The sequence below is a fragment of the Pezoporus wallicus genome, unplaced genomic scaffold (assembly GCF_028554395.1).
Source record: "Pezoporus wallicus isolate ANWC-B61680 ecotype Strahan unplaced genomic scaffold, APGP_CSIRO_Pwel_v1 contig_3952, whole genome shotgun sequence".
Classification (NCBI taxonomy): domain Eukaryota; kingdom Metazoa; phylum Chordata; class Aves; order Psittaciformes; family Psittacidae; genus Pezoporus; species Pezoporus wallicus.
In genome coordinates, this window is record NW_026635034.1 from 8,724,909 (window position 1) to 8,868,343 (window position 143,435).

The 143,435-nt window shown below is 42.0% G+C and overlaps 4 protein-coding genes across 7 annotated transcripts; 2 read left to right on the forward strand and 2 right to left on the reverse strand.

Moving 5' to 3' along the window:
* Nucleotides 1-1,888: 1,888 nt before the first annotated feature.
* LYSMD2 (LysM domain containing 2) lies at nt 1,889-13,201 on the reverse strand. The gene is made up of 3 exons (XM_057397480.1): nt 12,940-13,201; nt 8,198-8,535; nt 1,889-2,662 (listed from the first exon to the last, which is right to left on the reverse strand). The coding sequence occupies exons 1-3, from the start codon at nt 13,135-13,137 to the stop codon at nt 2,611-2,613; spliced, it is 588 nt and encodes a 195-aa protein (XP_057253463.1). The 5' UTR covers nt 13,138-13,201; the 3' UTR covers nt 1,889-2,610.
* A 24,186-nt stretch (nt 13,202-37,387) lies between these two features.
* LOC130592863 (tropomodulin-2) lies at nt 37,388-71,564 on the reverse strand. The gene is made up of 10 exons (XM_057397494.1): nt 71,445-71,564; nt 61,279-61,487; nt 59,391-59,547; nt 48,184-48,306; nt 47,355-47,441; nt 44,603-44,733; nt 43,867-43,974; nt 43,484-43,627; nt 43,011-43,155; nt 37,388-40,902 (listed from the first exon to the last, which is right to left on the reverse strand). Exons 2-10 carry the CDS (start codon nt 61,402-61,404, stop codon nt 40,868-40,870), a joined length of 1,056 nt encoding a protein of 351 aa, XP_057253477.1. The 5' UTR covers nt 61,405-61,487; nt 71,445-71,564; the 3' UTR covers nt 37,388-40,867.
* Nucleotides 71,565-78,770: 7,206 nt separating this feature from the next.
* LOC130592867 (tropomodulin-3-like) lies at nt 78,771-102,503 on the forward strand. 3 transcript variants are annotated; one of them, XR_008970684.1, is made up of 11 exons: nt 78,771-78,893; nt 85,187-85,372; nt 86,802-86,958; nt 94,172-94,294; nt 94,942-95,031; nt 95,563-95,693; nt 96,903-97,010; nt 98,401-98,544; nt 98,897-99,041; nt 100,171-100,311; nt 101,619-102,503. XR_008970684.1 is itself a non-coding variant. In XM_057397518.1 (10 exons), exons 2-10 carry the CDS (start codon nt 85,247-85,249, stop codon nt 101,648-101,650), a joined length of 1,056 nt encoding a protein of 351 aa, XP_057253501.1. In that variant the 5' UTR covers nt 78,771-78,893; nt 85,187-85,246; the 3' UTR covers nt 101,651-102,503. The 3 variants fall into 3 exon arrangements, 1 of the variants encoding a protein (XP_057253501.1); XR_008970685.1 differs by having other exon boundaries at nt 100,171-100,292; XM_057397518.1 differs by lacking the exon at nt 100,171-100,311.
* Nucleotides 102,504-105,617: 3,114 nt separating this feature from the next.
* On the forward strand, nt 105,618-116,297 carry LEO1 (LEO1 homolog, Paf1/RNA polymerase II complex component). 2 transcript variants are annotated; one of them, XM_057397534.1, is made up of 12 exons: nt 105,618-105,678; nt 106,598-107,320; nt 107,593-107,700; nt 108,439-108,533; nt 108,917-109,062; nt 110,475-110,559; nt 110,899-110,993; nt 111,280-111,414; nt 111,982-112,117; nt 112,404-112,590; nt 112,857-112,954; nt 116,026-116,297. In XM_057397534.1, exons 1-12 carry the CDS (start codon nt 105,621-105,623, stop codon nt 116,128-116,130), a joined length of 1,971 nt encoding a protein of 656 aa, XP_057253517.1. In that variant the 5' UTR covers nt 105,618-105,620; the 3' UTR covers nt 116,131-116,297. The 2 variants fall into 2 exon arrangements, with proteins under 2 accessions (XP_057253517.1, XP_057253526.1); XM_057397543.1 differs by having other exon boundaries at nt 107,596-107,700.
* Nucleotides 116,298-143,435: the final 27,138 nt, after the last annotated feature.

Genomic DNA, 143,435 nt, shown 5'->3' on the forward strand with positions numbered 1-143,435 from the left:
GCAGTAACGAAAAATCATCGGTGTTACCAGAGCTGTTCCCAAGCCAGAAGTCAAATACACAGCACTGCACCAGTTACTAAGAAAGAGAAAAATGACTGCTGCTGCTGCTGCTGCTGCTGCTGCTGAACCCAGGACAAGGCTACAACAGGCTCCCAGACCACAGAGAACCCCACCTCAGCAGGTGCCACAACCACTTCCCACTGAGAAGGCCCAGCCAGGCCAGGGGCTTTTGAAGGCCCAGCTGGGCGGAGGGCTCATCAGGCCCCACAGCCTGCTGGGAGGCCCCAGGGCATAACAAGCCACTGTATGAGAGTAAGGGTTTGTATAGATCTTAGTAAGCCTTGAGGAGATAAAGATGGAGCAGAAGCAGAAGCTGAGTTTTTCTCTATTTTCTCTACCTTGATACTGGGTCTGTGGACTACGCAGGGAGCTGCTCTGGAGCTACAGCTGGCAAGGTAGGGCCTCATAAAGACAGCATTGTGGTGGTTTATAGTAGCCTCAAAAATCTTTCTGTGGTAAAATGCTTGTGTGGAACAGATAACAGGCGAGTTAAGCATTTCTGCTGGGTAATGCTTGTGGCTTTGTAGTTGATACCGGTGTGGTGGGCTTTATAGCAACAAAGGGTGTCCTGGGTTGATCAGGATGCTGCTGGGCTGAAACCTGCTGCTATGGGGAGAAAAGCTGTGTGGTCATGGGCCTCTACCTAAATCTCTGGCCTGTTCAGGCTAGTATAGCTGCTTCTTCCCTTGCATTTCTATGTAGTTTAGTCAGATAAAAACAAGTGTAAATGGCATGAGTGACCTGTTGCTTGTCTTGAAGGTCCTCCAGCCCATAAGCACAGCACTGTTCTTGAGAAGGATGGAGTGGAATGTTGCTCTGCCAGAAGGTGTGTTTCCTGCGTAACGAAAGCTGTGCTCAGCAAAGCACCCTGGTCCTGTGTGTGCTGGACAGGTGTGGGTATTGCAATAGCAAGCCTCTGCTAGAAAAATGGCTTTTTTTCTGTAGGGTTATAAAATGTAACAGGGTTAGAAGCTGGGGTTGCCTTTAAAAAAGTGGTTTATTGTCTCTGGCAATGTCCCACTGATATTAATGGGCAACAATAGCAATTACTATCCTGTATGGAATAGATACAGTCCCTAGTTTAAGAAAGGTACAAGACCGAAAACTATTTCTCCAGTCCCTTAAAAAAAAAAAAATCAATCTTTTCTTTTATTCATTCTAAGCTTTCCCTGTTCTTGTTAATTTGTGTGCCACTGCAGACTTCTTCCCTAAGATCAAAAATTATCTGAATGAGCCTGCCAAGTCTGAGCTCCTGAAGGCTCCAGGGAAATACCAATTCCTGTCTAGCTTTGAGTTTTTACTCCTAGCTTTAGTAAATTAATGTAACTTTCTATATTGCTTCCATCTTAACATATTGCAGGAGGCTTTTTGCTTTGGAAGCAACAAACTATGTAAATGAACTGGAACACAAAAACCAGCATCTGTCACAGTGGGGATACAGCAATTCTTTACTGACAAGAGTTTTGTGAAGGTTATTGAATACTTGAGGAAAAACTGTAGGATGCTTACCAAGAAGATGCTAGTACATTAACTTGAGGGCAAAGAGTGAATACAGTCTGCCTTCTGTCTTCCTAAGCTTCAGGTGGGCTCCACCTGCAGATTTGAATACTGTCATCTCAGAACACTGAAGTCTTACCCATGTGGCTCTTCTTAAGCATAATAAAGTTTTCTTGACTGCGCAAGTAGATCAAATAGTTCTTACAGGCCTCATTTAGGAGGGTGAGCTTTACAGTGAAGGGCATTATTTGCCCTGAAGTTAGCATTTAATAGCTCATGTGACAAATCATTCTTCACCAAAACCAGACCGACTTCATTATCAACAGACAAATCAGTATTTCTGTATTTATTAAATTAAAACCACACAAAATATAACTGCACACAAGAACACACATCTTGTATTCCAATGCCATATCTCACAAAGAAAAATCTTTCTGGAGCTCTTCCCTTTTATTAGCAGAAATCCAATTTGCAAACAGTTGTTTAACCATGAAGGCTTTAACTACTCACAACAAGTCAAATTCCCCTTTGTAGGAATACATCATAACCACACACAGAGACACACACAAAATTCGGAGGCAAGTTCTGTAGCCCTGAAGTAAACAAAACTTCCACAACAAACTTGCCTGTATTTGCAGAATAAGTCAATTTCTACTACTTCCATAGTTTGTCACTTACAAGCAAACTTATTCAATATTTTTTAAATACTTAAATTTCACTTTGACAAGTATTTACAAAATCTTTACTGAAGATCAACATCCTGCATAAAGGTGACCTCAAGGATATATTGTTGCTACCATGCTACAGTTTGCACAGAAGGGGTATAAAGGCCATTGCTAGTTTTGGAAGGCTTAAACTCTTTGTTGATATAGCATGAGGACGTTAACCTATGGAAGGCAGAAGAGGTCATAATTTCAGTGCAATTACCCATTCATGATCTGTTTTAAATACATCAAGATGATGAGTCCAAAAGACTTGGGTTTTGAACTATTGACCATTTAGTTCTTTAAGAACTGATTTCATGGAAAGTTTTCAGGCCATCACATCTGTCTTCTACTGATGATATGAAGAAGTTGCATAGGGGCCTTCCTCATTCTCCTCCTCTCTAAAAAGAAAACGATCATAGTCATCAGATCAGGAACATACCATGAACAGTAAAACTGTAATGCAAATACAGATAACCAGCCTCCCTAATGGATCAAAGTAGGTCAGAGTGGCTCTGCTTGCAGAGTAATACACTATTTGCAGTGTATTACTGTTCCTTAGGCACCTCTGGAGTTCTTGTTTCAGGAGCAGAATGCTGAAAATTAAATCTGTGTAAGTTCAACAACATCAGAATGCACTCAGAGTCTAATGAACTGTCACAATGCTAAATCAATAAGAAATCCTGTAAAGGATAATAAAGTGCTGGACTTCAGAGTAATGTTGCTTTCTTAGCTTAGTTGTAGGTGTGTTTTCAGCCTTTTGAATGGCAGGGGGCACAGATGGACCAAATGAAGCAAGAACAGGAGCAGTCCATCTTAGTTGTAGCTGGATCTGTGCCTTGATGCTGCAAGGATATTCCTTGAGGTTGGGCTTTCTTGATGTATATACTACCTGTGCATTAATGTTGAGAATGATCACTTGGATTTTCTTCAGAGAAAAAAAGCTGCCCCCAAGTGCTGCTGTTAATGCAATGACTGCATAAACCAAAGGAGTGTTGCTATTAAAAAAGATCCTCGGGAAAAATCATCTGCCTACTGTTTACTTGACAATATTGCCTCTTAAAGTGGTTATGTAAACCTAGTGCTGTGCAGCATCCAGTACTAATTCAAGCATGCTACGTTCTCCAAAGATCATTTTCTACTACTGTAGCTTCAAAATTATGTTCCTGAGAGCCTATTCTTAAAGGTGCTGCCAATTTTAATGTTTTGGTGAGAACAAAGACTTAAACACTTGCCACACTATGAGTTTCAAAGGATTTCCAGTCACTTTTAATATCTGTGTGCCTCCATACAAAGGTACAGTTATTGACATAGTCTAATAAGGTAAAAACTGCGTATTTCAACAGTATTCCAAACCCCAATAATTCAGACTTTTCCCTATAACTTCTAAACATGATTATTTATCTACAATTTAAATTTTCTATAACCTCCCCTGAATAGAATCTTGGGAAAGAATGCTAGAAACTAAGCAAGCAGCTGTTTAACTTGCGCTCATTTTCCCAGCCCTTCCCTGTTCTTGGCTAGTCCAGCAAAACTGCCTTCTGAAGCCAAAGGCATGCTGCTTTTGCCTTGAAACAATCTTGTAACAAACGAGAGTGGAGGATATTGGATGAAACTGGTTGTTACTGCAGGGTTGTGTGGTTACAGTAGTACTGAGCATGGGTTTTAGCTTTTCTTACAAATACTCATGATTACATTAGTGATGCTACAGACCCAGTACCAAGCATGATTCTTAAGATACAGATCTGTGTATGTTTAAGTATTATCCTTATGTCATCAAGTCTGCATTCAAAACTGCTGTAGAACACTACAGTTTGCAGATGCTGTTCATAATACCTGGCATGACAGTAAAGTAAGGAAACAAACAATTTGTGTCTGGCTGAATAAGCACTAAAGCACTTAGGTATAAATTGTCTCAAGACAACACATTTTAAAACTTATGTTTTCAGAATTAAAGCCTATCAACATACCAAGTTTGTAAGACTCGGCTGCAGGACTGTAAAAGACAACCATAACCACTTGGCTGAAGCTGAGTATTTCAGAAAGTATATTCTGAAGCTAAGAGATAAACCCTCCTGGGGCAATGGGCTTCTAGCCACATGTGTCCAGAACACAGCTGTAAATAGCTAGTTTGTGAGGACGAAGGAGAACTTTTGTATTTTCAGAGGTTATCCTGTCCAGTAGGGGAGAAACTTACCTTTTTATGCTGTACACTGAAAATTATTTTGTAGTTCTTAGTTTGTTATACCTACCCTTTTAAGAGAATGTGTCAGAGTTGCCATAAAAATGCCTCCCTTTTAATCAGTCTGCCAAAACTGGCCTTTCAGGCTTTCTTCTTGAAAGCCTTAATATAGGAATAACATCCATCATGACGTAGCAACAGCCTAACACTGGACTGGAATTAGTGCAATTGATTATGGTGGATAATAGGAATGAATATGGAGAACTGAATTACTGAAGTAGCGGTGTTGTATTAGCAGGTCTACAGACACCTAAGTGACAAAACAGCTAATGTGTGTTTGTTTCCACTTCCCTTAAGAAATGCACTTGGACTATGGGCTCCTGGCAACTGTCAGTAGAGGGCAGACAACTGACACTTGGGTTGCAGCTGCTTTTTGGGATCTCTTTATGTGGCAGGATGTAAAAAACATGTAGTAGGTCCTTATGCTTGAACCTAAGTAAAGCAGTGACTGGCTGTAAGGTGCAAAGTAAGTTTCTGACCAAGGCTCAGGCATGCTGTAGTTGTCAGTAAGGGCTGGAAAGAACAGTTTGTGACTTCTGTCCCAGGCTGTAGTACTAGGCTGTGATGAAGTCTACAACACGCTCCTGGCCATTACCTTGGTTTGGAGTAAATATTGCTACTGTATATCTTCAGAACTGTACAGAGCAAGTACATCTCTGTTCTCATGGCTTAACAAGCAGCCAAGACTTACATGAAATAAAATTACATAGTAGTAGCTGTAGCCCCTGGCCCACAAGCACCAATATGGCAGTGTGTGTATGTTTAATGACCAAATCATTTTATTCACTTCTAAGATGTTTAAAATAGCAAAGTGGTAAGTCACTGCAACATTCTCCTTCAGGCAAAGTGAAAGGAACAGCAGAGCATTACAATCCTTTGTAGTGCTGTCTCCTCCTGTTTGCTGTTGCTGCTTTGCCTGTAGGTTACAGGAGCTGAAAGACATCTACTGCATGCTTTTGTATGTATCAGGCCATAAAAAATGCTAATAACCTCTTTCCTAAGACCACCTGCACCTGAGTGGACAAGCAAACTTGAATTCTTGCTTGAATGCTTCTAGAATCCACAATTAAACTGGGCAGCAATCTGAGTATATGAGTTAAAAGCTTTTGCAAGCCTGAAAGGATTCTCCACAGTCAGCCTCCTTTGATCTATTTGCTTTCTTAGCTGATAGCCAATGATGGTGAAAAAATACTAGGCAAATTAAACTCAATTAGTTATCAGTTTCAAATTCTTTGATACCCTACTCTTTCCCAGAGTCAGGTCAAGGAGAACTGGGAAGACGACAGTACATGGTTCTGTTCTCATGCTGAATGTCAGTTACATGGGCTTGTACAACCAACAGTGGTTAGAGTGGCTCTACTCAATTAAAAGGTTTTCAAAATGAGTCACTGAAAGGCAATTGCAGAAAGATGTGACCTGTCCCAGAAGCACAGTGTATGGCCCCAGTGTTCTAGTCCACCCTACTTAAGGACTTTATACAGAACTTGCATTAGACGGCTCTACAAGGACAAAACATTTACATTCACTTCCTGACAGCCTATAACGGGGGGGATGCAGTTGGAGAAAATAAGGCAAGGATAACTTTTGTGAGCCAAGACTGAAAGCTGGATGACATTTTGAGAACCTTGAGACATAAAGGAGGCTTTTCTCTTTAGAGTCTCTGGGTAACATCCTGCTCAGCAGACAGCCTGCAGCTCTGTACTTTGTGCTTCTTGTAGCATCATGAGCAATAAAAATCTGTGCTCCATGCATAATTAACATAATTCCCTGCTAAATCTGAACAGGAGGTGGAGAAGTAACTTATCCTCCTGTATCCATTACTCCTTTGGAGGAAATTTAATACCAGGCTCTCACTTCCCAAGTTGTAATTTGAGCAATATAGGAAATGGATATTAGCTGTTAGCAGAGTACTAGCTGTGTGATGTCACTCTCTGTATTGGCTCTGCTCATCGTGCAGCAAGGTCTAAGTGAATTTTCTTCTGTAAATTAGTATGTTTGTTTGAAGGGATGTTAAAATAATTGCCTTCCTCCAGCAGGGACTGCTGGGTGAACACCTACTCTAATGTGTTAAATACAGATCTAATGATCTGAGAGTCAGCAGCAGCACATTTTGATAGATAATCTATATTGTTTCAAATACAGCAACTGAATGAGTTTGAATAGAGAAGGATGAGTTCCAAAAACTGTTTTCCCTATTTAATGTAATCAGTTTGAAAGAAAATAATTACATATTAACAAGATGTGAAAGTGTTCCAGCCTGCCCTAATCAGACTGACACTAAACCAGTGTCCTTCTGGCTTTGGAGAGCTGTATGTGGACTGCAATAGGTAATGAATTGCCTTAAGCTGTCTTACAGAATATTTCTCCAAAGAAAGCTTGTCCAATTGCTAAATGCAATATATTGCTCCCCTCAAATTTTTCACTACTAAGTTTTTAAGTTGCTGAAATAATCCCTTCACTTGTTAAAGAAATTATGGGACTCAAGATTAATTCCTGAAAACTTACTTTCAACATTAAAAGTATGTTGGTGCACTCAAAATCAGGATGTGAAGTGAACCAGGATGATGGAAGAAGTTTTGCATTAAACAAATTTGCAAAAGTGAAGTATGTACCCGCATGGACAACATCTCCCCAGCTCTTGAGTGAGAGGAGTGATACCAGTCCCCTGCAGTCATCATAGAATCACTGACTGGTTTGGGTTGGAAGGAACCTTAAAGTTTATCCAGTCCTAAACCCCTGCCAAGGGCAGGGGCACCTTCCACTAGACCAAGTTGCTCAAAGCCCTGTCCAACCTGGCCTTGAACACTGCAAGGAATAGAGCAACCACAACTTCTCTGTGAGCCAGTGTCTTGCCACCCTCATAGTGAAGAATTTCTTCCTAATGTCTAATCTAAATATCCCCTCTTTCAGTTTAAAACAATTTTCCCCTTGAGAGAGGCCACCTTGGCATCACCCACTAAGAGGAAACTTCTGCAGAGAATACACAGGCAGACAACTAGCCCAAGAGACAAGTGAGGATATTTGTCCCAAGGACATGGGAAAACAAACACTACTGAAGTCCATTCTTGCTCTAAGTCTTTCTGTATTCTCCATGGGATGTCTACACATGTGAGGGGATAATCGCTGTGGCAGAAAGGTCAAAAAGTACTGCTTTTAATGAGTCAAGTGTACGGGAGCTCCTTGCTGTAGAAGAAATATTGAAGAAAAGTCTACATAGGTGGATCCACAAAGGGAGGGAATAAATAGGCAAAGGAGATAGCTTAGTTGAGACTGCAACATGAAGAATAGCTACACAATTATAAGATAGTTGGGACAGAAAATATGTCATCATGCCTTGCTGTAGGGCAATCAGTTTCAACACAGGCCTTAGCTTGAGTATCTACCGAAAATTACTGGTTTGCTTAAATATTTGCATTGCAAGACATCTTGGGAGAATACTAATCTTCTAGCTTTCATGGAATATTATTGCTATTCTATAAACAATGTGTTATAAGGAAGCCTTTATAACTGCCAGATCAAGGCATCTGCTAATGGTGTGCTCTGAATTTATCCCATGCATGGTAATAGCATAGACTCGCTGTTGACAAACTAAAACTACAAATGCTGTCTTGAGAGATGCACAAAGAGGGTTCAGCTCAGACTAAAAAACCTTTAGAATGAGATTAAGAAGCTTAATACTACAAGTGCCATTTACCTGACATTGTCATCTTTTAGTTTCCTGGCTGCTTGTTTGGATAACTTAATCTGCAAGTCCAGTCTCTGTAGGAAATCTTTGGCAGATAGTTCTTCTGGTGCAGTGGGCTGATTGTCAGGCTCTTGAGGACTGGGAGAAGAACTACTATCTTCCTGAACTGTTATTAGTCCTTCGTCACAAGAAGGGGAGCTGGCAACAGTTTCATTCTCGGGAGACTCCAGTGAATTAAGTCCATTGAACAGTAATGGTTTCTCTGATACAACAGGAATATTCAGAGTTTTTCGCAGAAATATACAGTCATTAGTGAACAGTTTATTTGCCCTCTTTATTTGTTCCATCTGAAAAAGATAAGAAAAAGAAGTTATTAGGTTTTGACAAAGTGTAAAGTACTAATCTTCCAAAGCAAACAGTAACCTTTAGTTACAATAAATCCGTACTTTCTTTGCAGGAGCAGTGGCTTCAGTTAGTATCTTCTTGCATTCAAAGTGACTTCAAATTGCACATTCTGGTTTATGGTAATTTAACACCCCAGCTTCTTCCTTTTATGCAGACTCCAAAATACTGCACTTTAAAGTCTTGTGCTACCTAAAGATGCTTTTCTTGAACAGTATTCCCATCTCTGTACAGGCTCACATGAACAACTTGCCAAAGAATAAAATTCTACTGCAAAAGTGCTGCCGATTTGGATTTATATTAGAGTAAGGCTCAGAACTGTTAACAGCTGCTCTAGGTGAGCTCTCTGGTAAAAAGCATGCATAATACAAACAAGGGGTGATAAAGTTAACTTGCATGTTTGAGCACATACTAGTTTTGAACACGTCTTGAATACAAGCCTACTATTTCCCCACCCACCCACCCAGTTGATGTAACAAGACTTCGTATCAAGTCCTGATGATAAGTCAGACAGTGAAAAGAATGGCAGTCTCAAACACTCTGTAATGCAGCTGCACAGAGTAGTGACTGCATTTGTTCAGCAAAGTGCAGGTACAGCATGATTAACAGCAGCCTCGTGTGTAATAATGTATGGTAACAGCCACCATATAACTGTTAAATTTTGCAGCTTTTACCTGAAAGTACTACTTATAACCTACTGATCAGTACAAACTATCTCATGACAGAAGCAAGAAGATTTCATCTTTCTCAAAATACTAATGCATAAAGGCCCACTTGTTCTATACTTAACCTGAGAAGCTATTATAAATTCCATTGCTTTACAGGCAAATAAAAGCTCCCAGTAAATGCTTATACTATCTTGCTACTAAGAATGTTTAAGTTCTTGTTCATCAAAATTTCCCTTCCAGAGTTTAACTTCCTATTTCTCAAGTGCAAGCTTTAAAAAAAGCACAGAAATCAGTATCCGTTGTTATGTGACTTTAAGCTTTAGTTCTAACCTGAAATCATTATTTCATTAGGAAAAATCCTAAGTGACATTGTTAGATAACTGGGTTAGCGTGCCTGTGTGCTGGTTAGCACATACTAATGCAGAAAGCTGTCTAAAACCGAGGGGAAGCAGTGGAGATGTTATTTTTTCTCCTCTGCAGATGTGAGACTGTGTGGCCAACTTACAGAACTGCAATAAACTACTTACGCAATGTAGACCTGTACTGTATGACTTGTAAGAGCAGTGCTATTATGGATCTGGTGTCATGTATGGATGCATTTGCTTGGGTCCCGAAAGCCTGATGAAATCTTTCTCCCTAAAAATAAATAGGAGATTCTCTCTAGAAGGGCTAGGTGTATGGGCAAGTAGTGTAAACAGTGCAGTAAATTTTACCAGTTGGGTATTTCTACTCATTACATATCCAATAAATGGTGTTCTCTACTTACAAACAACCCCAACCTGTTGATGCAGATGACTAAATGATGAAATTATTAGATTCCTTTTAAAAAGTGAGTAACATCCAGAGCCAGACAGTAAGTTACTACAAGTAAGAGAAGCTTAATACTACTCTAGCTCCTGAAACTATTTTAGTTAGCCTTACACAGTACAGGGTGCAAGTTCTTTCCCAGGCTCAGGACCATATGAAAGGCACAAAAGAAGCTTCACTTGACTTAGTAATGAGACATATAATGGCCGTCCGATGCTAGTGTAAATGTCAATTGTCAAAACTCAAAGTTGTCTGTCTTGATGGGTATCAAAAATGTTTAAAATGCTAACAGAAGCTTTTCTCTAAAAACACAACATGAAAGCTGAAAACTAAGATCTCTACTACAGGGGACTTGGAAGGTGATGCTTCAGTAGCTAATAAATAATGCACTGTACTGCTATTCTCTATCCTACTTCACTGTAACTCTACCTCCAATTATTTCTTCCTAAAATACCTCTTAAATATTACCTTGTGGCATTTGGAAGACCATGTACCTGTGCACTTTGTAATAATGAAATGGGAAGCACTTGGCTCTAAAAAGAACATCCCTCAGTCTTGACCAGGTTACTTGATATGTGTAGTACATACTCCTACAATTCAGTATGACTCCACATGTTCTTAGATGTATGGAAAGCAAGATTTAACAGTAGTGGTTTTAGTGTTAGGACAACTGAGCTTATTTGACAGCTACAGATCTATAATAGTGAAATAATATGCTAAAGCCTTTGCTCTCAAAATTGAGGCTGCACTAATGCATAAACTAGTGATCCTTCTACTGACAATGAAACATACATCCTCTTTCTTCTCCCTTCAAAAGGGATACCTTTTGTATGACGGAAAACAGCACTCCAACTGAACCATAAATAATATTAATTCCCAGTGTTAACTTACCCAACAGTGTTCAAAGGAAGATCTAATGAACACAAGCCATATAGGAATAATAGACAATATTTAGGGGAGATAGGTGAAGAGCAGAGGATGAGGCAAAAGTACACTGATCTCTCTCCCCAACATGCTCAGCTTTTCCGTTTTAAACTGCCTGTGCTGTGTCATGCCAAGGCAGGCATGGGACAGGATGTTTCTTGCTACAAACTAACTCCCATTGAGGAAAGCCACAGGGGAAAACTTAGAAAAAACACTAATACTGAAGGCAATGGCAGCTAAAGATAATGCTGATGTTTCCATTACAGCAACTCTCACTTCTAGCCAAGTATACTGGATGCAGGAAGCAAATAATGAGTCTTTAGAAGTCAATCCTTAAAAAAAAAAGCTTTTGTACTTTACATGCATCATTAGCACAGCAAAAACTTACTATACTTACACTGTGAACAAAGTTTATAGTACTTTTTCACACTGTACAGGTTTGATCCACAACTTCAGTTTAGCAGAAAAGGAGTTGTAAAGTGTTTAGAAATGTCTTTTTATTTCCTAGAAAACTACTATTTTAGTAATCTGATTACATTTTCACTTATTGCAGTGAGCAAATACACGTCTGACTAGAAAACGATATAGCTAAAATAATTTAGGCCAGGGACTTTGTTTGTTATGGAAAGCACTACCAAAACTTCAAACAAATCCAGGGAGCGTCTCGGGTCACTTTGCTTTGCCACCATAGGGAGCAAAACTTTGTTCTAATGTGGACCAGCACAAATCCAAAATGCCAGTAATCCTGTTGCCAACAAGATTTGATCAAAAGTGGCTTAATCTTTAAGTGAAGAGAAATACATTTAACGCTTTTCTCAACACAGGCTGAATGCTCTTGGAGTTCCTGGAAGGCTTTAGTAGATCTTGCACAACCAGAGAAGGAAAAGAAACCTATTTCAGTTGGAACCCATTAATTCAGGGCTGCGCTTTACCTTTTCCAGAAGGAGCACAACCTGAAGGTTAGCTGTGACCAGCATCATACTGTTAGATACGCTTATCAGCTGCTTGGCCTCAAATGACTTTGCATGTTGGGACTACCAAGGCTGTGTATAGGTATGTCAGGTGGTGTTCACTGGGCCCCAAATAAGCTGGAATGAAGGCAGGGTATGTGAGCTCTGTTCTGTGGGAAAAGGTAGCGTTGGGTTAGGCTGGCTGACCCTGTTGGCCCTGCATGTCTCAGGCTGGCATACGCTTTTCAATGTTTTCCACAGAAGGAAACTTTTCTTCTTTATAGGAAGAGAGCAGAGAAGCAGTGACATTTTCAAATCAGCTGTAAGTCACGTCTAGGCTGGTAGACAGCAGATGACAATGGGAGAATTTTTAGCCCTGAAGCTACTGGAAGAAATTCTTTATTCTTGTCACAGACTGTATGTGTCAATCTCAAAATAATGATTCTTTTGGAGAGAAGTTTACACTGTTTTCTTTCTCATCTGAAGTGAGTGTACTGGTGAATTGTTATGTGAACACAGGTTTACTCAGTGGGAGCAAGTGCATCTCGCTTCACTAGGGAAGACCAGCCAGTCCTGTGGACCCCGTGCTTGTCAGTCACAAGCCCATGCTGGAAAGGGCCCCATGCCCTGCCTCGGGCAGTGTGTGTCGGCCACTGACCATGAGAGCTGGGTGTTGACCCTTCCAGGCAGGTCATAAGATCCAGATGTCAGCATTTTAAATACTGAAACTAAACCTAGCACTGTATCCACAGTAAGAACTGAACTGTCTGCCCGCTGTGGTAGGAAACGCTCTATGGGAAATCTTCATATTGTAATCTCTCGGCTGTTTTCTACTTCCAGTGTCTCTTCCCCTTTAGCTCCGTTACTTTCTGGACCGAACAACTGTGTGCCGCTGTTACGAGAGCCAGCTGCCGCTACCGGCGCTGCAGCCCCCGGGGTTGAGCCCCTCCCGGCTCGCCCCGCCGCCCTCCTGGCTCCGCGGGCTGGCAGCTCGCCTTACCGTGACGCCGTACTTGAGGGCGATGCCCTGCAGCGTGTCGCCGGCGCTGAGCCGGTGCTCCACGTAGCGCTCGGCCAGGGGCGCCGCCACGCTTGCCGTGCTGCCGTAGGAGCGGGCCTTGGTGCGGGCCAGCCGCTGCGACAGCTCGGCCTCCGACTCCGGCCCGCCCGGCGGCTCCTCCCGCAGCGACTCGGCCATGCTCCTGCCGCGCCTCAGCGACCGCGGTTCCGCGACGGCTCCGCCGCCCTGGGCATGGCGCAACCCTCCTGCCTCAGGACCACCGACACGGCAGACGGCTCGTCTCCGCTGGCAGCCGCTGGCAGCCGCCGGCAGCGGGAGAGGCGCATGCGCGGGAGCAGCGCGCATGTCCCCGGGGCCGCGTCTGCGCAGTGACGGTGTGCGAGCATGGGTTGGGGATGGCGGGTTTCGGGGGAGGCGGTAGCGGGGTTCTGCGCGCCGTTAACACGCTCCTCGCCTTGGGCCGAGGCCTCCCTGCAGGCCCTCAGCCCCTGCCCTCATGTGGGGTTTGGAGCACAGCGGGGGAAGGCTGCAAACGTGGGAGTATTGTCTGTGCGCTGGGACTTAACTGGTTGGTTGCCAAGAGAGCGATGCGTGTCGCAGAATCACGGACTGGTTTGGGTTGGAAAGGACCGTAAAGATCGTCCAGTTCCAGCCCCCTGCAGCGGGGACACCTTCCAGTAGAGCACGTTGTTCCAACACCTGTCCAACCTGGCCTTGAATGCTGCCAGGGATGGGGCACCCACAGCTTCTGTGGGCACCCTGTGCCAGCGCCTCAGTACCCTCACAGGGAAGAACTTCCTAATGTCTGGTCTATATATCTCGTTTTTCAGCTCAGAACCGTTCTCCCTTGTCCTATCACTACATGCCTTTTTACAAAGTCCCTTTCTAGTTTTTCTGTAGGTCCTGTTTAGGTACTGGAAGATAAGGTCTCCGCAGAGCCTTCTCGAGCCCAGCTCTCTCAGCCCATCTCTATAGGAGAGGTGCTCCAGCCCTCTAAGCATCTTTGTGGTCCTCCTCTGAACATGCTCAAGCAGATCCACATCTGTTTTGTGCTGGGGGCCCTAGAGCTGTATGCAGTACTGAAGGGGTGTATGTATGTGTGTGTGTGTGATGAGAGCAAGGTAGAGGGGGAGAATCCCCTCCCTCGACTGCTGGCCATGGGTTTTTTGATGCAGCCCAGGGCATGGTTGGTATCTGGGTTGTGAGCACACACTGCTAGTTCACGGTGAGCTTCTCATCAACCAACACCCCCAAGTCCTTCTCCTCAGGGCTGGTGGGTGCCCTTGTGCTCAGTCCCAAAACCTATTATCAGCCTAGTAGAAACTTACAATTCCTTTTTTACTGCTTACAAAGAATACTGTTGGCTATTGGCTATTGAGACTGCAGCCCGTTTGTCAGCTTGAGTCTCAGTAATGCCGTTTGTCATTGAGTATGAGAAGAAAATACTGTGAAGAGGAAAAAAAAAGAAAAAGAAAAAAAAAACAAAACAAACCAAACAAAAAAAAACAACACAAAACCTTGGGCATAAGTGCACAAATTGAAAAAGGTAGTAATTATGCCAGAATTACTATAACAGTAAGAAGAAAAATGTGTTTGGGGAGGGGAAAGTAAATTTCCTGACTAGTAACTTAGGTCTTACAATATCCACGTTATTTTAAAATGGGTGTAACAGCAGTGTTTTAGGTAAGCACTTCTTGCCAAGAAGCCTGTATATAGGCTTTCTTTGAAAGCTGGATCTTTGTTACTGAGCGGGAGCTTTCTAACGCAAACTCTGTGGTACATCATTTACAGGCATAATATGTACCAAACTGCCACAAAGTGGCCAGGGCAGCCTGTTCAAGGTGACTGTGCTTGAGCAGAGGTATTGGTCAAGTTGCCCTCCAGAAGTCACTTCCAACCTCAAACATGCTATGATTCTGGGAAGGGCCTATGAGTAACAAACACCTAATGTGGTTTGTTTTTCTGGGGAGTCCTAAAAGGAGGGACCTCTAGCTTAAACTTGAGCAAAAAAGACATGAATATGATAACCTCAGCATTCCTTACCCCGGTGTGTATTCACATAATTGGAAAAATTAAATGGATCAACTGATATAATATCTAGTTGTGGGTTTTGTGGGGTTTAGATTAATTATGTTCACTGGGTGGGTCATGGGGTCTCTAAGGAATGCAGTACAAAAAAAAAATCAAGGCAGGTCTGACAAATGTTAATTATCTGCCTATGAGTTTCCAGGCATAAGTTAGGAAAACATAAAAGGTGCCTTGCAAGATGCATGCATTACTGCTAAGGAATGACATGTCAGCACTCCACCATCACGTGAGAGCAGCCAGAGTTACAGTTGTGGAGTATCCAAACAGAGGAACTGTAGGGAATGTGTAGATGGATCAGGGCAGTGGAAGAGATTATATAAATTGCTGGCGAGAAAAAGTTCACTTATATTGTAGTCTGTGGAAAAATTAATTTGGAAAGTTGGAGGCTCCTGAGGATGTCCAATTTAGTTTATACCAGCTATACAAAGAGAGCACCAAATTGTGACGTCTCTGTGCTTTCAGTTCCTTGTGAACCAACTTGATCTGCTGAGCTGCATCAGCAATTGAGCTGTGACCCACCTAGCAAAAGAGCTGAGCTGCAAGTCTGCATTTCTTAAAAATGTCTACATTAAAAATGTGTGTGCAGTGTGGAGTCATGGACCAACTTTGGCCTCTTCAGGCTGATCAGTGGAAATCATGAACATTTTTGGATGTCTGTCTAGAGCTGGAATTACTCAAACCTGTTACTTCAGCTAAAGTGGCTTTTAGTAAAGGGGAGCTGCAGTTAAACCAAATGGAAATGTTTTATAATATCACTGATAGTGGGCTGTACGTGCAATATCAATTAGTTCAAAAATGTTTGACAGGGGCACTAATATTAGGCAGCATTATTGTATGCAAAGTGGGTGCAATACACTTTGAATCAGCCATTGCAACTCTGAGAACAGCAGAAACATCTCTTGCATTAGTATAAAGATACCACAGATATTTTAATGTTAAATGATTTATTTTAGCAATAAACCTTTTCAAAGATACGTATGAGTGGGGGTTTTGTTTGTTGGTTGCCTTTTTCTGGAGTTGCTGGATTGTCTTTTCTTTGCATTAGCAATTTAAGGAGAAGCTTTTCTTACCCTAAATCCATATTATAGCCAGAGAACTTTTGGATCTAGGATGTCAAGGTACGTGATCTGATGAGTTTCTGCCTTTTCTCTACATAAAGCTTACCAAAAACTGTGTTTAAAAGTTGAGCTAGAGCTTACATGAGGTATCCCATTTTTACCTCTCTGCCTGTATGTTAACATGCATTCAGAATGAGTTTACAGAAGAAACCAGAAGTGTCTTGCTAATGAGACTTCATTTTCAAGGAAGAAAAAGTGAGAATGTGGTGTTCATGCTAATTAAATATCTGCATAGATGGTCTATGATCTTGTGAAAGCTAAAGGAAATATGAGCTTGCCTAGAGTTTCTTGGCTTGAAGTTTAAGATGAGAGGCTCTGAGGGTTTATTAGTTGTCAGACCCCTGTCTGACCTTGGTAGAAGTTGAAGCTCAGTTGCTTCGCAATATCATACTAACAGGGCTTGAGTAGTAGAAACTGGCATTGTGCCTGCACTGCTGGCTTCTTGGGTTGCCGTGTGTCTTCCTCTAGATAAGGGAGAAGATAACTCTGGGAGGAGGAACTGTCAAACTTGCCACATTAGAATCCCTGCTGTAGCTTTGGGAGTCTGATTTCTTCACACCTATGTTCTCCTTCCTGATCTCTGAATCAGTAAGTTATTGACATACGTGTGTATATGCTGATGGGCAGGGAATATATGGCAACTAGTTTTAATTTATTGGTTTACTGCCTGAGCATGACATTCACTGATCAGCAAGGGAGTCTCTTAGCACTACTGACACCACCACTTCCTTCCTCCTTGTTCTCTCCTGATTTTCCTTATTACTGCTTCTGTGATTTCCTTCCCCACAGTAGCTTCCAGTTCCAAGGAGTTGTACTTGCCCAAACCTGTTTCTTGTGTTAAAATCAGTAATTCTTCAGGTAATGCTTGCAAAGAATTGGACTTCACACTCTCATCAAGACTTACATGGGACAGAAGAATTCATTCCTCTGAGTCATTGTTCCAAAGCTGGCTGCAGACATTGTTACATCTATTACTCATTTCATTATTGCTGCAGCGGTTAGCAGCTAGAAACATACTTTTAAAAATGAAAGCTTTGACTTCAGAGACCTCAGCTAAGCATTGTGGTGTGTCTGCCTGACCTGAGGGTTCCTTAGAGCTGAGTCTGAGGCAAGGGAAACCTCTCTGCATTTTTTTTCTCTCAAGGACATGTTCAGACCTAGATAATAGTAGCTTTGCATTCTTATATAAAAATCCTTGTACAGGAATTAGGTAAGGATGTACAAGGTGTATGGAAGCTAATACTGTAACATCTACTCATGCAGCAGTAGTTAAAGGTAATTCTAATGAATCATTAGGAACTCTTACTGCCTCTTCTGTCTTTCTGAATTTGCTGTGAGGATAAGAGTTTTCATTAGAGCTTCATGATGAATTTTCTAAATAACCAACCATATTTAGGCCTACACAGTCCGTTGACTTCCAGTTAGTATTGGATACCTAGCTGCCATTTTATTACTGAAAATCATCCATACCTAGATCAGTAAGTGCATAGTGGCCTTAATTTATTTTGTATCGGCTGCAGACTAAAGTCAGTGTTCAAATAAAAGTCAGTACCAGCTGAGTCTAGTTAAGGTGGCATATGATTTAATGGCAAAGTAAGTATAGAAGAGAATGCCTTCTAGGAGGGAATCATTATGTTAATTATCAGATATTCATTAGTTACTTTGTCAGTAAAGAAACTCAAATTCATTTAGTAAAGTGCTAAATGAAACAACGAGCATTTCCTAACTTTGTTTATGATGATGTAAGCCAGGAACATTACCATTTATAATGTGCTGATGTAAGACAGGAATGTTTTAATTTCAGGAAGGAAAAACCCTATCCTTGTGGGCTGTATGTGTGGGCAGATTCACAGTAATTAGGACAGAATAGACAAAAAGAAGGCTACCTCCTGGTAATGAGTTGTGTACGTCATTCATCTCTGCTCACATTGCAACCTCTGACAAAAACAAAGATGTAATGTAGGACAAAGATCAGGGACAAATCCTGCCTTTGAGGAAAAATAGCCCTGGGTTCTGCAATTAATTGCAGCAAGGCAAGAGGGTCTTGCATGAATTTCAAAAGGAAAGCAGGTTTGTCTGAACTGTTGCACGTTATTTAAGCTGTGCCCGTATTTCTCATCAAAATAAGCCCATTATGTGCCAGTAGCAGCTGTAAGCCATTATTAATATTTAATGCTCTTAGCAGGGGTTACTGTGGGTTTCTGTAATCAGGTTACAAGACAGCGTTGCAATATCATGTGCTGTGGGTTTGCATTCTCAGATTTCTGGCTTTGTGTAAAGTGGCAGGGAAGTTTCATTTATTCCCCTTCCCTACCATTTCCAGAGGCTGAATATCTTTCAAAGCTGTGTTGTGGTGCATGCTTATCCATTCTTCATTGCCTCTAGCTTTACTTACACATCACCTACTACTTAATAATGTGAGTATTGCAAGTCCTGTGCTGGTAGGAGCAGTCTTGCACAGGAAATGATATAAGTGGTTTGGGTCCCCTGGTGAGAGCTGACTTGTGCTGTCATAGATGCATTCTGTTTCTTCCAGCTGTGTGGTTTTTGGTGTTATCTGCTGGAGAGTGATGATACCAGTCAACCTCTTCTTCCTTACTACGTCTTTTGATGCTTTTTTTTCTATCTGTGCATGCTGAAAGTGCAGATAATTCTTGGGCAATTCATAGTTGTTTCCACTGAAAATAGATGGCCAAACATGCTGGGTGGAATCGCAATGTTCTGCACATCTGCACCTGAGAGGGGACCATCCATGTATTTCAGGTTTGGTCATGGGGTCAGCAGGCAGTACACAGCACAGGGGACTTGGTAGGCTGCTGACACTGCTTTGGAGGACCGTGGAACAAACCGTCCAGTGGCTCTTCAGGGACAGCTTCTGGCCTTGAGGCTCTGGCTTTGTTCAGATTTTTTTTTAGCCTTTTTATTGTTAGTCAACTTCTCCTTTGTGTCATAAAATACCTGAAATCAAACTGTTTACAGCTCTGTCTGGTTAATAAGCTATCAGGCAGTGAGGTCAGCAGTACAGGAAGAGGGAACATTTAGATCAGCAGCATATGTAGTTCATGATGTTAATGGATATATAAAATACTGTTCTTGCTAAGAAGCAATTCTTAGGAAGGTGCTATGGGACAGTATCTGCTGTTCTTCAATGACTTCTGGGTTAATTGTGTTTAGTTCACAACTGAAATGTCAGGCTATAGCTTTCCTTAAATTATGACTTGCTGATGCATGCAACCTCAAATTATGTGTACCAGATGGATACATGTTGACTAACTTTGTAATGTGTCAATAGTGTGGTCCCTTCTACACTGTTTAACAAGCATATTAGTGGCAGGAGATACTGGCAAAATACCTTTGACCTCTCAAGATGGTTTATAGATTTGCAGGTGGTGGTGCCTTATGTTGCTTTTTGTGTCCATGTAAATCCTGTGAATGATCACAGCAGGTCATACTCATTTGGAAAAGGAGATGTATGGAGAAGGACACCAGAAATAATGCTGGCACTCAACTCTGAGTGATTCCTTTGTCATTGAACCTCATGATACCATATTTGATTTCAATTTTCAGAGTGGAATTAATGTAAAATACATTTTGCGTGTTTCATTGGAATATTAGGCATTGCAGAATATTTCTGAGTTTAAGCATGTTTTCAGTTCAGCTTCTGTATATTTCTATTCACACTGCTTCACCTTATTATTCTTATATAATAAGAATAATTTTAAAAAGAATTTAAAAAAAAAACCACAACGCAATGAATATGGTGAATCTGGAATGTAGTATGATAGTTAACGGCACATCCACTGATGTGTAAACCCAACAGTGAGCATAAAACAGACAGCTCTGTCGTGTGGGAGAGCTGTGCAAAACAGCCAGAGGGATGGTAACAAGGAAGTGTCTTGTTTTCACCTTGTTACTCCTCGCTGAGTGGCTTTCACTCCCAATGCTTTTGGTTGAGGGATATCTTATTGAAAACTCTGTAAACAGGTGATTCACTACTAGAAATGGGTTATGCACACAGAAATTTCTTTAAAAAACAATATTAATTTGTCAGTGGGTGTTTTTTTTCTTTAAAACGTCATTATGCACCTCGCTTGAGCTTTCCATCAACATGTGCTACCTACTAAACTATGCTTATTGTCTCTTTTGCCTGTTCAGTGAGTCTATCTCTGTTAATTGTCCATCCTCATCCTACATTTCCATCTTTTTCTTGCCCTTTCTCCTTCAGGTTGTATCTGGCGCCAGCTCCAAGAATCTGAACCAGTAGACTTGGTCTCTGTACTCCAGTTGGCTTCAATATGTGGAGTCACTTAGGTGACTGAGAGTGTAATTTTTAAATAAAAGATGTAAATCTTCAGCTGCTTGCAGATATCCCAGCAGTCCCCTGCCCACTTGCAAGAGCTGGGAGAAGCTTACAGATGCTTGCTCTTGCAGTGTATGATTGCAGGGTATACACGTGTCTGGAGAAAAAGCTTAGAGCAGCAGTTAAAAATAAAAATAAAGGGGAGGGGGTTCGGTTTGGTTTTCCTTGAAGGAAAATGTTCACAAAATTTGACTCCTGTCTTGGAAAGAGCAACTCAAATTAGTATTTTGCTGTGAGTCACTTCCAGAATTACCTGTCTTCATTGAGTGCAGAGGATACCTCAGATACCAGCTTCCCCAGCCAGGCCTGAAGGTGGTGGCCCTTGTGATGCTCTTCTGAAAGCAGCCTGTTGCTGGTAAGAAGAAAAGCTACTCTTTGCATCAGATGACAAAACAGTGACAAGGGTGCCTTTGAAGCTGTGTAGCAAGTTTCTATTCCAAGAGCTCTCTTTGCCTACCAGGGTGTTTACTAGTGTGTATTTTCTTCCTGTGGGAATATTTTAATTTGCCCTACTTTGCCTTGTTGCTCATGCTGTCATTCAGTGTCCAAAACTGGAGTATGTTCTTGGCCTGTGACTGGTTTTAGTTGGTGTAAATAGGGCAGTAAGCTAGCAGTGTTCATGCTCTTTATTACAGGCTTCTCACCTTGGGCACTTGGCCTTAGAAGTATTACAGTGGCATTACTAGAAGTGAGAAGGTGATGATGAACCAAGTGGGTCATTCATTTGTATCCTGACAGTTTCTGGATTGCCGTTCCTTAGCTTTTAAAGTCACAATTGTACAACTTTGTGTGACCTGGTAGAAGACAGTTGGCTCATCTGAGTGAAAACTTTTTCCTTATCTCAGGTAAATTGTTCTCACTGGAGAGTAGGGTGTGTGATGTGGGTGTAGGTGCATCTGTCTTTCCTTCCAGTAGCGTAGCTGAGCCATAGGCAAGTGCTCTGGTCTTATTTATCTGGTATTGATCGCATTTTTCTTCACTGCTTACACTTCGGTACTCCTCTCATATTGCCGCTCTGTTTATGTAGACACAGAAAGCTTTGAGATCAACCTGAAAAAAATCTTGACGATGAACTGAAGCAATCTGGCAGTTTGGTGTCCAATTTTTGCTCCCATGTTGGGTTCTTTTGTACTGAAATGCTGCCCTCGAGTGGCCACCAGCTGACGGATCCAACCGGAGCTGTTACTCCTGCCTTACTCTAGCCCTTCGTGCCCTTTGAGAGTGAACGTGCCCAGGTAACCCCTGAGTGCAGCGAGGCTCCGGAGTCAGCTGAAGCCAGCTTGCTCTGCAGGAAGTGATCCCGAGTTTCCAAGTGATGTTACAGTACAGCAGCTGGAGCTCCCCGGCAGCAGCTGTGTCATCAGCCCTTACAAGGAAATGGACAACTGTAATTCTGGAGGAAATTTAATGATTGAGATGCTACTCTGATCACAAACCCTCTAGATTTAATTAATGTTTCTTTCAATAACTCCATCTGCTGCACTGTTACTGAACTATGTTTCATTGTTTTAAAATAGAAACTATAACTTTGTAGAGGAGTAAGGTAAAGATCTCTGAGCTTGTCTAAGCAGTATCTCTACTCTACTCTGTGGGTCTCCCCACATTAATTTATAACTTCCTTTCTGTTAAACTCCAGACAGGCTTGAGTTAGTCTCTGGCAATGTGACACATGGAGAAATGTCATGTAGCAAAGGTCATGTATGAAGGTAGCCTCTGAAAGAGCTCCGAAGTATTTTGACAGTTTACTAAATCAGAATCTTCTAATCACAGCATGGTTTGGGTTGGAAAGGACCTTGGAGATCATCCAGTTCTAACCCCATGCCATGGACAGGAACACCTTCCACTAGACCAGATTGCTCAAACACCCGTCCAGCCTGGCCTTGAACGCTGCCAGTGATGAGGCAGCCTCAGCTTCTTGAGGCAGCATGTGCCAGTGCCTCGCCACCTGCACAGGGGTGAATTTATTCCTAATGTCTGATCTAACTCTTCCCTCTGTCAGGTTAAAACCATTCCCTCTTGTCCTGTCACTACATGGCCTTGTAAAAAGTCCCTCACCAATTTCTTGTATGCCCTTTTAGGTACTGGAGGGCTGTTATCAGGTCTCCCTGAAACCTTCTCCAAGCTGAACAAGACCAGTTCTCTCAGCTTTTCTCCACAGCAAAGGTGCTCCAGCCTTTGGAACATCTTTGTGGCCTCCTCTGGATTTGTTCCAACAGCTCCATGTTGCTCTTGTGTTGTTGTCTCAGAGATGGTTGCAGAAGTGCAGGTGAGGTCTCACAAGAGCAGAGTAGAGGGGTAGGATCACCTCCCTTGACCTGCTGGTCATGCTCCTGTTGATGCAGCTCAGCATATGGCTGGTTTCTGGGCTCAAGAGCACACTGAAGCCAGGTCATGTTGAACTTCTCATCAGCCAACACCCGCAAGTCCTTCTCCTTGGGGCTGCTCTGAAACCACTCTCCATCCAGCCTGTAGTTGTGCTTGGAAGATACAAGATGAAGAGTTAATAAAAGGATGGATAAAGATGGCTTGTAGAAAAGCAACTTGAGGCATTACTGCTTTCAGTTTTATACCACAGCTCTATGTCAGAGGGTAGTCTTTACAGCAGTGTTGCTAGAAGCATAAGAAGGCTGGCTTCTCAGTCAGTAAGTCATAGCTTAGTGTACTGGTTTAACTTGGAGATGCTTGTTTTTCTGGGCCACTGAAAAGTGTGTCTGTGTGACTTGTTTGGCCTGCAAGTTAAAAAGCAAAAACAAATGAGGAAGGGTTTTTTATGTGAAGGGTGCTGTGTGTTTTGTGAGTACCTTGTTTTTAGCATCCCAGGGTATTTGAAGCATACTCTGTTTCCATGCTTCATTGTAGGCTAATTATCCAAAGGGATATATAATCCTACCTATATGTTATTAAATCTTCTGGTAAGTGCCAAGTGTGTCCTATTGGGAGTATTCTCATGCTCTCATCTTTTCATAAAGACAGAGAGTAATACTTTTCTTAGGTACTGTAAAATTCTGTCATCGTGCATAATGTGAAAATAGCATACATTCTTTCTGCATTAACACATTTAGTGATAGGCTTGTCTGTGCAAGCATCAGCATGCTTGTGGAGTCAGATATAAGTGAGTATATAAGGTCATGCAAAATAGTTTCTTCCTCTTCAGAGAACCTTAGCTCAGCTACAGAGCCCTTTCTATAGGGAGCCCTTCAGGACTGGTTATTTGTGTGGCCTGCTTCCCTATTGGTTTGAAATCTCTTCAGCTGCCAGTTTGGTATTATAAATATATATTTATTTTTTTAATATATATATATATATATATTTTTCCCCAGTTATTTCCCCCCACTGTGCAATCCTCGGCCCGTAAAGTACTTGCTGCAGTGACCAGCTGATTCTTGCTTACCGTCCCTTGAGTGATGAGTCTTTGCAATAGTTGTGTCTATGTGTATATGGCTGCATGGCCTGTCTTAGTATATGAGGACCTCTGAGAGTCTCTGTATGAAATATCTGTCAAATATAGCCAGTAAAATAATCTCCTTGATGACTTGGCTCAGCTGAAGACTGCCTGTACTGAAGAGCTCTCTCAGAAATTATTTACATCTCTATTTCTAGTTGCTGAGAGCTCCTTGATTAAGGCTCTAGTACTGGCCATAAAATGTGATTTTTTCAAATGACTGTATTGGTACTTCATCTGCTTTTACCCAGCTTTTACCTATCTGAAATCCCATCAAAATAAAGTAGGGGAAGACTGTCTGGGGAGTTATTACCACCGGCAAGAATATACAAAGGAAATTACCAGAATATTACAGTAGTAAACCAGGTGCATAACAAGTTTATGCTCTGAATTTGCAAACATGAATGCCAGACTGGCAAACAGATGCTATGGACAGCTAATTCTAGAGCAGAAGTTAGTAAGTTGGAGTACTTGAAGCAGTGGTTATCTCTAATACTAAACATTAATATTAAATACAGTATAACAGCGCTGTACACTATAAGAGTGCTGATTTATGCCAACACTGATAAGTATATCAAATTGTTTTTCTTACACTAAAACAGTGGGCACAAACATAAGCAGTAAAATATACAGTGGCATAGAGTAATAGAAACAATAGATTAATGTGATCGGTTGGAAAGTAATAAACTAGTAGTTAACTATTGTTAAAATTCATATTTATATTGTCTGGTTCTTCTGTAAAAGAAATTATATCAAAGCACATAATGTTTTGCGTGTTGGGGGGATGAATTGGGGATTTTTGTATGAAAGCTTTCTATACTGATTACCCCTTTCTACAGAGTTTAGATGAGGTATGTTGGCAGAAGACTGAGAAACCTGAATTGAATAGGAACCCATTGATTTACTTGCTGCTTACATCAAGTAATTTTTGTTTCCCTTGAATTTCAAATTTGATCATGTATAGCATAATGAATGCTAGTGTCTTGTGTCCTTAAAGAGATAACTTGAAAATAAATGAAGGGAACAAAATGGAGAACGGTAGTAAAATACGAACACTTGCTCCCTGTGATTCAATGCAGAAAAGCATTTTTCTTTCCCTTTCCTGGCTGAAATCCTCCATATGCTTTTGGCTTTAGTTTCCAAGCTCAGCCCAGCATCCATTTGTTACTGTGCAGCAAATCTGTGTATGATACTAACTAGATGTGGCAGCTCTTTTCTAAAATAGACTGTGCCAATCTGTCACTTCATTCTTTGGCACCAGGGGTTTTCCTTTTTCCTGAGATTAACTCTGCTGCTGGCCATCAAGCTGATGGAGTGGAAGAAGTGCAGAACAAACTGCTGCCATCAGCTAGTTCACCTGAACAGAGTGGTGTGGGGGACCTGCCTTGTCCTGTGAGTGTCCTGTCATTAGCAGCAGCTGTGCAAATATTTCCAAGATGTTAAGTGAGTCACTGGGAGGAATTACCTGAAAGAGCACAAACACTTTATGCAGACGTCTGTGCTATTGTCATACGCATTTCGTGGAACTTGCCTCACATCTTCGTTTGTTAACTGATTCATTCAAGATGATTTGAGTCACTTAATTCCATGCTGTGTGAAGAGCCCGAAATCTTCAATTTCTCAGAATCAGTTTTCTTCTGCTTCCTGGTTAGCATCCCTCACAGACTTGTTCCATTAGGAAATAATCATGGAATTAATTAGCATTTAGTATCAAGACTGAGTTTCTTGTAAAAATTACATAAAGCCCTTTGGATTCCTATTTGTTACAGTGGTTATGTTTATGGCTGCCAGGATGTATTTCTCCATCAAAAACATGCAGTTTGATCACTAACATGGCACCCCTAAATAATGCCTTCATTTATGTATTGCTCAGTATTTTGCTTCTAGAAGAGTATGCCACATAAAAAAGGAAAGAGAAAGTGAAGGAGACAAGGGGTAAGGAATCAATCCATCAGAAGAGAGGAGGGGTCAAGAGGTGTGTCTTGACCTCATATGTACAAAACATTTAGCTCACCTCCACAGCTCCATAGCTGGAAACAAAAAGTTCAAAAGCTTTAAGCGCATGTCAGGAAAAGTCAGAACAACCCTCTGGAGCCAGAGTCTCTGTAGAGCTGTGTCTGTGCCTCTCCAATGACTTTGGGGGGGGGGGGGGAACCAAACCCAAAATGATTGTCATGATTTGGTCCTTGTCTTGTATGTATGCTGGGGAATTAGGGTGGCATTGAGATGGGTGTTCAGACCCTTTTATTGTCTTTGTCCTCTTCTGAAGCATAATGAATAATGTGACTCTAGCAAAAAGAGCTAGACTTTTTTCTCCTCACCCCACTTCCATGCATTTAGTCATATAGATTGAACTTCGCAAGCTGACCACCAGTATTTAATGCATGAATTGAGAAACAAGAAGTACTGAATATATTAATCTCTTAAGTGTTATGACCTAGTTGCCATCTGCTTTCATTAGTTACTGTTTTAATTGTCTGACAGGGCAAGAGGTTAACTTTCCTTCATTAAAAGTATCATTTCATATATCGGTATACTTCTGCTCACTTATATGAGTATGAAATATAAATTGAGTACAAAACATGCAAGAAACAACTTTTAAAAGTAAGCTATTACATATTAATTTGTCTTCTGGTTGAGGGTGAGGTCTGCTTGTGTAATCAGGCCAAGTTACTGCTGAGAAATACATGAAATCTAAAAAGTCAAGGTCTGCTAAAGTTTTCTCACAGAAAGGTAGGACTGTGGGTAACAAGCGGCTTTGAGGGCATAAGTTCTGTGAATTTGCAGGGGTTTTCACCTCCTATGAAGTGCACTTATCTCGGTGAATATTTGTACAAATGGCACAAACAGCATGGGAACTCTTATAGTAAACAATTACCTGCCTCCTAGGGCAAAGATGAGTGCCTTAAAATTAGCAGGCAAAAGGAAAATGTTCAGCAGTAGTTCTGAAATGCTGGCTCTGAATTAGATACTAAAATTGGGATCTTATTTCACAGCTTTGAATAGGAAAAAGCTGGGTTTGAACAAGAATTGGGGTGGTTTTTTTTTTGTTTTAACTGGCAATTAATTTCCTTGAAGGAAAATGTATTGGGAAAATGTGTCATGAACTGAGCTTTGGCCAGCTTGGTTCTACAGAGATTCATCAGCCTGTTTTACTGAAGTAAAATTAATAGATGTGTTTAATCGTCCTGTGAATTGTGATCATTATTTTAGTATAGTCATAACTACAAAGGAAAATGTTAATCACTGAGACTGGATTATGCAGTGACCTTTTAAATCCGTGGTGTTTGCAGCTATTAGACTTGCTTCAAAGTAGAAGTCAGAAACCACTTTCAGTAGTGGACCTTTTGGAAATAATTCAAATGTTTCTGTGTAAAAAAAAATACAAATTGCATTAAAGAAATTCTACTTTCCAGTTAAAGATTCTTTGAATTCTATGTATAATTCACACCATGAATACACATTATGTTCTCCAGTGCCTCAGTGTCCTGAAAAAGAACAGCAGGGTTTTTTTGTTTATAAACTTGTACACTTTTCCTTTCTTGATTTAAAAGGACTTGATGCTTTGGTTTGGTATTTACATTAAACCTGAAAGTGGAAACAAAAAAAGTTCTTTCAGGCAGTTCTTTCTCCCCAGTAGGATGGCATCTGCTTGAGTTGTAGCTCAGTGGCTGTGATGGCCCTGGTCATATGTGTGGGGTTTCTGTGGGGAAAGCACCTGCAACCAAAGAAGTGTTTCTGTGGAGTGCAGTGGGTGAGGACCAGGAGGTGAGGAGTCCTTGTTCTGCTGTGGAGGCTGAGTGAGGTCCCTGGGCACCCAGTTGTGCCTGGGCTGGTCCTGCCTGCCTGCAGGTACTTTAAGAGGTACTTGGCCTTGAGCTCACTGGAGAGAGCAGAATACATGAAGGCAAATGCAACTGAGTTTCTATACATCAGGTACAATGGAGGCAGGCAAGAGTTTGTAATTTTGAGCTGTAAATTGGAGGCAATAAAACTGCTGGTTTAGTTTGTAATCTTTTTTGCAATAGTAACTACGCTTTTGGTAGATATTTGGGCTCTGCATGGCACACTGGGGCCTCCCATTCAGGTGAGGCTCCTGGCTCTGTAAAATGTAAAGAGCTGTTACAAATGCACATGCAATCTTTAGAGCTAGTTTTGTAGCTTTTAATTGGCCCAAGTGATTACTTAAGCTACAGTGAGAGCACTACCTGAGCACTACCAGTGCAGGGCTTAGACTCATCTTCTTAAAAGCCTCTTTATGAATCATAAGTATTTCTGTCCTTGGATAACTTAAATCTGACAGCATTGCAAATCTCAAGATTAACAGCCCAAACATCTTAATGGTAGCTGGTTTTGATGCACATCTGAAGTAGGTACCATTACTCATCCTTGCTTGAACTGTATCCCTAGGTCCATTTTGTAACATCCATAGCTCTGTTTCTTCATCACCAACTCCTGCCCTGGTTGTGTAAACAGGCAGACTTCTGTTGTTGAATGTTGAATCTGGCAAACAAGTAAACCAAGTAGAATGTGTATTCAAAGCTGACATTTCAAAGGTGGAGCCTATAAGGATTAGACTGAGTTTATTTTTCCAAAAGTGATCACACTAAAAATTACACTGAAACATGCTCTAGAGTGCACATGCTGGTATTGTACCATTCAGTCATTTTTCTGACTGCACTCACTGATAAGGAATGCTCTTGGCAAGTGTGTGTTCTTGCAAAGTTTTCTGCTTATCATCTCAATTGCCAACATGTCTGTGCACAAAATCTACCTTAACTTCACTGACAGCCTGTAAGGTTTAATGTTAAGGTATTGGCTATTACATTAGTATGTACATGTTGGTTTTCTGTCTGTATTCTCTCAGGTTCTCTAGTCCTGAGATAAAACCAGATCTTGGCAGTGTAGCAGCATTTCCTTGTAGTGACCTCTGTCTCCCTCAGTCTTCCCTGAGTGTGGCTTTGGTTTTGGGTGGTTAAATCTGGCGGGGATGATGCCGCTGTTGTTTCAGCTGTGCCATCACACAGCAGTGTAGCTGCTCCTTGTAGCTGGATGGCAATTACTATTTGCACTGAATTTCAGGAGACTCAGGCCAGTCTCACCATGAATGGCATTGGTTTCTACCTGGTTTTATATTTTGTCTGGGTGCTGTGTGGTGTGACATGTAGCAGACCTTTCAAGTCGGTCTGATCTGGGTTCAAATTAAAATCATGATTCTACTCCCAAATTGCATATGTAATGGGATGAAAGCTCTATGTTCCTTATTACAACTGGACTGGTCGTTTTGAAAATAAGCTTAATCTTCCCTCTGTCATCCTGGCAACAATACTGTAAATAGGTTAGTTCTACCTTGTTAACATCAAATCCCACTATGTCTCAGGCATGAAGTGCAGGGCAAGAAACTGACCTCTCATTGGAGAGAACATTGTGAGTTATATTTCTTTCAGCACCCAGACAGGTTTTTCTCTGTAACTTATTGAAGAGTAAGTGATGTTCTGGAGAAAGAATGTGTCTGCTCCTCCCTGAGCCAAAAGAAGCCCTCAGCTCTCTAGACAATCCTCAGGAATTTCTTCTGGGCAGGTCAGTCGTTTGCCCCTAGTAAGGCAACTTCAGCAGGAGTGTTTTCTGGTGACAGAAAATGGCATCCGAGGAGTGCGGCAGAGTCCAAATGCTGATTTACGTCACTCAGTATTAAAGATCTCCCACTCAGTGTTAAAGTAGGGAGCTCTTTACAAGTCAAAGCTTTTAGCTAGAAGCTTGGCGGTATCTGGAGAAGCCTTTTGTGTAATCTACGTTAAGAGAAAAAGCACTTCAGACTTTTAACCTTGAAGTCAAATTGTAGTCTTGAAAGGACAGAGCTCTGGTTTTATCCCCCACACTGCGGATCCTTTCTTGCTGTGGATATCAGGCAATTAGGGGGACAGTGCTGGTGTTGTTTTCTTGTTTCTCATTGTGTACCTCTTATGTAGTAGCAGTACTATTTATTTTAAACCTATTTTATACGTGTAAAGCAGAAATCAACTTGAATGCTTTCAGTTAAAGGGAAAAGAGATTCTCAATGCAGCGCTAGTAGATCAGTAGCCCTTTCTCCAACAGCATAAAAATGACTGGGAGCAGAGTGTATTAACTAGAAAGGTAGTGCAAAGGGTCAGTGAGATCTGGGCTCTGTAATGTGACTAGACTTTTAGTGATGTATCTGAAGGTGTAATGAGCATCAGTGAGCATATGAATGTAGCTGTGATATATGTGATGACCTTGTCATCAAGAATAGATGAATCTCTTTCAGCTGTTAGAAGTAGTCATCACTGAGTCATCAATCCTGAAAACCTCTAATGGTAACCATGCAAAGGCCACATACTCATGGAATGGTGGTGTTGTTCCACTCCGCTCTACTGGAAGAACAGGATATGGCTGAACAGTTCTGAGTACTTACAGTGGGTATGTGCTATTCTGGCTATGCAATGGTTTAAGGGTGAGTTTAAACGTGTTTAAATCAGGCCAGTGAGAATGCAGGTTTTCACATCTGGAAAAGCAAATTTCTTCATGTTCTATATTTTCAGTATTTTCTGTCTTCCTTGTATACTTAATTTGGTCTATAGAACTCACAAGCTGCCCTGTTACTTCAGGCTGTGGATTTCACTTGCTTGTCATTGAAAGTGGATCTTTACAGTACCTGTTGTGTACCTGTCCCAAGTTGATTTTTCTTTATTAGAAAATGACTTTCACCATCCACTCTGGATTGATGTCTTCCCATAGCACATGCTGTGACTGCAACTTCCTTTATTATAAAGAGTTTCAAAAATGTCATTCCTAAAATCTACAAGTATGTAGTGTTAGTGTTTCTTGTCTTTGATTTTTTGTATCTCTTTCCTGAACAATTACTTGTATGGACTGTCACCTAAAACAGTAAAATAGCCCTGCAATTTCCAACTGCATCTTCAGTTTTTAATTCTATGCTGTAGTAGTTTTTAGCCCATGATTTTTTGATTCCTGACGGTTAGTGGTCCACTGTCCATCTGCCAGAAGATATGAACTTGTGGTGGGTCTCGGTCATCCCACCAGGAGGAGAGTGGACAAACCCTGACCTCTTCCTCCCATGATCAGTGATACAACTGGGGGCAGCTTCTGATTCTGTTTGCATCTTTTGCTTCCTTGCTCTGATGCTGAAGGGACTTTCTGAATGTTAGAGGTTGACAGGTGCCAGCAGTGAATCTCACTTAGGTTTTCCACTGATGAGCACACTGGCTCTGGGCAGATCTACTTGGTGTCCATCACCCTGGCACTGCTCTTTTTTGAGGCCATGGTCAGGGTACCCAGTGCCCTTCATCAGTGCTCCTTGAAGATCTGGGCTTTCTCCCACATGCTGTGTGGACTGGCTGTAGTCTCTGCTCTTTGCTGTCTGCTTGAAGTGCAGTAAATGTTACGACTGTGGGAGAAAGGAAAGAGTGAGAATTAAGCCATTAATTAAAGGCTGCCTGGTCCCAGTAATCCAGTGGTTAAAGTGCAGTTGCCGTGGATGCTCCAACCTGAGTCACGCTCTGCTCCCCTCTGCTGCTGGGTTGCGTGTGTGAAGAGGGTGACGCTGCTCCTACCCAGACAGTGAGCAAAGGCTTCAGTGACTCACTGCAGAGATCAGAGGGGAAGGAGATGTATTACTGCAGCCCCAATGAGCTCCGCTGGAAAACAAGCACATGACTAGTAGATAAATCCTCGTTGACAGGGCAGTGCATCAGGCTGTGTAGAAACTGCTACAGGAAACATCAAGGGACTTCTATTTTTAACATTTTGTTGAGTGAATGGGAAAAAAGTATTGAATGTATTTGTCTTACCTGTGTAGTGTGAAGGATATGTACAGTGCTTGCTGAGTATTTTTACACTTTTGCACCAAAACTGTTTGCAGAATGCAGGCAAACTGTTTATTAATGATTTGAAGATGGTCCGCAAACTGAAATGTCAGCTGTCAAAGCGGGAGTGCAATTCATAGCCAGCCCTTCTAAAGCAGGTATTGAAAAGGACCTATTTTTACATGTCAAGTTGACAATGGATGGGGTGTTCTGGCAATCAGCAACCTGAGAGGTAGCCATTAATGTCCAGTTTAAAGAATTATATAAAAGATGGATCACACAAAAAGTACTAATTTTATGTGCTTGGTGTATTCCTCAGCTTTATGAAAATCTCTGTATATTTACAATGAGGCCCACACATTCAGCCCAAATCTTTTCCCACCTACCCTCCCTCTTCAGTTAACCGTAAGTAACTTGCTTGTCATCCTGTGACTTCTGTGACTGAAGGCAAACCTGCTGTACATGGTGTCCCTGGCAAAGCAGCCACTAGTACTAACCTACCCAAAGCCACAGCAGGGGATTGGGGAGCTGTACAGCACAGGGCACCTCATGGAATGCCAGCACTGGTTTCAGAGCTCATTTTCTCTTTGCTGCTGCTTGTAAAACTTGAAGGTAATGTTGTCATTTGCCTTTGCAATAAGTTGATATTAATAGTAGGTTACTGGTGTTTCCAACACATGTGTGTTCCCTATTAAAACACAGCAAACTCAGCCTGATTTTGTGACAGTGAGCAGTAATTTGCTGCTTGCTTGGGCTTTCCTTCACAGTGTAAGAGTACTATTTGTGTCTTGTGCTGTAAGATAAGAGAGGATTTCCAAATACAGCTCAAGCACAGCAGCAGTATCTGTTCTAAACTCCTACCAGGTAGATGCACCATCAGCACACTGATGATCGCTGCAGGTGCTGGGCATGGTCTGAGTGAAAGCACTTAAGAAGTGCTTGCTGATTTCAGTGGTTATGAGGTTAAACTCTAGTTGTTCAATGTCAGATTGCTCAGAGCTGTACCAATGTTTTACTGTATGAACCCTTTGTGGTATCTAAATTCTTTTGAGGGTAAATTTCTCTTTAAGTTCACAGCAGCTTTATTCAGAGGAGGAGATTCAAAGGGTCATCCAGAGGGCTGATTATCTTGGCACTGGTTTAGACATTTTCAAGTAAATTAGACTGCTGAGGTCTCTTTTGTTAAGTTCTAAGCAGAGCCAATGATTGGACTCAATGTGAACTTCCATAAAAGAATCCAGAAGGTTCATGCCAATGCTTTTTTAGTCTCTCTGGCAGATCTTGTGTGCCAGACTGCTCGTGTGTCCAGAGGTAAAACTTAATTACCAGCTCTGAGCTGATATCCCTCCAGCCCAGCTGAGCTGACAGACCTTAGGCTTTTCACTTCTTCTGTAGCAGGTGGATTTTACTGTCAGCACATAGGAATATCTGCAGTATGTCATACCTAGTGCATTCCTGCTGTTGCATTGCTTATTCTTTGGAACACAGTTCTCGTGTTAACTTCTTTCTTTTATTCTAAATGATGCAAGTATTCAGCCTGAAGAAATTCTAGGCTGGGTACTGGCATGCAATTTAAGGATATCAGATGCACAACAGGCTAGACTAGGTGGCCCCATAGTCCCTTTTATGGAAAAATGAAACCCAGTAGGATCATTATTATAAAGCAACAAGCAGTTTCAAAGCAGCAGGAGCTGGACGTAACTCATGGGCAAAGCTGTGACCTGTACCACCAAGGTAAAATACACACCTTTGTGGCCTTTGCAGTAGCTTATATGATGCTGATAGGAGTGCCATGGCTGGACACTACAATGACTGCATGCATCCCTGGAAAAACAATAAGCAAAACCTTTTGCAAGTCTTCCCATCAGCACCCAGATCTCCTTGGATCCTTTGCAGTGATTCATTCTGACTCCAAGCTCACAAGACAGTCCAGTGAGTCCTTCACAGGACCAGCAGGTACTTCAGCCGATGTCTCTGGGGATTGCTGCTCTTCTGGGCACTGGCTGTGTGCAAGTTCGGGTACCAGCTGACTTCAGAGCATGCAGGATCATGCCTCCTCTCCTTGGAAACAGTGGGTTTTCCATTGTACACATTTTAAAAGCAACTTGTTCAGACTTGTTCATTTAATTAAAGTCGGTTTGAAAGGTTCAGAAGTGAAGGGAAATCATGTTTTTAATTGGATTTTCTTACTGGTACAAAAATAGAACAGGAAATAATGAGAAGATTAAGTACAACTGCCTCATTTTACTGAAAAAATGTGTACCAAGTGGAAGCAAATGTGTTTTTAAATGTCATCACATATCTTTGTTTAAGCCTTCAGTCTTTCTTGTTGTGGAAATGAACTTCCAAACTCTGTGAATCTCTAATGCTGGAATGGACTCAGCTCTTGGCAGGTGGTATAACTGCTTATGTCCCTGCTGGCTGGGTTTGTCACAGCTGCTGAACACTTCTGTCCCCTTATGACAATCAAACTCCCATTTCCCTTCTGTCAGGCACTCTGTTTTTTTCCATAATTGCATACAAGATAAGGTCTCTGCCAAAAGCATGGTAAGGGGAGCAACTTACATGTGAGGTAACCAGGTCCAGCTTCAGCACAAGTGTTCCTGACCTTACTCCAGGCTCAGAAGAAGTGCCATAAACTTCCCTGTGGTGTGTTTAAGATGTCACAGTAGTTAACCTGGATCAACCAGCATGTTTGGAGTGGAAAGGCAGAGAGAGCTTAACTGGAGCTTTAATCAGCAGCCACAGAGCAGTCAGTTCTGAAGACCAAAGTTTAAAGGAAATTATAATGAGGGGCTCTTCTTATTTTCTAGTGGGCTTGAGACATTTAGTGACACTTCTTTTTTTCCCTCCAAGCAGCCTACAAGCATGCAGGAAAAAACACAGGAATAGAATAGAGCGACTGTGCCACCCATTGCTGCCTGGCAGCTGGGGAAGCTGGCCATGGTGAGGCCTCACCACCAGCTCCTGCCCATGTTCTATCTTTTCAGTTCCCGAATGCAGAATTAAGTGAACTGTTACAATGATAACACATTGGGCCTCTAAACAACCTAGTTGATGTGCGGATGAAACCCAGTGTGTACAGTGTGCCAGTGTTGATGGAGTACAAACCAGCCAAGAATGCCAACACCCCTGTTCACCAGCCACTTGTACACAGTGACCTCTTTCTCTGCCATCACCATCTGAAAGATTTTGATGCTCATTTAGACAGATGATGACTGTATAACCTTTTCGTGGACAAGTGGTAGAATTAATGTGAGTTTCTCAGGTTTGGGGAATTCTTTACATGTAGTGTTCATTAATGTAGAATGAGAGCCTAGGCAGCTTTTAGGTGACCTGCACCTGTAGTGACAGCTGGGAAATAAACAACTTGCAAGTATGAAATGTTGCTTCCAGATTCTGTTCAATATGCTACCAGCACAGTCCGTACCAGAAAAGATAAAGTGAAACAGTGCATGTGATGGCTTTATCTGACAGCCTTGTTTTCTCCTCCCTTGCTCATTGAGTGAGTCTACCTAATGTCAGACCCAATAAAGTCAGCAGCTGTCTATAAGAAGCAAACAGACCCTCATTAAGGGAGGTCCCTCATGCTGCTTTTGTTTGTGCTCATCCGCTTTACGGGAATGGACTAGGAAAGCATGAATATTTAAAGCAATTTGTTGTGGCTGGGAACCAGCTGAACACAGTTCTGCTGTGTGTCCCACTTCCTCAAAAAGGAAATCTCAAATGCCATTGACCATTCTGCTCCGTTCAGACAGACATTTGCTGTAGCTGAAACAGATTAGAATGACAGATTCCTTGCTGGTTGTTGATTTTAATGTGCAAATGCTGTCCTCTATTAAAACAGCTGAAAATATGATTTGAGAGCTGTGTGGTTTAGTGGTTTCTGTCCAACGTCCTCACACCCAACAGGGCACTTGCCCTGTGGTTTCTCTCCCTAGCAGACTGCTCTCCACAAGCTGCGTTTGAATGCCAGCCTTCTGCAGGTTTGGCAGCAGCTTGACATTGGGCACAGAGTGCAGAGCTCCTGGCTATGGTCAGAGAAATACACAGGCAGGTCAGAGCTGCTGTGGTATGGCAGAAGATGTAGTCAGCTTGTGGCTCTTTGGTATTAAAACACTCTCGAGTCTCTGTATCAACCAAAATGGAAGATTTTACTTTTGGGTATATATATCAAAAGAATACGTGCAAGGCACCTTCTGTATGGCAGCAGCAGGAGATGGATGGCCAGTAATGAATGCAGCTTGCTGCAGTTCAGGCTGTTGCTCCATATCATGTTCATGGGGAGACCAATGTGGCATTCCTTATAGAAAGTATGATACCTGGGGTTTGCACTGCTGTTGCCCAGGCCTGGGAGTGGAATGGAACAGATTGGAATAGGAAAGATATGAGGATGCATGCTCAAGAGACTGTAAGAATAGTATCAATCCTTTTTCTATATTAGTTATTTTTCAGTCCTTTGTGTACAAAGTTTCCATTCTGAAAAACGGAAGGGAAGAAGCTGATTCCTAAAATAACGGCTCAGATTGAGAAGGTGGGATACAGTATTTGTGTTCCTTGGCATATATTACATTTATAGTCAAAATCCCAAGGGACTTCAACACAACCCTTGTAATAGAAGGGATGCAGGACCAAACCCAGTCTTTTTGCAAAAGCTATGAAGTATGTAGAAAAATAAAACCCCATCTTGAAGATAGGAAATGGGAGTGCATGACCTCCTGAGCTTCTCTGCAGCTGTACTCTCTCCTTCCCTTACGACTGAGGATCTGGGAATTGTGCTGCATAGTTTCCATGAGCATTCCCTCTGATGAAAAGTCTCTGTGAATCCCAGCAGTACCACATATTGAGACATGGATATCTCCTCTTCTTTCACTATGAGATTTCCTCATTTTATTGAGGAGTCCCATTTTTTTTTAACATGTGAGAGAACAAAGGATACTCTGAGATTTTGGAGTTAAAGTAATAACATAACCAAAGGCTGCTTTTAAATGGGTAGGGAAGATGTTCTTACTGTGTGTAAACTGACTTTCTTTGGGATTGCAAAGCACACTGTAGGGAGGTGTTCTGGGGTTTCCTTTTTAACTATCCTTACGTGTGTGTAGTTACGTGTATTTTGCAGTGTCTTTTAAGGTGCAGCGTAAGTTCTAAGGGTCAACTTGCCCATTTCCTTACTCAGTCTATGCTTTTAGGTGTTTTACAATGCCCTGTATTCCTTTGAAGCTTAGAGCCTATGTATATCCTAGAAGACATCAGTGTATGTTCTCAGTATCAAATGAAGTGCCCTATGGAAAATTGCTGAGACACTGTGTGGAGAAGAAAGTGGCTTGGCAATGACATCACCCAGTTCCCCAAGACTTTGGGATACATCTTGTTATGCCCCATAAGTTTATGTAGGTAAATCTGGAAAGTCTGTTAAACCTGGGGAGAGGTTTCTCTATTCCCAGTGCTGGTTCCGAGCACCCAACTATCATTCACAAAGGTCCAGCCCAGTGCATGTACTGTGGAGGGAGGATGTCAGAGCATCAAGGGAGGCTTGATTCAAGGCCCAAAACCATGAGAAATTGCAAAAGCCAAATCCTTTATGAAGATTTATTTAGAAAACCCATGATGCTGGGGAGTCACTGTTACATAGCGTGGTGATTCTCCCTTTTGAGTAATATGCACCACACCGTGCGCATGCAATTACTTCTGTTCCAGAGATTACATCTTCATCTAGAGTTATACATGTACACATATGATCCTTAGTGCACACATCGTTCACATATATGTTAGGACACGTACGAAGTTGAGATTTTTCCATGAAAAAAGTATAAAAAATACAAACCAAACTGAAGCTGTCAACACAAGAAGCAATGTGCAAAACCAGACAAAGTTACTCCTGAATGTTTGCATAAGAAAAAAGGGCTCTTCTGTCCGTGTTCTCCATTCAGTACTGAGAATAGGAAGTAGAATTTAAAATAGTCACATCCCAACCCCCTTCATGTTAGTTGCAGAGATTTTTATCCAGCTAAATGATATTATACCTGTATTAATACAAAAATCTGCCTTCAAGCATCACCATCGTGGGCTGCTGTTGTACTGAACAGATCTTTATATTGTTGCAGTTATTTGACTTGTGATGCTCAAGGCCAGGTGACAGACAAGCTCGTGTGGAGCACACACAAGAGGCAGGACAGAGATGGCCCTGGTCACTGAGATACCCAGCAGGGGCTGGCAGCAGCTGCCTGGAGAGAATGGCCAGGGCTGAGGAATTCTCCTCATGCATGCGGGAAGGAGCCAGACCTCCCAGGTCCCTGGCATGGGGCAGAGCTCCAGTCACTGTCTGCTAGTGCATGGTGGGGCTGGTGTTTGAACAGATACTCCCAAGTGCCTGAGGAATCGTCCCTTCAGAGGAAACGTGCCTGTGCAGACAGCATGGCACAGGAAGGGACGGAGAGCCCCCAGGACCTTCCCTAGCCAGGTACATTGGTCCATGGTGCAAACTGTAGCTAACGTGGATGGAGCCACCAGACTATACAACCACTGTGTGGCTCTGAGCAAAGCTATACAGGATGATACGCTGCAGGCATCACGGAGCACTCAGACCGTTCCATCCTTGTAAAACTGCTGCATGCAAATACCAACACTTTAAATAGCAATTAAGACTAGTATGGATTGCACTTGTTTCCCTTCAACACATACATGTACCGCCCTTAAAAAAAAAGTTACAGTAAAAAAAAATCTTCAAAATACATTTCAAGAAAAATAACAGTTGGGATTCCCTTGGTTGGATCAAATGAGGAAGAAATAGGGGCAGTGTGAGTCTAGTCACTGAAGTTCGTTAGTAACCATAAACTTTAGGTTTTGGGGATGAGGATTTTTCCTGTCCATAAGACTTTGTGCTGCAAAGCCCAGTATTCCCGTGGTAATCCACAGAAGTTTTAAGGACTTTTTTAAGCCCATGCAGAGTTATGACTATGTTACAGAACTTGACTTTTTTTTTTTAATGGGATATCAAAGTTTTTCACAACAAATCTTGCATGGATCCAGGGAAAACCTCAGCAAGACTCCCTGGTGTGTTATGTTTTCTATTTGCAAAGTAAAGGTTTCAGCTTTATTCTGAGGAAGAGAGGGAGAGGTGGAAATTGTAAAGACTGGGAGCTCTCTAGGGAGATAAACTGTGGATAACGCTCTTTACGTCCCAGCTCAGTAGACTTCTTAGAATAGTTTGCTAAAGTGGGATTTAAGTGTATGTTACTCAGTTTGGACCCCAGTGTGAGGACCAGTATTTAACAGTGAGTTAAACAGAGAGCGTTGCCTTGGACCTACTTATTTCCATTATAAAAGGCACGGAGGGAGTGTTCATCCTGTCAGCTTGCACCCCAGCTCTGGTCATGAAGACATCACTCAGGGAAGTATGTCAAATGTGTACCAGCTGCTTCCTGGGATCCCCTGGGTTCTAATCCCTGGATGCCCAGCTGCACAGTGGCTCACAGTTCTCCCTCCAGGTCAGGAGTATGCTGTAGTGGCCATGATCTCCAGCATTCATCCATCATCTGCAGGAAGCAGTGCTTCATCCCTGTTGTTCTGGAGGAGAGGCCAGTGTTTCCCAGGTAGCAGCTCTAGTCCCAGGTCATTTTTGCAGCTTTCTGAAAGCATTACATCTGTGTGACACACCTAACCCGAGTCTCCCGTAGCTCTTGCAGCGTGTGTGTGTGTGTGTAAGCAAAATGAACCTCAGGCTGTTAGTCAGAGACAACTGTTGGCAGTGATAAAGCAGTGGTAGAAGAACAGTTCTAGACTGTAAAATGCACAGAATGAAACATCAGACTGAATTCTTACTAAAACATTGATGCTTTTGAGCACTGGGGTTAGCTGCTGCTTCTTTAGGAGTGCTTTCCACTGGGTTAAGATCATGTCCAAGCATCTGAGTTAAGGCTCTGATTTAGCAAAGCATTTGTGCATGTGCTTAAATCTGCCTTTATTCAGGTAAGCGCTGATGTGAATACCTAAGTGCTTTGTGATACAGGGACAAACCTGAACTGGCGCATATTAATGTAAGTTATGTAGCTGTCACAACTACCCTTTTGATGTTTTTTTTTCTGGGCAGCACAGCTGCTTTCCTGGATTAATTGTTTAATTAATCTTCATCTAAAAGGTCCTGAGAACAGTTTTGTAATACTAACAAATGTACATAAATACTAGAACTAAAAAAAGTCCAACACATGGCTCAAAGCAAAACAAATATTGCTGAGAATACTCGTTTAGATTAATAGCTGTAAACTGTGCATTCTAGTAGCAAATAAAAATCTGTTGGTCTATAAAACCCAAAACATTTAAAATCTATGGGATTGGCAGCACTACTATTACTTTACAATGTAGAGTAAGGATAACAAATAACATTGCAAAATGATGCATCTAACCTAAGCTTATGTAAACAAGTAGGCTTTGACAATGTTTAGATGTCTAGGCATGATCCTACACTTGGACCTGGATGGGTGGAGACCCAAGAAGGTAGAAGGGTGCTGTTCCAGTTGCCCAGATCCTGCCGCAGGAGAGAGGCTCAAGGGTGTGATCCTGCAAACCTGTACTGGCTTTACTAGTTCTACTCCTGGGAGCATCCCATTGCAGGATTTAGTTCAGCAGGACTATATACAAAGGATTATTCACAAACATAAGGCATTGCAGAACTTGGCCCTAAAACTTCTATTTTCAGCAGAGAATCCCTTATCATACACAAGATCATATTTGAACATGTCAAAAGGCGTCTAAAATAAGGGTCAGAATCACTATGTGTTATGCTCAGTAACACAGTTAAGATTCTGCATATTGGCTTCAGATATTGCAACACATTTTGGTGTTTTTTACATTAAAATCAAACCAACTGTGATTCTTTCCCACAAAAAAATAAATTTAACCTTGAAAGTTATAAACGAACAGGCTGTGTTTTCAAGGTTAAAAGGAGACATTAACAGAAATGAGCAATTCCCATTATATACTCCCTTCTGACCAGTGAGCACTCTGAGACTGCGGTTGTTGGTGGCTCCAATCTTGCCTTGCATCCTCTATGGCGTGGCTACTGCCGCTCTGCTTCCACCCGCTTTTTACGAACTAGACCAGTAAGACAAGAGCAGTCATTATTGCTTTTCCGATTGCCTAAGGACTCTTCTCACTAACACACTCCCTTCCCAGTACCATGAATAGGAAGGAAGAGGCTTCTAAGAAATACTCAGTGGGATTATGACCATAAATGCTGTAATTAACAGACCTCAATGCTAAAGAAAACATTTGTATCTAAATTGCACTTTTCTATATCACGGACTATAGAATTTCACCAAGTGTTCATATCAACACATTGTCTATAAAAATTAGAGTCTGAGCTAAAGGTTTTGGATGATGAAGAAATCACCATTTCCAGTGCTTCCTCCCAGTGATTCCATTTAGATTTTTGTTACAGTTTAATTGTTCTTTCAAAAGCCACTCTGTTCCAACTAAATTGATAGTTGTCTGCTCTAATCTGTATGACAGTGCTCTGGAGTATTTAAGCATTAGGCATCAAAAGTAAATAACACTTTTAATTGTGAAGGTGTATACTATAGGTGAGAAATAATCATAATCTTTTAGAAAATAATTTGAAGTACTTTTAAGTACTGATATCAATGAGTATTGGCAACAAGGAAAACAACATATTGGACCTTAAATTATCTGCTTTAACTTCACATGCTCTAACTGCATCAACCATCTGATAGTAAGTTAATTACCAATTAACTCCAGATTCTCACTAGAAACCAAGTAGGTTGAAGTTGCCATTTAGCACAGCAGTGATGAGCTTTGTGTATGTGCAAGATTATTTTGACAAGCACTTAACTATGAATTTTTACAGCACTTAAAATGCATTATAGCAGGTCTAGTTGGGCAGCATTTGCTACTCCTTGCCCTCATAAAAATTTATTGAGTCTTCTCTGACTTGGCCAGAAAAGATTAGTGAGGTTCTCCTGTTTGTGCGATACAAAATTTGGTGTTACATCAAACTGTCATGTCCCATTTCTGATATTGAACTGCTGAAGTACAGAACAAAAGCAGTAAAACTGGATGAATGAACGTTTTTCACTACAGAAAGTCAATAACAACAATATATTACTACAAACATCCCATTACTTTACTATCGGGAGATTTATCTCATAGTGCTTTCTTGACAGACTGTGTTATTCCAAAGCCTACAGTGTAACATCAGTTATTTCTGCCTGCTTTCAGTGTTTTTGTTGCTTCATTTATTTTATTGAATTCTTTTAGGTACTCTGTCCTACTAAATCTTGAACAAAACAATCCAATACAAAAGCAGGAAAATGAAGATCGGGTACAGGACAGATGTCTAATGGCATCTGGTTAAATAGTGAAAAAAAAGGTCTTTTTCTCTTTGTTGTTGGGATGATTCAAATACCATTCCAGAATGTTAATAGTTTCAGGACAAATAGTATATAACTGGAATCTTAGAGATTGCTAAAAAATAAAGCTGAAAAAGCATAAAAGTATGTGTAAAAGAAATGGGTTCTAGCTCAACTCTTATCTTGGTTCTCAGACATGAACCCAAGCTGAAGCCAGCAAAGGCATCATGGTTTGATACCCCACTTTGAAGTGGAATTGATTAAAAAATAGAGTTAATATTCCCCCACCCCCTTTTTATTCTAAACTACCCCTGCCTGGTCATTTCCTCCCTATTCCGTGTATTGAGCACACAGGGCAGAGCATGTCACGCTCAGGTAAAACTTGCAAAGCTTTGTCTTTGCCTGTACTTGGTCACGCAGGCAGGAAAATCCTTTTTGTTCCCTTGGTTGAGCAAGCTTGGTTTGTCATGGGCAGGGCAAAGAAGCAATGACTTCTGCGTTCACTGAACAAACAGGATGGGTTTGGCTGTCTACTTAGTGGCCAGAACAGCTGACAGGGCAGCTGGAAATCCAGGGTGCTCCATGGAAAAGACTGAAGTAACTCTCCTTCCCACGAGGGGTGGGAGAAGAATACAAGTAGCTTTTAATCACAGTGAGATCTTTGCTTTTGTCTATGCTACAGCCTGTGGAGCTATGCATCACCCCTCACGTATAGCAGACTGAATGCTGTAGAGGTGAAATTCAATTTTATGTACAGACAGGAAGAATTGTGTCTAGGAAGGTCAGGACTTGGCTCACATAAACAAATGATGAGTAGATGTAGTAGCATCTTACCCAGATCATTGTTTTTAGTGATAGCTGCTGCTACTCTGGTTCTTGGACCTTGCTTGGTGAACTGGTATCCAAACTTGAGAATCTTGGAGTTCTCCTCCAGCATCTTGGCAATCTCCATCTCTACAGCTGTCCCCAGCTGTTGCCTCTGTTGGTCATGTGGTGAAATGTCCCCAAAAGAAAAGAAAATATTTGTTCTCATATGAGAGAGAAATAAGTAGTTATATTTCAGTACTATGCTGCAAACTACAAAGAGAATCCCATCCCCAGAGATTTTGCTCTGGGTTTTATATTTAGCTTTGACCAGTTTTATTTAGAAGTTCTCCACTGTTTGGCTGCATAAACATGGGACATGAGCTGCAGAATGACTGAGTCACAGCAGCTGCCTTGACTTTGCCAGAGCCCTCTAGGAGAACCCTCTTGGAATCCACATAGAAGGAAAACAAAAGTGGACTCACTCAATGTTCTCTCTTTACCTGGTTGTCAATTTTAATCTCTGTCAGGGATTCATTCTCTTTCAGTGCATCAATCAGTGCCAGAATACCCGTGCCAGTGATGAAGTTGGATTCTACATTCAGACTCTTCAGTGTTTTGTTTACTTTCAACATATCTGCAAATGCCTGAGGGGTCAAAAAGAAGGAATATGAGATACTGTCTTGAGGGTTTCAGGAAATAACAAGGAATTTGCAAAATATAGTACCTACAAAGAAATAGAACATAAATAGGCTTACAAGGACATAGAGGTAGATCAGAAGAGATTACACTTCTACTTTGTATAGTCATAGAGAAATTTTGTGAGGAAAAATGAAGAATGCATCCTAAAGCAGGCTTTTTTTTTTCCAAGCAGTGTTTAACTTACAATAGCCACTGGGTCATTGCTTCGAGTAGCTGCAAGGCTGAATGTCTTCACATGCGTGTTGCTTTCCAAAGCTTTTGCAAATTCTTTCAGTGTTGGAATAGGAATATTCTACATTAAGAAGACAAATCCAGTAATCAGGAAAGCCAGTTATATCACTAGACACTGATTTTAATTACTATCAACCTGATAGCCACAGTCTATGCAGTTTAAACATCCCTGTTTAAACATACTTTTAAGGGTAACTCAGAATGGACAAAGTGTCCTCTGTTCATAGAGGCCTTCAGAGACCCATGGGATGCCTGCGCCAGGATGCAATGTCAGCACTGCCTTTAACTGGGTCAGGCCACCACAAGCATGTGACTGATCTTGAGCTACTTTCCTATTCCTGCTGTTGGTTGTTTAGTTTCTACATGCCAGCTCCTCCTCCATTTGCATGGGTGGGCTAATTGAATTTGGCTGGTGATGATTGCATAGTGCCCATGAGAGATCTTGCTTTACAGTCTGCTAAAGAAAGGCATCCAGAGTCACCCCTTGGGCTTTTAATTGGCATCTAATTCAGTATCAGGCATTGGTGACCTTGAAACCTCTACAACAGTTCCCTCCACACCCCTTTCCTGTGTGTCCTGCTTTTTCTGAAGAGTAGAGAGGGACAAAATTTGAAGATAAAAGGCAAGGGCTTTGTAAATATTTGAACAAACTCTCCTACAAATGACATAAATGACACCACAGCATCTACCTTTATGTTGTTAAGATTAATTTCTATGAGACTAGGATCATTTGCTTTTATCCTTTGTAAACTTGCTTCCACGTTGGTTGGATTAGGTGGCTCCTCAAAGATGGGCTTGACCTTTTCACCTTTCACCACATCTGCAACACAAGATCTCATGAAATGTTGATGTGAGGATCAGGCATCATCAGTAACAATCTGATTTTCCAATTCCCATTTAGGTTTGTATGGCAGCATTCAAGAAAGGGTTTATATGAACCACAAAAGTTGGAAACAGGAGTATTAGCACTGTTATCCCTGCCATGCACTTTGCACCTTCTGTGCACCCAGAAGCATGTCATTGGAGGCTGTAGTTACAGAGGCTGGTCAGTATCATCATGGGCAAATTACTCCTTTATGTACAAAAGTCATGGTGCAATGAAATTGAGGCAAAGCAGATTTAAAATGGGATAATATACACTGTAAAACACTGCAAGGGCTGCTTTGTTCTTTGTCTAATATCTGTAAAGGAAAGGCGTGCTCAGAAATTGCCCATTACATTAGTGAGAAAACATCCCTGTGCCTATGCATAGGCTGTGCTAACAGAAAAGAGCATGAGAAGGAGGCCCCTTACTTTCCTTCTCTCGGCTCATGCTATCAGTCTTGTATTTCAATTCAATTAGCTCTTGTAAAATTGCAACATCTGCACTTTCTAAATAATAAAACTATCAAGGCATGAAAAGTAAGTCTATCTGCCAGCACCAAGATTGATGAAGTCTTTGAGCATTCATGCTCCAAAGAGATAGAGATTTTAATGCTTGAAGCTATGGGCTATAAATATTCTTAGAGATTCATAAAAATCATAGGTTAGAACACAATTACTACTTCTAATTCCCATGCATGTAGTTTCAGAGATTAATTTATAATCCCTGACCACCCAACCCACCAAGGAATATGGTACTGACCACAAGTATGTTTAAACCCTTTTATGTTGCAGGCAGTGAGTGATTTTGAGGACATGCTCAAGTCTCAACGTACTGCACATTGCTGTTCAGTGCAATGGGTAAAGTTCATGCCATATCACAGGCCAAAAGAAAACCAAATATTTTTTTAGAACTCGTACTCTTAGTAGAGATGAAGTCATACACAAACCTTGAGCTGGTTTTCACTCTGCTCCCTTGCACTCTGAACTTTTTATTTCACTAAGTCCCTGAGAGACCTCACATATCCCTAAATTAACACTCCAGCCTTCCTAGGGAGTAGGTACAATGAATACAGTGAATTCATCTTAGATACAAAGACGGAAGGTAAACAAAACCCAACAAAGCATGTTTTGCACTAGTGGTAACACTATGCCAAGCTGGGAGCTGGAGAGACACTAACACCCTGTCCTCAGGTTAGACATCACAGTATGCTCAGTCCGCAGCCTTTTTCATTTTCTATTTCTTGTTGCTTCTCGTGAGTTATATCTCGTTTCTTTAATCATCGTGCTGTTCTGCCACATTCATGGGCAGCTGTTGAGATGTCTCCCTCTTTTACCAAAGCATCTTACTTGTCTAAGAAAAGGTTTTGATTTTGGACCAAAGAATACAGAGATGTGACTTTCTGGTTCTTAAGTGTGTGATCGGAGCACGGTGTAGCTGACTCACATAGCTGACATTTTGACTCAGTGCAACAAAAGTATTCTGAAATCTGTGTAATGCTTGCAGTGCCTCTTACGAGATAGATGGCAGCCCGCACAGTGCCCTGTTAGGCAGGCTTGCAGAGTAGTCTTAATCCTTTCCCACCTCCACTTTAGTAATGAAGCATGGAAATTAAAGTCCTTGTTAAAGATAGCTGCTGTTCTCATGGCCTTAGAAGAAGCTTCTTGAGTAATTTCCCTAGAAAAGGGCATTCCATGATTTTGTCTTAAAAAGCAAAATTTAGTCCACTTGATATTCCAGAGCTTGGAAGTGACAAGCTCCTGATCAAGACCTGGAAGTGCTCAAGAAAAACTTGGAATTCAGACGTACCCACTTCTCCCTCCATCCAGCCTCCTGTTGGGTGCTGAGCTAAGATCTGATTCAGCAAAGGTCTGTTTATCTAGTGCAAACATTTCTGGATTTGTTTTTAGTAACTACAGCTGTTTCTGTTGGGGAATTTCCTGAACGATTATGCTTCCTGTGTACCTAAGGAACCACGTAACAGACAACACTTAAACACACTGCCACGAGGCAAAGGTGGGAGGTGGTAGATCAGAGAGAGTAGCCGGGGCAGGAGCACATCCATGTGGTTGTTGGCTCATTGTGAATGCAACTTGATGTGACTCTAGTTACTGATGTGATTCTCCTAGGGATTCTGCCACATTTGAGCCCCATGGTTACAAGTCATTCTTCAGCTGAGCAAATATACTTGGGGTGAGATGGCCTGGCCTGTGCTGTGGCCACCTCTTAGCTACAGCTCACTGTGTTTTCCATCTGCTACCTAAACTGAAGCAGAACGAAAATATGTATGTCTTAGCTTCTTAAATACTCTCATACTTCCAAGCACCTCTGCAGAGCCAGATATTGCTTTCTAGGAAAGCAAAGCTCCTTAGGAATGATTTATTTGCATAGTACTGTTGTCATTATACATAATTAATTTTAAGATTTTATTTATCTTAAAGAGCTACCCCTCATGAATAATTAGATCAATTAAGGTAAGGCGCAGTTACATTACACTGAATTAGACCAATACACCCAACCTCTAGGTGTAAAGTCTCTGAACATGAAATACAGCCCACAAGAGAAATCAGCTTGCTTACTTCTTACAGTTCCTTTTCCATCTTTACTGCGGGCTCCTCCTTCATCAAATTTTGGGTTGTTGACCATGTTGTGCACTCCAAGAACAGCTAAAATGTGTAAATACCAGCAACAGGATACAGTGTTAATGGCAGGAACAAAGACTGCGGAAAAATATCTCCTACAAATTCTAGTTTAGATCCCCAAACAAAACCCCTTTATAAAATATTCACTCTGAGTCATGCTTGCTTGCAGGGAGGGTCTTTAGAGGTCTAAGTACTGGACATACAGACATTTGTAACATGGATTTTTGAGCAGCTCAATCACTGTAGTATGCATATCACAGAAATGCCAGCTGGAAGGAACCACTGCGGGTCATCTTGTCCAGGCTGCCCCCTCAAGCAGGAATGTTGCCAGGATTAATGAGGTCAGCCACGGCTTTGCCTAGCTGGATCCTAAAAGCATCCAGGGAGGGAAATCCAGAAACTCTTTGGGTTACTCCTAATAATTCCTTTTTTCCTCATATACAAGCTGAACCTCTTACTGCTTTCTGTTTGGCATATCTGAGAAGAATTTAACTGTACATGCTTGAACTTCTGTAGTGTCAGAATAAATTGTGCTGTATTTGCTGATACTTCTCCCAAAAGCTATCTAATTAGATGTTATTCTGTAGGATCATGTATTAATTAAAAGTTATTAACTCTGTGTAGATTTTTACTTTCATCATCAGTTTATTCTTACGGAAAAGTGAAACAGCAGATGCCTGAGAGATGACCATGAGACACTGCTGGTGGCAGGTTAGGCAGAGAAGAACCAGGCATGTAGGGGGATCATACCTATACATTATCTAACCTGCAAGATCATAGAGCTCAGTATCTGAAGCGCTGGCCAGGGCTTCTTCTAGTTCCGGATCCAGGGTCACTTTCTCTTCTGTACGGGTTTCTATGGGCTTTTCTTTAGGGATAAATATTTTTCCTAAGACAAGAAAAAAGCCAAAATGAGTAACGAATTATTGGAACAACTCCTCTGCCTCCTGGCAGTGGTGAGAGTAGGTCTGTGACAGTGGAAATGCCTGGTTTCCTCTTTCTTATGAGATGGTATCTTTCACACCAGAGTCTAAAAATAAAAGGTGCAGACTTCTGCTCTTTATTGGATTATTAATGTGGAAGCGAATTCCCTAAGATAAATCCCTAGGAGCAGTCACAGCTGGGATTTTTCAGTAGTTCCTTTGACCTTAAACAGGGAGAATCAGGTCTACACAAAAAGCTTGCACAAATTTCATCCTTACAGTTAAATGAGGCACTAGAAGCTGTTAAAACCATCCAATTGCAAGAACCTTTCACTTTACCAAATTCCATACAAGAACCTGAAAGCTCAGTAAACCTGTTCTGCTCCAGTAACGGAATTTAATTCCCACCCTCTCCATGAGTATTTCCCCTCTGCGTCTCCTGATAATCATTCACATAAGCAGCCTTAACCTAAAAGTGCAGGCCTGGAAAGTATGAACAGAGTCAAACCATATGTTCCCCAAGAAACACTCCTGACCTCTTTGTCCCTCTGTGTATGCTGCTGTTACATAGGGATCAGCAGGTGTGTGTTTCCATGCTATATCCCCCCAGGACTGAGATCATGGTCCCTTCTGCTGAAATGAGAAAATTGTAGGATAAATCCAGAATAAAACTATATAAAACATCCCACTTCTCCTTTGGCCTGCTATTGCAGTTAACTTTAGGAGTGTGACGATGTAATTGCAAATGCTTGAAGTGAGGCCCTTGACACCAGAGCCAAGGCTGCACTTCAATCACCAGCACTGCTGGGGCATTTCTCCCATTCAACACTTTCCGATACCAAACCCATAGTCAGTAATACAGCAAATGATGCCACATGCAACAGATGGTGTCAGTGTTCTGATAGTTCTGTGAATTTCCATGGTTTACTCTGCTGTGGAGTAGTTCCTCTCACCTTGTCCCTAACAACTTCTCAAGCAGGCTTTAGTTAATCCCATTGTAATGAAGCTGGGATGACCTCTGGATGCAGGTGGCTTTGGCCTGCTGTCAACTTTAAATTGTCTTCTTGCACAGCTTTGTACACTCTAAATGTAATGTCTGAAGCATATCCCATGGCTTTCTGAAATGTCTCTAAAATAGCTTAATTTTGACTGTATTAGCGATATCATTTTGTTACCATTAATAAATGCAGTTCTGATATTTAGTGTTGAACTACAGATGCTTTGCTTCTCTTTTTCCAACACTGTCATCCTTTTGTCACTTAATTTTTCCCCACCATAGCCCAAAGTATCATTTTCATTTAGATAATACCCAATTCATTTATCTCTTTATCTACAGTGATTTCTGTACTGTCAGCTTCCGTAACTGAGGTCACTGAATAAGCTCAGGAAAAAAAAATTAAATTAATGGAAATTTCTGGAACTCCGGCAAGGTTTCAATTATTTACTCTAGAAACATTTGTACCAATACTAAATAATTTCTGATTACAAAACTGGGCAGAAGGTAATGCAGAAAGACAGAAATATCGTTATGATTCATTATTCAGGAGATATTTTAAGTAGGTCATTTTTAAGAGGCTTCTAGAAGATAAAAACCTCTGTGGGCCAAATGTAAGAATCATTTCTCTTTCACCATGCAGTAGGTCATATGAATCAGAGACAGTTATCCCAGTAGCATCAAACAAAAGTCAAGTGGAAATCTGGGGTGAGAAATACTCCGTGAAGATAGATTAGTCATGTCCTCCAGATTTCGTAACAGCTCAGGTGCTAAGATTTCAGACTCTCTCTATACAGCCACCTAATCTGGAGTGTTGGATGGCAGCTCTAGACATCACAGACCAAGACTTGATGCCAGTTTGACTTGTAAGGATAACACATAAGGAAAAGAAGTCATTACTATGCTGGAAACTAGAAGACCAAAATTAATCAGACTGAGTAAGCAATCAATAGTGAGCAGTGCTATCCATAAAATATTTTCCTTTCTCATCACTGCTGGTTCCACATGAGTTTCAAGTAATCAGTAGGTTATCTGAGATCTTGAGGGAATCCTACTTCCTTTATCCTTACTGATAATACTATCCCCTGACAGCTATACTCCACAGCTTGCACAAAACCTCTCTATCAGGCACTAAGTGATTCTTCACAGCCCCAAACCTGAGCCACACTGTGAACAAATGCCAACAGAAGTCTATAATTTCAAGCATAAGGAGACAAAGGACCTCTAGTCTGGTGTAAACTGGACACAATATGTAATATATCTGGTCCTTCTCTATGGATAGTGGACATGGGTAGGGCAAGTATCTTGTGTAGCAAGGAATCCAGGGATAATGGAAACCAGCACAGGCTCATACTTTTTCTGTGCAGTTCACATATATAGGGATACAATTTTTAAGCATTTGTCTCAGGCATATGTAATTGTTGGATGGCAGCCCAAATCTGTTTAAATGTGCATATGACCCCAATGATGGTTTCATTTAAAGCATTCTTGGCAAATGTTATAGAAAAAAGATTCTATTATTGGTTATCTGAAATATTTAAAGGGGAAAGGTCATGTCAAATCTGGCAATATATGTCTTTAATATATGTGGGCCTTGCTTGTGTCCAGTGGTGTTTTTAAAATATTCTTTTCCTGCTATCTCGATAAGAACATTCTTTTGCATTATCCCACTGTGAAGAGATGCTGTAGCATAGCAGATAAAGGTTAGGAGAGTTTATGCATTTAGCATGTTATTAGTCCACCACCAGCAGAAGTGGTGTCCGTGTTTACAGACCTTTCAACCAGTTTTCCTTCATTATTTTAAGGACAGAGTTTAAAGATTCAGGCGGTCCCTTCTAGTCCCACATCCATACATTGTAAATTCATTATAAAGTGCCATCATGGAATTCGCTGCCAAAATAAAATATGGATTATGGCTTGCTTGTTTCAATGGTCCAGCTTAAATTTAAAATGTATTCTTTGAGAAAAGTAATGTTTATTTTTTTAAAGTGAGATTTATGATGAAAGGCTGCTGCTCTCGGTGCTATTTGTATTCATGCTGTATTTCAGAAGGTACTTTATTATAACACTAATTGTGGTATAATTAATTGTGTTACATTTTGCCTCCACAACATGCTAATGTTCTGTTCTAAGTCTTAATACTAATAGTTTATCTTTCTATCAGTGAAAAACACAGTGACAAAAGCTATGTTTATACATATCATACTTGAGCTACGTCAGAGTTAACAGCACAAATATAACCACATTTATGTACAAAAATAATCTGGTGTTTAACTGCAAAACAAAATTCAATTTCAGGAAAAAAAAAGTAAGTGTTAAAATATCATTTTATTTTTACACATGCATTGAAACCCAAACTGTCTGGAATCCAAAGTGCTTTTTTCAACATGAAATTTTAACCATAAATCAATGCCATTCTCCCCTTCCTTCAGTCAAACTGGGGTAAGTCCCTGGGGTGACCTGGAGATGACTGAGGAGGCTTATTATAACCCATGGTCTTTCTGACTGTGAATGCAGTGGGTAGAGATCAGTCCTGCCTCAGCCTGCTGCAGACCTATTACTTTTCACACACTGCAAAACTTCTATTCAACTTGAAATATGATATGGTTCATGTTTTAATCAAAAGAAGCTTGGGGGAAAAAATCCATTGAAAACCAGAGAGAAGGATTCAATACAAAGGACTACAGAGAGACACAGAAATGCAGAGTGAGGTCAAAGGAAAAATTCTATCAAAAAAAGAAATAACTCTTGGTGGTACAGTCATAAAACCCTAGACATAATTTTGCCACTTTGTTTCAGCAAGCTTTGACTTCCTGCATCGTGCCAATGACCCCATTAAAGCAATGTCAAAGTAAAGCAAGGAAATGAGATGCATCCCTTAACTTCATCTCATACAGTAATAGTTAACTGCGCAACCACATATGTACATCTTAGGAAATTGTATTAATTCAGCAGGGAACTACTTCAAGTGCATTTTCTTGAAGTAGGTTTATTTGTTTATTGTTATATAAAGGAAAAAAGAAAAGACATTTGAACAGTTTGAGGATTTCACCTTCATTTATAGTTTTCAGCATTTGGAACATCATTTCTGGTATGTCTTCTCTCTGCCTTCCTGCTTATGTTATTACACTTTTGTGCATAAATATACATTTCCACCTTTTATATTTAGTATAAATACTTAGTGTTTATTCCCACCTTGCACAAGCCAAAACTCGACAAAGCACAGAGCAATGGGAAATAAGCCATTTATACTTGCTACAAAAATGTTCTTTCATTTAACATCAGTTTATTAAGGATAGTTACTTAATTTTATAATATAAATGCACTTCCTGCCACAATTGTAAAACAAAAATGTACTCTCTTTTCCTATAAACTATACCTCAGATTATTGTACTTTCAAGAAAATATCTGGTTACACTTACTACTTCCTACTTTTCAATGAATGTCTGACTACAGTGAGTGCCTGTTTATTCTCAATTAGAGCATGCGACACTGACCTTAGGAGTGAAATTCAATAATCTTGGAAATCTGCCTTGCATAAATCACAGGCAGTTAATTCACTTTTTCCATTTTGCACTATTCTTCCCTTTTGAGCCTTACTTAAATTCCTCCCTACAAATAATCTATGAAAATGGAGCTCAATTAGTTCTTATCAGGAAAAAACATGTATTATGAAAAAGAAAATGAGCCAAGTTCAAATAGGTGTGAAACTGAAAGCTAGTAGTAATTAAAATGCAGTGTCATAATTGTGCTGTACCGTTACTCTTGGATTTGTGTCTGCATATTCCATGTCTTAAAATTCATGATAATGGATAGGAAGGTTGCAAAGTTAAGCTTTCCAAAGTTCTTAAATCTATTGTGCCTATACACAAAGAATGAATTTAAACTGCACCAGCATCTTTGATCAGCGCGTGGTGTCTGCCACCTTAGAAATTCCCTTTAAAGAGTTCTTCTGAAAAGTATACATTCTCAAATAAAAATAAACAAAAGCCAACCTATAATCTTTAAAACAGAAGGAAGCCCAGAATTTAATCAGACCCTCACATGGATTATCACATTACCCAATTGTTTCGGATCCTTGTACTCCTACAGCAGCCCTCTGGATTACCACCTGGATTAACCTGCTTCACCAACAGAGGAGAAAGCTCTTATGTCTGATGTGGAAAGGCAGCAGAGTCAAGCTGTGCTGCTGGGCTTCAGGTTCTCAGTGATATCAAAGAACCCTGAAACTTGGACCAATGCCACACTAGTTCTGTTCCTCTCTGGTATCTCTTCTATTCCTTATATCCTTCTCCACTGCCCCCTGTGCCTTCTGCATCTCCCGTGTCTCCTGGTTTCACACACCTTTGAATCCTGACTCTTCGACCACCTCTGTCCTCTCTTCCTTACCACTGCTCTCTTCTACACCTTCTACAGTAGAGCTGCCACATCTAGTCCCTCATCCTGAACATCTTCATACAGCTCTTTGAAAACCAATCCCTCCCCTCTGCACCAGCCTCTCTGCTGGCTGTTCACTCTTTTTCATTCCTTTACAGCGCCCTTATGAAGTGAGGAAAGCGCTGTGAGAGCAGGAGGGAAACTTCCTGCCCTTGGTTCTGGTGTGGCAGTGGCCTCTCAGATGAGCAATCCCAAAGAGCATCTTGCACACCCCACACACCTTCCATCTGGCCACGCCAGGTCTCTCCAGGCTCTGCTGCGCTATCACATCTGCTCTCTGCACATGCAGGCAGAAGCTCTGAGGACATGACTAATACTCACTGCAGGAGGGATATTTGGAGAACACTATCACAAACTGGAGGTACAAAAAAACATAATATTTTGAGGATGCCCAATTAAAGTGTATTTCCCTGGGGATCCCAAAGGGCATACATTTCAAGTCCTTTCTTCAAAGCATGGAGGCACTGCAGCTCATAAAAAAACAGCTGGAAAGATTTACTTAAGAGGGCTAAAACAATGTGTTTTCTCCTAACCTTGCTCTTGGGAACAGCCAAGTCCTTTTTGCTGACACTTCCCAAAAATTCAGCCTGAGGCAGACTCTCAGCATGGGAAATTTCAGTGTGAACTGCGCAAGTTTGGCAAAGTCATGAGCAACTAAAACAGGGTCTTATAAAAGCAAGCAGTGAAAGGCACTGGCTGAGGCATTACTGTCAGCAACTGCAGCACCTTCAATACTTTAAGAGACAAACATCAATTCTAAATTTAAGCCTTGAAGAACAGGAGGTGATGGCAAAAATTTAAACAAAGCATTTCAGCATTGGGGGTGAAAAGAATGCCCTTGTCAAGACAACAAAGATGCCGGGTCTCTAAACCAAACCCTAACTTTTTTATATAGAGTCTGTTAGAGAAACTGTAATGGGAACTCATTAACATCTGCTCTAACACTTTGATCTTCTGAAAACGACTGTCGTTATTACTAGTGCTGTGTATTGATACTCTGCTTGGCACAGCACAACATGCAAGATAGATGGGCTCTGCCAGAGCAACTGGAAACAGGGCTTTGGCTGAAAGTTCTGTTCAATCATCCTTATTTTCTTCCTTTTCCATTTTATCAGTTGGCTAAAAATGTCAGCATTTAATCACATACAAGTGAGTTCCCCTTCCCTTTCCAACCACAAATAATAATAGCCCAATCCACTGGAGTTTTTCCATGACTTTGATGAGAACTGGATCAGATCCAAAATGAAATGGTTTGGCAAGGAGCGGAAGACCTTGTAGAAAACAGAGGTAGTGGTGAAGAGTTGAAACAACAATCCTTATAGCAATTAAAAATGGCATGGCTTACTTCTCATATCTAATACTTCACAACAATATAACTTTTTCAATTATGTTTCATTAGTATCATGTAGTTACAAGAACCACTGCAACAAAGCAGGAACAGAAATGTTAATAGTTCATGTTTGTATTACAGTAGTACTCGGATCTTAATTGAGATCAGATGTGCATACTGCACTCAGTAAGAGAGAAAACACGCAGCATTAACATTACTCTAATACTTTGTGCCTACACTGCCCCTTTCTTCTCCACCTTTGCTTTTTATTCCTGAAACCTTTCATGAACTTGAAAATGGTACAGAAAAGTCTTCTCAGTGATCGAAGTGCGATAACCAGCTCTTCCAGCTGATGTGTTAAATGCAGTGTGTCAGTATAAGTAACTTCTGTGGTTCATCAGGCTCTATGTAAGGATTTCTAGAATATCTGTCCTAAGTAGGAACTAATCCAAAAATACATAAAATAAATACTTGCAAACTGCCAGTTGCTATGGCTACAGTTATCAGCCCTAGCTCCCTGTACCTCCATTCCTCATTAATAGTGGGGTTTCACTGAAATTTGAGAGCTGTTCTGTACAGGCTTAAAGCCTTCTTTTGTACAGCAATTAATGTAGCATGTTAACAAGCTGAAATATGGCAGAGCCTATACAATCTAATGCATGCCATACGTTTGATTGTTTCTGCCAAACATCTCCAACTTTTCCAAACCATGATTACAATCAAAACCAAGGCAATTCCCTACACGATCAGCCCCCCAACTTGAGCTCATATTTAATACTTCCTGTGTTTCAACCACTCTGAATATCCCTGTCAGCTCTGGAATTTGTTTTGGCTTGTTTTCTAGCACAATCAAAACCTTATGGCTGTGTTCAGTATATAGAGACCAACACAGACAACTGAATTTTATCCCTCAGCAGCTGCCTGGTATTGCTTTTTGGTCAAGAACTTTTTAATAAGCTATTAACAACAAAAAAACAGAGAGGTAGAGACAGTAGATAAAAAATAATGATGGATCACAGACTATTCTGGAAGGACAACATTTTAAATGCCACCTTCTTTTCAGTTAATCATTGAATTTTGAAGTCAGTATCAGCTTTGCATGACAAATGTAGGAACTGGTAGAAATGTCACTTAACATTTGGTAGCAGCATCCCACTTCTTAAATTTGAAAAAATAAATGCTCTCCCAGTAGCAGACAAATACCAAAGTATAAAACACTGACAAAAGCTTAAACCACACTTGACACATTCTAATCCTACTGACATACAAATATTCTTGAGTGGTAAATAGTGCCAAATGGTACATTGGCACCACACCTCTCATTTCTAATTATATACCACTGGATGCATTTTAAAGCTACTGCAGAAGTTATTTTTTAACCAGCAGAATTAGTGTAAAATTAAGTTGGGACTGTTTATCATACAGGTACATTACAGTGCTGCTATAACGCAAAGAAATCATTTAACAGGCATCTATATAATAGAATCATGTATTTACCAGTCTTTAAATACACTTTAGAGACCATCAACATGCAGAAGGTGAGGAATAAGCTTTTCTTCAAGAGATATCCCTCTTTAGCTGCTTTTGAGGACACAGTTTAGAAATGTAAATTATTCCTCCTGAACGAATTACTAAGCTTTGGAAGAATACTAATTATTCTCTAATTAAAGTGACTTTAAATCAAGCACGTAGTATCACATCTGGCAGAACTGCTTTATTTCCTTGCATGGAAAATATCATCTTATAAATGCAAATCAACTAATTAATATTTTAATACAGTTATTCTGTTATTGTTTTTTTGAATTGAGTGTCAAAATAAGTAATGCTGCAGTTACAAGCATGGAATCTATGATCCAGAGCCAGCCACACATGGCCTCTGTGTAGCAGTCCTCATGTTTCACCAGATTCACCATATCAGCAGGATTACGGTATAATTTATGGGAAGATTTCAGTGCATTTGGCACTCAGAGGTTTCAGTCATGTGTTTATAAGGCTCAGATTGTGCGTGAAGTCTTTGCAGTGCAGAGCAAGGGGACAGAGAACAAGAAAAGGAGGCAGCGAAGCCCCGTGCTTTAAGTCTAGTGGTTTTTCTGTAGGACACCTTCTGCTGAGCAAGCCAGGGGCAGCAGAAGAGAAACTCAAGCACCAATAGGGATGCGCCAAGCTTAAAATAAACAGATTTTTCTAGAAGCCAGCTCCCTTACAGCAGCATGGAAATGAGACTGTGCTGCCCATCCAGTTTGCAATTGTCAAGGTACTGGACCTCATCAGACCTCAGATTAATTCAGATATTTCTAATTAACAAAGAAACAGAGGGTATTTTCATGGTATTTGGCTTTTGACTTCAAAGAAAATTCAGCAGAATTCTTTGTATTAAAATGTAATTGTAAAATGACTGTAAAAATAACGGAACATGTGGTTGTTTTCATTTGACTTAATCTGCTAAAGCTGATAATGAGGACTTTGTCAGGAACTGGTGGTGTACAAGGAACAGGGGAAATTAAGGGAATAATTCCTTCAGCCTAAAATGTTTCATAACCTCGTAATTGTGGTAATTGTTAAAATTGTAATTTTGAAGTAAATAATCACAGTGACTCAAAAGCCAAATTAAGAATAGCTTTAAGTGCTGAATTAACTGTGCTGAGGAAAAAGTGAAACGTGTGGTTATTGGTGTTTGTGAAGCACTGGTACTTCCACACCTGGGACACCACAAATTATAATAAGCAGCACTAATAAGCACTCTAAGGGTATCTGGAAGCAAACACAGGAATAAAACTGCCTTAGCCTCATCAAAAGAAAACTGATATAGAATAAACAGGCCAGTATGTACAACAACACTGTCAGGGACAATACAAGGATTAATTTTGTACAGATCAAGTGCCAGTCCTATGGGTATATGCGATTCCACACCCTGCTGGTTTTTTGTGTACTTATGTTTCAGGCATGTTTAGAGATCTCGGACATGACTACAGTGCAAAATGCAAAGTCTTAGCCCAAGTCAGTAAATATCAGTAAGGTGAGACCTGACTGAAGATATTCGTGTAAATATGCAGAGACCTGCAAGCAGTAACTTGTACTACTCTGACACAGCGGTGTGTAGGAGACTGAAAACAACTGGTAATAAATCCATACTACAATAAACCATTTTCCTTTCTGTACAGTATGTGCTTGCTCAGTCCTGCTACCGGCAGGATCACTGCAGTGTCACAGCCCCATTTCAGTGGGCTCAGAATCAACCCTGTGAATAGCACTAAAGCACAAGTTACGATGGAGGCAGAAGGAGGTTAAAGAACATGCTGCATGATAAAACTACATGTAAATCAGATCTAGCTGAAAAATGTCACATTTGTCTAAAACCATTGTTTCCAAGACTGATAACACAATGTAATGATAGTAACAACTCTTGGCCTGCAAATTTTCTATCTTTGGTGATGATACATAAAGTAAAAAATTGTGCCTTTGACTTTCTTGAAATCTGTCCTTTTCCCTAAGAGGATCCCATCAAAATAATGGCAAATTCATCAGATGGCCAGAAATGGACCCAGACATAGTAAGTTCCTTATTGAATAAAGGAGTGGCCTGAAGTAGAGATAATGGTGCTAAAGGAACACTGTTTACTTAAAAATATGATTGTTCCTGTAACCCTAAGGTTATCCTACCAATGTTTGCATGATTAGAGTTAGGTTTTCCTGTTTTTCCTTTTTTTCCTGTAGCTGTAGGACAAAGGGAAGCAGAGAAACTGTCTGCATTAAACAGCATTGCCAGATGTGCTAGTAAACAAGTGGAAAAATACTCATTTTCTGTAAGTGTGTTCCCTGAGGTATTACTTACAGCAACTGTAGGCAATACTTACTCAGAAAGGCATTTATATGTTTCCTCCTAAACACTCCCTCACTACAGTACCCTTGCATGGGCCTAATGCTGGACATGGGAACAGTCCAAGTCAGGTTAGCGAGGCCACCTTTGTCCATGCTTGACTGCAAACAGAGATATTTACTGATCCGGGAGCTGCTCTTGGAGCCCTTTGCTGGATGGACATTTGTGTGTTCCCATTCCCTGGTTAAACTTGCCATTGTAACTCCAGTGTAGCAAGGCAGACCACTACACGGCAGATTAAATCACCACTTCATCTCCCGCCTCAACAGCTCTAGATCCGACTCCTGAGCTTCACCCCACACAGTAACAGCCTCCAACTCTCTTGTCCCAGCATATTCCACATAAAGGCCAGGCACGGCAGATGCCTGTACCAGGCAGTCCATTACTCAGCACCCACAGAAGACAGACTGTACCTTTTTTTTCCCCTGTAAATGGTACAAAGTCTTCTCTGTCTTTGTGCTCCAGCGCTTGCTTCTCCAGGTAGGAGAGCAGGCGCTCTCTGTCGAAAGGGCCCGTGGCAGGTTTTGTGGTCTGGTCCTTTTGCCGAAATCCCGCTGGAAGCAAGGCATTCTGTGAAAGAGAGGGAGGCATGTAAAGGAGAGGAGGCAATCTCATACAGTGTTCCAAATTTCATTTCAGTGGTGCTGGGTTTTAAGTGAAATCATTCTTTGCATGTTACTTCACATAATGCTCTTTGGTGACAGCAGTAACACACATTACCTAAATGTAACCATTAAACCCAGTGTATCTTTCAGGCTTCTTGATTGTACCACCTTTTAGTATTTTTATTAACCCCATTTACAATCACAGCAGCAAAGACCTAAGCAAGATCAGAGCCCTTTGTGTTACACATAACCACAGAGTTTGAAATCCAGGTAAACAGACCAGGATAAATTTTCTGTACATTTCCTTCTCTCCATTCACTCTTTTCCATTTTTTTTCCTCTCTTTTTTCATCTTTTAAAAAATTCCTTTCATGCTAATGCAGATGTCTCTTGGGCTTCAGAAATGAATGGCATACACAGAAAGTAACTGGTGAATGATGTGGACTTTATTTAAAGTATGCAGGAAGTAAAGAGATGAAGCCCTTCTTTAAACATGCAACTGTATGACCCTGTGATTGCATCTGCACCCCTTAATACAGGAAGATGTGTAAGGCTCCCACATTTCAGTCCAGGGAATCCCAGAAAGGAGTACAGGTATGTGGATGTTGCAGTACATGTGCAGTAAAGCCAACATGTTGAAGATGCCCCGGAGTACTGCAGAAACACTTTGCTGTTGGCCAGTAAATCTGATCGATGGCAAATACCTGGTGGATTCTGAGTGCACCCAGTGAACTCAAGTCACTAGACACTTTACCTATGCATGCACAAATGCGCCCAGGGCGCTACACATTTACTGCACATATGTAGCCCAACTATAAATGCACCATGGCCTGTGTTGTTTGGTTGGCTGGTTGGTTTAATGTTCTGTGTCTCCATTTGAGATGCCAGTTACTTGAAAATACCAGAAAATGCACTGTAGAAGTGTTGATAGTGAGGGAAGTGACACCATGGGGGGAGAGAACGGTAAAGCCAACCCTTAATTTCCAGGTAAATTTGTACCATAGAATTAGGAGTTATAATTCGATTGTGTTTCTTCAAACGTATTTTGTTTCCAGAGTGAACTCCTTTTCAAACTCCTACAGTTTGGTTTTGGGGTAGGTAGTCAGAATTCCCATCCAGCACGCTTGTGACTGTAACCTCATTACTGTGGGACCAAGTAGCTCCTAGGCCGGAAATCTTTAAATTCTTTGTGAGAGTGTCTTCAAATATCCATATTATCCTTGCTCTGTAGAAAATGACAGTTGTGTAGCTAAGCCTTACTTTTCTTAATCATGCCTAAATATATTCCCTTCAGCTAGAACTATCTGTGCTAAATGACCCCATCGACAGATCTCAGAAGTTCAAAAGATCTGATCTGCACAAACACACGTTGTGTTAGTTTGTTTATTGCTGTGCTCACAAATAGCAGCCATAAAAAGCTTTTCATCATGCTGCAGTGTACAAACATGATTAAAGATTTAGATTGCAGACAAGCTCATGTCTAAATAGACAAGGGATAGAGAAAGGGCACAGTGACTTGTACAAAAGCAAGTAGCACATCACAGCAGGAATAAACCCGAAATGTCCCTAGCTGAGCTGCTCCTACTTAAGGATCCACTGCCTCTAGTGTAACAGAATACAAATATAAAATGCTGTAGTATGTAGCATTTATAAAAGGCAAATTTTGAACTATGAATCCCCTGGCCACCATCACTAACCTCAGGATCAAGGTCATCGAGAACATGCTCTAGCTGTTTCAGTTCATCCTCTGAGAGTTTGCTGAGTATTTCATCTTCATTGATATTCTTGTATTTCTCCAACTCTTTTCGGAAGGGCAGAGACATGGCTCCTGATGCACTGCTCGACTGATGCTGTTTGCCAAGATTTCAACCATCCAGGAGTACAGAGCTTCTTGCGGCTTCACTCACTGTTAACAATAAAGCATTGAGTATCTCCATTTAGCTGATAGAGTCCTAAAAAGCCCACATGCTGACAGTCACATTTACACTTGATTAATGAAAACAAAGCAACAAGATGTCCTGGCTCAGTGGAGGGAGTGTGGGAAGTGCTGGGGCTGCCTGTGTAGCAATAGCCAAGAAACAGCAGGGAGGGGTACGGTACATTTGGGAACTTTGGGTTCAGCAGCAAAGAGAAGCTTTGAAACAGATAAGAAAAAACATTAGGAACTCATCCTTTTCCATAGAGATAAATCTGTTTTATTTAATTTGCTTAGAAACAGCAGAATCTGCTTGTAGATTGACAGAGAACAGTCCAATGCTGACAAACAAGATACAAAACGATATGCCTTGTGTTATTCTATCTTATCCCAGCTTTGCTGATGGCTAAAAGCAGGCCTACATTGTCTTGGCTGGCTTTTTTTGTACATACTGGTTACCTAAGCAGCTGTAAAGTATGCTGCTTGGTAGTCTTATTTCAAAATTTGTCTACAACATGTGATAGTACTCATCATCAAAATAACTCCTGCAGTAAGGATATACTTAAAAAAATCATCTGTAGATTAGTCTGCTCCATGGGGCACCTGCAGGCATGCAAAACATGGTCATGGAAAAACATGGATTTAGTATTTCACAAAATCTTTAAGTTTGAAAACATGAACGTGGTTCCCTGTTAGATGATCTCAAGTGATCAGTAAGAAGAAAGTGACATTCGCATGGCCACAACAGTCACTATGATATCACTTGTCATTATGAAGAACTCTGTCTTTAGTCCCCCTTTTTTTTCCTGTCCAGAACCAATTCTAGAGCCAGAACCTGCCTGTAAATGGAGGGAGTGAAAGAGAATTAATCTGTGATCAGGAACAGCATTTGGGGGGACTTTTGCTGGGCTCCAGGCCCTCCCAAGTCTGCCCTGTTTCCCACTCCAGGACCAGAGCTCTCTGAATTGCATAGCCAGCTGTGCACTTTTACAGCTGAGTTTCTGCATTCACAAATTTCAAAGCTATGGTTGATATGGGAAACAGCCAACTGGCACCTACAGCTGCCTTATGTCTGAACCCAGACTCTGATTTCCTTTGGCCAGGTCCTTAATGCTCATAAAGTAAAAAAACATCCATGTGGGTCCTGTTGTTCTTTGTATGCGCTGGAAGCCAGATATTTACTTTTCTTCTATTCCAAATCCAAATGAAGATGTTGCATTTACGTAGGGTTTCACTATTAAAATACTAAATATTAAAACACACCTATTTTTGCTACCTATCAAAAAGACTAGAAATCAGCAACCTGTAGAAAAGGAAGAGAATAATCAGTAGAATTACAAACTTGAAAGACCTGGAATTCTACGAGTACTGCAAGGCATGATAAGCCTTGACTTGAAACACTTGAGCATCCTATTCCAAGAAAAAGCATTATTTCCCCTATACACTCTCATTTTCTACCTTTTTGCCCGCCCTATTTGCCTGTTTTCATAGCATGCTATCACTGTCAAGCCATTCCCAATGTCATGGTAGAGTTCAACTGTTCTTTAAATTGTGAGTACATTTTAGGAAGTTAGCCAGCATCTGATGTTTCACAAAGTTACAGCCACTATGAAAATTTCTTATATTATGTTTTATTATATTATAAGGTTCTATCATATGTGATATGTTTGAGAGAGATTTTGGCAACAAAAAAGTCCAGAAGAACTAATGGTTTTCCGTACATAGTGCTTAAAGAGAACACTAGTTCTACATATGTTTAATTGATAGAATTTATCAAAACTACCTGTTAAATAATGAAAGCATTTTATTTAAAAGAGATAAGTATATTTGTTTAAACTGTAAAAACAAATTCAGCTGCAATACATTGCTGTACTAAGGCACCAGGTGCCTTCTCTATGTTTCTTTGCATAAACTCATTAAAAGTGTAACATTTCAGCCAGCAGTCATTAAATGGGCTGGGAACTTTCTTTGAGGGGATTAGAGCTTTTTAAAACTCTTTCATAGTTTAAATGGTTATTTTATTAGAGTTTAATCTCATCCCTGGAAAAGAAGGAAATGTAATCACAAGGTTAGGTTAATTAAATAGTATTGGGAAAGTAACTAGTAAGAGTACACCAAGGTTTCCCTGGCTGAGGTTCAGCACTTCTATTGTGCAGGATGCCTGGTGCCAGTACCTTTCCCTTGGCTGTATGGCACTGACCGATTCACATCCAGGAGCACAGCTAAGAGTTGTTTTACTAGGAATAGCAAAACCATGTGTGTAATGGCTTCTGTGGAAAGGTTTGCAAAGTTGAATCCAGGTGCTAATAGGTAATTACTGCAGAACATGAGCGGTGTGCACCAGACATTTCTGGTTTCTTCATGAACTGCCTCTGTGCTTAGCCACAGAGGGAAATGTGCCAGAGGACACTTTTCAACAGGTGACAGTTTCAGTATCATAACTGTTTCCTTTTAATTATTAGGAAGAGAAGGTATTTGACCATGTGCAGCAGGGACACCCAAGGAGAAATATAAACCCAGGTATTGAGGATGTATCAGTCTAACTTCTCTTATGGCATGAAGCACTATGTTGGATAGCCCTTGTTAGACCAGCAGTGCATGGAAGAGCTTGAAACCATGCTTTTCTTGCACATATGCATTTGCAGCAGAAATTCCCTTGATATTTTCCCTTTCACAACTGAATCCTACTCTCCTGTTACTGAAAAAAGCAGAAGACACTGCTTAGGGAATTTCTTTGTCCACAATCCCTGTAAGTAGTAAGGCTTACGTGGAGCTTGCACTCTGCTGCAGAGGTTACTGAAAGCTCTAGTGAAGTGCCTGTTGTTCATGGCCTAGCTTTATGCTCTCTACTGACCTTTCACCACAGTCACATTATGGGAAGCCAAGGGAATGAGATAAATGTGACAATTCAGCATCATTCAGTCTAGGAAGGAAATGCTTAAGCCTTGAGTTCCCATACTTTGGAAATTGCTGTCTAATGTGATGATTATAATCTCCACCTTCCTAATTGGATTTCATACTGTTAATTTTGTATACATAAACAAGGCCATATGCTGTCTGTGCTGCTTCTGATTGTGGTTTGACTTTTCTGAGTGTGCGCATACTGTTTACTTTTTACAGATTATATCCACTTGGTTTTCTTTGTTATGGTTACTGTCTGAAAACTTTCATCTGTTAAAAAGCAATCCCAACTAACCAACAGCTCATAGCTAGTGTAATTTTGAGCGTACAAAAGCAGATCAGTGTCAAACAGTAGAAACGTATTCAATGTAATCACAGAGACAATATGCTACACTGCATTAGGAACACTGAGGGAAGCAGAATGAGGGACCATGGGTATGACTATGGAGATCCACTTCAAACTCACTGGGAAAAGTGAACAATGAGAGTAAGGAATGAAGAAATACAAACCCCATTTGGCTTTTTCCATTTAGTTTAGGAGCATCACAGTTTACTATGGGCTCCAACACCCACTGCCGAACAGCAAAGCATGCTGTTGGATGCCCAGCAGGTGAGATCTATGCTGCTATATAGTGCAGGTACCGTAACCAGGTGATACTTTTTAATCTTTGTGGAGCACAGATATTTCCCAGTGAGCTTCAAAGAATCCATTGCTATATTTTTACCTTTGATTCCTTCTAAAGAAAGAAATACATACTCCTGTTTTATTCTGGACAGCTTTTTCACCATGCCTGTCAACATCAGGAGTTAAATATGTTTTCAAAGACAAAAAGGGTGTCATTAATTAGCCTGCATAAAATCAGTATTTATGTAGTCAACACCTGCTGTGATGTAACTCTTGTATACTTTTCTGTGTTCCATAAGTACTTTTTGGTTATAATCCTTATACACTACTGATAGGGTTTTCTAGAGTAGCTAGGCTGTAGTTTCTGCTGATACCATAATACTGTTGGAATTTTCTACTGCTGATACAGATACTTCTTCCTGAGAGGAAATCAGTCCTCTGAATTAATGTTATACGTCAAAGAGGTCCCACTTGCATTTGCTTGGATTGCTTCAGAAGTGTTGGAACAACCTGAACTGTAGAACCTTCTACAGACCAGCAGCTACAAAGGTACATCAGGTCACTCACACTGTCTAAAACACAGGCTATATACCTCAGAAAACATAATGTCTCTAGGGTCCTGTAGCAATGAGAATCCTGTGATACAGATGATACGGATTTCTAGCTTTCAACAATGTGTACAAGCTAAGAATGAAGCTGCATGGGAATGTGCGTTTATGATGTAAAATGACATGTGCTGAATGGAAAATAATCCATGAGAGTTCTTTGCATCTTTATAGAAAAAAAAGATCTTTTTTCATGATCAGATTTGAGTTGTCCTCACTTTTCCAAATCACAGCAACTGATGTTCAGAAAGGAAATCCTGATACACAATCTATTTCAAACTATCTCTGTATCCACAATGGTGGATATTTGTGTTTTGAAAAACAGCTGTGAAACTGATCTATATGGAAAAATTCTTCCCTTTCTTTCAATATTCTCGAGTAGATAAACATGAAAACAAGAAACAGGTGGAATAAATCCCAAGTTAACTTGATACTGGACCAAATAAATAGGATTGGGGCCATTATGATTAAGAGCAGTGTTTGTGCAACACAAGCAGATGCTCAGTATGAAGGAGGGTGGTTGTCCCACACTATCCAGGTAATGGAGTGCTCCCACCAATACAGTTAATCCAGTGCCAGCCAGGAGACCTCTCTGCTGTCCAGGAACTGCTATGAAAAATAAGGCTGGGGTGTTGAAAGCTCAAGCTTAATAAAAAGAGGGAAATACCTCATTATGTGATATATAAATAAGGTTTCTTTTTTGTTTTTATACTTAAAAAACAAGACCCATATGTTCTTTCTGACTCTGAACACATGGGAGATGTATACCTAGAGATCATGTTTTGTGGTTCAAAATTTCCCTCCGTTTTAAACTAGGAAGTTCATAAATCTCAGAAAAGCTAGAGAGAATGTACTGGGGCTAGTACAGCACAAAAGTATGATAGGAATGTACAGTGAAGCATTGTGAAACTGATTTTTTTTGTGTATGATGAAAATGGTATTAGCTACAGGTCCTGCTGTGGCTAGAGACAGTAACCACATGAAAGAAACTCATGTAGGTACAAAATGGAAGAGGTGTGTAGAAAAGCATTTTGTCTTCTAGAATCTATCAACTTTTTTGCCTGTTTCCCAAAAAAAAACTCCTGAAGAACTCATTCATAAGGAGCACTGAACTGCTCAGGTTTGGTCACCTCTTCTAGCCCTTTCCATCCAGAACACAGCACAGTCACTTGGTGGATCAAGGCGAATAACCTGTTTAAGGATTTGTAGAACTGGGTCCTTTGAGAGGGTGTCTGGGGAGAGCACACTCAGGTGCACATGGCACTGAGCTTGGGGCTGGCAGTGGGCAAGTAACGATGTGGCCAAACCTCTTCTATTCCCAAGCCCCGTTTGCCATCTTTTGTCATACTGTAGCAAAGAATCCCTCTAAAAAAAATGTATATTTAAAACGCTGTTTTTCTCCAGGGCTAATGTAGGATGATTTCATGTTCTGTTCCTAGCAACAGGCCCATACAGACACTGTTCAATAAACAAATATGTTGTCCTAACACTAGACTAGGCCTGAACTTTTAGGACAATCATCAGTGATCAGAAACTCCACTTCCTAATTTGATGAGCCCTTCTGAACCTTGGTAATGCTCACACCACTCTGCAGTTTACATGACAGTTGGCTACTTTACTGAGGGACTGACGACTCCTATGCAATTAAAATGCAAAACATCAATTCACTTTAATGGGAGTTCAGTGGTGCCCTTTATAAGGAAATAACTGTCATGTGTATTGCACAATTATCCATATGAATGTACTGCTATTATAGCAGATATAAAGGGATGAGTGCCCTTTGATTCAGATAACATGAAAGATTCTTCACTGGTGATTAAAGATGAAACATTAATGCTTCTTCCACTGATGCAGAATGAAGTTATATAATAACTAATTTCTAATTGTTTCTAAGATAACGTTGGGGTATTATGCATATTCATTCAAAACATAAAACTAAGTCCCGGGAAGGAAGTAGATCTCTTCACAATGCCTGATGAATTAGAACCTGCTTCTGGGTATCATCATATGTGTAAATCATAATCACTAGAATTGTTTCCATACAAAAATTATGACTAATTATACAGTGACCATATGATCATTTAAGCCAGTCTTACTTAAAGAAAGCTACCTTTAAATCCCTCAGTTTCTATCTGCATTAAGAGGATAACAGAACAAACCTAAGTGTTACAGATGTTAGTGGTATTCTGTATGGCATTCTGACACTCCAGTGAGGCATCCAAGTATGGGAAATGGAAAAGACTAAAAAGATCTGCCCATCTGTTGTGTTTCCTGCAGGGAGAGACTCCCCCTTGCTTTTAGAGGGGTAAAGTTTAGTTATAAACCAATGAAGCAACCATCTTCTGTTGCTGCTCATTGCAACTGGTAACCTTGTGGAACTGGAAGGGAGGTTTCCTCCATCTTTAGAACTTCAGTGATTCTTTGAAAATCTATGCAAGGTTAATTAGCTTTTCTAAAATAAAAACATAACATAGCTACTGTCTGAAACTGAGGCTGGTGTGAAGTGCTGGGTTGAAAATCCTCGAGAGCAGTCTTTTTATACAGAAAATGGGCTATGAAATGGCAGATCCACCCACAGTTCGTCATCTGTAAGATTCAGCTCTGACATGAACAGAAACACCCAGTGCTGAGCTGTACCAGTGGAAGAAAATAGCCCCATCATTTTCTGTGGGTCACCAGTGATATTTTAACCTCTTTTAATAACCACCAGACTGTGCAGGTTTGGTTCTGCAGTAGGCAGGTGCTGACTGACCTTGCACAAGAAGTTGCACCTCTTCAAGTGAACACCACCCCAGAGCATGCATGCTCCCAGTCTTGTGATACAGCAGGCCATGGGTCTGTGGTCCCCAGATGAACATGGATAAATCAGTTCTGACATCATGCACATTACAGTATTAGCTGTGACATTTACAATACAGTGTCTTCACCATATTGTAAATCTGTTCAGTTTCCCAGATTTTGTGTTGTGTACAGACTGGAACCAATTGTTGTGGTGCCTTACACACTATTAGCCACACTAGAGCCTCCCCACTTCACTGTCCTGTCAGAGGAAATGCTTCGTTTGAGATCAAACAAAAAGTCTGTGGCATGACAAGGAATTGAATCATCTTCCAAGTATCAAGTGTTGGACCACTTTTCCTTTGGCCATGGGTCCCTTTTTCCATGGACAATCTTGTTCATTTAAGCACATCTTTTAAATGAATTATATATGCCAAGTGAAAACATAGCAGAAAGAGCTCCAAAGGCTAAGAGAACATGCTACTGATTGCGGAACTATGATCCTTGATAACGATCACTGTAGGGTAACTTCTAAAAAAACACCCTATTTTTGCACCTTTTGTAAGCTTTTTTTTCTCCTTACGATGTACGGAGACATCATAACTACCTATATTTTTTGCATTTCAGCTGTAAACCAGGGCCAGAAACTATCTGTGATGTGTCCATCCTTATAGCTGAAACAATAAATAGAAGGAAATGTCCCTGGAAACAGACTTTCTATTTTCATAGAGAAATAGATCAGACCAGCCCTGGAAAAGACAACCCTAGATTTGTTTTTCATTGGAAACATCAATAGGAAAAAGGACACTGGGTAACATTAACAAAAGAGTGCTCCACCTTTGCTGCCAAGAGGCAGCACACAGAGTGCTACCTTTTTGTCACGGCTGTTCTCAGATTTCCCTGCTTTAGACCAGCAGCTGGGCCTTCAGCTGCTCCTTGAAGTAGCCCCAGTAAAGAAGGATATAAAAAATAAATTTACAGATTTCTGTGGCACCAAGTAGTGATGACCAAGTTCCACTGTTAAACAGAGCCACTGCTGCTAACTGCTAATTGCTACTTAACTGCAGTTGTTAATTCTGTTAATGGCCAGTTAATGCATTCACCCCAGTGTTAACCTACCATATGCAAATACATGTGGTTACAGGAAGCTGCTCCATGCCCCTCAACGCCAATTCCTGCTCAGCTACCACAGACTGTTAAAGGAATACTCATTCACAAGAAGAACCAAACTATGAGATTCAATAACTTAGGAATGTTACAAAAAAAAACCTACAGCAGACTAAAAACAGCAGAAATGCATAAACATTGCTGGTCAGAAGTTGTAAACTACTGGAAACAATAATAAATTGGGAAAGGAAGAAAAGTTATGCAGCAAGAGAGCAAAGCATGCCATTCTGAACAAAATTACTTAGATTGTCAAGATGACAGAGGCTACTGGCTAAGTTCAGACAAATCCACCCAAGCTAGGTGGATGGGAGAAATGACGGATATGGAACTCGGGTTGGCAAAGTCACTAAATGATTCATGTAACTTTCTTCACTTTTTACACAGTGATAAATATATCTAGTGGAATGTAAGTTATACAGTTAAGAGCTGCACAGCACACAGCACCACAGCAAAGACAGTCTGTTAGATAGCAAATGGGTGCAGAATAACATGGAAAAGATTGTAATATCATTAATATACTTCAGCAAGATACCTCCATACAGCCCCGGGTTCGAGTTTATTTTCCTAATAACTGTATCCCTTGCAAGGCACTTGAGGACACGATACCTGCAGTATTAGGCCAATTGGTCCCGGGAGTTTCTTTCCCATTATGTGCTCCTACATCCAGAATTGGAGGGCAGAACAGAAGAAGTTCAAGGACAATTTATGGGAATAATCAGTTAAGGAAAAGCTTCCATATGATAAGAAATTGAAAGACTGCACCGATTTACTACACATATGTGTACAAATACACAACTCAAGAACTTACTGAAGACTTCCTCTACTAAACGTTTTCAAAAGCATAGATCTACAGAGTGTATTATTCATGGTATAAAAATATTATCACCTCTTCAAATTATCTTAAAATTGCTGTTTGATACTGATACATTTCTGGACTTGTTTCATCAGTAATGATGTTACAATGGGGGGTTTTACGTTATGTTACTCCTAAGTGCAGGAGGGTCACATGAATATAACCAGGTCTTATTTATTTTTCAGTGTTATAGTCCTCAGATTTCCCTATGTGTTTCTCATTGATCAACTGTGGAGTTTTTACTCTGGTAAAAGAAATTCCCCCAAAGCTTCCATCGAAGCAAACCCCCTTCAATTAGCAGAGGGCCACCCTGGCAGTTTTGTAATCAGACAACAAAATAGAGCATGAGTGATATGTGATGCCAATGTGCAGGTTTGGGGGACACATTTTGCTCACCAAGAGACTGGAAATGTTACTAAATGTTACTAAATCCGCATCCTGTGCCTGAACTTGTCACTGATCCATTTATTCTGACCTGCTCCACAGCAGCGGAGCGTATCCGCCCGCCATCCATCCTGCTGTATTCCTGACGTACAAAAGGCGTGAGAGCACCGGCACAGCTCATCTTCATCTACGAAAATACCTTCCTCCTGCATTTTATTAAACTGCTGCATCTGGTTTCTGTCATTTAACGCCTGACATAAGGGATGCGAACGCATCCAAGTAAATACAGCCGCCTTCCCTAGGAAAACGCGCTATTAAAAACAATAGGCAGGAGGGAAGGGCGCTCCGCACACCGTGGGAGCCCCGGACGCGCCGCGGCCGCCCGTGCGAGCCCCGCCGCTTCTCACACACCGAGGATGATGCCCAGCGGCTCTGCCGCCGGGACGCGCTGGGCTGGGACCGAGCCGCCATGCGCAGGGGATGCTCCGCGCAGGGGATGCTCCGCCGCACGCAGCCGCCCCTCCCGCTCCGCTCCGCACCGCAGCGCGCGGAGCCCCGCGGAGCCTCCTGCCGCCCGGGGCCCGCAAGCGATGCCGCGGGGCCCTCCCGGTCCCGTCCCCGTCCCGCCGCCTTACCCCGCCGTGGGGCCGGTCCTCGCCGGCAGCTGCCTGCGCGCCCCACCGCGCCCGAGCGCAGCGCCGCCCGCCGCCTCCGCGCCCCTCCGGCCCCGAGCCCGGCGCCGGCGGCTGCAGGTGGGTGCCTGGCGCGGCGGCTGCGCACCGCGGGCCCTGTCCTGCCGGGCACGCTGGGACTCGTAGTCCGGCAGCCGCCCACAACCGCCGCGGGGTCCGCGGGAAGCGGCAGCACTGCCAGCCGCAGCCAGCCCCCCTCAACAGCTTCCCTCCCCCCCATACCCGAGCAGTCACCCTGGGCCCGCTGCTCTCCCGCACCCCTTTACGTGTCTTTGTCTCAAGCCTGTGGGTGATGCCCCATGTAACCTGCATCCAGACCACGTTTATTCTCCCTCGCCTTTGGCGTGATGCAGCCTCAGCCTCACCCCTCCCTGTGCCCCCACTATATGGAAACCATGAAAACGCACTGCGCTACTCCAAACACAGCCGCCGCCCCGGCCCTGTGCACATCTCAAAGCAGTTGATGTGCACCCACTACAAGTGGATGCACAGACTGACAGCCTGGCAGATGTGCTAGACAGCTTTGGCCACACATGTCGGCAGCCAGCCCTAAAGAGCATGGTTTGCTTCTCCTGCATACCCTCCGCAAACTGAACCAGCCCAATAGGTCCTGCAGCAGAAGCCGGCTGCCCCTCGTCAGGCACCAAGACATGTCACTCCAGGGAGCCAACTCTGGAGTAGAGGGTGCGTGCCTCTGACACTACTTTGATGTTCTTCCACTCTTATTTTAATTAGTTTTGACAATTCAATTTATACTCATGTTTTTATTCTACACTGAAGTTAACCATTGGTTGGAATTGTATAATGTATTAATATATAGTATATAGTATATAATATTATTTGAATATGCCCCCTGTAATCAGGGGTATGTCCATAATCTAATTTATCAGATTGCCTTCACTGGGCACTGTGCTTTAGCTGAACAGAGGCCCTTGGTTCTGAGCACTAAGTGATGAGTCACTATCAGCACAAAAGCTATTTCTGTGATTAAAATGTCTTTAAATTTCATGACGTGTTGGCAGGAAAATAAGCCATCGCTTTGTTCAGAAGCAGATGTGCAACGGAGACTTATTCTCTTATGGAAAAAAAAAGTGCAACTAGGAAATACAGTACTTTCAGCTTCACCCCAAACCCTGTCAAACACCTCAGGCGTCTGTAGGAAGACTTAAGAGCAGAAAACTCAGACTGATACCAGGGACTGAAGGGTTAGCTTGGGCTGCTCAGGAACACACCTGTTTCCACAGTCATGTGCAGAGAGCACAGAGATGTTCCAAAGCTGCAATTATCTGCTTGAAGCCTCCATGCCTCAAACTCCTTATGAAATGGGATATTCAGCTGTAAGTTCCCAAAGCTTTTGCTAAACACTCAGATAGAAATGGGAAAGAAATATCTCCATTTATTCAACAATTTTCCCCTCTCTCTCTCTGCCTCGAAGTGTGCAGAGGCAACAGGGTGTGCATCCCTGGTTTGCTTGTCCAGTACCAGAAGTGTCAGGAAGGAAGCTGGACTGAATTGTTTTGAGACCTGCTTCTTTGTACTGTGCTGGCTCAGGCTGCAGATGAATCTGTTGGTTTGGTGTTGGGGTTGAAGCTGCACTGCAAACAGGGCTGGTTCAGACATCAGATAGAGAAATGTGGATTTAATTCTTAACATAGATTAAACCTTTTTCTGGGGTTTAATCTTGGTCTGTAGGGTCAGGGCTTGAATGAGTTACTCAATTATACAAATACTGGGAAGGGAAATGTATGCTATCAACAAAGAGTGAAAGTTAACTTTAGGGTGTTTGTTTTCTGATAAACTTCTGCAAGTTTTTCACTCAGATTTTCCTGCCACACCTTAAAATGTATTTGTTAAAACCCTCCCATGCTGACTTTTCCATTTGCAGTTCCTTTGCATCTGCTGACAAATTCACTTCATATTAGTTTCTGTTAGAAATGTAACAATCTAAGATCTCTGCCATGAGTGCAGAGTTTGGCTAGAGTCGAGGTCCTTCTCCTTGGCTGTGGTTTTGTGCTCCTTTCTTCCTTTTGCCTCATGCAGAGAATTTGCAATTGAAAAATTAGAAACATGATCAGTCTCCATCTAAGGAAATATAAAGGTCACCTTCATTCATGAGACAGCAAAAATACACCTGGTAAATATATCAAATGCAGATGTATACACAGAATGCTTACATGTATAGGAATAACAGTCTATTTACTATCACAGCAAAGCAAACTGTATCACATTGCAGTCTCATGTACAGTGCGGGTTCTAGATAGTTCTTCATTCTGCCCAAACCACAAAATTGAAAAAGTATTCAATACCCTTCACAAATCTGAGCTATGCCCCATTTTGGGAGGCACCATAACCCATGTATGGAATACACTATAACCCATGTATGGGATGCACCATAACCCGTGTATGAAATACACTATAACACATGTATGGGATGCACCATAACCCATGTATGAAATACACTATAACCCATGTATGGGATGCACCATAACCCGTGTATGAAATACACTATAACACATGTATGGGATGCACCATAACCCATGTATGAAATACACTATAACCCATGTGCGGAATACACCATAACCCATGTATGGGATGCACCACAACCCATGTATGGAATACACTATTAACCCATGTACAGGATGCACCAGAACTCATGTATGGAATACACTATAACCCATGTATGGAATACACCGTATCTATAAAAATTTTGCTCCACTTGAGGGGTGCCTCTAAGAGCCAGTGGTCCTGTGGATCCCAAAACAATGCATTTCCTGGTTCTTCCTTCCCTTTGAACAGTGACAGTCTGGTTCAGTGCTGCTGCACAGTAAATGTGGTGTAGAGGTTTGGTGTTTTTCCAGCACTGCCTAAGCTGAGGTTACCACCAGTAAGGTGCACCAGTAAATCACTGACTGGGGCATGCAACAGCAAGTTTGAGTTCACTGAACTATTTGTAGCCAAAATGTGGTCAGTTGCTTTAAACTGTTTGTTATATTCTTTTAATGAAAAACCAGAGGGGCTGTTGTGATCTTCTCATCTGTTTTCCGTATAACACAGCTTGTAAGACTTCATGTAATTAATTCCTGCTTGAGCTGGAGCTTGTCTTTTAAACATCTGGACTCAATTACTGTGTTGTGTGTGATTTGATCTCTTCCCTTACTGAACAGCTGTTGATCAAATTCAGTGACCTGTACCTAAAACCCCTTTATTCAATATCTAGGGTAGAGATAAAATCTGATTGTTGTTCACATGTAAAATTAGTGAGTTGTAGTGACACTTGTGAAATGGCTTTGAAAGAGGACCAATGTATGTAGTCTGACCCAATTTATTAGAGCCTGATGGCTCAAGCCTTAAAATGCTGGCCAGCAGGTCAAACTCCAACTATATTTAGGCTGGAATTTTTTAATTACATTGGTTTGATAGATAATAGGATTTTCTTGGGCTGTTTCATAAGGCAGAGTACAGTTATACTGTAATACATTAAATAACACTAACTTCAAGTCATCTGTTATTTCACCCAAATTTGATTTCTGAGAGCCCTTCTATATCCACTGCACTCTAAATCCTGAAGAAATGCATTCAGATTTGTACACTGTACTTGCCATGGTAGTAACAGTAATAATAAATACCTCATCTGTACCAGTTAATTCACAGCAGTAGATCTCCAATTGAATCACCTTTTCCACTTTGCAGATGTGGAAAGCGAGACACAAACCAGAAGGTTATTTTAAATCTGGGGCCCACTTGGTGAGCATGCCACTGGGGACAGGAACACTGGACTCTGAAAGGCTGAAAAGTGGAAAGGATTGCCCAAGGATGTAAGAAGAGCACTGCTGACTCCAAGGCCAGACCCCAGTGGCTCACCATTCTCTATGCCCCACTTACAAAGAGAGGCATCACCGCTCTGCTCCATGCAGTGTGTCTACAAGTGTGCCTTGGGTTGGCTGACACTCCCCTGGAGCCACCGCAGTACAGGTAACATGACTTCTGCTCTATCCACTGAGGTACAGTTGCTCCTCCACCCATCCCAGCTCTGCCATTTGTGCTGGCATGAGAAGGAGGAGGCTTTGGAGGTACAGGCTAACTCTCCATGTCCTTTAAACTGCCCTGTTCAAAGTGGTTTGCTCCTCAGAAGGAAGCAGGAGCTAACAGATCCTGTCCTACTCTCTTTATGGGGTCTGCTAATGGTGAAGATCTTTCTGCTCCACTTCTTTCTCCATGAACAGATCTGGAGGACAGCTTGCTCATTGTTGGATTTCTTTCTCTACCTGAAGAGCCTGAGGCCCAAGGTCAGACGAAGGCCCTCTGATCAATACACACTGGGCACACTTCTCTGAGTACATGTTCCTTTTACACAGCCAGCTCACAGAGCACTGGATTAATCTGGATATGTCTAAACTGCCTTAATGCTGCACTCAAGAAAGTGCCCCCATGCAGAGTGGCCCCAGGCGCTGGGCAGAGCATGTTAGACACCATCTAAGCTTCTGCAGGTCTGGCTTAGAACACTGCGAGTGGGACGGTCAGTGCTGGAGCCTGCCTCCAGACACACCTTGGCAGGCAGGCCCAAGCTGGCTGTAAGGCAGCCGTCTGCAAGGGTGGCAAACTCCACAACACGCGCAGGTAGCCACCGCTGTGTCCTCCCGCCAAAGCTGTGTAAGCCCCTGCTCATGGGGATGAGCCTCTCAATCCTTCATGTCAGAACATAAAATCTTCAAAGCGTTAGGGTTGTGTCTCCAGAGAAGCAGGACTGAACCATGTCCTGTTTTGCTGCCACTGCAAGGAATATATTTCCTCACTTGTAATTTGTTTCAGTCTGAGTTTGGCCACTCTCATAAAAAATTATATAGGATAGAGGGTCCAGGCTTCACTTTTTATTATCATCTGCTTTATAGACAATATCCTTCCTGTATGTATCCTGTGTGAATTCCCCAGCCAGGGAAATATTTCTGTCCCAGGCCTTATACATTGAACCCATGTTTTACATTTGTACCGCATCACCATTGTAGAAAGTAAATATATCATGATTTAATCAGTTTAGGATTATGTCTGAGGCTTTGGATGTTCCCTTCCTGCTGTGCACAGCTCAGCTTAGCTCAGTGAACAGCAGTGAGGATGCTTCATGCTGTACCTGCTCTTGCTTTGCATGGCATTGTCTCAGCACTGGTGAAATTCCACTGCAGTCCACGTCTTTTATGTCCTTTGAGATTCTGCATCTGTAACACTTCCCTTGTCCATATATGATTGTCCTAAATTAAATCACAGCCTTTGAAAAAGTAATCTCTCTGCTAATCCTTTTGAGAATGTCATGTTCCCCCTCTGATAGACGCATTGATCTGTCAGCTTGGAAAAGGCCAGCCCTCTAATGACTGGAGGATTATGAATCTATTGCTGAGCATTTGCAGAAGTGCTCTTGTGGTTACAAAAGTGTCTCTTCATTCACCCATGGGCCTGGTGCCAGAAAGGCTCAGTGTGGCTTTGTGGGTCTCTTGCCTCCAGTGCTGAACAACTGAGAATCTCACAGCAGTCTAAAGCCCAGCTCTGTCACCCACTGACCGCTCTGGCCTCCTCCTTTGCATGCACTGGGACTTTCTGTCTTTGAAGTGAAGTGGTTCAGCCAAGCACACTGGACTCTTCCATTTTAACTGTGCACAATTTTGATTTAATATGATTTATCAGATTAATTTCTGTCTCTGTTGAAGTTAATCAGAGCCTCACTAATGACTTCAGCACAGCCAGGACTTCGTAAAATATCTTTCATTAATGTACCAGTCATAAGTTACTCGAATTTAAAGTATTTTAAATAAACTCCGTATTAAATAAGATGGATTATGTATGATGAGTTACACTCTATATATCTCCTGGAAATGAAATCTTGGCACTACTGAAGCAGACAGCAGAACTCATGCTGGCGCCAGTGGGGCCAACATTTCACTCCCAGTTTCTTTTCCCAAACCTGTCAAGGGTTTCCAGTGACTCGGGACAAGTCAGCACCTCACTATTACCTACTGTGCAAGCCTTGGAATCTTTTTTCTCTAAGTCGCAGCAGTGTTGTAGGGCCCTTGATACCTGGAAAATGCAGAACTGCTATAGCTGTACTAGTGATTATTGGTTATTATTTGTATGCTACAAATGTCTTGCCCTGAAGGCAGGAATGGCAGTGTCTACAAGGAAGGTTACTCAACTGTTTCTACTATAAGACCCTGAGTTCCACTGTTTTATGTTTTGCCATTCAAATGGCACAGGCCAGACAAGTGCCTTCATTTAATTTTTATTCTGAGATGTGAAAGTTTAACTCTTTCTGACATTGAGATAAGAAGAAAAGTAAATCCATGGTGAAAAAAAACCAACCTCTGGAAACTGCTGTCTGAGCAGCTCCAGCTTTCACACACACAAAGAATCGAGTCAGATCTTTCACTGTTTTCGGGACAATCTGTCCAGATTGCTTTCATATTATAACTTATAAAACAACGTAGCTGATGTTTACTAGCACTTCACGTCTGGTAGCTGAAATGTCCAACATTCGTGTTCATTAAGCACTGGCCAGCCCTTAACAGGGCACGTTGGCATTTGAACTCCACCAGTGTCCTGCCAATGGGAGCACCAAAGGTGCTCTGTCCCAGAGCTTCCCAGAAGAAACTGCTGCATCCCTGTAATTGCTCCTCTTGTTGCATCAGGGAAGGACTGGACATTGAACGCAGGCACGGGGGACTCATCTCCCCAGTGCCCTGGCCGACAGCCCAGAGGAAGCTGCATGTTTTGAATGGAGAAGAAACTACATGTAGGCAGAGGTGAAGATGAGGAGCCTGGAGAGGCCAAAGGAAAGAGAGACCTGCATGGACGTGGGGAGCTCTGAAAGCACACAGGAGCTCCACGACTGCCCTGGTTTGGCAGGGAGGGCAGGACCTGGCTGCAGACACAGGCCGTGCCTGCGGGAGGGAAGCTGTCACACGCACAGCTCGGCCTCCGTGCAAACCCCACTCCTGCACAGAATCCACGTCCTGGGTCCCGCAGCCTGCCTGCCCTATCCAGCACCCACCGTGACCCCCGAGAAACACCGTTGATGTAAGCGCCCCAAACAGGCGCGATTTCGGGGTACTGGAGCCCGGGAGCCCTTAAGCAGCCGCACCACGAAGGGTACCAATGGTGACGGGGGCCATTCCCACCCTCTCCCCAGGGGCACCCAAACCCCCTGCACCCCAACTCCTCCCTGCCACATGTCATTGCACGACCTGCCTCCCCGCCCCACCTTGCGCAGGCGCGGAGCCATTCCGTGAGCGCAGGCGCAGAGCCCGGCGCCCCGCCCCGCGGCCGGACTACAGCTCCCGGCATGCTCCTGGCGCGCAGGCGCAGGGCTGTGGCTCGCGGTGGACGGAGTTGGTGGCTGCCGCCGCCCGGGTGAGCGGGGAGCGGCCGCGGGCTGGGGCTGGAGGGTGTCCGTGACCGGACGGGCTGTGCCGGGCGGGCCCCGCGGGGGTGCCGGGGAGGGTATGGGCGGGTGGTCGGCGGCGGGGGCAGCCCTGTGCCCGCTGCCACAGAGCGGAGCGAGAGCTGTGGCGGGACGAGGAAGGAGGGGCTGGGCCGCCGCCCGCCCGCCCCGGCAGCTCACCTTGGTGCCCGGACCTCCGCTGGTTTTGTGGAGCGGGAAGGTCGGGGCTTTGTTAGCGCGGAGCTGGGAGGGCAGGGCGGGGGTTTGGCGCTGAGCGGCGGTGGCTTCCTGCGCTGGCCGCGGAAGGGGTGCGGGGGCTTGGGGCAGGGAAGAGGCTGAGCGGTGTCAGCCGGTGAGTGCTCACGTAGGGCTGTCGGCAAGGTTTTAGTCAGCGTCCGGCTTTGCCCTGGGACCTGAGAGCTGTGTTTGCAAACTCTGCCTGTGGATCTGGTTAGCGTAATTCTCTCAACTTGCTCTGTGTGTTCTGTGCAACTTATGAAGCACGCAGTTCACGGCCCTGAACCACGGAGGAATGCTTTTCTGGTGCACCCGTGCCTGGGGGGAGTTACTGCTCTGCAGCACCCCGACGCAGACCAAGGGGCCTGGCCAAGGGGTGCTCCCCACGGGGCTCCCGGTCGCCTCTGCACTCACAGATCCCTGAACTTCCTGGGAGCTTTGCACATAAGCTCTCGGTATAAGCCTCTGAAAGCTACCCACATGCTTCTTCGCAGGTAGGCACAAGCTGTGGTGTTCTGGAGAGGTTGTTGAGTGTGTTAAATCTGTTATATTAAATGCATCCTCAAGACTGGTGTTTGCTCCTGTGTCAGGTGTGCAGAGCTTGAAACACAGCCTGGCTTTCAAGGAGAGAATCTGAAATTGGCTACTGCTCAGACGTTTTCCCTGTCCTGTTCTAGGCTTGTAAGTTTCACCACTTCTCTGTAATGGACAGATACCTGAATGCTTCTGTACGTGTTAAAATAGCTTGCACCTGGTGCTTCTTTTGACTGAAAGGCCTGTAGGTAGTTTCTCTGGGAGGACATACTGTGTGTCAGTGTCTATGGGCAGTACATTTTTACTGAGGAAAATCCAGGTATATTGTTCAGAAAAAAACACCAAAACATCCCTTATCCTGGCCAGTCAGTAACTCCGGATGCAGTGGTGCTGTCCTGCCTGTTGGGAGAGGGAATGGGCCACTGGAATGGGGATTTCTGTTAGGGGAGCTGCTTAGGGCAGGCAGTACCTGTGGTACCTGGGATTTTTAGCTTACCCCAGCCTTGTGTGTATTTGGGATCATAATACCTGCCCTGCAGATAGGTTGATGAGCATGCCTGGAAGTGTTGTGGAGATGGGTATGCTGGAATGCTGCCTCCTGTGCTGCCAAGGCTGCTGCTCCTGTGCCCCATGCAGCTTGCCAAGCGTGCTCTGTCTCCTCTGCTATTGCCTGGGCTGGATGGGAATGTCCATGCAGCCCTGCAGTGTGATAACTGTTTTTCAGGAACAGGCATGCGGAATAAGTTTTTATGGGACAATGCCAACTTGGCAGCTTAGCCATCACACAGAGCACCCTAACTGCAAGATAACTGTGTCCTAGTTCTCTGTAGCTGTATACAGGACGTGTGAAAGAATGGGCTTTGTCTGGTTCCCGGTGCACTCTTACGCAGAGGAGGAGCTGTCAGGAACTGGAGTTGCAGCTGTTTTCCAGTTTCCTTCATCATAGAACAATCTTCATGGTCCTTGTATTTACTTTACAGTAGCTGTCTGTCCCCCTCCACTCCCTAGGTCACCCAATGGACACATGTGAAGCTGGGGAAGCTCAGTTTGTCATGTATAAAACTTAGTGAACTGTTTCTCTGAACAGAAAGAAGCCTCGGGCTTGCTTTTGTAGGAAAATAGCCCAAAATAGCTATTCCTTGCTGCCCAGAAAGCACTATTTATCCTGACAAAAAGGGTAGGCAAAGATGAGCTGCCACCTGCTGGCTCTGGAAGGTTGTGGGCTAGGGAATGCCTGTGGGATCCCTGGGCAGGAGAATCTGATTGCTGTGCCCTGCCCCAGGCTGGAGATTCGGAGGACTCAGCTGGGTTTTTGAGAGCTTTCTGCTAAGAAAAGCAGCATCAGCAGAGTTACCGTAAGGCATTACAGAAACATGCCAAGGAACCTGCTGGGATTGTGGTAATATTTTATTTCCTCATTTTTCTCCTAGCTTTGGTAAATAAAGACAGCTCTTTCAAGTGCAGCACATTCTTCATATACAGCTCTATGTAATCTCACATAATAAATCTCACAAAGTAAAATTGTTGCCATTATAGGGGTTTCCTGAGGAAATGCTGAGATTAGCCTCCTCCAAGCAGTTGGGATGGTCTGGGCCCAGACTGGTGCAGAAAGGCTGCAGCCCTGTGGATCCCCCTTCTCCAGGTCAGGTTCACCCAGAAGTTGGGTGGAAGGAGGCTCTGAAGTAGCAAATTTGATTAAAGTGACCTCTGCAATCGTGCTGACCTGAACCAGCTCGGTTTGTTTTTCATCATGTCGCTGCTATTTTAAAATCCAAGTTATGGAAACCATTTGTGGTGGACTTTAAAAAGACTTTAGTTTCCTGTGGGTAAGATATTTCTAAAGGGTTACTCCTGCTAAAGGGTCCCTAAAACTTGTGTTCTTAAATATAATAGAAATCTGGGGATGGTGATGAAGTTCTGAAAGAAAGTTGGAATCTAGCTATTTTTAGAATCTTGGGTTTTAAAAATGCCTTTTCACACAGGGAAAACAAATAACTTGCAGAGAAGAAGTATGTGAAAACTGCTTGACAGTCTTTCAAGGGGATGATTCAGGTAATTAGGAAATGCCTTAAAGTTACTGCTGTCTTCTGATTTCTTCAGTTGTTCATGAATTCCTCAGGTGAAGGAATAATCACAAGATTTATGTCTCTCTGATGTCCAGCAGAATATCTTCATTTCCGATTTATCCACTTCTGCCTAGCGAATAGAGCATTGAAATTTGATTGATTGGAAGTGATGGCTTTGTTTCCACTTCCCTACATGTTTCTTATGCAACTATGAAGTTGCTAGAGTAGAGAAATTTGGACTTCCAACATACGGAATGTTTTCATGATAAAGCTAAGAAAGATACTTAGAGGAAAACTAGCTCTGCTCATCAAAAAAGTGTATTTGCAAAGCTGAAATTGATGGTTTTGGTTTTGCCTACAATTTTTGATGGGCCACAAACATTCACAGCGTGGAAAACTGCTGCTTCTAAAAACTTGTACTTTATTATGCCTGTATCTCTGCTGCAGTGCTACAGTGAGTGTTAGAAAGCAAACAGTACTGAATGTGTTTAAGAGAGGTGAAGGGGCTTGTTGGATTAGATCAGGGCTTCAGCTGGTCTTTATGCCCTTTTCAGGCAGTGAGAATTCCTGAAATCATGTTTTAAAACCTGATTTTTAGCATGTTTTCTGGAGTGTCATGGGCACTGTTGTTTCTGTTGCAGGGAATGTGTCTGAAAATTGTTACCAGGGAATCTCTCTAGTACAGCCATGCTCTTCAGTGCCACCAGCGTAACGTCTTAAAGTGTCTCACATTCATGTTTTAAGAAATACTTTTGATAGGTATTAGAAAATATGGCCAAAACTCTTTAAATTTGCCAAGCCGCATGTGATTCTCTTACTGAAGACTCAGTTACTACTGAAATAGGTTGTTGTTTTTTTTTCTCTGCTGCTCTATTTTTCACTTTTGTGTGTGTCTGAACACTGTGTCTCAGGATTTGAAATGGCTACTTTGCTTACAGTATAGACACAAGTGAGACTAAGGGCTATGACCTGGACATTAATTGATGTATTATAAAGGATGAGTAGTTTTCCAATGTGAAACATACTGATGCAGTAAATAAAAGGTAATTAATTTTGGGCAACAGCATTTTACAGTAATTCATAGAGAGTAAATACAGCCTACATAAATGTAATGCATGGTAATGCAGTGCTGCTCTCCTTCAGAGTAAGGAGAGCATTATTCTGGAATATGCTAACTCTTCTGTTCCTTATAATTACCTGTTAAAACTGCACCTTTTAATATTTGAATGCAAATGGACATGCAGAAATGTGGTAAATAGCAGTGTCTTGATGTAGGATTCAGATGGTGCAGCCTGGTCACAAACAATGCTGTGTAATTGGCTTCAGGAAATGTTTTTCTCTTATGATAGTGTGTAATGGCTTGAACTGTAAGGAAGGGCAAAACATTAAGGCACTTGGAATGAGAAGTGTGCATGCAGATTGTGTGGCATCTGCTGCAGCCATCAGCTAATTGTCCTTCAGCTGTTATGCACCTGGAGAAACAAATAACCATGAGACTATGAAAGCTGTAGGAGGTGGAATGCCGGCCCATAGAGACACTCATTTAGTTACCTCTGGAACTTGGGTTTGAAAAACATAGGTCTGCTACCCTCTGTGTTTTCTGCAGCCATTAAACTTGGATGTTCTCAGCTCTGTGGCCTCTTGCAAAAGGTCCACGCTCTTTCAGTATTATTGGTCGTGGTTCAGAGGAGGCCAGACACTTCTGTTTGACATAATATACCATGAAATTGAGGATTCCTCATGGTTTTTATTATGTTTGAGGGAACTTTACCAAAGTTGGTAGTTCAGTTTTGGAATTACGTCCTATCAATGTCAGCCATGGTTTACAAGTAAGCTGCAGTGTTAATATCAGTAATACTTTTTAAAAGCAGACATCCTGGAAATAGATGTAAATCTGTTCCTTATTCCGCTGTAGATGTTGGTAGGAACTGAAAATCTACTGGTTTTGCAAAAGAAATTGTTAAAACCATATTTACTTTACAGGTAAACTTGACTGAATGTGTGTGGATGGGCCTTCACGTGCTCATGTCTGTTCAGTGTCTCTGAACTAAAATATCACTGAGTGTAACTATGACTGCCACAGAGACCTTTCTTGATGTAAACAACTGAGGTGAAGGAATTCTGTAAGCAGGATTCCATAGTATAGCATGTATATATGGCCCTTCTTTTAAGTGAGAGGCAGTAACTTTAAATTGATCTGCTTTTGACGTACAGTGTAAGTACAAGTTTGAACTAATGCAGTTAGTACCTGTGGTGCAAGCTTCTAAACTGGAATGTGGGCCATTGGAGAACAAGTTGTTTGCCGCATGTCTGATCTGTGTTGAGTATTTCTATAGGGGGTTTGGGAAGCTAATAAGCCTGAATGTATGAATCTAGCTTTTGCTCCCATTGTACATTGTGGACACTCTTGCTCACTTACAAAGAGACATTCAAGTTACCTTTTTTTGTGCATGTGCTCAACTTGAAGCAAGAATTTGGCAGAACAAAAGGAAAATCCCAGAACTTCTTACAGAAAATTGAGAGAAACCAACTTGTCAGATTCAGCCCTGTTGTGATCAGCTCTTTGTTTTTTGCAAGCCAAATGGTCAAAAATTGTGACTGTTAGAATAAAGGTTCCCTGAGCTCTCCCTGTCTGTAAGAAGTACTATATAGGCTGGACATCTTTTGAAGGACCCCAGTTTCCTCCAAGTATACTATTTAGTGAGCAGTTAAGCAGTCTGTTCTGTATTTTTAATTTTTTTGGGGGGAGATGTGTGTGTTTGTAGGACTGCCTGGAGTGCTGCTACTTTGGAGCTGTATTCCACAAGTCTTTCATCAAGGTGTTTTAATTTTCCTTGGACAAAACAATGTTATTTCAATGGCAGTGCTATAATTAACTTGGAGGCAAACTTCCTTTGTTCCCTCTGTAGGTAATACATGGGGATATGAGTCAGTAATAAACAATTAGCTTGTTTGTAGTGAAGTTCTCCTTTACTGCTCTTAAACAGCAGCAGCAACAAAGCATCTTAGCTCTCGTTTTGACTGCAATATCTGTAAAAGAACAGCAGCATTCATTAAGCTGGGCTCATAAATACTAGGTATAGTTGCCATTTACTCCATCCTGCCCTGCAGCCTGCCCAGCTCTGTGGGAACTGTGGCCTTGGTGTTTTCATTGAGAAAACCGGGTCTGGCATTCATCTGAAAATATATATTAGCTTAGCTACTGATGGAAAAGGGCACAGCAGGACGGGATTCTTGTCAGTGAAGTGGCAAGGTGTAGACAGTGTCCAAGTGCTCTTTGTCTGTTGTAGAGTAACAGGTAGATATGAATACTGAATGAAAAAGCTTTTCTTTCAGAGATGTATTTGGAGTTTGAAGGTGCTTTGTACTTACGATATTTATCTTAATTATTGTTGCTTCTTTTAAAAACTTTTCTTCTTTTATAGATCTGGTGAAGAATAAGACTTGGTTTTAAAGTGTTTGAGCAACCTGCTGCTGCTGGAGTCATGACACTCCCATTTCGAAAGGACTTGGACAAGTACAAAGATCTTGATGAGGATGAAATTCTTGGCAAACTGTCGGAAGAAGAACTGAAACAACTGGAAACTGTTTTGGATGATCTTGACCCTGAGGTAGGTATTAGCCAAGAGAAGTTTTATTTTTTCATTCATTTAGAAAGTAGTCTGAAATAAGTTGAGACTTTTTTTACTTGTACTTTTGGACAGTTATTTCCTAGTCTGCTCATGATCTTATTTACAGATATATTTGTGTATATAATGTTTCAACTGCTTATTTCCTGTTTGCAAAGTGAATGCAACTGCAGTAGAGGAAAACTGAAGAAGGAATTGTAAGGAGGAGCTTTCTGGGATGTGTTTATAATAAAAATTGCTTTGGCTTGTGTTCTTGGAAAGAAAGGTTATTGAGAAAGGCCTGTTTAACTTTCCTGCTTCCAGTGTTGTCTGGTAACCAGCCCTTCTGCATCTTTTATTTTGTTGCTTCCATTGTTGGAGTTTGATGGGAGAGGGAGGGTGCTAACCTCTTCTAGAGATTCCTGGTCCTGTATCTGATAATCTCAATCTATTCCTGTCCTTGTGCTGACTTTGCAAAGAGGAGGCAAGTAATTGCTCAGCTCCTGAATTATTATGTCAGCATGTGGTATTGAATAAGGAACATTTTAGCCCTCTGTTATAAAGGCCTATGTCCTCTGCTGATACTGCAGCTAATGTTGGATTCCAAGACTTGTGTTTTCACTTCCAGATTGTCTGTTCTTGCTTTAATAGTACCAAGATTAAGTTTAATCTGGATGTTTGGGTGTCATTTAAGAGTATTATGATCACCTGTTTTGTTGCACTGCAAAATACTCGTGATACTTTAATTGGCTTTGGATTTCTAGACATTTTAACAGAGGAGAACTGGCAAAAGTGATTAGCTATCCTTTATGACAATCTGAATTTCAAAATATCCCATTCTTTCCATACTAATATCCTCCATTTTTTGTTGTTGGTTATGGGTTTTTGTTACTGTTTTTGTTTTGTTTGTTTGGGGCTTTTTTTAGCTGAAATACTTTGATGATGGCAAAATGAACCACCCCACCTTGAATCATGTCAAAAGTAGGAGTACCGTGTGTTAAATGTCATACAACAGTACAGACAGTTGTTTTGAAGACTCAGAAACACATGGATATAAGAGGTGGAGGGAGCAGTCTCTTGCTGAATGTCTAAGCTGTAAATAGCAGAGTTTTATTTACTACTACTCATTTAAACACTATTTATTCTAGAAAATAAATCAAAATTACCTAGTAAGTCTAGTGCTGGGAGCTATTGTACTTAAAGTATTGCTTCCGAGTGCAGTGTGCTCTATTTTTCAATATATTCTTGGTATCTAAAGAACAGATTATCTTGTGTCCTTCTCCTGCCCCATAAAAAAATGAAGTTGACTAAAAAGGATGATATGTTGAGTCTGAACCTTGGGGAGAGGGAGAAGGAAGAGGGAAATGAAACTAAGCAGGTGTTCACTCAGACTTTCTAAGCTGTACTTTATATGCTCCACTTTGTTTTGCAGAATGCATTGCTGCCTGCAGGCTTCCGACAGAAAGACCAGACTGCTAAAAAGGCTTCAGGTCCCTTCGACAGGGAACGGCTCCTGGCATACTTAGAGAAGCAGGCTCTTGAGCACAAAGACAGGGAAGACTATGTGCCTTTTACAAAAGAAAAGAAAGGTAACGCCACCCTTTCCGGTTGGTGTAGGTGGTTATGAAATCTCTGAAGTGGACTAGCCAGAACTGCTGTGAACCAAAGTTTACTGAAGCACCGGCAGCTCTCATGCTTTTTAACTGGTGGCATTTCCGAGCGAGTGCTACTGTGCAGAGGCGGGATGCTTCCTGTTCAGGCAGTTGTGACGCTGGTGCTGCTGTGCTGTTTGTGTCTAGCACAGGAAGGAGACAAGACTCAAGGATTTTATCAGATGATAAAGTTCTGATGGGGTGGTATCCTCAGAGTAAGAGCTACCCCTGATTTGTGATATTAATAACAAATGCTGCTGTTGTGCCTGTGGTTTATGCCCCGTGGAGCTGAGTACAGACAGTAACATTTGCAACATACTGAATTTAAAAAATAGCAGTATAATGATGATGTTGTAGATGATAATGTTCAAAGACATTGTAGGCTGACAAGGCCATGCAAGTGGTGTATGCAGTCATGTTGTTCTTCTAGTATCTTTACTGAGAGGTCTAATAAGAATTGCATAGTTATTATAACTAATTACATAGTTAACATTGCAAGCAGCTTTGAAATCTGACAGTGGTTTGTGGTCTAAAAACCATGGAAACATTGACCCAATGAGCAGACCCATTATTAAAGCATGGGATTTTAAATCTTTGTTTTGGATCTAGTTGTCTTGCTGACTTGGATGGGAAGTGTTTTCCTTTTCTGGAGAGAATTAAAGAATGTGAATCTTAAATATATAAGAATAATTTATTTCTTCTGCCAAAAGCGAGAGTTCCCAAATTTGTTGTGCCTTACTAAGGTGTAGGGACAGAAACTCCCAGTCTGGAGCACATAGGCATAGGAGGAGGCTTTTAGCTCTCACTTCATAGTTTTTTTTATACTGCTTGTGAATCCTAGCTTGTCTGAACCTTCCCCAGCAGCAGGGCACATCTACAGTAAGACCTCAGTAAGTTGTTTGGTAAGTTGTATTCTAGCTGCCCGAGGTGAGCAGGCTCCTCTCTTCTTAAGGGTTTGAAACCCTTTACTTAATTGTCTGCTGTGAATCAGTGTTTATGTTAGACTTGAGCATTCATTTACTGAGTTTGTATACATGGTTGTGATGGTGGTGAATATCCCATGCAAGTTTTGTTTGGGATGTTTGTATTTTTCTCTTGCCTGTACCAGATAGCTGTTACTTGACAATGTTGGTCTCTCCTTTTCTCTCCCTGGAAGTAATAGAGAGATTGTGACTTGAATGTGCTGCACTGTATGTGATGTACTACTTCCTTAATACACTGTGTTTTGCCTTATTTGTGGAGTTTACACTGCTTTCATTGGAAGGTAACTTTTGACACTCCTTTGCTTATCGAGAATGGAAGTTTGCTGCCTGGATCTGTAAGAGTAACTGAGTTTGGGATAATGCAGTATACTGAATATTGTGAATTAAATGCTCCTTCAGGCTGGCCATGGAGGATTTGCACTAGTTAGTACTTTGCATTCTACTGACTGCTAATGCTTCATTCAGATAGGTGGTTCTTTAAAGTCTGCTTACATACCCATGCACATGGAAAACTATTTGTTTGGGTAAATAAAACCTGCGTGAATCATGTAGAAAAACAGAAGGGTTCAGCTGCAATGCAGGTCTTGATGAAGAAAGATCAAATGTCATTTCCTTTATGTAATATAGTAAATAGCAGTCTGCCTGTATGTTGCAATATGTCATACCAGTTCAGTTAGCAAAACTTCCCGTATCTTTAAAAAAAAACCCTCACTACTTAATAACATTTTCTACTATAACTATACTACTATACTATAGTACCACAGAAGAAGGGAGAAATTATATGAAAAATTAAATTCTTGCTTTCATTGAAACTAAAAATGTGGCAGAAACCTGACCATTGTAACCTTCAGATTTATAAGTTTTGGGGAGAAAGACATGGACTGGAGTTGCAGCTGCTTTTTTAGTGCCATTGTTGTAGGTCAGGCTCTGCTGAAATATTTGTACGTGCCTAGGTGGTCTCATTGCTCTAACCTGGTTTAATTATTTTACAGAGCAAGAAGGGGAAAATCTATTCTTTCCTTTTCTGATTCTAGTAAAATGTTCCATGTGGCAATTTGGCCTACAGGTTTATCAAAGAAGCTTACCCTGGATTAATTTTAAACATCCTGGATTGCTAATGATTCTGGTAATCTTGTTCCCCTACTACAGTGTAAAGGAAAATCTTCTCTTCCAGTTGTCCCAAGTACCTCATTTTGAGATAATGCTTTATTAAAACAGTGTTGCATCATCTTTCACTCGTAGATTCTGTGATTTCTCCAAGTCTTTGGAACTCTTTTTCTGTGTGCTATGAAATGTAGATGTGAAATAATGTAAAGTGTCCTGATACAGTGAGATGAACAGTACTAAAGAAATGTAAAGTTGAACAATCCTTAAATTATGTTCTACTGCATTTTTCCACTGCCTGATTTTGTTCCTAAAAGCATTCTTAAAATCATACTTTGTTTTTAAGCACGATTTAATAACTTAAGTCACATTCTGTTCCAATTAAGTGTTGAAACATACAGTAAAGTATTGTTCCAGAGATTCATGAGAGCAATGTGGTAATAATTTCAACAAAACCAGCTTTGTCTCGATCTGTGTACGTAAGTATGTCATAAAGATTTTACAAGGCATAGTGCAAGGAGAAGGATCTGTCATCTAAACAGTGAAATGAGGCTTCAGTGCTGGAGGCTGTTGCCCTCAGGTGTGTTCCACACTTCTGACTATGTCTGACCAATGCTTCTCACTTCTCTTGGAACAGCAGAAGATGAGGATTATTGCACCCAAGATAAAAACATATCTAACATCAGTAATGTACTTTGTGCTGCATAGTGCAAGAATGCTTTGTGTTTCTAGCCCTTGTACTCTCCTAATTGTTATTTTCTCTTCCAATTCTCCCTCTACATTCCTGCCAGGGTATGTTTGTCTGTGTAGATTTGCATTTCATATAACTTCCTCTTTCATGTTTTCATTTTGGTGTTTTGTCTTGGGTTTTTTCCCTGCTCTGTCACCTGGGCTATTGTTAGGCTGAAACTGTAGTCACCTGGCTAGAGCTCTTTTGTTGCTGCCCTTCTCAGTTGTTGCTCTAGATCACCATTTGCTTCTGTTGCAGTAGGATTTGTGATGCTGTGTTCTGTTTGCCATTCTATCATTGGTCTTTAAAGGAAGTGTGTTACATGTTTAAAAGGAAGCTAATATCATGTAGGAGTTTTGGAGAAGCAGCTTGGCGAATTGACGTTCTCCATACAAGACCACTAGAACAAAATAGCATGTGATATTGTAGCCTTAATGTAAAACAGTTTTCTAACTCACTGCTATGTGCTCTGTAATCAGATAATGAGTAACAGAGCAGTTTTTACAATAAGACACTGAGGAAGTCACTTGTAAGTGGATTAAAAAATAATACTCTTAAATTGTGCTTAGAAGTGAATTGATGAACCTAAGTCTGTCACATGGTAAAAGTTGGTGATTGATGAATTGCAGGTTATATCAATTTCTGGGTTGATGAAACTTTAAGGAACATAAGATGTAAGGAGTATATCAGATGTTGCTCACTCTTCATGAAGTCACTGATGAGACAATCTTGTATTCAGTTGTCCTCAGGTGACACTTGATGCCTTTTCTGCAAACAGACTACTCCAAAGTGGATTTTGGATGTTCTGATCTGCAGGTAGAAGTCACTTGCTGTCTAATAGCTTGGGGGTAGGACTGTGGGGTATGTGAGAATAGCACCGGCATATGCAGTGCATGGCCTCACTGAGCAGACATGACTCCTGCAGGATTTTGAGTCCCACCTTGGGTACTGTGAGTCTGTGTATGAAATGCCTTTGGCACTTCAACAGACATCATCCAACATTTCTGCCTTTTGAGCAATACAATTTTGTGGAACTTGGAAGTTCATTCAGCAGCAGAGAAGGCCTGTGAATTAATCCTGGGATGTGTATCATTTAACTCCTTAGGTAAAGGCGTAGAAGACCCGAATATATAGTTACTACCAAAAAGATGCGAACAACTCTGAAATTTGTCTCTTTATGTTGTATTGCTTAATCTTTGCAGTATCCTTGTTGGCTGAAAAGGAGGATGTCTTGTTCCTTTATGTGATCAAATCCCTGCTATTTGGAAGTGTTCCACTCAAGGGCCAGGAAAGCTATTCAGCTTATGGGTTGTACAGATGTATAGTGTGTGGGTTTTTTAAATCTTACATTAGGGAAGGGAATTGCTAAACTGTCTTGGCAGCAGGCCTGGAGTTAGATCATTGGCCCCAGAGACACAGGGGTCTTATCTTTTTATGAGGTATGTTAGTAGAAGTGGGGAGTGAGGAAGGTCTTGCTTTCGTATGTGCATGGTAAACCTCTGAACTCTGGGCAAGGATGAGATGAAGCCAGTGAATGAGACATTATATACACAAGGGTGTGACCTGTTTTGTAACAAAAACTGCTCCTGACCCAGTTCATGTGACTGCAGTTGGCTGCAATGAAGGTTTCTGGAGGGGAGTGGCTCTTAACATTTTTGCTTTAATGAAAACTGGGTATGCTTGTGCCTCTTTAGGTTATCTTATGAGTCAGACATGTATGGATAAGTTTTTTCTTTTGAAGGAGATGTTCAGAACCAGAAGTTCCTAACCTATGTATTGAAGAATTATGTAAAGTAACACCAGGAAAAGCAGTTCTTTGTTGTGAGTACTGTGATGAACCAGACAAAAGGCTCATACAGGTTGAAATAAATTTTAACAAAGTTGCTTTTAACTGAGCTCAGTTTCCTTCTCCCACTTGCAGCCTGCTGATAAAGGATGACATGAAAGAAGGCTCAGGTGCTCACATCACACTTCTCTCTTTTTTTACTCTGAAATCCTCACTTTTTTACTTGCCTGTATTACTGAGGGGAAACAACACAAGCGTAGCTAATGAGAGGCTTTAGATCATGTATATGCTCTTCAGCGTGTTTAATGGCTTAATGAAAACCTCATCAAGCACTCATCTCTCCTGAAAATTAAAGTTGAAAGCTATTGCTTCCCCAGCAGGTGGCGGTGGTACAGTGGGGGTAGGAATGTACTGTGTCAATTGTATCAGAATAATCATCAGCATTTGTTACTGAAGCCTGCAATTTGTGACTCTTTCCTTCATAAATCATTTCTTCTTCCTGATTCACCACAACCATAGTTACTTTTGCACTGTCCATCAAACCAGAGGTGTGGGTGGTAATGCATGTCAGCTGCTTTCAGCTGCTGTTTGTAGTCAATACAGTTATGTAAGGAGATTTATTTTCTGCTTCTGACTGTGGATAATGACCATTTATACAACCTTACAAAGAGATAGCAACCCAGGAACAGAAATACTGTGTTGCTAGCAACAGATCCTTGTCATCAGACTGTGTTGTCAGGGAAAAACCTGATATGCTTCTTTGTAATCTGTGCTAGTGGTCATGCATTAAGTTCCTATAAAAAGAAAATGAACTACAAACTATTGTAATCTAGGATAGGAATTTGGAGAGAGAGAGGGAAAAGGTGGATGAGTTTTGTTATGCTTTTATGGGTTTTGTGTCTGCTGCTCGACTTAGGACCTGACTTCAGGCTTTGCTTTCCATAAATGGTGAAATCAAAATCCTGCTTTGTTGGAATTTCCCAGAAATGAAACTGCAATATTCCCTATAAAGCTTCTTGTCATGGGGAGGTATTTAAAAATGCTAAACTTAGTCTTAGTCCAAACATGTAACAAGATATGCTTGTATGCAGTTCAAGTGAAAAAAAATCTTGGGCTTCTGGCCAGCTGATTCTGGTGCATGGTGGGTTTTCACCGTATAATTGGGATGAGCTAGAGTGATTTGTGTGTGGAAGTCTTTTTTAGCTCTGATTATGACAGAGGGTGGGTTACTGGTTTAGCACTGAGACTTCATAGGAAGATTATCAACACCATTTCCTACCCCAGGAAATAAATAATGGCACTTGGAGCCCCTTTCCCACAGCTCTGTCTGCTGATAGCTCGGGCAACTTGGAAAGCTTGAAAAACTTTGAGTAATGGTGGAGATGAGTCAGTTTTCTAGTTGTGAAATACTTGTATCAAATGCATCAAATATTTGTGAAATAGTTGTATCAAATGCTTTTGTTCTCTCATACAATACAGTATCATGTTAATTTTTCCTGAACCTAAGCACCCCTTACCTCTCCTGGGTTCTTAACCATTGGCAGACTTAGTTCTGAAAGGCCAATGCTAAATCATTCTCATCTGAACTGATTCAGAATAACTGTTAGAATAGGTTTCTCATATTCTGATATCTTACCCTAACTTTTCAGCTGAACATATATGCATTATGATATATGAAGAATCATGCACTATAAATAAAGGTCTGTGTAGTTAGCATGTCTCCTTGAATAACTTTTCCCATTACCTGTCCTTAGTGACTGCAAAGGCGGCACGGAATGTGGTATTACCACTGCTCCTTTTTCCATTGAATCTTCTATGACCTTTCTAACTATCATTTTAGAAAACAGTGCCATTGGCAGAGTAATCTGTTACCCTGGTGTGTGCTTTTCACTACTGTGGTTTTCTCAAGCAGCTCAGGCATCTCCCTTTTCTACTTAAAAATTAAGTTAACATCTGAAATCAGAAATACCATGTATGCAGTGAATAAAACTGCAGTGAATCACAGAATAGTTAGGTTGGAAAGGACCTTAAGTTCATTCAGTTCCAGCCCCCCTTCCATGGGCAGGGACACCTCCCACTAAACCGTGTCACCCAAGGCTCTGTCCAGCCTGGTCTTGAACACCACCAGGGATGCAGCATTCACAACTTCTCAGGTTCATGGTTTCAGATCATGGCATTTGATATGCTGTCTCTGACATGTTCAGATTACAGTTGTGCCTGGGTCCCTTTTTTTCCTTGAGAGGATGCTGGTCCTCATCCTCTAGTGATACTAAATTTTCCTTATAGGCACTTTTTCTGGGCTATTTGAAATGTATGAAGGAGGCTTGTATATACTTTCTAATCCTTAGGGAAGCAACGAATGACTATGTCCTGTTTATGTTTTTTTTCCCCATATCTGACTTTCAAAGAAGAAACCTCATTCCTTTATGTTTTCCTCGGTGCTCTTAGGATTTATGTAATATATATTCCTTAAGTACAGAAAAAGAATAAAGATAAGTAACTATAGAATATGAAATAACGACAGACTTTTCATTTTCTTAACTCCAGGGAAAATATTTATCCCCAAGCAGAAGCCTGTACAGTCTTATGCAGAAGAAAAATTCACTCTTGATCCAGAACTGGAGGAAGCCTTGACCAGTGCCACAGACACAGAATTAGGTGACCTTGCAGGTCAGTTGTTCTTGAGATATGAATGGGCTGGTGTGTATTTAGACAAGAATGATCTATAATAAATGCATTTGTGTATTTGTTATTTGAAATGTGATTAGAGGAAGTTGTATTTGTGATAGAAACTAGATTATGTTATATGCCAGTTTGCTTGTAGTATATCAACTTTGTGGCTTTGTGATAATTCATAGGAACATAAATTATTCTGGCCTGCAAAAGATGCCTGATTTTCAAACTCAACCCCTTTAAGTTCATTCCTCAGACTGGCTGGGGTTCCTTGTGTATGGTACTACTTTTTTTTTTTTTGCATGTAAGAGCATGCTGCATTAGGAATACATGTACGTGTATTCCTGAAGCTTAAGTCAATAATTTTGTGACTGAGCTGCACTTTTAATTTTGATGCTTGACCCTGGTGAGGTCAAATCTAAGATGTGAAAGACAACTTAAAAGTCTGCAATTAATTATTTTATTTCTACTTTTCTTTAAATGATTAAGAGATTGAACAGCTTATTGTACTGATAACAGGGTGTTTTACAAACACCAGTTGGTATTAAAGGAACCTGAAGGTATTAAAGAAACCTGAACCTGAGCTGAATTAGTCAGAAACAGCAAAATTGTTTTATTTGCTTTTTCTTTTTATCCTTTTACAGCTATACTGGGAATGTCTCACTTGATAACAAACTATGAGCTCTGTGATGTAGTAGGAAGCCGTAATGGGGTTGACAAAGACAGCTTCTCAGGTAAGTGTGTACACAAGTGCTAGATAAATGAGTGCTTTGTACTACAGACAGTTACTATAGCATTAACTATTTTCTGTACGGTAGCATTAACTATTTTCTGTTGCACTAGTATTCTTTAGACTGTGCAGTCTTGAGTTGGAAATGTGCGTGTCTGTAATATTGCTAATTGAGTTCTGGCAAGAGTGAAATTAAAATATACGTACACTACAGTCTAGTCTGATTTTAAGTCACTTTGGGGGGATAAAAGTAGGCATAAACATGCATTTGTGTGTGTTGGGTTTTGCGTTTGTGTTTATAATTCAACTCCTATATGCTTTCTGGTGTGGAAGGAAAGCAGGAGGGCTGTGAGGGCCTTTGGAAAAGAGTTGAAATTTATGAAAATATGGTCAGGAGAGGATGATAGGCGTTTTGGGTGGGGAGAGATATAAAGACTGATGATCTTTAAAGACAGAAAATATTTACTATGAGTATCATTTATTCACAGTGAAGGATGTGACCTGTTTGATTACAATTAAATGCCTTACTTTTCAGATATAGTAAAAGGTGAAAAAATGTTGCCTGTTTTTGATGAGCCACCAAATCCCACAAATGTAGAGGAGACACTGCAAAGGATTAAAGATAATGATTCTCGTCTTGTTGAAGTTAACCTAAATAACATTAAGGTAATTACCTGAAGTCTGAAGTAAATACGCTGCTTTTGCTCAGTAGAAGACACTTTAAACTGCAAAACTCTGCATGAGAGTTCTGCAGCTTACACTCATAAGAGAGAGTATGTCAGGTTTCTTCTAAGTAAAGCAGCCTTTCTGTTGAATGTTGTGGTGTGCGTGTAATCTCAGAAACCCAGAGCTAAACCGATAAGCCATCTTGGTTTCTTTTGCCAAATGTGTATTTAAAGTCTTAGATTTTCTTACTGCGCAGATTTCTGTTGTTGCCAAGTTGGCAATGGTTCCAGCAATTTGCCATCATGGAGTTAACTTCTTTGAATCCTTTATCCTTTGAAGGAGCAATGTGTTCCTGGTTACTAGTGTTGCAGGCAAAGTGATACTTGTACCTGACACCCTTCTGATTCTTGTACAAAAGAGCTGTTGGTAATGAGGGCAGCTTCTGCTTACAAGTGTAACAATTGTGGTTTTAAACATGGCTGAAACTTTTGCATATTTGTGTGAAAGAAAACAGAACCATAGCACTCCTGGCTTACAGTGCAGACAGCAGTGACAGGCTGCTAGCTGCAGCCTCGCTACAGCCTGGCATACTTGTTGCCCTTATTAAAGGAAGAAAATACATGTTTAAGATATTTTACAATAAACATGATAGCCAAAATAAATGCTTAAAAAGGCAACAGAACAAAATCTCTGCTATAATAAACTGAGAAATTTGCTACCCTAATTAGCTAAAATTATTCCTTTTAAGTTTGGTTACTACTACACTGTAAAAGCTATCAAGCTATACATTGGCAAATTCTGGAATTATACTTAAAATAACACAGAGAATGAAATGCTAATGGCTTCACCAGTCTAAAGCTCTAAATGCTTTTGTATTTGTGAGAGATTAATTTGATAGCAGAATGTTCTTTCATGTAAATTTTGCACAGTAACCGTTCCAAGTCAGCTAAATACTTCAACATTTACATTATGGTAATGGCATCGGTGTAGTAAAGATGACTTTGCTTTATAGAATTGGTGACTTTAATAGCTGTTATATCTTAAATATAGGTTTGCTACATGTGTAGCCTTTACCTTGAGACTACTGGAGAACACTGATAAGTTAATATAGTACATTTTGCTGTAAAGAGAATAAGATAATGGAAGAACTTGGAGGGAGGGGATAAACTTGTGTATCTCAAGAGAGTGACATGCTATTTTTAATTCAAGAACATACCAATTCCAACACTGAAAGAATTTGCAAAAGCCTTAGAAACCAACATGCATGTGAAGCATTTCAGCCTTGCAGCCACCCGAAGCAATGATCCTGTTGCTGTTGTAAGTACTCTTGATAATGTGCTTAAGCGGGGTGCAAGGGAAGTCAGGATGGGAAGACAGTGGTGAGGGATTGAGTTGAATCCTGTTTAAATATTTAGACAATATTTTGTCTAAATATTTAAACAAACCTTTGTTGTATCAAAGTTGGTGATTGCTAGTTGACTAACATGAAGCTGTGCATCAGATGTATGAGAGTTCTTTTTCTACAATTCCTCCCTGATCTTTCATTTTGCTAACTTCATATTTTTCTTTTTCTCCTGTTTAGTTTATAATGTTTGTTCCAGGAGTCACTAGTATATTCAAAACTAACTTTAAAAGAAGCACATTTGAAACTGAAAAAGCTCATAATCATTTTTTACTAGCTAGAGTTTTAATTGAAGGAAGTTGTAAAACACCTATTTCTTTGATACCTCTGCTACCAAAGATTGGCTTAAAGCTTTGGCACTAAAGCATGACATTAGTGAACGTATCTATTTTGACACAGTTGAAACTTGGGCATTTGTCATCTGGTCCTGTTTCTCCTATGTTGAATAAAAAGCATATTTAAAGAAAAGAGGTAAGAAAACATCACTAATTTTTCCAGGACAATCCTTTGCATTTGTTTTAATTTCGTATTAGAAAGAAAACTATTTTGAAAAACTTCATTGAGTGAACATTAGGGAGCTTTGGTTTGGGTCAATTAAAGGTCCTTTTCAGTAGAACCGAAACATTTGTAATAGCTTATAAAAGCTTCTTTTTCTCAGGTGTGGTTTTGCTGGAGTATTTTTGCATTGTGACTTGATATTAAAAGGAAAATAAAGGTTATGGTTTTTACCAAAGTAAATCTCAGCTGTTACTTACTCTTCTTTTATGATTTTCTCAGAAATAAAATCAGGTATATGCTATTTCCGTAAGAGTGCTTTTAGGTGCATCCTGGTGCTGTGCTCATAGCTTTGTGGTTTACCTCTTCCTACCAAATCTTTAGACAGAAGCATTTTGAAAGTCAGATCTCCTGTTTCCAAATTAACCATATCTAATCTCCTTTCACTTGACTAATACTTTTTCTTTGGCCTTTACTTAGCCTCTTGCATTACTCGTTGTATACTGTGGAGGCTGAGAAAATGGAATTGATCCAGTATGCTAATTTCAGACTATTTATATTCTGTGTAGCTTTTTAATTTGTAACAAGAGAAAGGGCCTTTCTTGACTAAATACTATTTAAAAGGCGAATGCAGATAATGCCTGGTTGAAGACTCTCTTTAGTCTCAGTAAGTGAAAACTTGCAAAGTTGCACCATGTGTCTGTGACTTGTTGCTCCTGTTGAACTAGTTAATGGAAAAGGTCATCACTGTGTGCTATGGTGTACTGTAGCAAAATTTGAGAGTTTAATGATGCTTTCTTGCACTCAAAGGCTCTTGCAGATATGCTGAGAGTAAACACAAAACTAAGAAGTTTAAACATAGAATCAAACTTCATCACTGGAGTTGGAATTTTGGCACTGGTCGATGCACTGAAAGACAATGAAACATTGACAGAGATCAAAATTGATAATCAAGTAAGTGAGGTGGTGGTAATATTGTAGTCAAAACCAGTCTATCCTTGTTGATTATGTATTTATTGAAGGCAGCTTGTGATAAACTTGCCAAAATATTTTGCTTTTAAATACCTTAACCCCATGAATTATTGTCTGTGAGATTCTCAGAAGCATCCTGTTGAGGTTGAGTCCTGGTCACTTCTGTACTTGCTTGTGCTTTAAAGCGCACAGATGTATTTTGTGACCTGCTGCCTTTTAGATTAATCAAAACGAATCTTGGTGTTTATTGACTATTATGATGAAAGTATTCTGATCTCTTTTAGGCTGAATATACATAAGCTCTGTTGTCTTTGTGTATCTTTTATTTTAACAGAGGCAGCAGCTGGGCACAATTGCAGAAGTAGAAATTGCCAAGATGCTTGAAGAAAACACGAAGATCCTCAAATTTGGATACCATTTCACACAACAGGGACCTCGAGCCAGGGCAGCTGCAGCTATCACAAAAAATAATGATTTGGGTAAGTCCTGTCAGCAGAGAGTGACTATTAAATGAATGTGTGCGTGGTACAGATGTCTGGGTTTTTCTGCTTTTCTGTTGACATAACCAGGATAGCAAAATATGAGTAGATGAGTTTCAGATTTCTCCCGTGCTTTATTCCTACTCTTCTGTTGCTGCTTGATATTCTTTTACTTTGTTGAAGGTGTGTTCAGGTGAATGAGTTGAGGATTTTTAGCATAGTTTAGAACAAGAACATTCAAATTCAACATGAGTTGTGGCAAAGAGAGAGAAAATAATAGTTTTGATCAGTTCTATTGAGATAAGAGTCGTCATTTTTTCAAAAGCAGTACTTGAAATTAATAGTGCAGGATGTCCTCTTTAATGTCAGCACACCCAGCCTCATTTGGGATTGCTTGAGAAAGGAAACTGAACGTACTATCATGTTCAGAGACTGGGGCTGGGTCATCTCATCCCTTATGCTTCTCTTCATGCACAGGTACCTTCCCTGCCTCTCTGAAAGGTAACTTGCAACAGTGGCATCTTTATTTGCTGCAGTAAGTTTTGTTGCAGTTCATCTGTTAGAATCCTAGCTAAATGGACCAGCAGAAAATTGGTTAGTAAAATAGCACATGAATGGAAATCGTTTGTATAATAATGTCAAATACTTGAAGCTCTCACTTACAACAAGATAATGTAGTCCATCTATTTAAATAGAACTGCATTTTAAAACTCCATTTAATTAAGCCTGTTGGCTTTAGATCCTTTTTGATAAGGATACACATCTGAGCGTCAAAATGGGCCACTAAAATGGGCCAGTTTAGTGGGACTACTAGCTCAGGGACACATTAGAGAGAATGACATAGGAAACTGGAATTTGATTTAATGATCTGCTTCCACTCTGAGTAAAAAAGTGGGGAAGAACAGCTCTCGAAGAGATGGAGAAGGAATAATGAATAGTGCATAGAGAGAGAAGAAGGACACTTGGACACTGCATAACTCTTTCTCAAAATAGGTTTTAAATCAGTTACTCATTTTTGTCATAATGCTCTATTTTAAGGTTTCTTTCTTCACTAGTTCTTATTTTGGTGTTTGACAGTTGGAAATCTATGTTTCTATTGATCTCTTGCCTTTTCTCTTTGCTTTCTTAGTCTGGAGTATGCGAGTAAAAGTTTCTGCAAATACCCTTTCATCTCTCCAGCCCTGAAGCTCCAGAGGCAGTTACGCTGAATACCCAGTTGGGTACTGAGCACTGAAAACTGGGATGTTCAAAGTATCTCATTTCTGTCTTTGTCTGTTCCTTTTAAGAGATAGTCTGCATCATCTTTCTCCTTTGCTTTTGCTGTGTAGTACTTCCCTTTTCTTTGTCTGAGATTGTGTACGTGTTGCTTTGAACTGCATGATTGGAGAAGTCTAAGGTTGGAAACTCTTCCATCTGTTCTTGTGATTTGATGGAAGCTGGTGTGCATAACTGCTGTCACTGAAATAAGTCGGATTCAAATGGAGGTAATGGCTTTAAATTGATGCCCTGTGAGGGTGCTGAGGTGCTGGCACAGGGTGACCAGAAAAGCTGTGGCTGCCCCATTCCTGGCAGTGTTCAAGGCCAGGCTGGACGGAGCTTGGTCTAGTGGAAGTTGTCTCTGCCCGTGGCAGGGGATTGGAACTGAAGAAGCTTTAGGGTCCCTTCCAACCCAAACCATTCTCTGATTCTGTGATAAGTCTATGGGTTATTCTCAAAGTGAGCAATGTATTGACTTTGTAAAGAGTAAAATTCTAGTGAGATTTTACTGTGATTGTTTCCTTAAACTGTATTTAAAGCATTTCTTGAAACAGGAAGAGGCAGGCTAAACAAAACAGTTTTGACTCTGTTATTTTGATCTGAAGATAAAGATCAACTCATATTGCAAATATCTGGAAAACCACATAATTTCCCATGTGTGGATTTGAGAACAGAATTACTTTATGTATACATATGCTTGCTAATGGAGATCAGTGGAGATGCCCTCTATAATTTTGAAGACATTTAGCCTCATGTCTGCACAGAAAAGGAAAACAATTTGATGCGGGGGGGGGGAATAAAATATCAATTAAGAACACTACAGATAGTAAGCAAAACTCCAGTCATTGTCAATCTTGCGTATTAAGTCTAAACAGCATGTGAGCTTTTAATGATTTTATTCATAAATCTGTCACTTGCTTTTTTTGACAATTGAATATTTTTATTAACAACCGGAATGTTTGAGGATATTGAATGTAACATTTTTTTGTGATGTGTATCAATCATATTAGATGCACTGTGAAACTCTTGTACTGTTTCTTTTGAAGGCATGTAAATTTCAGTGAGAAAACTGCGATGTATAAAAAGAGTGAAGGCTAAATCTTCTTACCAAACAAAATGATTGTTTTTCACAAGTCTCTCCTCACAAGTAGTTGAAGCTGTTCATGAATAAGGCAATAAGCACTGCTAAAGCATAAGCTTAAAATGATGGATAACACTCTGCTAACGTACCAGCTTTATGCGGCAACTGTTTGTGTTGTAGAAATATGAAGAGTAGTTATAATGATAAACCAGTAAAACCCTTTTTCTCTCTCATTACAGTTCGCAAGAGGAGGGTTGAAGGAGATATCTAGCAGATCTTCTTGTCAGAACTGTGTGGAGCTTTCAAGGGTCGTCCAGGCATGGTCATCACTCTGGGCTTCGGCAATGTTGGACTACATTTACCTGGCTTAGAAGGGAAAAGACTGGAAACCCCATTCCTTTTAAAGCAAAGCTATATGAATAATCTGCTGGTATACATCATGTTTTTCAGATTGAGACACGGTAACTGCACCAGTTCCTGTACCACAGTCTTTGATTGGGTTTTTTTAAGAACTTTTTGTATTTCAAGACTTTGGCTGTACTTTCTGCTAAAAATGTAATTGCAAATCAATGTTATAATTGTCTGTAGTTAAAGAATGGCACATTCAGAGTCACTGGTCAGATAATGACCCAATTGAAATGTTTGTTAGAAAATCTGGGGGTGCTTATTTACGTGGAGGGGTGTGTATATTCTTGGAAACAATGCATTAGTGATAAGGGGTTCTTCACACAACAGTCTCATTGTGTAGAGCTATTCAGCCTTGTTCATGCACTGAAGAGAAATCTTTCACAGCTATCTCAGTTGTAATTCTACTTTTAGTCACTTACTGTGACTAATTAAAGACATCGCTTTAAACCTAACAAAAATAAATTTGCAAAGGACTTTTTCCAAGATATTTGAGAGACTAATAAAAAAGTGGAAGCCTTGAAAAAATAATAAAAACCAGTAAGTGCCTTCCAAAATAAGTTTTTCTATTACACCTAAACCCTGAAAGTCTTTTTCAAGAGATCCCATGACTGTATCTTGCTCTGTATCTGAACTGGGCATAGTTTTAGATCGATTTCATGTGTTCATCAGCATTTAGTTTATATTCCTTGTTTAAAAATCTTTATCTACATTCATAAGTATCAATTTCTCTAGAAGTAGTGGACATGTGGTGTTTTGTTTTTTTTAATTTTGTACAGAAAAAAATCCCCTGACTGTAAAACCACTGCTCCAATTCACTGGCAAATGGAAAAATCCTTTTTTAAAAGCTGCTGCATTAAGCTGTCAGTACTTCATATAAATCTGTCATTTTTGTAATAAAATAATGAAGTAACACTTTTAAGAAAGGATTTTTCTATTCTACTTATGTCTTGATGTTGAAACACTACATAAGACATGCAGAAATTAACCAATATACAGTGTCAACTCAGTATGATGTATTTAAAGTTCTGTATTTAAGCAAATTAATAAGGCAACAAGAATCACTTCAACTTCTGTACATAATCACAGTAGCCTGATATAATATGAAAACCTAGAGGCTTTTTGGCGCAGGTCAGTTTGTCCTGTACTAGTTTGCTCACTGTTGTCATGAGATCACCAAAATGTTCTTTAGAACTGCTCAGCAATCTTTCTAGTGACAGAAAATTCAACTGACAACCATTTTCATCAGAGGATTGTAACACGATGAGCATTTAACGTATAGAAGACATTGGCCTGAGATTTTTGCATCAGGTTGTATAGACTATAAAAATTTAACAGAGCAACTCCCTGACACTCTACCTACCTTGTCATTTGCTGCAAATCTCATTTTGGATCTTTAAAGACAAACTTTACTCCAGAGGCGACTTCAAATTTTACTGCAACTGTACTGAGAATTTTAAACCATAGTGCCTTTAGTGAGGATGTATATAACTGGTTTATACTTGTGGAAAAACAGTTTTCCTATTTCAAAATCAGCCTCTTGTTATACATAAATGTGTGCTCTGAAAAGCAAGTCAGTATTAATTCTGTTAAAACCAAAGGCAATCTGTAACTTCGAAACAATCAAACTATCTGACTCATAACAGAAAGGGCTTCTTTTGGTTTTGGCTTTGTAAATTTTCAATAACTGTTTAGATTCTGAAATTCAAGTTCTTATATAGTATACATAAAGTCACAAATTAAGTGTCTTTTTACAGGCAGTGCTGTATAAACATGGCCAAAGCATGTCATGTGCCAACTTGCCTAAAGCTGTGCTACTTACGTGCTAGGCACCATAATCATTTTGTGTCAAAAAACAGACTGTAGTATCTTCCTTCGTTTGTTGAAGGGCTGCATGGTCGTGGAATCTGTTCATGTGTTGTGATTCTATGATGATTTATTTTATTGTTATCAAAGAAATTAGGCAGTCATCTGCTTGAACATGGAAAAAATTAATATGAAAATGGATTATGAAAATTACAACCTAAATCCCTTCCTTTATTAATTCAAGGTAGCTGCTTAATGACTTATATTCCATTTAAGCTGCAACTCAGGTGCCTGGTCAGAGATGATAGTAGTAGACCTTAATAATGAATTTAGCTCTGTAGACAGCAGCTGAGCATTTGACTCCTTATTGGCACTTTCAGGACAGGTATCTGACAGGCTGGGCATAGAGAATGAGTTTGGTTTATTTTCAGCCAGAAGGGTTTGGCCTTCCAAATTGGTGCAAGATGTGGCATGGTGCATGGACCACTTAACAGCCATCACTCTAGTGCCTACAGTGTGTATCCTCATAGGAATAAATGAAGGAATTCAGTCTATAGCTAGGAATCATAATAAACATTATCAACAAGCAAAGCGAACATGCAACCTGGTCCAGTGTGAGGTGTCCCTGCTAGGGGGTTGGAACTGAATGATCTTTAAAGTGCTTTCTGACCCAACCCATCCTATGATTCTATGTAATGCTATCAAATGTAGTGAGATCTTGTGTATGACTTCATTATTTATGAGGGCAAAAGGGTATTTGGTTACCAGCTATCATAACCACACAATCTTTTTTTTTTCTAAAAGAGGTGATACTTTTTTCCTCCTGATCATATTTCAGGCTTAAAGCAGAAGTCAAATGACCACATATATTGATTCTGCTGGTTCCAAGCTAAGCATGGAAACATACCCTGTATTCCAAAGCAATTATCTATTTACTTTTATATTTTAAAGAAACAGCCTTATTCTCTCTACAGCTTGAATAATACTGTTTGTAAGCTACAAACGAGCAAGTGTTCAATTTAAATTTCCATTGAGGAAACGTGAATTGAGTGTTTTAGCATATCAGCACTATATGCTGTCAGATTGTAAACCAGTGACAGTTTTGGATGATTAAAGTACTGTATTCTTGTTGTGGTTTGGGGGTTTTGTTTGGTTGGTTTGTTTAAATGTTACCTTGACTTGCTGAACATTGAGCCTTGTGTTTATGTTAAGCCATTACTTTCTCCAGTAGCAAGGTGAATGCCCAAATGGCAGTAGCAAGCTACTGCTGTGGAACTCACAGAGCAGGCAGCGGGAAGATGAGTTAAGAGCCCCTAAATGGAGTAACGTCATCATTGTTCATGCCTGTTCAGTGCACACAAGAAGAAAGGCGTCGGGGGGGAACAACATTAGGCTGCCTTGTGCAGCGTTATGGCAGCCACAGTTGGCAATGGGAGGGTCTAAAGGCACAGGTTAACAGGTTATGCTCCCTGTGTCGGACACACTGGGTCACTGTCCCTGTCTCCGGTGAGTGGGCAGTGCCTCACCCATAGAAACGGGTGGGTTGCACTCATCTCCCTTCGCTGTCGGTGTTAAACAGGAGCCAGGTCCAAGCGCAGCGTGGTCGCTAAGCGGGGAACGGGTGGAGAGCTTGTATAATGGCGATAGCGTTAGGGCAGGGTGACCTGTACTCGGCAAGTGCGGGCAACGGGAGGTCGGAGTACCCAAGCAGCAGCGCCGTGGCCAGCCCACGTGTGAGCGGTTCTGCTCCAAGCCTCGGGCTCTGACAGGCCCTATCGTGTGGCTGCAGCCACATCCGCCCGTTTCCTCGCGAGGACGCTGCGTTAGTAAATGACTCTCGGGGAGGCGCGGACACGCGTTTCCCCCGCTGCCATCGGTAACGGCCGCGGGACACGGCCCCTTTAAGAGGCGGGCTGCCCCCTCCCGCCCTGCCGCAGCAGCCGGCGCCGCGCCACGCTCCGTAGTCGCGTCGCTCCCTATTTGCATCACGGAGCGGCGCCGGCGGTGCGGTGGCGGGCGCGCGGGCCGCCATGGCGGACATGGAGGATCTCTTCGGCAGCGACGCGGACTCGGAGGCCGAGCAGAAAGGTGCGGGGCGCCGCGCTCCCCCCCGCTGCCCGCCCGCACTGCGGCACAGAGCGGCCGCGGGGGGCGGCCCGAGCGGGTAACGCGCCGCTGCGCCCCGGGCCTCCGCTGCGTGCCGGCGGGGCTGGGCGGAGCGCAATGGACCCCGCACTGCGGTGGCTGTGGTGGCTGTGGTGCTCCTATGGCCGCGGCCGGGGAAGCGGGGGGTGACAGCCACAGGCAGAGCGCGCTTCCGAATGTGATAGCGCCTTACCGGAACTCTGCGGGCGCGGGGAGGTGGAGGCACGGAGGGGGCTCCGGTTTGCCCCTCGTTATCTTGAGACGCTGTCCCCATAGTCCGTGCTGGAGAGCTGTCCTCATCCTGTAAATGAAAACAGAACGCATGGAACACCTCCCGGTTTAACTCATTTGTATGGTTTTGAAGTGCCTCTGTCAACTTATGTAAATTACTTTTCAAGGCAAGTGTTCCTTTTTTCCCCTGTTTGAAACAGCACCTGCCAGCCTCAGCGTTCAAGAGCAGCTCCATTGTAGCAGGCGTGTCAGGGTACCTCATACAGCTAACTTGGGTGAAAGGCATGATGGCAGGTTCACGTTTGTAGGATCTCATATGTATGTATTTATCTATTTTAAACCATCAGTATTTCGAATTTTATTTTCGTTTGTGTAATTGCTTATTCAGTAGCTTGTGGTTTGAAACTTTATGTGGCACCCATCATTTTCATTGTGTCTTTCATTGGCTTCGCCTTTATTAGACATTTTACTTTACTGTTTTAGGTGACTTTTATATGTCTTTCTTACCATTAACGGTAAGTTCTTTCAGATTTGGTGATTTTTGTTTCTTTGTTTTAAAGCAAAGCCCAGCATCTTACGTGCATCCTTGTGGGGACATTTTAAGTCTTAAAAAGTGATATTTGCTTTGCAGATTCGGACTCTGGATCTGAATCTGATTCTGATCAGGAGAACGCTGGCTCTGGTAGTAATGCCTCTGGAAGTGACAGTGACCAGGATGATGACAGAGAGGCAGTCAAACCTAGTAATAAGGAGTTATTTGGAGATGATAGTGAAGATGAAGGGGCATCCCATCACACAGGGAGTGACAACCATTCCGAAAGATCCTACAATCGCTCTGAAGCTTCAGGACATTCTGAGCATGAAGATAATGATCAGTCGGATGTGGACCAGCACAGTGCTTCAGAAGCTGCTCATGACGATGAGGATGACGATCGCGGGCATGGGTCTGATGAAGGCAGTCATCATTCAGAGGGAGATGGTTCTGAAAAAGCACATTCAGAGGATGAGAAGTGGGGCAAGGAGGACAAAAGTGATCAGTCAGATGATGAGGAGAGGCAGCAGAACTCTGATGATGAGGAGAGACAGCAGAACTCTGACGATGAGGAGAAAGCACAGAACTCTGATGAAGATGAAAGGCCGCAGGTATCTGATGATGAGGAAAGGCTCCAGAACTCAGATGAGGAGAAAATGCAGAATTCTGATGATGAGGAGAGGCCACAGGCCTCAGATGAGGAAAAGATTCAGAACTCAGATGATGATGAAAGGGCCCAGCACTCTGATGAGGAGAAAGTACAGAACTCTGATGATGAACGGGCCCAGCATTCTGATGAGGAGGACCAAGAGCACAAATCTGGTAGGATGGAATGCAGTAGTAATGATTTGCTTCTGGTTTGATCTCTCTTTATCATTTCATTTATATTGGCCTGAAAAGATTCAGGCTTCACTGTAAAGGCATTAATCATGTACATTAATCATGTGCTTTCAACTACAGTCATCTTTGTCGTGTTTTTCTTTTATGCAGCACTTTTAAATTCCTTTTCATCTGAATCAACTTATTAATACAAAGGAATTTAAAATTATGTGGAACAAAATATTTAATTTGCTGAGAATAATTGTGCTCCTCAGTAGAGTCTGCGAGGGGCAGTGACAGTGAAGATGAAGTCCTGCGAATGAAGAGAAAGAAACCCATTGCTTCAGATTCAGAAGCAGACAGTGATACAGAAGGACAGAAAGGTAAATGGTGGCATTATTCTGTGGGGGTTTGGTTCCTTTAATCCCTATTTTAAGCACGAGTGCTAACAGAACTTGATGAAATTGATAGTGCTTGTGAGACAGTGTAACTGCAGTGCCATGGAAATAAGAAAACAGCGCAACAAGAATTCTCTGTGGGGAAGTACATGCTGTATTTCTCCTAATTATCTCTAGGTGGCTTTATCAGTGTTTCTGTTTTCTCCATGAGAGACAGCTTCTCTTCTGTGGATGTTGTTTCACACATTTTTACTGATGGTGTTAAGAAATGGTGCCTCTAATCAGAGCAGCCCAGGGAACCTTTGCAGGTTTGTGTGATGTTTTGCTGGCTGAGAAAGAGCTGGTGACTCTTCTGAGAAGTAAAACCTTCAAAACACATTAATGAAGTTGCTGGTGACACGTATTTGTTTACTTGAGGAAAGGATGGTCTTACACCTTTAATTCTTCGGTTGACATTTTTTGACTAGATTCACTTACTTGGTAGAGCCTTTCCAGGAAAACATACCTTGAATCCTTAGCTTAAAAATACAGGGGAAAACTGTTCTTCAGGATAAGAGAACAGTATGTGCTTCATAAACATTAGTAATTTCTAACCTTTGTAGGTGATTTTAAGTGCAATGAAAGTGAAGGATGTGTTAATTTTTTTTCCTGTAAGTGTACTTGCATATAGGGGTGTGTGTATACATATATGTGTATTTTAAAATAGCATTTTTTCTGCTCAAGAGCATGCAGATGTCATGGATCTGTTTGGAGGTGCAGATGACATTTCCTCAGGGAGTGATGGAGAAGAGAAGCCACCAACTCCAGGGCAGCCCATTGTGAGTAGACTTGACTTTTGAAATAAGTCTGAAATATGCTGTTCCACTCTGAAATGTATAAAGCTGATTATGATAATATTTTAGTGAAAAAGAGTAACAGCATTAAGCTGAAAACTGTATGCCAGCTCCTTTACTGTTTCCTTACTGTATTTGGTCTCTCGGACTTACACTGGTATTTGCAATCACTTTTAAATGGCATATGAAAATGCTGACTTGAATTGCTTTCACTGAAAACTTTCAATTTCTTTTACCCAAAGCTTCTTGATCTCTTTCTCTGTGCACATGGATGACATTTCTTTAAGCTAATGTAAGTGCTTACTAAAGCAACAGTTGCCAGGTAGATGTATTTTCACTTATGCTCCTCTTCTCCTTTTCTTCATTAGGATGAGAATGGACTGAGTCAGGAACAACAGGAAGAAGAGCCTATTCCAGAGACTAGAATAGAAGTAGAAATACCAAAAGTAAACACAGACTTGGGTAACGATTTGTATTTTGTGAAGCTGCCCAACTTCCTTAGTGTGGAGCCCAGGTAATTGCACATTAAGTACATGTTTGAGGTTTTTTTAGTGTTTCCCTATACTACTTTTGATTTAGTAATACAGTTAAATATGTTGGCCATATTTAAAATGGTTGACATTAAGATGCACACTTCTGGTTGCAATCAGTCAATAGTAATATATATTGCTGTTATTTAATCAAGTGCTGAGTAATTTCTGATAAGCTTGGGTTTCAGCTTGATTTAATAACCTTTTGTATTTGAAATACAAACAAAAATATGATTTAACTGAAAGCATGTCCTATTTCAGTTGAATCTTAAACATAGGTTCAGGCTCTCAGATGTATAAAAGCTGAATGGGCAGCATCTTTATGCACTTTTGAGGGATAAAAACATCATTTTCAATTTTAGAATGAGCCCTTATTTGCAGATCCTAAATGAGTTGTTTTAAGTATGAAGGGGCTGGTTACTCATTTTCCTATTTACCTTACTAAAAAAATTTTCTGGAATTCATAGGGAGAAACAAAGTCAATTATTAGAGTTGCTTGTGATATTACGTTTGGCCCTAAATTCCACCTTCAGCACTTCTAGCAAAGTGCTGTCAAAGCCATTTCTTGAAGTGTTTTTGTGAAGCAGATTCACTGCACTGCTTAATTGATGTTGTGTTAGCTGGTGGTGTAGCATTGGGTTTGTTGGACAGTTGCTAAATCATTCTTCCTGGCTTTCTTGCTATAGACTTCCAGGAGAGAACTGTTAAGAATGCAGTTAGCGGCTCTATTCAGAGAAATCCTGGGGATCTTTGGGGGTCAGACAGGACTGAAAATAGGATTGTACAGTAGCAGAATCTGTTTATCACTTCTCTCCCTTGCAGCAGCCTGGAAACTATTGGGAAGGAGGCTAGGGAATGACCTTCCCTCACTCACTCCCAGCCCAGTTGTCAGGTTTGTTGGAGGAAGAGAGGAAAACCAATCTCATCCTTTCCCTTCGATGGGCTTTGAGATTCAAATTAAAAACAAATGGCTATGGTTGTTCTCTCAGAAAATCCCTAATTCACCACATTTATAAAATGGTATTTTTCTTTTTATTTTCTCTGTACAATATTGTATAGATTTTGTTCCAGACTTCACCCCAACCTTATTATCCTGATGCTAATTAAACAGTATTTTCTGAGGCACACTTGCTTTCTTTAGCTAGAGCTATTTAGGGGGTCTGAATGTTCAAGTGGCTGTAATGGATGGTAGTGAAGATGCTTGGGTAGGCCTCCTGTGGTGTTGAATCAATGCAGTAAATGACATTACTGCAGAAATGGCTGTCTCACAGCTGCAGTGCCTACTGTTGTGTGCAGTGTACAATTTAAACATTGCAAACACCTGTTATTTTCACAACTCTGGAATCATCTGGATTAATTTTTAGAAGAGTAAAGACTATTATGTAATTTATTGCAGACCTTTTGACCCCCAGTATTATGAAGATGAATTTGAAGATGAAGAGATGCTTGATGAAGAGGGAAGAACTAGGTTAAAACTTAAGGTATAGTGTTAAGTTTCCTTATATCTTTTAAACAATCTAGACACATTTCTTCAAAGTCTATTTCACGTGTTTTAGAATGGTGTTTTGAGTTATGGTTCAGATTATGAAAGTGGACCAGGTCAGCACTTTGGAGAGTTGGTCTATTTTAGTAGTAAATAAAAAAAAGCTTTACAGCTGCATTTCACCTATAAAAGCAGTACCTTTCACTTTCATTTCCTTGCATCCTGCAGCAAATGATCTAGCCTTTCTAACTGTAATTACTGACCTATGCAGAGTATATTTTACCACAGTCTTCCTTACTGTGAGTTAGAAACAGTGTTTTGTAATTTTTCCCCACAGGTAGAAAACACAATACGATGGCGAATGCGACGAGATGAGGAAGGGAATGAGATCAGAGAAAGCAATGCACGGATAGTCAAGTGGTCAGATGGAAGGTTAGTTTGGACTTTGTGCTGTTCAAGAAATACAGTTGTTATTCCAGTGAAATGCTCTGGCTTGCAAAACTGGAAGGTCAACAAATTTTGATATCACTTCTGCACAGCAGTAATTCCTTTACTCTCAGTGCTTTGAAAATGTTACGCTCTGTTTAGTTTGGATTGAAATACAATTATTGGCTGTATTTGAAAAAGAAACATGAAGGCTTTCTCCATTTAGAAATGAGGCAAAAAAATAGACTGTGGGGGCTTTATCAAATAATTGATTATATGAATCTCTTTTAAGCATGTCTCTTCACTTGGGCAATGAGGTCTTTGACGTGTACAAGGCGCCATTACAGGGAGATCACAACCATTTGTTCATCAGACAAGGGACAGGTCTACAAGGACAGGCTGTTTTCAAGACAAAATTAACCTTCAGGTAAACGTGCTATTCTGTATCAAATATGATACTTCCTTTGCAATTAAGTGCTGTAACTAGTATATAAAGATAAGAAATACTACTTCCTAAACTTGCAGAGTGTAACTGTTTAGTAAGAATGTGCTATTTTCCAAAGTCAGTATTTCAGTAAGATTTTCCTAAATCAGGTGTTCCAGTTGGAAAGGTTAATATGCCATTCACTGCACTATGCAGGCTACATGTATTGTTTTATATATATATTTTAATTTACATTTTTAAGTCCTCATCTGAATCAGAATATTCCCTGAAATTAACCTTTCGTCTGATGCACAGTTGCTGTCAAGATGATGATTACATCCTGGGCTGTTGGTGTGAAATGTGAAGATGGTTATTTAGGCTGGACTGCAGGTGCTTTGTTGAGAAAGGAATTGACGTCTCCAGTAGCTGTTACAATGCACATAAACAAATACTAGTGAAAAAAAGGGTGATACTTTTACTGTTGTGGAGGTGCATCTTTGAAATCTTCAGTATGCTGGTCTGACTGATGTTGCTTGAAGAAGTATTTAACCCATAGCTATTTTTTAACAGGCCGCACTCTACGGACAGTGCCACGCACAGGAAGATGACTTTGTCTCTGGCAGATAGGTGCTCAAAGACCCAGAAAATCCGTATTCTGCCAATGGCAGGTCGGGATCCAGAGTCTCAGCGGACAGAAATGATTAAGGTATTGTGGCAGGGAGGTCTCTTATCTGCTGATTTAATGTAAAAAATCACAACCCTAATACAGCTGAACACTTTGTGACTTTATGAAAAGCTGAGTGTATTTTGGAGTTACAAACAAGAGTTGTTAGCCGTGGGTGCTTAACCTTACATATTACAAAAAAATCAGTACAGCACGGTCTTCGCACTGCTGTACTGTTACTTCAAAATTTAGAGTAGAATACAAGTTCCTCTTGAGTTGGTTTCATTTGTTTTTTTTCCCTCAATACATTCCTTGTTTCTTTGGACAGAAAGAAGAGGAGAGATTAAGAGCTTCCATTCGCAGAGAATCTCAGCAGCGAAGAATGCGGGAGAAGCAGCATCAGCGTGGTCTGAGTGCAAATTATTTGGAACCTGATCGCTATGATGAAGAGGATGAGGGAGATGATGCAATCAGTCTAGCAGCTATCAAAAACAGATACAAAGGTGGCATTAGAGGTAATAATAAACCTTAACAGTATGTAAGTAGGGCCTGTGTGATTCATATGGATTAATTTCTTGGGAGAGTCCTGCTAAAATTGTATTTTGCCAGTTCATTTGATACATGAGCAGACGTGAGTTGAGTTTGTGTAAATTTATTTTGTTTACTCTGGACTTTTATTCTGCCAGCTTTCTATGGGACTAAATGTGGGAGAATTATTTTTGATATTATCTCTTCCTCACCAATTTCAGCTAAATATTTGTCTTCTAATTTTTCTCTGCAGAGGAACGTGCTAGAATCTACTCTTCTGACAGTGATGAAGGCTCGGATGAAGATAAAACACAAAGACTACTCAAGGCAAAGAAACTTACTAGTGATGAGGTAAGGAAAGAATTTTGTTCTTAAGATGCTAATTTTTAGTCAGGAACATTTCCTGCACTAAATCTGTTTTTTTTTAAGCTGAGACTTCTGTAGTTTAATTTCTGCTCTGATTAATGTATTATTTGACTTGGCATGCTTTCCATGGCAATTAATCACCAATTTCTTATGCACTGCATCAGTTCATAGACCTGAGCGATTCCCAAAGGAGGTCACTATTGTTATTGCTGATTTAAAGATGGAAAAAATTATGCAGAGTTATGTAAAATGACTTTACCAAAATTATGCAAGAAATAAGAAGACTTAATATCTGTATCCTAGTGCAGTGTTACCTCCTAAGCGACATGGTCCTATCCTGTTTATTATGTAAATAGCAGAAGTATTTTCACTTAGTATTTCTTCACTTATTAAATGGAAGAGCTAAAAAAAAAGAGTAAAGAAGAGTTAATGTCCGTTGCTACATAGATGTTATCCATCAGCCAAGTACTATTCTAAACATTAGGCCATGGTCAAGTTAACTGTTAGCTACAGCAGTAGTGCTGTTTCCTCTTCTAAAATTGTGGTTTATTGGTTCATAATTTATCACTGCTGGGCTTAAGCAGATGAATCTTTGTGCACATCATGTCTTGAGGCTTAGTTCATTTCAAGTAATGTGACTTCTGACAGAGCACTGCAGTGTAGCACTTTCCAAAATTAATAGATGCCATTTCTGAGATTAAAACTTATCTGCATCCAGTGGCAGAAATGGAACCAGGAAGCAGATGGACTCTGCCCTATATCAGCTGTACCTGTGTAGTCTGTTTTCCTGACTTTTGCTCCTCATTGTAAAATGCCTCTGTAGCAAAGAGCCATAGGGCTTTTACTGTATACCTTGGGAAGCTGAAAGAAGAGGGAATTTTGGAATTCATGACAAATGGCAGTTGACGCTGGCTTCCCACTGCCCTGTTCAAGAGGGCATTGGGTTGGGTCAGGTGTTTGGCCTCCTTGGTTTTAGTAGCCCATGAGTTTGCTTTCCTTTAGACATCACCAGTTCTGTATTACTGTAATCTTGCTGTTGATCAGTACAGTGCAGCCCCGAGTTGCAGCTGTGCTTGCATTGCTCTCAAGCCAAGATTGGCTTAGGAGTGGCAGTTTGGGACGCACCTGGCTCTGCTGATAGGCACCTTCACTTATGTGGCAAAATAGTAAATACAACCTAACTTAGCGTAACAGGCTCTTATTACTACCTTGTAGGTATGAGAGATGTTTCTACATTGGCATGTTAGTTCGATTAATCTTCCTGCCCTGTTTTACTGTTTGTCTCTCAGCTGATTTCCTACAGTCACCTCTAGTGTGCTATTTTAATAGCTGCTGAAGTGGCTAAAACCTTATCCTTGAATTTTAGAGGTTTCTGCAATATAGCCTCTTCTTAACAGGTCTAGTCAACAGCGTTTCTCTGCTGCTTGAGGAACAATAGCCTCCATTTTAAAATTAGATGACTTACAGGTAATATTCCCATCAGGGCCACGGAGGGGTGCTACAGTGTTATGAAAAAAACCCCAGGATGAATCATGACTGCTTACTTTCCGTCACCATGTAGGAAGTGTGGTATTTGTAATATGTATGCACATACATGAAACACTGACTTCCTCATACACAGACTTTTATGTGCTGTCAGTTAACAATACAGCACAAATCTTTGTCCTAATAATTTGTTACCATTACTGAAAACGTCAGTCTGCTATGAATACATTTTACCAACACAGGGCAAGTAGTTTTACTGTTACTGTAGTTAATGGGCATATTCTGTTAACCAGGAAGATGAATCATTTAACAATAGCCTGGCTAGATTACAAGAGAATGCTTGTTTTGAGGAAGAAGCTATCACTGAGTTTCCCACCCATACTAATGGCTGTTTTCCGTGCTTAAAATTCCTTTCCTAGGTTCTCACTGTGTTAATATAGAATAAGATGCTTTAAATAAAAACCATTAGAGTTCTGAAACTCCAATAATTCGTTAAAGTTCTGAAGCTTATTCTTTGCTGCTGCTTAAAATCTGAGTAATATGTCTTGCTTTAAAAAGAAATCAACCAAAAAAAACCACCCCCAAACCAACAAATGGAGAAAGGGATGAGCTTGCTTAGACCTGAAGGCATTTTTAAAATACTCTTCTTTTTAAACAATACCGGAGTTACCTCTTGTACTTCATGTCAAAATGGATGAGTTTTACATTAATAACTAGTGATTTGTAGTTTGATTACACATTTTCATTGCATTCTGATTTAAAATGTTGTTTGGAAGGAGGTTTTAAACTAAGCTTATGTAAATGCACATGGATAAAAATAAATCTGTTGACACTATATTTAGGTGATAAAAATTGGACATCCAGCCTATAAAATCATTATGGTATTGCTTGCAAAAGGTAACTAATTCAGTGATTTGAGTTCTTTTGACTAGCTCTTTGAAGCCTCCTGAACCATTTTATTTCTTGGAGTGTAAACTGTAATGTTAGTTCTCAGTACTAGCAATTTCTCACCAGTCTTCTTCCTGTATGCCAGAGAGTGATATAGTTGCTGGTTTGGTTTTTTTTTTTCCAATGAACAAATGAAATGCCTACCTGCTTACTGAATTTCTTCTTTGCCTCAGTAGCTCTGACTTAGAGCATACAAGTGTCGGTAGTCTGAAAGCTGAGCAAAGCTGTGTGAAGGGAAAGCTTCTACATGTTGAAAAGTTCACTACAAATTCTAGGAATTACCCATGCTTGTAAGACTTGTTGAGAAGGATATTGCACATTCCATTAATCCAGACTATGACATAAATTACTTCTATGCCATAGTTCAGCTTGAAGCTGATATGGTTGCATGTTTATTGATGTAAGTGGAGCTGCAGATGTATTATGGACCCATTCAGGTTGGGCCTTGATATTGGTAGAAAATGTTTACTGAACTGATCCATAAGCAGTTCTGCCTCACACTACACAAAATGGAAAATAATTGTGCTTTTCTTACAAGAAAGACTTTGAGGTCTTTTTGTTGTTCTTCTGAGTCTTCTGTTTAGCTTGAAGTACGTTGAGTTTTGCCCTTTTTTTGCCTTTAGGAAGGTGAACCTTCTGGAAAGAGAAAAGCAGAGGATGATGACAAAGCAAGTAAGAAACATAAGAAATATGTGATCAGTGATGAAGAGGAAGATGATGATGATTGAAGAAGCACACAAGTTGATTTTTCTTTTATAGATATATATTTATATATATATTGTACAGTTCTCTTACAGCAAAGATGTAAGTAACCATAATGGGGTTATTTTGATAAAGGAAAATTCCATTGAAGTCTGAGTTTCTGATGTGAATAAAGTTTTTTGACTTCCTTTTACTTTTTTAGCTTTTTCTCTTACTGCAGCAACTGTTGCACCAGGGATTGTTGCAGTGCTGTTTGTTATCTCACACAGTACATTTCAGTTTTGAGGACTGTAGTAATTGATTATCCAAGTGAATTAATCACTGATTTTTACTGTATTCTTCAGGAGAAAACATTCTAATGCTTATAGAATGCTTAAATGGAAAGTTTGTCTGATAAGGGTATGGTGATTCAGCTTACAATTTATATGGAATGGTTGGAAGAACATATGAGTGGTACAATACAATTTTGGTTTGCCTTATTTCCTGTTGACTGTGGACAGTACATCACTATCCTGGTATATTTTGATGACTAAAAGTATTTGTTACTGTGTTTAAGTAAGCTGTGAAGTTCCTGCAGTTAGAATAGTTAACTCATCGCTTAAGACATTTATTTTTCATGCATTGAAGCCCAGAATGAAAATCCTTAATGCCTGAACATTAATAACAATAAGAATAGGCACATGCTGGTGATGTAAATGTCAGAGAAAAAGCACCTATTTAAACAAACCTAAGAAATTTCTGCCCGCAGAGATGGAAGTCTCCTTTAAAAGGTGAAATGAACCATAATGCAAAAATACATCCTAATAATAGTGGCTCATAATCTCTTATAATCCTTATGGTGCTATTTCCTGTTGTTCCTGCTTGGTTTTATAAATAGGTTTGTTTAGCTGGGAAGTCACTGCAGATGAATGTTCTGGACAGAGTCATTGCTGCTTTTACTATTTCTAAACACCTTATTTGATGATGCAATTCCAGTTGTAAAGTGGGGAAAGGCTACAAGAAATAACTTATCTTTTCCATGCTTTCTTTCCAAGATGAAATAATGCCGTATGTAGTTTCTCTCATTGATGAGAGAGCATTCAGATGTTATCTGTGTTGCTTTGTTAACTGTCTTTACACACAGTCCGATGGAGTTTGATGCGACTTAAATAAGGTAACAGAAAGAAAACAGAACTAGCTTAATGCCTTTTTAAAAACAGTAGAAGGCAAGTGCCTCGTAGTCAGCATTTTGCTCATGACAGTCTCTGGTTCTTTGAAGTGCAGCTTTCAACCTGGACATTTTGGGGTTGTCGTCTTTAACTAGGATAATAGCTTATCAAAGTGCTGTACCTCAGTTTCTCCTGCCTGGAAGGTATAGGAAATGTTCTAGCTGCAGTAGGACGGAGCTCTGTGTTAATGTATTCTGCTGAGCAGCTGACTGCAGTGTGTAGACATTTGCAAGGATGAAAACAAAGTGAAAAATATCAACTCAGGAGTCTGAGTGCCTGAGAAACTGTTGTGGGTTTTTTCTATAATTAAATTGTTATCTAAGAGTTCCTGTGCCTCTTAAATGTGCAGATAAAACCTTTCTCCATCTGCTGGAATTTTGACCCTTTAATCCTCTTAGCTCAGACCTCTGCTGGGAGACTGGTTCCTTACATGAGGTTACCTGCTTTCCATTCGTAACCTTCTAAGGAACAAACCAGCTGCTTAGAAAGGGACTCATTCTGTATGGATGTAACATATAGTAATAAAAGCCTCCCAGATACTTCTTAAACAACAAATTTGCTGTATGGAAACACACTGCTATTTCGCTGGTAATGTGTTCGCTTTTATGTCAGTTCAGTTAAATGTTGACTGTTTTTATTTTGACTACACTCCTAAGAGTGCAGATGTTTTAATCACTTTCATAGGTTTGAGGCTGACTAAGCCTTTCCTAAGTACTCTACTTTAGCTTCCAAAAATTAGTTTTTTTTGTGGATTACGAAGATGAAAAGAAGTAATTTTTTTACACTGTTGTCCGTTGTAAATTGCTCTTTTACAATCTTCTTCAGACATGGAATTTTAGAAAGTGTTTTCTCAAATTGGTTTAACAATCATCGCGTAATTAAAGTCACTTGAATGAACTTAGCCACAGTGTTTTCTTAGTTGTGAGTCTAATGTACAGTTTTACTTAGCTCAAAGACAGTTTCTGCTGTCCCTTTTCCCAGCCTCCAGTATGAGAGAAGTACTTGGAATTGTTTCATTTTACCCAAATTAAACATATTAAGCCAAAGGTAAGAGAATGTGGATTGAACTGTGTTTACTCTTGTACTGACTGGTCAGAATACTGCTTCCAGAAAGGGCATGATTTGAACAACTTCCAACAATGAAAAATTTCTTTGAAGAGCTGATACTAAGCTCTGTGAGTAGTGGATTTTATGGCTAGTGGCAGGATGCAGGATAAACTCTCTTGAAACAGTCACTGAAGGCTGCTCTTGGCTGTATAGTTTTGTGGTTTCAAGTGCATTTTTTTAACTTTATCCTGGTTTCCAGTTGTTAATTCGGGGTTTTCTTTCTAGTACCTGGTAGCATTTTCCACCATCCACTTTTCTCCATCCTGACCATGCAACTTGGCATGGATTTCATGTTTCAGCACACCCGATGGGTCAGGGAGTGCCCATTGAAGGGAGCAGCTGCTTGTGCAGTCCCTCACTTCTAGCAGCAGGTTTGGTGATAGGTAGCCCAGCTCAGTGAGTCAGCTTGCTAAAGTGCCAGGAAATGTCTTTTCTGCTGAGCTGTGTGTTTTGCCAGGCATGCCTGCAGGACTGACTGCCCTACTGCCATGGGAGCGTCAGAGCCAGCTCAGGGAGTCCATGTGGCCACAGTGGGGAAATCAGGGAAGGGAGTTCTCTTTGGCAGGGGTAAACATTGACTTGGCTTTCTTTGGAAACTTACCCTGACCATACAGAACAAAGTGAATGGTTTTCTACTGCTGTAGCTGCCAGAGCTGGCACACTGAAAAGTCACCTGCGCCTCGAGGTTGTGCAAGGGGAAGCAGGACAGGTCCTGTATATGGCAGCAAGATTTAGCACAGCTCTAGTATGAAGCTGCAGCCTGAGGAATGTGTTAAACATGAGATGGTGACTTTTCTATGAAGTCATGGGTATATATTTCTCTGCCAGTAGGCACGGGGGTCCGTAGTGTCAGCCTATTCTAGCAGAGTGCCTTTGTTTAACAGCGTTAGACTGCTAATGAAGCTCTCTGGGTGTTGAACGTATAGAGATTGTGAGGGGGGAATGATAGAGATGATCTGTTTCTGATAAATGTTCTTCTGATTTTTGCTGTGAGAGGTACAATGTCTGACACTTGTGAAACGTAGGTAGGCTGTTGTAACGCTCAGGAACTTGCCTGTAACTTGCCTTGAAGTGCTTCTTGGAGAGCATGTGACTAATACCTGCTGTTGCCTAGTGATGCCCTTTGACTTGAGCTGGGTGTTTTTAATACCTGTCTGGACATGACAGACTTGCAGAAAAGCTGCGAACTGGTATTGATTACCAGCTTGTATCTTTAATTGCTTTAAAACTCGTGGGCATTCGGGGGAATTACATAAGCTAAGTAATTGAGAAAATAACAGAAAATGAAGTAAAGCTTTGATTGTCTGACACAAAGCCTTTTGATTAAAAAAATATCCTTTGAGAGGAATCCTTTTGAAAAGCCTTTTGGTTTCTTCAGGGTTTTGGTGGTGCTTTTAAAGGGTGGTTTTATGCTTTAAAAGCCTGGTTGAAGCTTATGGGTTGATATTTGGAAAAAGTCAGTTATTAATGTGGAAGCTTAACTTCAGAAAGTGGGGTTTTTCCATTAAGGCTTAGTCTTCACGAAACAAGAGGTGGTGGTGCCAGTTTACCAACAAACGTAACTTCATGTCTCTGGGTGATGTTGAAATTCACTGAGAAGCAGTTATTCATGCAGTTATTGTTAGTCATGAAATCGTATCAATGTTGTATTTTATATTGTAAATTAAAGATAAATAAAATCTTATAAAACAGTGGAAGTATTAACTAACATACCCTCTTTTTTATATCCTTGACTGAGTCAGGTTATATCTCATATTATATTGTTTCATGTTTTTCCTGTTCTTTGCAGGGTACTTCAGTATGTAACTGTGGAGTTGGGGTGCTAATCTTAACCTGGTAATTTGGCATTTTTCTGAGGTTTTCTTTTCATGCCATGTGAAGATATGTGGTGAACATTCTGTACAGGACAGGTTCTTACAGTAAGATTCCTTACTGATCTTATGATAGATCCATTTTTGGAAAATATACATGGATACTGAAGGCGCAGTTGCATTTTCAACATATAAAGGAAATAAACATGAGGGTTTTGGTAACAGCAGTGCCAGCCCTTCCATTCAGGCGTCTATATTAACATTAGCACCACTTTAGTTATTACGCTTTTCCATGCCCACCTTGTCACACTGTGTATGTCAGATTGGTAATGTGTCTTTTGGATCGAATTTTCTGTGTTGTTCCTCTCAGTACTGGTGTTTCTGGTGATCAGGAAAGGAAATGGGAATATTCTTCCTTTGGAAAAAAGTGCAAAATATCTACTGTTGTTTTGAGAAGCATCGGTGCTCACTTACAGCTTTGTGTCTCATGATGAAACAAGAGGCTTAAATAACAAGGACAGAAATAGTGGAGTGTTAGCTTACTGACAAAAAATGTTTGCCTGTTGCCCTTTCCAACAGTTCTGTGAATTGCCTTGGGGTGTAGATGGTGTTCCTCTTCCTGGAACTTACACCAGTGTGTTGTCGAACATAGACAGCTATAGTCTAATGTAAATGCAAATTTGGGCCCAAATATGTTTGGATTCTTAAATCAGTCTTATGAAAATGACTAGAACGTGTTCTTATTTTGGAGCCAAGTGCATTTAGATCAACCTAGTGGGAGAACATGGGAAGGATAGAGATCAAACTCTTGCAGTATCTGCAGTCAAGACATTTAATCCTGTAGCAACCGTCAGCGTTTGAATAAAGAGCTAAACTTCCAGCTTGTAGTTTCAGGAAAGCATGTAAATTTTGTAACAGTCCAGCTGTGTATAAATGGTCTGATACACCCAAGATGGACATTGCAGTGGTCTTCTGTAACAATGAATGGGAAGCAATTTAGAAGGGAACAACCTTCAAGTCAGCAAGTTGATTTGGCAGGCCTGTGGTTTTTAAGGGGGGTTGACACTTGCAGAAGTGTTTGGGCTTATGGGGAAGGATGGCCAGTCCAGGCTAAAGTATTGTAGAGATGAAATGGTCAGCTCCCAGAATCCTTAACTCAATGAAATGCAGGCACACAGCCTAGGATATGGAAGCCGTCTTAAGGAAAAAACCTGTCTATCGATCTAATCAGGCTGTTTAAGGCTGCTACAGCCCCTGGTGGGTATTTATGGTAGGCTTGTAAAAGATGCAAGAAATGTGTTGTACAGTGGAAATACTTACTCAGCCTTGACCTGTCACTGTGTGACTGGGCATTGCTATAAAAACAGAAGAATTATTTGTTTCAGGTAAGAGGGGGGATCAGATTCCCTGAAAAAAAAAGAGTTTTCTTAAGTGGGATGTACAAATAAAGCATGCTTAGGAAGAAAGATTAATATCTGCAGTAGAAAATACAGGAATTTGTTGCTAGCTGTTCTCTAAAGCTATCAAGACAAATTGTTCTTCATTTCAGCATGCAGTGAAGTGTGCAGTTACAGGATGTGCCTGGTCACTGTCAGTATTAATTTCAGGTCTGTCCTGAAACTTCTCCAGTGATTTACAGAACAAGCCAGCGAGCAGCAATACGGGGCATATGGGCAGGTCTTGAATAGGGTCCATCAGAGCCCAGGGTGAGGAATGCAGTGTCCTAGCAGGTACTGAGTTCTGTCACCCAGTCAGCTTCTATGAGGTTGTTTAAGTCCAGCTGATCACAGCACCCTTAGGGCATTGCTGTCCACTGAGTCAAAGTGGGATACACACAGACAATATATTGATTTTTATCTTGGCAGCCAGCTGACTTGATCTGGCTGCCCTTCCTCTGTAGAAGTGTTGGATAGGATGTTGCTGTAAATAGAAAAGTAAAATATGCATGTCTGAGTTTAATACTTAATTGCAATGGGATGAAAAAATCAGAGGGCAGGGGAATTAATATTCAAGGATAGCAGGAGCTGGCCTACATTGGCTGAAAGAGATCCAAGGCTTTCTGCAGCTCTGACTGCCCCTGTTCTTATCACAGAAGTAACATCTGTGCATCTATTTAGGTTATTCATGGTGCTTGTCTGGTTGATAATTAGGTTTGTGTCTGCTGTAACCATTCAGGTAATGCTTTCCCAGGATCTCTGCTGGCAGGTGGCTGATCTTCTGAGTTTTTTTTAAATAGAGTGGGGTAGAAAGCTCCTTCAGAAGGGTCCCTTCCTGCCCTTCAGCTGATGGTGGTGGTTTGATGCTGCAAACAGTCGGCTCGGTGCTCGGAGCTGTATTTTCCCATGGTCAGTATACTGCATTTTCCTTTGGAGAGCTGTTCATTCACAGTTGCCTTGGGTGGAGGCTTTTCTTTTGTGACCTGGGTGCTGTTTTCATGGTAGTGGCAGAACACAAAGAATTAAAACCAAAGACTGGGAAGTGTCATATGTAAGCTATTATTAAGGACCTTGTCAACAATGAGCTTTGGGAAACTCTTCAGAACTGCTAAAATGCTGTAACTGCAGATGGGGTTAGGAGTATAGAATAGCTCAAGTTGGAAGGGACCCATAAGGATCATTAAGTCCAAATCCCTGCTCCTCACAGGACTACCTAAAACTAAACCATAACTCCTAAGAGCATCATCCGGATGCTCCTTGCGCTCTGCCAGTCTTGGTGCCATGACCACTTCACCCTCTCAGTGAAGAACCTTTTCCTAATTTCCACCCTGAACTTCCCCCAGTGCATCTTCATTCCATTTCCCTGTGTCCTGTTGGTGGTCACCAGTGGAGATCACCACCGCCCTTGAAGAAGGTGTAGGCTGGGATGAGGGGACCCCTCTACACCTGTGTGCAGGTCGAAGATGCTTGCATCAGTGAATCATTCAGATTCACTACCAGTTAATAGTGAATAATATCACCATGGACTTTGCTTAAACAACTGATATTTTAATACTATCTTTAAATACTTCTTTTCCTTCTGAAGAAAACCTTGTTTAGAAAAGTTGATTATTAGAGAATATTGATGGGTTTTTCTTTGCTAAGAAAAATATACTGTGCTCTGTTGATGTGCTCCCTTTGTTGATAGTATGGCTGTGGGAGAACCTTCCTGTATCAGTAAGTGAGGCAAAATTTGTTTGAGGGGTAGATAAGAGGGGACTGGTGATTTATGAGTACCATTCCCAGGTTTTTTATATATTCATATTTATGAATATATATTTTCTATGTAATTCTAATGTCTCTGGACATGGTCAAAAACTTTCTTAGTATCTACAGATGAAAATGCTTTTGGAACATGATTGCGAAGTGGCCACACTGAAACTGAGAACATTTTGCTAATCTGTGGGTATGTTACCCTTTTGCAAATCCGGTTTGATCTCTCAGAGCTAAATAGGATTATTCTGGCACTCAGGCTTTCTCAAGCATTAAACCTGGAGTAGGTGCTGGCATCTAGGAGGAAGCACCACGCATGTGGTTGTCTGTCCTAGGGTTTAGTCCTTCCATAGCATGAAAAGTAAATCTGTGAATGCTGCACTGCCAGGCTGAAGACTTGAGTCGTTTGTAATTTGGCATTTTATTGGACATCAGGGCTGCCATTTTCTGTAGTTACTTTCAACCTCTGCTCCTGTAGTTTTAATTCCAGGGCAACTTCCTTCAGTTTACCAGCAAAGTTTTTGAGTAAGCAGGATTATCTGAGCTTTTTCAAGTCATTTGAATGTCCTTAATACATGTGACAATGACATTTGTTAAAGCCAATTCTGGATTGATGTCATGTGAATTATAGCAATGTGTAATGCACTGTGATTGCAATATGTTCAGTAGAAATGCTTACACCTCTGCATAAGTCACATAGCTGCATAGAACAGCATTTTTTAATCTCATTTCTGTCTCTGAACTTATTTGCAAGGGATCCACCCCAGGTAACTCAGAAAAGCTGGACAGGTGGGAGTAGGCTGATGTCGGATGTGCAGAAGAGCTGGTGCTACTGTTAAATGCTGAGGCTGCAAACTGGAAAAGGTTGAGAGTGCAGGGCTGGATGCTTGGGACAGTTCATGGTTCTGTATGTAGCACTGGATATGACAGTAGTTTGCATCCAAAAAACACTTGGCTGCATAGGAAGAACACTTCCCAGATAAGCTGGAAGGAAGCTTTTTAAGGGAAGAAACAATTTTGAGAGGTGTTTTATAAACCCCTTCCAAGCCTATCTTTATCCCTGGGTTTGGTTTTTCTTTTCTTTGCCTTCCTTTCACAACATCTCATTAAATCTCTCCAGACCTTCCTAGGCCGGACAGGTTTTTGTTGTTACACAACATTGTCCAAGGTGCGCTGGTGGATCAGCTACTATTGCCAGAGCACTAGAAGTGAGAACTCAAACTCTTTGGCACAGTTAAGAAGAGAAGGTGTCACAATTGAGCTGGGGCTCTCTGGGAGCAGTTTAAGGCAGATGCATTGCGTGCTGCAGGGCTCAACTCGGAGCAAACACAGTTTTTTCCAGTAGGCTGTGATGGTAAAATTTAAAGACTGTACAGCTTTCAGAAGTTATTAGAGGGTTTAGGTAAATTGGCTTTTGAAAGCCTTTGGGGTCCAGCTTTTAGATGTTCCTTACATGAGGTTGTGTAAGTGTTTCAAAAACTGGTAAGCTTTAAAATGAATGGAAGCCTGAAATAGATGGGGAAAAAATCCCACGTATTTTTGGAAGCAGAGAAGTGGCAGAACTCTTGGCAGGTGGTTAATCCGGCAGAGGGGCTTTGTTGGGTGAAGCTGTGGCGGGCTGAACCTGCAGTGCTTGCAGGCACTGCCTGTCCATGAGCCATGCAGGGCCACGAGGGGGAAACATGCAGATGGTGTGAGGGGACCGACGGCACAGGTCACACGCACTTGTAGTGTGTATCATGTCTTGGCCTTGTACACAGGGGCTCATTGCAGCTGTAAGTCTGAGGGAAGCAGGAGGTTATTTCTCACTCTTTGGGAGATGTGGCCATTAATGAAGAGTGGGCTCACAAAGGAGAAAACCCAAGCACGCCCTGCCTTTCTATAAACACGCACTAATTACTCAGAAGTACACGAGTTGCCTGCCAGAAGGATGTGTTCTTCAGGATGTGATTCCAGATGGTTCTTTCTAAACCGTATAAATATATGTATTTTAAAGCTGGTAACAAAACAGACTGTAAAATAAACTGAACACTCGCATTAAAAACCCCCCACATTTATGACACACACCAGTGTGATTCAGGCTGAGAAATCATTTGGATTCACAGCAACACAGACGGGCTTCTCCCCTCTGATGTGACCGAGCTGCTGTGCTGGGGCATTCGTGTGGATACTCCTCGTGCCCACTGTCCCCTGTGGACCTGCCACCAGCGTGTCCTCCCTGGTTAGTCATTTGTTTATTGCTCCATCTCGACGGCTGAGCTTTCTGCTGTATTTCTGCTCTTGCAAGGCATGGCCACGCTTTTCTACACAGGAAATATTTGGCTGTTGCGCACGTTGGGGTCTGTGAAGTGTTTTTCAGACAAGGTGCAATGTCACCCTGCTCCGAGGTATCAGTTTATGGGAAAGATCCTAGGAGTGTGTGGCTGTTGGTAGCATTGGGGTTTAGCCTCCCTGTGTGTGAAGCCTCCCTGAGGCTCAGGTTGTGAGTTTAGGGCTGTGGTGTGACATGGCAGGGGGGCCTGGTGTTGGATGGATGGGAGCATAGCTTACACATCCTATGAAGAGTTTACCAAAATGTTTAGAAAGTAGGGAAATGTTTGTTGAACTATGCAGAATAGCAAACCTCTAATGCCAAAGCCCTGCAGTACAGAATACTGAGTGCTTTGGTCCTTGGGTTGTTCAGCATGAAACACCAGTGGGTTTAGACTCATAGAACCTAAACCTGTTTAGGCTTGGATGTGGACCTCCATGCTCTGGGACAGGATAAACTTGGCGTAAGCCTTCCTGACAAACTTTAACCTGTAAATTCCCGGTGATGATTGCGCTATGTACCTCACTCCAGTTTCCCAAAGGTTTCTGGGTCTCAGCTCACCTTTTGCTGCAGCTTCAATCAGGACATTTTCTACTCCTAACAGGCAAGGGCAAGCTGCTGATTTCATTGGTGCTTTTTGAGCTTTTTTCTCAATATGGCAGTGTCTATCTCATTCAGCTGTGGGCCACCAAGCTCTTGCCAGATCCCATTTGCTTGGACTTCTGAACTTCTATTCCTGCCTCTGGGGAAAAAAACCCAACCAAACCATGTCTTAAGGCCTTACAACGTAAGGTCTGTTGTCTGTCTGTCTGTATGTGGGGAGTCTGTTTGGTGGAGATGAAGTAAGGCTGCACAGTGCATGAGGTCATTTGGAGGTGGCAGGTGAAATATCTGTGCTTTGGTGTGACCCCTGATAATGTATTGGCAGAGCTTCGATGTGAAAAGCTGGGATTGCTGCTTCGGGCTGGCTGTTGCTAGTCCATGTCGCCGTGCATCAGTTTTAGGGTGTCGGAAGGGAACAGGGCAGATTAGGAAAGAGCAGCACACCTAATTCTTGTCTTTGGGCAGCTTTTTGGTCCTTGTGACCGGTTTCCATGGCAGGAAAATACGCAGCTTTGGTTAAACCTGTTACGTGTGACTTTGTTGTTGTGCTCTGAAACGGTTCCTCTATTTCACAGCAGTGTCGAGCAGTGCAAAATCTGCCGTTGCCAGATAGCGAGTGGGTGTTGTGCCAGTGTTTGTGCAGAGAGGAGCTGCTCCGGCAGCCGAAGGGCAGCTGGCAGCTCTCCTGCCTCGTCATGCGTGTTGCCGTGCTCTGATTCACTGCACAGGATCATCTGCTGGTCCGGGGTGTTCTTGTGTCCCCTCGGCTTGATCAGGGCTAGAAAATGAGATTGCCTCTGTATGCACATGGGAGGTGGGAGTTTGTGTACTATTAATGCTGAATTTGAGGGGAATTTGTGTGTTGCGCCGAAGATCCCAGCAAATCCTGGGATTCCTCTTGTCCAAAGCCAGGTGCTTTTAGGGACACACATGAAGCAGTGTTTTTTTTGCTGCCAGATCTACCAAGGTATACACAGGTGTATTTCCATGGAGTTCGGTGCGAGTATGGGGGCTTGTGGACCATGCGTGCCCTTCCACTAGCAAAAGGAGTCTCATGATCAGTGCTGATCAAATCATTGTCTGTTCAGTTCTTTCCTCTTCCGAAAGTCTGCCGTCTGTACAACAAGAACAGTGGTGCACAGCCGCCACTTGGGGAAAGGTGCAGCAAGGAAGGGGTTTGGGTTCTATAGGAGGGGTGTCCCTGGGGAATGTTTGTAGTAAAGGCCTGGTGATTTCCCCACAGCTAACCCCAGGCACTACTTTCTGCAGTGGAGGGATGCTCATGTGAATGCCGTTCCTGTGCTGGATGTGGGCAGCCAGTTGTGTGCACCAGCCCTTTGAGCAGCCCCGAGGAAGTACCAGGGCAGCTGTGCAGCCTGTGTCTTGCCAGGGCACTTCCTGTGCTTCACTGATGCATTCCCCTCCTTTGCTTTGGGTCCTACTTCCCTACAGAAGTCAGTACTGTTGGTTTCTTTCTGCTTGTCGTGAATTCTGAATCCAAGTGTGTATTTAGCAGTGGTTTTAATCTCTTTAAAACCGTCATATCTGTTTCTGTTTTAAAGAGCAGATCAACACTTTGTTGCTCTCCGACCTCCTTCCACTTCCCCAGCCCTCTGTTGCAGACCACTGAGGTGCAGAATCACTCTGTCTGCGACTGCTTTTAACTGATAATAGTTAATCACCACCTTTTGCAAACTGGCCTGCCATGTATCTTCTTTCTCTTGCTCTTCTGCTGGCCTGCTCTGTTCTCTTTCAGTTTGATTTATAGCTCTACACATGGGCATGTTAATGGAAAAACCTTGAAGGGACAGATTGTGTGTGCTCAGACTGCCACTTCAGCAAAAGCATGCATTTAGCTGCTTGGATTTCCATGTCTGTACCACATTATGGCTCAGCAGAGCAAGTGGGGTGTGCATTTAATTTAGTAAATGTCTTTCCTAACCTGTCACAGTGCTGCTTGTTTTCACTAGAGCATATGCTCTGATGGGGGCTGTTGATTCAGCAGAAATAATGATAGCCAGTAGAGCTGATCAGATGCTGCAGAAACAGTTTATCACATAAATTATTCAGTGACTGTTGCTGTTCCTTATCACGTAATGTGTTTGACCACTCGATGGTTGGTGCACTCATGTGCAGCAGCTCTGCTGAGGGGGCTTTTCTGCTTCACTGACCTTTGGTGCAGGTACAAAGGCTTCCTGTGCTCCCCACAGGCGGTACAGGGGGGGGAATGTGAGACCCTGGATGGTTGGTAAAGGCTTGAAGTGCTCCTGAAACAGTTCCCAGTTGGAGCCTTGTAAGTGGTGAAGCCATGGAGAGCCCCTGTGCATGTCAGAGATGTTACCGTTCACTTTGGCCACCAGTGCCAGTGGAAGGGGTCATTGAACGTGGTGCCTTCAGGTAACCCATCCGGCTGTGCCCAGAGCTGGGCTTGCACAACCCCTGGGGCTGGTGGAGCCCTGGGATGACCTCCAGCAGAAGGCAGGGGGTTCACTGGTGGTTCGGGTGTCTGCCCGTGCTGCAGCATAGGGCTCACACAGCTCTGCCACCGCCAGACCACTTCATGAGCCCTCATGCACTGCAGTTGTGCGTTCTTGCCCCTTGCCGCAGGGGCTGCAGGAAGCAGGAAGTTTAGGTTCAAAGTGTGTGGCAGGTCTTTTGTTTGGGTGAAGACATTGTGTGTCTCATGGTTTTCTACGTGAAGTTTGTTTGCTGCCGGATGTGACACATTTGTGCTTGTGTCAGGGCTTGTGGGGGTTGTGTTTTTTCCTGTTTCCTGGGCCAGGTAAGTTTCTTAATGCTTAAGTTGATTAGATGAGTATGACACTGATAAATGGATTATCTATCAGATACTGAGGGCGCTGTGTAAAACTGAAGTTGAGAAAGATCTTTTGTTATCTTCCACCTGTGGTTGTCCCTGTCACCTGCCCAGTTTGACACAGTCTTCCCATGGGAGCAGCCTTTTCTCTTCCCCAGTGCTGGAGTCAGTTTGCTGGAGCATCAAAACACCTTCTGATGCTGGTGGGTGGCTTGGGTGTTGATCTTGTTGCAGGTGGACAGTAGCAGGGATGGGTACATTGGGAATGCCAGGGAGACCCCTGGAATTTGTTTTTTTTTCCCATGGGACTCTGTGTTGAATTGCATTTGGAATAGCTGGTTCATCCCTCTGCTGGCAGTGCTTTTACCGTGTGAATGTCTGTGGTGAAAACCCCAGCTTCCCCTTCAGAAGCGATAGATCAGGCCTGTCAGTCTCTCCAGGATGATAACTGACCTGTGCAATGTCAATGTGCATTGCAGATGTGGTTTCTGCACAAGCCAGGTGCTGATGGGTTGTTCTCCACAGGCATCCCGCAGTCCCCACACCCGTCCTTGTCTCTGGTGCACTACCTTGTCCCTCAAGCACTACAGCTGGAGCATTTTAACCCAGCACTTGGGATGGTGAGTGGCCAAAGCAGGCGGTTAACCCCTGCTCCGCCAGCCCAGCACTGTTCCCTTGGCATTGAGGTGCCTCCTGGAAATGTTGGTTTCTGTGGTATTTTAGATACATCCGCACTTGCATCCGTTTGAAATGGTCATTAAGGACATGTGGTCCCCTTGAATAAAGGTGGTGGTGAGCAGGGGATGTGAAGCTGTGATCCTGGCCATGCTCCAGGATGCTGTCAGTGTGTGGAGTTCAGAAGGCACCACTGATGGGATCACCTCCCATAATGCTGTTCTTTCCCATGGTCGCCTCTTTCCCATGGAAGAGGAGGGGAGAGGAGGCTCCCCTTGACGCGGTCCGGGATGTGCTGTGGCCTGAAGGCTCTGCTCCAGTGCCTGGCTTGGGAGGGCTGTCAGGGGTCAGCACTGTGCTGCCGGTGTGGTGGTTACTGTGGAGCTGTGTGAAGGACACAGCGGTGGGTGCAGCTCCATGGTGTGGGAACGTTCGTGGCAGTGTTCCCCTCTCCACCCTTGGCTTCTCGTCCCGGCCTCTGGAACTGAGTGAACCTCTCCTGGAGGTGAGGCAGCTGTGCGTGGGACTCTGTGCTGCACAGGTCTGCCCTCAAACACAGACCTGATCTTACCCTTCTGGGTTTTAATAGGATTAATGTAAAGACCTAGATCTGTTCCTTGGTTCGGGAAGCCCCAGGGAAAGTTCTGTCACTGGCAGCCCCAGGGGCAGCTTGGTGTGAGGAGAGAAGGAGATGTCAGCCACTTCTGCTGCCCAAGTGGGGTGAACTCCACCTTGCTGCAGAATCAGGCAGGATTTTCATCTACTCGGTGATTCATCATCCGCATGTGGACCTCGTGGTAAGTGGACCTCACAGTGAGAGTGTCTTGGCAGTTTGTGCTGCTCACACCACGTCGTGCACCCAGAATTCAGCAAACTGCTTGGAGAAGGAAGGATTTAAAAGCCACAAGCCAAGAGCTGAATGTCTTCTAATGCTACCTCAGTGCCTGTAGCCACCACCCACCACATGCCTCTTAGCTCTCAGTGTGGTGGGATTCAGCCTGCTCTTAATGCATTGGTGTGTGTAGGGAGAGCACGGGGGAACTACAGCCTGTGAGAGTATTTCCTGTAGCAAGCTGTGCCTCAAGGTGCAGCCCAGAGCCATGCTTTCTTTAGCAACAAAGCCTTCTGGCAAAACAAACCAAAGCCAGACTAAACTATTCCTGCTCCAACAGCCGCTTTGCTGACAGACCCACCCGTGGGGCTGCAGTGTTAGTGGGAGCACTGAAATAATGAATTTGGAGCTGGACTTCAGTTGTGGACTGTGCGTCCCTCAGCATCTGATAACATTGTGAAGGAGCAGAGAGCGTTACTGGTCTCCCAAGTGAGTCTGAGGAATCTGCCTCCACCCTGTCATGGTTTAAACCCAGTCAGGTAACTCGTTCACTCCCCACCTTCTTTCCTTCCCCCTACTCCCGGAGGGACGGAGAGGAGAATCGAAATGAATGCAACTCCCACGGGTTGAGAGAAGAACAGTTCAGTAACTAAGGTATAACACAAATCACTGCTGCTACCACCAATAATAATGATGATAAGAGAAATAAGAGAAGAGAATACAACACCTCAGCACCAGCCAACCGATAACTCCCCCCAGCCCGACCAATTACCGACCCATACCTCCTTCAGCCCCGCAATCTCCCAGCCCTTCCGGGTAACTCCCAGTTACATCCTGGGCATGACGTGCTGTGGTATGGAATACCTCTTTGGTCAGTTTGGGTCAGGTGTCCTGTCTCTGCTTCCTCCTGGCTTCCCCTCCTCCCTGGCAGAGCATGAGGCTCACAAAGTCCTTGGCCAAACCAAGACATCCTTGTTATCAGCTCTGTTCCCAGGCTGAAAGTCAAAACACTGCACTGCACCAGCTACCAAGGAGGAGAAAAATGACTGCTACTGCTGAACCCAGGACACACGCTGACACCAGGGAGGGGGTCAAGGGCAGGCACTGTATCTTTGGCAAAGGCTCCTTTATGGTTTGCATTTGCTGCTGAGAGGAATCGCCTGAAATGGCCGATTCTGAGTGGTTCAGTTCGTTTGGTTTCCTTGTTCTCCTCCAGCCTGTGGTGGTTCTGCAGTGCTGCTCAGGGATGCAGATCTGAGGCTCTTTAAATACTGCTTATTTTTGCAGTTTATCACAGTCTTCCTTGATCTTTCCTCCTGCTGGTGAAGTGATGCTTAAATGTCTGTCACATTGCAAGCATGCAAGTTAATCAGTTAGGATCAATTTGTTAATAGCTGAGGAGGCCATGCTGGACAGCCGCAGCATCCTCAGGGCAGCGGTACTAACTGTGCTGGCCATGCTACAGCTAGAGAAACCCCTCTAAAAGGCAGCTGTGACACCAGTCTATGCTTGAGTGGCGAATGAGGCAGGTAAGCTTAGATGGGCACCATGGGGGTTCATGGGGGCTGGAGCTGATGCCGTGCTTCCTCTGTTGGATGTTTTGGAGCTGTTGTTGTACTTCCCCCTTTGCAATGCAGTCTTGCTCCATCCCGCAGTGCCAGGTCTCCCTCTCTGAGGGCAGCAGCACGTGCTGAGGGCAGCAGCACGTTCTGAGGGCAGTAGTTACAGCAGGGATTCTCCTTTGGTTCTGCTGGCTTCTCACACAGCCTTCATGTTAGGGTGGCTCAGACAGACCCAAAGGCTGCCTGAGAGCAAACGTTTGGGACAAAGCGTGGTGCATGGAGTGGAGCAGCACACTGCCAGTAATGGATGTGCTGTGGTGGGTAAAACACCTGCTGCCCTGGGGCTGTTTGAGGAAGGACGGTGCTAGAACCTGGGCTGCCTTCCCACAAACCTTCCTGCTGCACGGATGTGCCAGGTGAGCCGGTGCGGGGACTCCCGAGCAGGAGCTCTTGAGAAACCGTGCTGGAGAAGGGAGCTGCTTGCAAGACTGTAGTTTACAGGGCAAGGTGTGAAGCACGTAGGCAGATCTCACTGCAGACACCCAAAGTCACGCTCCAGGAGTTATGTTGTTGTTCTACTTGCAATGCACTTCCAAGATGTTCCTCTGACCAGGGAGTTATTTTTGTTTCATTTTAGAAGCTGAATGAATCTTTCTCTCATGAGAATGTTCTGTACTAGGCAGAAAGGAACTGACACTAACATGGGCAGTGCCGGTCTCTTCATTGTCATGGCAAAGGGTCTCATGTGGCAAGAAAATAAGATGAAATCTGCTGCCTTTTCCATCAACTCCAGCAATAGACGCAGCATCCACCCAGCACTGTGAGTCCTGGCATTCGTTCTGAGAAGAGCAGTGACACTGCGAGGCCATGCCAGATGGGTTATGCACAGGTAACCAAACCCAGCAGCAGTAAGGGGAAACTGGCTCGAACATGAGAAGGTCACGTTGCATTGCTTCTCTGGTTTCCCAAGCTAAGGCTCGCTGTGTGTCCCCGAAAGACCTAGGTAAAGCTAAAATTAAGTCAGTCGGATAAATATTTATAGTAGATATGTTGGGATACAATCCTCAAGCGGCCTGATTGCTCTCTCTATGCTCCAAAATGTACTAAAGGGGAAATAATAATGCTATAAATACAGTCCTGTTTAGCTAGCTCATTACCTTAGGGGTGTTTATGGTCGTTCTCTGGGGAATTAAAGCTGCAGCAGTGAAAAAATGAACAGGGAACTGAAAAACCAGTAGAGAGTGATCCCTTTGCCAGTGATACTTTGGTTGCGAGGCTCTGCTTACACAATGATTCATCATTACAGTAGCAATCAGGTTTAAAGTCCTTGTATGTACAAGTCATGGCAGCAACCACTGCAGTGTTTGCACAGGCTGGTCAGACCATTTTGTTTCAAGCTTCTTTGGAGAAGCCTCAGCCATCAGCTCTTTGGTTTGTTTGTGGTGGGGTTTTTTGGTTTGGTTTTCCTTACTTCAGGAAATAGAACAGTGCACAAGACTTTGAGGATTCAGACAAAAATAATAAAATTATTGTTATTTTTCAGTTGTTTTCCACACCAACTTACTTTGCCATCTTCCAAAGTATTTCGTATCTGGCAAAGTGCAGCCTTCTGTAGTGAATGAGTTTCTTTGGTTTGATTTTGCTCTTTCCCTTTATAGGAGCAAAGCTCGGTGCGCTGCTGAGTACGTGCTTCCCCTGAAACAGCCCACTCCAATTCCTGCAATGAAGTGGGTAGAGTTTGCAGGAATTGAAAGCACAGAAAGGAAAAGGACCTGACTTTCACCAACCCACGATCCCAACTTCTGTGGGAAGAGCTCCGAGGTTAATGTGCTGCTCCCTTGACCAAGAGGTTCCTGGTATGTGAGCGTCTTGCTGGGAAACGCTTGGTGTTCAGTTTGTCCGCTGAACCCCTTGGAGGAAGGGAGGCTGGCTCCCAGGGTCAGGAATGTGGGGGTGTGCCTCCTGCCCGCAGCTCCACAAGCCTTTCTGCTTGCGTATTGGGAAGCGCTCTCCAGAGCAGTCAGGAGGGAGCTGTGCTTGCCTTGTTTTCCAAGGGGGAAGCCAGCGTTCATACAGGGACTCTTTATCCATCCTTTTTCCTATCTGGTAACCTGAGCCCAGGTTATCTCCTTAATGCCATTGAGTCTGTTCCTGTTAAACCTCAGCAACCTTGCTGTTCCAATTCCTATTTCTCTACAGTTAATTCTGAAATGAAGTTTCTGCAGCATCACAGCCTTTATAGCAGCGTAGCAGTTTGGGATAAGCATGCACTGTTTATCCTACGCATGGCACCAATACCAGAATAAATCTGTCTAGCTGGTCCATGTCTTCATTTACTCTATGCAGACGGTACATCGGATATATTTAGGGTCATGACTATCTTTAGTTCTGAAACATCTGACAGCCAAAAGGCCTGGGTTGTGGGCACTTTTGCTTCTATCAGCAGCGAGCTGAAACTTTCTCCTTTCTCCTCATTGGCGTTTGGGCTATAGAAAGAGCAAAGAATTGATTCTGCTTTAATTTATGCCATCAGTGTGTTGTTGATTTTCAGCTTCTCTGTGACCACAGCAGTCCTGGAAGAGATGGATAAAAAGTCTTTCCTTTGCTGAATGTAGTAGCAATGATGTGGAATAAGTAAGTGTACAGAGTGTGCTTTGAGCTGTGTTCTGGCCTAGCGATCCCTGGGGTCTTCAACCAGTGCATCTGAGTATGCATCGCCCTGTGATTGTCAGCATGACGGAGGAGTGCCCTGTAGCAGGGACCAACTGACTTTGCCCTCACCCAGAAAGAGAATTTAATTTCTCTATTGCACACCACGTTTGACACTAGTTTCATGTAGTTTCACAGCTCATCTTTGCACCACACTTCCTGCACCCTTTCCTTTGACCTGGGTTTCCGATCTTTCTCTTGTAGTTGTGCATTGTTGTGCTCATTGGGTGGCTGCAGCCACTCCCCAAACAGCTGCTGAGCTCTGGAAACTTTATCCCAGGTCAGCCGGCACCGTGTGGTGGGGCTAGTCTATGCTGGGACAAAATCCACCTTATTTCTCTTTTTTTTGCCCTTCCTTGGCTCCAGGTGGATAGTTGAAAATAGCCTTGTTAAACAGACCTCCCACAGAAGCCTGTGTGAGTCTGGCAAACACTCGAGATTGAGTAAGTGCTTCATGATTTGGTTTTGACTTAATAGTTCATCTCAGCATTTGAAAAAAACAAACCAAAACAAAAGGCCTGCTCCTTCTTACTGAAGAGCTTTCTACTTTGTGCTTGATGACTGCATTTATCTGATCGTGTACAAGATGACTGATTTTCATGTGATTGCCTTCTAATGTCAAGCCATAAAGCAGCCTCCCCAGAAGACCTTACCCAGCACTGTCTGCCAGCTGCAGCAAACAGTGATTTCTTGCAAATAATGAAATCCCTGGGGAGCATTGATAGCTGGGTTGTTAATATCACATTTAGATAAGAAGGAGGAACTGTAGGTGATGTGGGAGAGTTACTTTGAAGTATCTGCTGTCTCTCTAAAGCACTTTCTAACTGAGGGCAGATGTCTATCAAACCTTCCTCTTGCCAATTAAATTTAGCGCTGAGATTGCTGCTAATGTAGAGCTTCTGGAGGTCCATCCCTACATGAGCACAGCTTGTTGGTTTTCCGGACCGGTGCAGGCTAAGGCTGTGATCAGTCATGTTCAAAGTACCCCAGGCCTGGCCTGCTCTCCCCACTCTGGCTGCCTTTAACTGCAGGTATCAAGCTGTTGTGTTTCAGAAGAGCTGAACACCCACAGGTTCTGCCACAGCTAATGAGAGCGCAGTGAGAGCTCAGCAATCATGGAAATCAAGCCTTCAATTGCACTCTTGGGGGTGAAAGGAGATGGCTTGCCCTGCCATGAACCTTTAAAACCCTGGAAGTGCAGTGGAAGTGGTTTGTAATAGCAGGAATTCATTTGTTATTAAATTTCCCCTTGCTTGTGCTGTCACTGGTTCATCAGGGTTCCAGTGTGAGCCTTTGCTGCAAGGTGGCTGGTGCTCAGGCTGGGGAAAAGCAGCTCAGTGCTTCAGGGTTCTTGGTCGTACCATGGTTCTGAGAGAAAGCTTCCTAACTCATTTCAGTAGAGACGGGGTGACAGATATTTATTAGCTTGATTACCAGCTTGTTTCCTTCTGGGGTGTATGCTGTGCATAAAGAACAGCAACTGTATTATTCTTAGGAGAGTAAGTTTAAAGAAAATACATAGGAAAGAGGGTTTGACAGTATAAAACACCAACAGGTAACAGTCTTGCACTGGCAGGGAGAAGAAAACTGTTTTAATGGGTTTCCCTGATTACTGAGGAAATGGCAAATACCCTGTTTTGCTGTTTCATATATCAAACATACAAAGGCACGGATCTGGAAGGCAGAGGACTACTGGCGTTCTCCTGCCTCACCCGTGTCTTGTGCTGCCAGGAACAGTGCTCACTGCTCCTGCAGCCGTGTCCAGCACACGTCCCCTCCTGCTCAGCACCGCTCCTGGGGCCTGACTCTGATGGATCGAGCGGCTGCAGCTGCACAGGGTCACCTCCAGCCATCCCTTGGGCTTCTCAAGGCAGCAGGGGACAAGTGTCTGCACCCTGGGGACTTCAGTTCCTGGTCTTGGTGCAAACCTGTCTTTGGCGCAGCAGGCTGCTGAACTGGGAACTGAGCTGACCCAGATGCAGACCCAGGAGTGGCGTTTTCCAGGAGGGATTAAGGAGGGTAAAGTGTCTTTGCACGCCTGCAGGCAGCTTGGCTGGAGCCCAGGGTCAGGATGCTCTCCCTTGCTTCTGGCTCCTGCTGCTGCACTTCCTGGTCTTGAGTTTTCCTGTAACTTGTTTCTGCTGACTATTTTTGGTCTCTACCTCCTGCCGCAATCCTGCTGCATCCTGGCTGTTTGCTGCAGGGGGTCCCCTCACCGAACCACTGCGGGACATCACGGGAGTTGTTCCTCCATCAGGAGTCTGTCACGGTGCTGTTTTGTGCAGTGTGAACCAGGGCTGGCCTTTCTGCTCTGCCAGGCAGCACAGCATTGACTAGGAGCTGTTTCACAATTAAGCTCTAAGACAAGACGTGCCGTGTGTTTCTGGGTAACTGAAACATGCTGCAGGTGACCGTAGTTCTGAGGCAAAAGGATAAAGCTACCGCAGTGTAACACTTGCCTGCCTGAAGTGCCTTGCCAGGGCCTGCAGTAGGTTTATAATGATCATGCTTAATGCTGAGTACTTAACACTCTTCATCTTCAAAGCACCGGCAAACATTAACTAATTAATCGGCACAAGAGCCTAGTGAGGGAGGTGAGACCGGGGAGAGGATGTTAAAAGCAGAGCCGGTCCTCAGGGGAGAATTAAGTGGATACAATAGGTAGCATTTTATTGCATGGCCATTTTAGCAAATGGAAGGACCCGAAGTGCAGTGTGAGTTGGATGGGAGCCTTCCTTGTCTCTTACCCTGGCAGGGAGGAGCAGACCCCGATCCAGGGGGCTCCCCCCTGCCCAGAGCACTCGACCATCGAGGGCCATGCAGGGCTGCCTTCGCAGGCTGTCACTCCAGGGCTCTTTGTGCACATCAGAGGTAGGTTTTATAGGGCACATCTAAACATCAACGGGTCTGTCTGCAAAAGGAGGCTGCAACCTCCATTGAATTCTGTAGCTTTTCTCACACAGTAGACTTTCCTTAATGAGAAAGAGCTGATACCTCCTGACTTTAGGAGTGACTTATGCATGACATCTTTGCTTGATGGAGAGGAAGGTAGAGCAGGACTGGTCTTCTTGGAAGAGGTGGGAGTACTGAGTTATTTATGGTTAAGTCTTTTGAACTATACCAGAATAACTCATTGCATCTCACCTGGGTTTTATCCTCTCCTGGAAATAAAAAGTTAAATGCACGGTCAGAAATCGTAGAATTGGTGGTTCTTTTGTTAGTTTGTCTTGAGTAAGTCTTGCTCTTATAAACTAAATAGGGTTAGGATGATAGTGGTGGTTTCAGAATTGCTTGTCCATTGAAAAGATGGAGAGGTGCTGCAGAGTCTTTCCAACAGGCAATGGATCCCTCTGGCAGAGGATGGCAAAGCAGAGGCACTGGCTTTGGAGCCTTGTTCTGTGTCATGGTCACAAGTGGAAATCAAATAAGCTTCATAGGTGGAAATTAACTGCAAAGTAAAGTAGGGGATAACCCAATTTCTCGTGGTTTCTGTTTCTAGGAGAGGCAGCGAGGAGGGGTGTACCCATGAGAGGACTTGGTGTTTCACAGCTGATCTTGCCAGTTGGTTTTGGTGCTGGAAGTTCCCGCGTGTGCACAGTTATTAGTGAGTATTTACAGTTAACACGGAAGAGATGGCTCCTACAGTCAAATAAAATCACATTCTCTGCAGGTCCTTCTTGTACCCAGCAATTAACAAGCACTTTGGCCCTGGGTCCTTCGTGGAGATCAGACTTGCATGGAGGGAAACACCAGCATGGTTTGTCCATGTGGTCATAGAAAGACCAAGGCTCTCATCTTGGAGTAGATCTAAGAGCTCTTGTGCTTTATGCACAAGTCCATCCCTGGAAGGATGTGCTGTTTCCTGATACTCCTTGGAAAACAGTTTCCTGCCTTGAGATAACAAGAAGTCGTTAACCTTAACTAGGATTTATTCAGACATCCTATTTGCTACCACTACCCATGTGGGAGTTGTGGGAATAGATGAGGCTGTTGATGTGCCAAATTCTTCCATGGGGCATTTCAAGCCAGAGTTGGAGGTCAAGTTATTGAGGAAAGAGAGGAGGAAGAGGGGGAAGACAGAATGCAAAGTCTGTCCTTTCTTTCTTCTTTTCTTTCTTCCATTTGCGTGGATTTTCTGGACAGATTTTCCTGCTCTGACTCAACATTAGTAAGCCCCCGTTTCCCAGTGTCTAATTGTTCTCTGCTGATAGAGGAGGAAGGCGGCTGTCGTCATGTGCAGTTGGTGAAATGGCCTCTGACATTTCTGTTAACTTGTTTAAACAAATACATCTCAAAACCAGTTCTGTTTAAAAGAGCAGTGCACAGAGGTTAACTCTGTGTGTGCTAGCGAGTACTTGTATATGATGTGCTACTTTTTCATAGAGCTAGAGCTCCAGCTAATTTTGGGTTAGCAAGACGTAGCTTCATTGCCAATGAGCTAACACAGATGCACTTTCTGCTGCTGTGAAGTTTATCTTGCTCTTTAGATGAGTACAAGGAAAATATTCTGTTTGCCTATCCAGACTTTCAGGTATTTTCCTAAGTGTGGCATTGTTTGTGAAACTGGTAACATTACATCATGATGATCTTTTCTGGTTTTGAAGAGGGCTACAACAGAGCTATTATGAATAAACAAGAATTGCCAAAGAAGCCTGTGACAGTGTTTTCACAGTGATCTCCTTCTGTCCTTCGTTACTGCAGGCACGTAGTCTGCTTTCTCCCAGCAAATTCATGGCATCCTTTGATTAATCCATTGGACTGCACATGTTTTAGTCTCATGTTCATGCATGTCTCAGAGGGTGAAAGCAGCTTAGTCTGTGAAGAAGCATCTGGAAATCATGGGGGATTTTAGGAGCTGTTTTCTGTCATTTCTGTTTCACTGACCAGTTCCAGCCTACCCGAGGGAGCCGCTGACACCTCTCCAGGACCACATAAAGCTCGTCTGTGAGGAACAATGGCTCTGCCAGAAACCCCCAGTTTTCCATGCTCCTGAAACAATGTGATGAGCTCCCAGATGACTGGCAAAAGGTTTTGAAGTGAAATAATGCCCAGGCTTGTTCTGCTTCTGACATCAACCCCCCGGTTCTCACTCATCAGATGTTTTGTGAGTTCAGAAGCCTGCGCTGTACCCCGCGTGCAGCAGGTTTGCTGAGGGCTTTTGGAAAGTCCCTGACAAAGACCTTCCTTGGTGTGCTCAGATAGAGAAGCCTTTTGAAGATTGGGGCCGGAAGGGATTTTTAGGTTGTGTTGAGCTCAAGGGTAAAACCTTTAATCCACAAATCATACCTCGCTGAAGGAGGTTTTGCTTTGCAGAACTGGTCAAATGGCAGCTTGTCTGTGTTTGCGTTTCATAGAGATTAGGAAAAACACTGGCTTGTTTGAACCCTGGAAAGGGTTGTACAGAGGCTGACAAAAGGAAAGGCCTTCTCCCTCGGAGTGAGGAGCTACCAGACTCGGAGTGCATTGTGTGATGGACAAAAAATGACCCACTTAAGAGTGTGAATTCAGCACATGAACTGGGAGCTGGGAAATCAAACAGCACAGAGAGCTGCTGGCCATAACTGGTGGTCCAAGAGGAGCTTCCTGGCCAGGTTTATGCTCGCTTTTGGACTGAGTGTTACTAATCACAGGAAGTCCCACTTGTATTTCCATTGACATTCCTGTCCTCACTCCTCCACCGTCGGGGAAGCCCACACAGATGTGGGTAGCAGCTGTAAATACCCCAGTGCTTGAGATGCTGCGGGGAAACCTTCTGAAGCACATCTGGCAGCGCAGGTGTCCTTGGCCTCCCCTGAAACCACCAGTGTGAACCCAGTTTGCCAGTGGCTATGTGGCACGCTGAGTAGGTCTGGGGCAGGGGATAGTCAGCCTGTGGGCCTTAGAGAGCTCTCGCTTGCACTTTTGCAAGCGTCTAGCATTTGGTACTGTGTCTGTGCCCATAGGATCAATTTATGCAAGGTGTTGAGCAGCTGGCACGCTCTGCTCCTGCAGGAATCTGCCTCTTTGATTCCTCTCCAGTGCCCATCGGCATGACTGGAGAATCTTTCCAAGAATCTCCTTATGTTACCATTATTTTTAGCGCTAAATTGCACTTTCTCCTCTGCCAGCTCAGTAATCCTTCCCAGAATGCATCCTCATTCCTGCTGCCTTTTTTTTCTCCCCATGCAAATGTGACCAGCAAGCTTTCTAGCTAACAGACATAACCTGTGTGGCTTCAGAAGACCTTGACATCAGAAAGAAGTGCTGGTGTTGCTGATTGTCTTGCACATAGGTGTTTGCCACAGTTAGTTATCCATATGTCTGAGACGATAAGAAATCATGGGAGTGGGCCCTTTGCAGACACAGTTTGGATGAATCCACTTCTCTCCAGGGAACTGCACTGGGGAGCAAAGTGTGCCTGCAGAGAGCTCCTCACCTCTCAGTGGTGCACCTGATGTGTCTCACCGATGAGCATCAGGCAGGAGCGATACTCCTGTGTCAGCTTCTGACTGCACGGCGTCATGCACACACTTGAAGCTGATTATGTTTCGCCACCTGAGGACACTTCAACAGTCCGAACCTCAGCTGATGTGAACAGGCTTCAGTCCCATGCACGTGTCTTTCCATTGCTGACATGACCTCTGTGCCAGAAACACCCTTGGAAAACTGGCTGTCGACTGACAATCCTCCCTTCAAACTGCTGGTGAAGATCAATCCCTCTCTGAGGCAATATGAGCCCCATGGATAGTTAGATTAGGATCAGTGGCCATCGGGAGCTGGGCAGTCTGCTTCTCACGGGCACGGTGAGGATGTGTGCTCCTGTCAAGGCTGGGAACAGAAGCTGTGGAGTCTAAAAGAGCTCAAAAAGCCCTGGGTGCAGCTGGGGGAGCTGGTGTGGAGGGGTAGTTGCAGGCTGTACCTTGAGCATCCTTGGCAGACCTGACAACAGGAATAAGGCAGAACAGTTTTAGGGATTAGGAGTACCATATCTTGAGTGATAGGGGAATGGTGCTGTAAATCCCAAATTCCTGGCTCTTCAGGTGAAACTGCACTTTAGGAATATTTTTTTCTGAGGCTTGACTTTCAAAGAGCTTTGCACCAGGGTAGCTGAAGGAGTGGCTTTAAACTAATACAGCATCAGACCTCTCTGGACACTCATCTACTGAGAACTGGTAGACTTCTCTTTAGCTTGGACTGTGAGGTGCTTGGATATGGCTCATGGACAAATGCCTTTCTCCAGCTCCTGCCTTCATAGCAGACCCATCTGCTTTTACACAGATCTCCAGATCTGCTGCTGGAGGTGCCCAACCTCCTTCAGTCAAAAGGAGTTGGTTTTGGACCTGCTGTTTCTGTGTTTATACATATAGCTCCTGTGTTCGGCTGGACTTATAAAGTCTGTTTTCCTATGAATGTTGTTTGTGAGCTTCACTAACAAAGACTAATCCCCAGCAAGTGTTCCACAGCCCCCTAATATTATCACAGCTGGAAGAGCCACATGTTGGAGGCCTCTCCTGTGGTAACAGGTTTTGAAATCTGTGCTTTAACGTCTCGTTTCCGGTCTCTGCAGTGAGGTTTCCCTCTCGGTGCTGCAGGAACAATCACTGCTTGTATTTGATCCACGCTTCAAAGCGAGCCTTGTGCTGCAGCCCTGCCTGTGCCACAGAGCCTGCTCCGGAGCCTGCTCCAACCTCCATTTGAGAGCAGCGAACATCTGCAGTGGGAGCATCTTCGGGGTGATGTGTGGTGGTGAGGTTGTATGGCAAAACGTTTAAGGCAGGCATCTGGTTTGTGTGGAGGGCTGGGGGCAAGTCTTCTCCTTTATTGTCCTTGGGGCCCAGCATGGCCTTGGAGCTGCACCCTCGCCAGGAGAATAGCCACTGGTTTCAGGAGATAGCCTTGGGGGAGAGACCTCATGGCTGTAAAACAGGGTTAGCAATACTTCCCTCACTGCCACACTGAATACAGCTTGTAGATAATGACGTACTTCAAAGCGACAGTAAGCACAGACTGTCACCATGGGATGAAGTCACATGAAGCTCTTTAGATATGGAAAGAAAAAGGAAATAGCTTAATCTTTGACTTTTCCATTGTGAATGATCTTTTTAATGATAAATCAAATCAGGAGCATTGCACTGAGGTTACAGAGTAGTCTTTGATCCCAGGTATTATTAAATTCCTCTTTTGCTGTTATAGCCTCATCTGAAGTGGTATGAAATGCAGCAAGTCATTTCTAACGTGCCTGAGCAGGCATAAGAAATGGAAAGACTAGTATTCTGGTAAGTCAGCAGATGTCAAGGCATACCTCAACTGGCTCTGTGCTGGTTAATTCAGGTAAGATAGTGCTCCGGTTCATCATGACAACACAGCATTCAACACAGATTATGGGAACTGGCTAAATAAACACATACACACTTAGTCCATGGTAAGATGTTACATTGCACCAGGTACATTTCTACTGTAGCCCCAGCAGCTGTGCTTTAGGTAAGAGGTGTCAGAAGCCTAAGTGAGCCCCGGTGCATCATGTCCTGTAA

Bases quoted from the DNA above. Each gene is read 5' to 3' on its own strand.
- LEO1 (XM_057397534.1), top strand. From the start codon at position 105,621: ATGGCGGACATGGAGGATCTCTTCGGCAGCGACGCGGACTCGGAGGCC. The intron at 107,701-108,438 runs GTAAATGGTGGC...TTTCTGCTCAAG, and splicing joins TGATACAGAAGGACAGAAAG to AGCATGCAGATGTCATGGAT. The intron at 108,534-108,916 runs GTGAGTAGACTT...TTTCTTCATTAG, and splicing joins CAACTCCAGGGCAGCCCATT to GATGAGAATGGACTGAGTCA.
- LOC130592863 (XM_057397494.1), bottom strand. From the start codon at position 61,404: ATGTCTCTGCCCTTCCGAAAAGAGTTGGAGAAATACAAGAATATCAAT. The intron at 43,975-44,602 runs GTAGATGCTGTG...TTCTTAATGTAG, and splicing joins TTAATCTTAACAACATAAAG to AATATTCCTATTCCAACACT. The intron at 43,628-43,866 runs GTAAGTTAAACA...TTGACCCCTCAG, and splicing joins GCAATGACCCAGTGGCTATT to GCATTTGCAGATATGTTGAA.
- LOC130592867 (XM_057397518.1), top strand. From the start codon at position 85,247: ATGACACTCCCATTTCGAAAGGACTTGGACAAGTACAAAGATCTTGAT. The intron at 94,295-94,941 runs GTCAGTTGTTCT...ATCCTTTTACAG, and splicing joins AGAATTAGGTGACCTTGCAG to CTATACTGGGAATGTCTCAC. The intron at 97,011-98,400 runs GTAAGTACTCTT...TTGCACTCAAAG, and splicing joins GCAATGATCCTGTTGCTGTT to GCTCTTGCAGATATGCTGAG.
- LYSMD2 (XM_057397480.1), bottom strand. From the start codon at position 13,137: ATGGCCGAGTCGCTGCGGGAGGAGCCGCCGGGCGGGCCGGAGTCGGAG. The intron at 8,536-12,939 runs GTAAGGCGAGCT...TATCTTTTTCAG, and splicing joins CCCTCAAGTACGGCGTCACG to ATGGAACAAATAAAGAGGGC. The intron at 2,663-8,197 runs GTAAATGGCACT...TTTTCTTTTTAG, and splicing joins CTAAAAGATGACAATGTCAG to AGAGGAGGAGAATGAGGAAG.